The sequence below is a fragment of the Ziziphus jujuba genome, chromosome 8 (genome assembly GCF_031755915.1).
Source record: "Ziziphus jujuba cultivar Dongzao chromosome 8, ASM3175591v1".
In the NCBI taxonomy this organism is placed as follows: domain Eukaryota; kingdom Viridiplantae; phylum Streptophyta; class Magnoliopsida; order Rosales; family Rhamnaceae; genus Ziziphus; species Ziziphus jujuba.
In genome coordinates this window covers 16,515,495-16,659,673 of record NC_083386.1, presented here as the reverse complement: position 1 = coordinate 16,659,673, position 144,179 = coordinate 16,515,495, and the positions used below count along the sequence as shown (strand labels likewise).

At 29.7% G+C, this 144,179-nt stretch overlaps 6 protein-coding genes across 16 annotated transcripts; 5 read left to right on the top strand and 1 right to left on the bottom strand.

Annotated features, from left to right (window-relative positions):
* The first annotated feature begins 17,026 nt into the window (after nucleotides 1–17,026).
* Nucleotides 17,027–22,364, top strand: LOC107413733 (probable protein S-acyltransferase 15). 2 transcript variants are annotated; one of them, XM_016021775.4, is made up of 7 exons: nucleotides 17,029–17,422; nucleotides 18,643–18,735; nucleotides 18,933–19,034; nucleotides 19,127–19,198; nucleotides 21,424–21,522; nucleotides 21,602–21,697; nucleotides 21,829–22,208. In XM_016021775.4, the coding sequence occupies exons 1-7, from the start codon at nucleotides 17,150–17,152 to the stop codon at nucleotides 21,922–21,924; spliced, it is 831 nt and encodes a 276-aa protein (XP_015877261.3). In that variant the 5' UTR covers nucleotides 17,029–17,149; the 3' UTR covers nucleotides 21,925–22,208. The 2 variants fall into 2 exon arrangements, with proteins under 2 accessions (XP_015877260.3, XP_015877261.3); XM_016021774.4 differs by lacking the exon at nucleotides 18,643–18,735 and having other exon boundaries at nucleotides 17,027–17,422; nucleotides 21,829–22,364.
* Nucleotides 22,365–55,072: 32,708 nt separating this feature from the next.
* LOC107413737 (amino acid transporter AVT1C) lies at nucleotides 55,073–62,727 on the top strand. 2 transcript variants are annotated; one of them, XM_016021781.4, is made up of 13 exons: nucleotides 55,073–55,350; nucleotides 56,183–56,422; nucleotides 57,051–57,373; nucleotides 58,354–58,568; nucleotides 58,674–58,697; nucleotides 59,423–59,603; nucleotides 59,862–60,081; nucleotides 60,333–60,468; nucleotides 61,170–61,189; nucleotides 61,685–61,830; nucleotides 62,018–62,061; nucleotides 62,190–62,252; nucleotides 62,374–62,727. In XM_016021781.4, exons 2-13 carry the CDS (start codon nucleotides 56,244–56,246, stop codon nucleotides 62,470–62,472), a joined length of 1,650 nt encoding a protein of 549 aa, XP_015877267.3. In that variant the 5' UTR covers nucleotides 55,073–55,350; nucleotides 56,183–56,243; the 3' UTR covers nucleotides 62,473–62,727. The 2 variants fall into 2 exon arrangements, with proteins under 2 accessions (XP_015877267.3, XP_015877268.3); XM_016021782.4 differs by having other exon boundaries at nucleotides 56,163–56,422.
* Nucleotides 62,728–70,161: 7,434 nt separating this feature from the next.
* On the top strand, nucleotides 70,162–74,090 carry LOC107413734 (mediator of RNA polymerase II transcription subunit 22b). Its single transcript, XM_016021776.4, has 4 exons — nucleotides 70,162–70,354; nucleotides 72,841–73,210; nucleotides 73,333–73,398; nucleotides 73,497–74,090. The coding sequence occupies exons 2-4, from the start codon at nucleotides 73,034–73,036 to the stop codon at nucleotides 73,740–73,742; spliced, it is 489 nt and encodes a 162-aa protein (XP_015877262.2). The 5' UTR covers nucleotides 70,162–70,354; nucleotides 72,841–73,033; the 3' UTR covers nucleotides 73,743–74,090.
* A 6,175-nt stretch (nucleotides 74,091–80,265) lies between these two features.
* On the top strand, nucleotides 80,266–84,740 carry LOC107413735 (thioredoxin-like 3-2, chloroplastic). 4 transcript variants are annotated; one of them, XM_016021779.4, is made up of 6 exons: nucleotides 80,270–81,003; nucleotides 81,398–81,472; nucleotides 82,080–82,146; nucleotides 83,859–83,876; nucleotides 83,989–84,099; nucleotides 84,455–84,740. In XM_016021779.4, exons 1-5 carry the CDS (start codon nucleotides 80,672–80,674, stop codon nucleotides 84,091–84,093), a joined length of 597 nt encoding a protein of 198 aa, XP_015877265.3. In that variant the 5' UTR covers nucleotides 80,270–80,671; the 3' UTR covers nucleotides 84,094–84,099; nucleotides 84,455–84,740. The 4 variants fall into 4 exon arrangements, with proteins under 4 accessions (XP_060676005.1, XP_024928044.3, XP_015877265.3 ...); XM_016021778.4 differs by having other exon boundaries at nucleotides 80,271–81,003; nucleotides 84,373–84,740; XM_060820022.1 differs by lacking the exon at nucleotides 83,859–83,876 and having other exon boundaries at nucleotides 80,266–81,003.
* A 21,659-nt stretch (nucleotides 84,741–106,399) lies between these two features.
* On the top strand, nucleotides 106,400–115,608 carry LOC107405442 (pumilio homolog 4). Of its 2 annotated transcripts, XM_048469771.2 has the most exons (12): nucleotides 106,404–106,740; nucleotides 106,879–106,937; nucleotides 107,355–108,036; nucleotides 109,715–110,564; nucleotides 110,732–111,257; nucleotides 111,339–111,480; nucleotides 111,562–111,669; nucleotides 112,503–112,715; nucleotides 112,806–112,916; nucleotides 113,763–113,957; nucleotides 114,763–114,937; nucleotides 115,046–115,608. In XM_048469771.2, the coding sequence occupies exons 3-12, from the start codon at nucleotides 107,365–107,367 to the stop codon at nucleotides 115,081–115,083; spliced, it is 3,030 nt and encodes a 1,009-aa protein (XP_048325728.2). In that variant the 5' UTR covers nucleotides 106,404–106,740; nucleotides 106,879–106,937; nucleotides 107,355–107,364; the 3' UTR covers nucleotides 115,084–115,608. The 2 variants fall into 2 exon arrangements, with proteins under 2 accessions (XP_048325730.2, XP_048325728.2); XM_048469773.2 differs by lacking the exons at nucleotides 114,763–114,937; nucleotides 115,046–115,608 and having other exon boundaries at nucleotides 106,400–106,740; nucleotides 113,741–113,906.
* Nucleotides 115,609–117,887: 2,279 nt separating this feature from the next.
* On the bottom strand, nucleotides 117,888–119,303 carry LOC125421401 (uncharacterized). Of its 5 annotated transcripts, XR_009640485.1 has the most exons (4): nucleotides 119,150–119,303; nucleotides 119,012–119,044; nucleotides 118,868–118,926; nucleotides 117,888–118,161 (listed from the first exon to the last, which is right to left on the bottom strand). XR_009640485.1 is itself a non-coding variant. In XM_060819951.1 (3 exons), exons 1-3 carry the CDS (start codon nucleotides 119,219–119,221, stop codon nucleotides 118,081–118,083), a joined length of 330 nt encoding a protein of 109 aa, XP_060675934.1. In that variant the 5' UTR covers nucleotides 119,222–119,303; the 3' UTR covers nucleotides 117,888–118,080. The 5 variants fall into 5 exon arrangements, 1 of the variants encoding a protein (XP_060675934.1); XR_009640484.1 differs by lacking the exon at nucleotides 119,012–119,044; XR_009640483.1 differs by having other exon boundaries at nucleotides 119,012–119,150.
* Nucleotides 119,304–144,179: the final 24,876 nt, after the last annotated feature.

Genomic DNA, 144,179 nt, shown 5'->3' with positions numbered 1-144,179 from the left:
CAAGTTTAATTCTTTCTCTTTTACAAGATTTTGAAGATGTCTTTCTAGATGAAATTCCAAAAGGATTGATGTGATTCCGCCCGAGCCAGCTCCATCGATAACCCGCTGGGGTGCTGACTCGACACGGATGAAGACTAGGCCAATCACAAGAGCTCATATTAAGATATTTAAGGACAACCTGGGAGTATTTATACAGGGGGTGATCAATCTCAATAGAGCTTGTCCATACTTGAAGATACAAAGCCTGTTCTAAGCATCCAAGTGGTGGAAGCCGATACGGACCCAGGTGACAATTTGGTACATTTTTGGAATCCGGGAAGCATGAAATGGTTCCAATGCTTTATGGGTTCAATAAGTATGCCTAAGAGATCATGGAATCAAGTTAAAGCAGCCTCAAATGCAATCAAAAACGGCTTGTACGGACAGCTTCAACAATTTGGCCGAATTTGCTGTATTGCTTGCTGGCTTTACTATATTTTACTGTATTAGCCTTTTCTTATTTTTCCAAGCATGGGCAACGTGTGGGCCTTCATATTCAGCTTATTTGGAACCCTACAAAGCATCTAGAAGCTGATTTGGAGCTCAATTTGGTCAAAGATTGGTCAAAGTCAACCTAGTCAATAAGCTAGTATTATAGTTTCCTAATTTGATTCTACTTTTTGTTTTAGGAAACTTCCATTACTTTTTAGTTTTTATTTATATATTTGGTTGAAAAATAAGTTTAGGAAAGTTATTAATTTATTATTTCCATTGTAAATTAATTAATTCCTAATTCAAAATAAAGGAATTAATTAATCAAATTTAGTTTAGGAAACTTAGTTTAGGACATATTAGAATTCAGCCAAGTTTCCTAATTCCTATAGGAGTCCGGTTTTGAATTAATTTTTTAGGGTTTATTTTGTTTCTTTCAAAGCCTATTTAAAGGCTTATTTTTCAATAAGAATACAACTTTGATTTGATTAAGAAAATACTTGTGAGATTAATTATCTCTTTGTTCTTTGAGAACACCTAAAACACCATTAGAGAATTGGTTGTTTTAGCTTGACTTATCAATAGGTTTTCCATCCCCTATTGTGGCGTCTACATTATACCAAGGTTTCTAACCACAGGTTGGTTAGGGGTTGAGGTCCATTCCATTAGAACTTGAACTTAATTAAAGATCCGGGCTAATATAATATGGGTTTAGGAGCAGGTCGTCCTAGGTTCGTATCAAGGATTACCACCAATTAGAGGGATTGAACATCAAATTGACTTTGTTCCAGGGGCTGCCATACCAAATAGACCAGCATATAGAAGCAATCCCGAAGAACCATAGGAGCTACAAAAACAAGTAAGTGAGTTGCTTTATAAAAGCTATATTCGTGAGAGTATGAGTCCATGTGCTGTTCCCATTTTATTAGTGCCTAAAAAATATGGTTCTTGGAGAATGTGTGTTGATTTTAGAGCTATAAATAATATCACCATCAAATATAGACATCCAGTTCCTAGATTAGATGATATGCTTGATGAATTGCATGGTGCTTGGATGTTCACTAAAATTGATCTTAGGAGTGGATACTATCAAATTAGGATGAAAGAAGGTGATGAATGGAAGACCGCATTTAAAACTAAATATGGGCTGTACAAATGGTTAGTCATGCCTTTCGGTTTAACTAATGCACCTAGTACTTTTATAAGCCTTATGAATCATGTTATGCACCCATTTATTGGTAAATTTGTGGTTGTGTACTTTGATGACATTTTAGTGTATAGCCGAAACTTAGATGAGCATGTAGAACATCTTAGGCAAGTTTTAAATGTTCTTAGGAAAGAAAGGTTATTTGATAACATGAAAAAGTGTGATTTTTTTAAAGATGAGCTTCTTTTCCTAGGATTTGTAGTAAGTGCTGCAAGAATCAAAGTTGACTAATCTAAAGTCCAAGCAATCAAGGAATGGCCGACACCTACTTCAATCACTCAAGTTAGGAGCTTTTATGGTTTGGCAAGCTTTTATCGAAGATTTGTCAAGGACTTTAGTACCATCTCAGCACCTTTGAATGAAGTTGTAAAGAATGTTGGCTTTAAATGAGGGGAAGTACAAAAAAACTCTTTTAATTTATTGAAAGAAAAATTATGTAAGGCACCTTTATTAGTTTCGCCAAATTTTTCTAAGACTCTTGAAATTGAATGTGATGCTTCGGGTGTAGGTATTGGGGGCCTATATTAATGCAAGAAGGAAGGCCCATAGCTTACTTTAGTGAGAAATTAAATGGAGCTGCACTAAACTACCCGACATATGACAAGGAGATGTATGCTTTGGTGAGGGCTTTGGAAACGTGGCAGCATTATCTCATGCCAAAAGAATTTTTGATTCATATGGATCATGAATCTTTGAAGCACATTAAAGGCCAAGTGGATTGAATTTATTGAGACCTTTCCATATGTGATCCGCTACAAAAAAGGTAAGGAAAATGTGATTACCGATGCATTATCCCAAAGGTATGCTCTCTTTTCTACCTTAGATACTAGATTGCTTGGTTTTAAACAATTAAAGGAACTTTATGAGCATGATAGTGACTTTGGGGAATTATTTAGGACCTGTTTGAAACATGGATTTAATAAATTTTACATATTTGATGGGTATTTGTTCAAGGAAAACAAACTTTGTGTGCCTAATTGTAGCATTAGGGAGTTACTAGTTCAGGAAGGTCATGGGGGTGGTTTAATGGGTCATTTTGGAGTTTCTAAAACTTTATCCTTGCTGCAAGAACATTTTTATTGGCCTAACATGAGGAGTGATGTAGAGAAAATATGTGAAAGATGCTTGAAGTGCCGAAAAGCCAAATCTAGGTTGATGCCGCATGGTCTTTACAAGCCTTTACCGATTCCTTCCTTTCCTTGGGTGGATTTGTCTATGGATTTTGTTCTTGGTTTGCCTAAGTCAAGGAAAGGTAAGGATTCAATATTTATTGTTGTGGATAGATTTTCTACGATGGCACATTTTGTTGCATGTAATAAAATTGATGATGCATCTAATATTGCTAATTTGTTTTTCAAAGAAATTGTGAGGTTACATGGAATGCCTAGGAATTTTGTTTCAGACAGAGATGCTAAGTTCTTAAGTTATTTTTGGAAAACTTTGTAGGCTAAGTTAGGTACTAAGCTTTTATTTTGAACTACTGTTCATCCACAAATTGATGGACAAACCGAAGTAGTGAATAGAACTTTATCTGCATTGTTAAGAGCATTAATTAGTAGAAATTTGAGAACTGGGGAGGATTGTTTGCCACATGTTAAATTTGCTTATTATAGGTCTTTACATTCAGCAACTAAATATACACCTTTTGAAATTATTTATGGGTTTAATCCTTTGACTCCATTAGATTTAACACATTTACCTTTAAGTAAACCTACTAATCTAAATGGCAAACAAAAAGCTGATTTTGTAAAGCAGATTCACAAAAGGACTAAGATAAATATTGAGAGGAGGACCGAGCAATATGCAAATAATGCTAACCAAGGCTAAAAACAGGTTGTTTTTGAACTTGGGGATTGGGTTTGGTTACACTTGAGGAAGGAGAGGTTTCTCGAACAATGGAAATCAAGATTGATGCCGAGAGGCGATGAACCTTTTCAAGTTTTGGAGCAGATAAATGATAATGCTCACAAACTTGATTTACCAAGTGAGTATAATGTTAGTGGTACATTCAATGTTGCTGATTTGTCTCCTTTTGCTGCAGGTGATGACTTTGATTTTGAGGTCAAATCATTTTCAAGAGAAGGGGAATGATGCAAATCCGCATGAGCCCGAACAACTGACAACCCACTAGGGTACTAACCCGATACAGATGAATACCGAGCCAATCACTAGAGCTCAAGCTAAGAGGTTTAGGGATCACCTTGCTGCAGTTACCCAGGGCATTATTCATTCTCAAGAGGGCTTGTCTATTCCTGAAGAACCAAGACCTATTCTGAGCATACAAGTGGTGGAAGCCGGTATGGACTCGGGTAGTGGTTTTGGTACTTTTTAGGAATCCGGACAGCATGAAATGGTTCCAAATCTTTATGGATTCAATTCATATGTCTAAGAAGTCATGAAATCAAGATTTGCCGGGTTTTGCTGTATTTTGTGCTGGCTTTACTGTAGTACTGAGTTGGCTTTTTCTCTTTCTTCTAAGCAAGGGCAACGTGTGGGACTTCATGTTCAGCTTATTTTGCATCTGATTTGGAGCTTAAATTGGTCAAAGAATTGTCAAAGTTAACTTAGTCAAAAATCTAGTATTTTAGTTTCCTAATTTGATTCTAATTTTTTATTTTAGGAAATTACCATTACTTTTTAGTTTTTATTTATTTATTTACTGGAGAAATAATTTTAGAAAATATTATTTTATTATTTTCATTGTAAATTAATTAATTCCTAATTCAAAATAAAGGAATTAATTAATCCAAATTAGATTAAGAAAGAAGTGAGAATTTTGGCCACCATAGGAAACCGCTTTGTATGGCCGGTTTTCCCTTTTTTTTTAGGGTTTATTTCATGACTTTGTAGCCTATCTAAAGGCTTATTTTTCAATAAGAATGAAGATTGAATTTTATATAGAAAAAAATTTACGAGATTGAATTCTCTTTGTTCTTTTGAACACCTAAAACACCATTGGTGAATGAGTGTTTTAGTTTGATTTATCAACAGGCCTTCCATCACCTATTGTGGCATCTTCATTATATACCAAGGTTTCTAATCACAGGTTGGTTAAGGGTCAAGGTCATCATTAGAACTTGGACATAATTAGATTCAAACTAATGTAATACGGATTTAGGAGCAGGTTGTCCTAGGTTAGTATCATTTGTCACGTAGTATAAAAAGAAATTTAGAGAACTATCATAGTTTTGTCTCTTGATGATTCTCAATGACTAGCGAAGAAAAGTATAATCCTAAATGGCTTAAATGAGAATATAACATTCGGTATCTCAAGAGCTCATCATCCTACCTATCAATTCCTTCGAGAGCCAACTTTACATTTGAAGGGACAGACTTTCATACGTTAGCGTCAACCTTGATCTTTTGAGGGTACATCATCACTCGTAGCCAGGGGCCTTCTAAAAGGGGCAGTTGTAATTTAGGACCATCTGGTGTTACAGTTTTCGAGGAGGTAACCATGGTGCCAATAGTAGTGGAGTTCAAAGAGGTACACATAATCATTTTACTAGCTAGTAGTGGGTAATGGCAGTAGTTCGTATCAATATGGATAGTTATTGGTTGATATGCTAAACGATATAGAGATAGTTTTTGTGTTCCTTGTAACTCTTATGGTAGGTTTCGCTTGGGCTTATAGGAAGAGTGGAGAATGTACCATTATTGACAGAATGGTCACTTCATGAGAGATTTCCCTTACTTGATGCATGGTGATATTGGAGGTTCATGATTTTGTTCCCAACCTTAACAAGCTAATGATGTTGAAAAACAGGGTACTTAATTAAGGTAGACTAATGGTACTACATGTAGCAGTGAAGCACAATTAATACCCATAGCTAAAGGCAGTGGTCAAATAGGACAACCACCAAACCAAGGTAAGTTCTTTGCCATGTATGGTACCTATTCAGGCTACTTCAGATATGATTACAGGTATGGTACCTGTTCCCGGTGTTGACACACGTATTTTTATTAATACTAGAGCTACATATTCAATTGTATCATGTAGTCTAGTAGCATAAATGGGTAGAAATTCTACACTTTTAATGGGAAGTTTAGAGGTTTTCACCCCCACATATGAGTCTTTATAGCCAACACTAATATGGAAAGGATGTATAATTACAATTGATGGTTAAGAGATGAAATCAAATTTAATTCTTTTAGATTTATAAGGATTGGACATTATCTTGGGGATGAATCAACTTGCTGCTAATCAGCTTCAGTGGACTACCATAGAAAGGAAGTTACATTTACACGACTTGGATCACCTGAGGTTGTATTCCATGGAAAGCATAGAGTTCTTCCTTTTGGGTTGATTTCTACTATTTTTTGCTCATCGAATACTTCGTATAGGATGTAAAGGATACCTGACCTACATCTTGGATACTCAAGCCAATGAAGTTAAACTTAAGGACATTCCTATGGTATGTGACTTTACTGATATATTTTCCAACAATCTTCCAATTTGGCTTTCAGAAAGGGAGATAGACATTACTATTGATTTGGCCCCCAATGTAGGTCCTATCTCATTATCACCCCATAAATGGTCCCCAACTGAGTTGAAAATTCAATTACAAGAGTTAGTGGATAAAGATTTTAATAAACCTAGTGTCTCATCTTGGGGCAGACCAATTTTATTTGTGAAGACGAAGGATGGTTCAATGGGATTGTGTATTGATTATTGAACAAATTATTTTTTCCAAATGGCATATACATGGACTCATAAAAGATTGAAGCAATGAAAAATTGGGAACGGCCTACTAATGTGACTAAGGCTCGAAATTTTCTTGGTTTGGCAGGTTATTACCATCAATTTGTTAAAAGTTTCTCCAAGATAATTACACCCCTTCATCATTTGACCAAGAAAAGAGTCAAGTATGATTGGAATAATAAGCAAGAGCAAAGTTTCCACAAGCTTAAAAAGAGGTTGACTTTGGCACCGGTCTTAACATTTCCTGAAAGTAATTAAGGTTTAAAGGTATATAGTAATGCCTTATAACAAGGTTTAGGATGCGTATTGATGCAACATTGTAAGGTGATTACTTATGCCTCTAGATTGCTCAAGAAGGATGACTTGACCTATCCTACACATAATTTGGAGCCTGCTATGATGATGTTCACAATAAAGATATGCAAACACTATCTATATGGATTTATTTGTTAGATTTTCACTGATAATGAAAGCCTTAAGTATATTTTCATTTAAAAAGCGTTGAACTTGAGACAAAGAAGATGGATGGAATTACTTAAGAACTATGGTTGCACTATTGAGTACCATCCGGGCCAGGCTGATATAGTAACCAATGGTCTTAGTAGAAAGGCAACAAATTCTTTGACTCACATGATGGAATTTGGTGTAGGTTTATGTTGTTGTACCCTAGAGCACAATCATTCAAGGTGTTAGTCAAGAATGATTGTTGTTGGTTCTTGGTTCTTGATTTTGTTTTCTTTTTTTGGGTTTGTTAAGGTTTTGTTTCTAGTTTTAATGGAGGTTTAGGGTTCTTGAGAAGGTTGTTAGCTTTTGGGAAGAAGAAGAAACCAAAATGTAGTAGTTGAGAGAAAGAGAGCCAAAAATGTTGTTTTTCAAAATCTGTTTTTGAATATTTTCTTTCTCAACGTTTTTCATTACAATTTTTATACTTTTAAAACATCAAAAAGATAATAAGGCATGATTCCATACTGAGCAATAAATACAAAAGCATTAAAAGTAACCAACCAAGCCAAACTACCTCAACTAACTCTAATCAATGTGCTGGGCATGCAAGAAACCTTCTTTAATGGGCAGTTCAGCTTGTCTAAGGCATTTGAATTTGAAAACCAGCTCCATTTGACTTGAAAATTGTAGAGAAGCCTTTTTGAATATTAAACTATGTTCTAGCCAAAAACCAGATAAAACAAAGTCCATTTACCCATTCAAAAGTAATCAAACCCGAGGCAGTTTTGCCCAGTTTTCTGGGCAACAAAACTGCACAAGGGTCAGATTATTTTGGGCTTAACTCAGCCTTCCCAGATCCAACTTGGGCCATTCTTTTTGCTGCTGCTTCCTCTGCATATCTAGTTTATCATATCCAAAATTCAGGTCCAAATTCCAAACCTACTTCAAACAGCATCCAAGGAAGTGGACTTATATTGCTGGAAATACAATTCCAGCAACTAGACAAAAAAGGCCTTAAGCTAGATAATGAGCTTAGGGCATTACAAAAAGGATATTGTTCTTAAACATTACAAGATAAAATAAAATGCATAAACATAAATAATGTTTGATCTTTGATGTTGCAAAACAAAGAGTGCAAGTGTAACCGAACTACCTTGCACATTGTGGCAAGATCACCACATTTCAACATCACATACAATCAATACAACTTTTTTAATGGTGGAGTTGAGTTGAGTATGGACTCAATAGAAGTTCTCTTACTTAGTTTTAACATTCAACCAATACTTATAGATAAGATTCATGATGCTCAATTGCATGATCCTCGAATACTAAGGTTGAGAGATAAGGTTAAGAAAGGATTAAAGCCAAACTTCATAATTAGAGATGATGGAGCTTTAGTTATGGCAACTAGACTTTGTATTCCCATGAATAAAGAACTCAGAAAATAGATTATTGATGAAGCTCATAATTCAGCCTATGTTATACATCCTGATGGTACTATGATATATCATACTTTCTGCGAGTTTTAGTGGTAGGTCAGGATTAAAAGAGAAATTGTAATATGTGGCTAAGTGTTTGGCTTGCCAACAGGTAAAAGCCAAAAGCAAAAGCCATGGGACTTCTGCAACCTTTACCAATTCCCAAATGAAAATGGGAGCATATAACAATAAACTTTGTATTTAAGCTTCCCCACACTTTAAAAGGTCATGATGGTATTTGAGTGATTGTTGATCGACTCACAAATTTGGTATACCTTTTACCAATTCAAAACATTGATTCTCTACAGACATTAGCTGAGCTCTTCTAAAGGAGATTATGATTTTGCATGGAGTTGTTGTGTCCATTGGATGGAGACACACGATTTACATCCAAGTTTTGGCAGAGCCTACAAAAAGCTTTAGGTACTAAGTTGCATTTCAGTAATGCCTTTCACCCGTAGACTGATGGATAGTTAGAGGGATTATATTGACATTAGAGGATATGTTGAAATCTTTTGTCTTGCAATTTAATGGGAGTTGGGAAACTTGCTTACCTTTGACAGAGTTCAACTACAATAATAGTTACCATTCAAATATTAAAATCTCACTTTTTGAGGCATTGTATGGAAAACAATGTAGGACACCCTTTTTGTTAGAATAAAGTTGGTAAATGGAAAGTCATAGGCCCTGATTATGTCCAGATGATAGTAGACGAGGTCAAAATTATACATGACAAGTCAAAGGTGATTCAAGATAGACAAAAAAGTTACGCAAATACGAGGAGAAATGATCTTGAGTTTGAAGTTGAAGACAAAGTGTTATTCAAGTTGTCGCCAATGAAAGATGTAGTACATTATGGAAAACGAGGGAAGTTAAGTCCTAGGTATTCCTTATGAGATTACTGAGAGGGTTAGACCAATGGATTATAGATCTGCTTTGCCTATGTACCTTTTGCAGATCCATGATGTTTTCCATGTGTCTATGCTTCACAAATACTCATTAGATCTTTCGCATGCACTGAAGACTCAACCCTTTGAGAGAAAAATTGACATATGAGGAGTAACTAGTTGAGATCCCATACTGAAAAGATCAAGTGCTTCATACTAAGACCACCTTGGTAATGAATATGTTATGGAGGAATCATGCAATTGAAAAAGGCCAGTTGAGAGCTAAATAGCAAATGCCAACCCAATATCTGCATTTTTTCCTTTGACTTGAGTATGAAAATTTCAAGGATGACATTTTGTAAAGAGGTAGGTTCTAATGACCCATCCTAAGCAAAAACCTAGGATTTTTGAGTTTTTGAGTAGTTTGATTAACTTTGACCATATGGGACCTATAATAGGGATAAAGAGTTGACTTTTTGTTAGGCTTAGAATTTGCTTTTAACTTTGATACCATTGCATAGAGCTCATCGATACAAGTTTGGAGACATGTGGTACATCAAAAATAGAACTAAATTTGCTATAGCCAAAATGCAGTGGCATTTTCTTAAATATGGAACTCAAAAATCTCAAGAACAACTCTAGACATCTTTATGAAACTCAACCCAACTTGACCCAGCTTGACCTAACTCAATCTATTTCATGATTTTTCAACCAATTTTAATATTTCTGTAAATTCCCTTAGAATATAAATGATTATGGCCTATAATTTAGCTATTTTGCGTGTTTTCTTTACATTTTGTTTCTCGCTCTACCTCCACACTCTCTTTCTTTAGGTTTCCATCTTCAAACCTCCAAATCTTGAGTTTTAGATCTCCATTTATTTCACCATTGGCACCATTGGAAAGCTTGCAAAAGCAAGGAAAATATCAATACTAAAATCTCACTAGATAGAGGCTGGAGTTGGCCAAAATTTGGTTAGAAATTCATGGTGGAACCCATTTTCCAATCACAGGAGTCCTGTACGTTTAGACAATCAAGGAAGATCATTTCCACTAATTTTTTACCTCCTAAATCTGCTTTTTATGTTATGTAAGCCTAAAACCTATTTATTTTACCAAACCTTACGATTTAATTTCAAGGTCAAAATTCTTTTTTATTTTTTTAGTAACCCATTGACATATTTGGTATAAATAGAAGGTAAATCCACATTCTATATCTTTTGGGTTTTCTTTTAATATATTATTTGTGGATTTTGGTTAAGTTTTGAGGAAGACTTAATTATGGCTTAGAGGGTCTCAATTTTAAAGTAATTAGTTGGCTATGGGGTATTTTTTATTGCAATTGTCAGTTAATTCAATACCTAGTAATATATGGAAAAAAAAAACCCATAATGAAATTTCAAAGAATTATAAAGATATGGAAAATGTCAAATTCGAGCTTATTAGAAAAATGAGTTTATGTAAGATTTTGGACGAATTAGTATGTAAATTTAAAATTTGGGTTAGAAATTTAAGGTCTGGAGCTCGCACACAACAAATAATGTCTTTGTCCTTGGTTTTACGAAATATTCTGCTATTATTTTTAGGCACCCGGAGTGGGATTGAGGTGGTCTAGTAGCTTCAAATCAAGTTTAAGCTATCTCTATGTGATGTGATTCTGCCTGAGTCCGCACAACCGACAACCCCTGGAGTGCTTACTCGATATGGATGAAGACCGGGCCGATCACTAGGGCTCAAACTAAGAGGTTTAATGTCAAACTTGCTGCCTTTATCCAGGAGGTAATTCATTCTCAATAGGGCTTGTCCATACTAGAAGATCCAAGATATATTCTGAGCATACAAGTGGTGGAAGCGGATACTGGCTCGGGTAGCTGTTTTAGTACAGTTTTGGAGTCCGGGAAGCATGAAATGGTTCCAATGTTTCATGGATTCAATACATATGTATAAGAGGACATGGAATCAAGTCAAAGTAGCTTCAAAGTCACCCAAAAAGGGGTTGTATGGACAGTTAGTAAATTTGGCCTGTTTTCGCTGTATTTTGTGCTGGCTTTACCATATTGTGCTGAGCTGGCTTTACTATATTGTATTGAGTTGGCTTTTTCTTTTTCTTCCAAGCAAGGGAAATGTGTGGAACTCCATAATAAGCTTATTTGGCATCCTCAAAAGCATATAGAAGTTGATTTGGAGCTCAAAGTGGTTAAAGTCAACTTAGTCAAAAAGCTAGTATTTTAGTTTCCTAATTTGATTCTACTTTTTGTTTTAGGAAATTACCATTACTTTTTGGTTTTTGTTTATTTATTTGCTGGAGAAATAAGTTTAGGAAAGTTATTATTTTTATTATTTTCATTGTAAATTAATCAATTCCTAATTCAAAATAAAGGAATTAATTAATCCAAATTAGATTAGGAAAGGAGTGAGAATTTCAACCACCATAGGAAACCACTTTGTATGGCCGGTTTTTCCTTTGTTTTTAGGGTTTATTTCATGACTTTCTAGCCTATTTAAAGGCTTATTTTTCAATAAGAAAGAAGCTTGAATTTTATATAGAAAATTATATGTGAGATTGAATTCTCTTTGTTCTTTTGAACACCTAAAACACCATTCGGAATGAGTGTTTTAGTTTGACTTATCAATAGGCCTTCCATCACCTATTGTGGCGTTTTCATTATATACCAAGGTTTCTAATCACAGGTTGGTTAAAATGATACGAACCTAGGACGACTTGCTCCTAAACCCATATTATATTAGCCCGGATCTAATTATGTTCAATTTCTAATAATCACCTTGACCCCTAACCAACCTGTGATTAGAAACCTTGGTATACAATGAAGATGCCACAATAGGTGATGGAAAGCCTATTGATAAGTCAAACTAAAACACTCATTCACTAATGGTGTTTTAGGTGTTCAAAAGAACAAAAAGAATTCAATCTCACAAATAATTTTCTGTATAAAATTCAAGCTTCTTTCTTATTGAAAAATAAGCCTTTAAATAGGCCACAAAGTCACAAAATAAACCCTAAAAACAAAGGAAAAATTGGCCATACAAAGTGGTTTCCTATGGTGGCCGAAATTCTCACTTCTTTCCTAATCTAATTTGGATTAATTAATTCTTTTATTTTGAATTAGGAATTAATTAATTTACAATGAAAATAATAAAATAATAACTTTCCTAAACTTATTTATCCAGCAAATAAATACATAAAAACCAAAAAGTAATGGTAATTTCCTAAAACAAAAAGTATAATCAAATTAGGAAACTAAAATACGTGCTTTTTGTCTTGAGAGGCTTTGGAATGCCAAGGATTATTTGACGGTACTAGGTATATAGTATAATACACGGGTTTTATGAGGTGGACTGATTTTATGTTATATGTGAGATGGATGGATCATACGTATATATATGGGATATATGGATTATGTGAATGTACATAAGATTGATGGATTATACATATACATGAGATTGATTATTATATGTTCATGTATGGGATTGATATGATAATGGATTGAATTGTCTATAATTTTCGATGATGTTCTATGTGTTTTAAAATGTCTCCATGAATTTTAAATACTACTGTGACATTTAAAGTATTTTTTAAGGAAATTCAATGGTTTTCAATGAGTTCCAAAACTTTTTAAGTTTTATTTTTGAGGACATACTTGATAGATTTTGTGAAAATATTTTCAAAATAAGGGAACCTTTAAAAGAGTCGAAATAAAGTTTTGAGAGAAATGGATTTTCAAATGTATATATATGTATATATTTTTTCCTCTATACTAATATTCACTCATTAAGCTTGTCCTATGCTTTATATGTTTTCAACTATTCACCTAGGCTACTACTAACAAGTACCACATCTCACATCCAGGTATCATCATCACATCCATCCTTCACTGCTAATGTATATATTCAAATTTCTTTTGCTACTATGATGGACTCGTTTCTAAATACATATATATATATATATATATATATATATATATTCTCTTCTATTGTATTAAATACTCATATTCCTAGAACTACTTTAGTGGACTAACTCTGATATGTATAACCCTATATTACTTAGCTTTTCTTCTTTTATGATGATTGGGTTTAAGACCCATTGCTTATGACATTTGAAAATATATATACGTATATTTGGAATTGACTATTGCTGTCATTGAAAAGTATCAAAAGTGTTCTTATCTACAAGTATAATTGGGTTATATCTATGTTGGATTTTCAATAGAAAATCTAGTAAAATTGCCCTAGTCAAGATCATTTTGGATTTCCAAAAAGAATCCCAGAGGTAATCTGACAAGAACCTAGGATGAGCTGCGCTTAAACCCGTATTATATTAGCCCGGATCTAATTAAGTTCAAATTCTAATGGTCACCTTGAACCCTAACCAACCTGTGATTAGAAACCTTGTTATATAATGAAGACACCACAATAGGTGATGGATATCCTATTGATAAGTCAAAATTAAAACACTCATTTACTAATGGGGTTTTAGGTGTTCAAAGAGAACAAAGAGAATTCAATCTCATAAATAATTTTCTGTATGAAATTCAAGCTTGATTTCTCATTGAAAATAAGCCTTTAAATAGGCTTTGAATGAATAAAATAAAACCCTAAAAGGATTAGGAAATTTCGGCCAAGATAGAATCCAATTAGGAAATTGCCTAATGTCACACCCTTTCCTAATCTAATTTGGATTAATTAATTCCCTTATTTTGAATTATAAATTAATTAATTTACAATGAAAATGATAAAATAATAATTTTTCTAAACTTATTTATCCAGCAAATAAATAAATAAAAACCAAAAGGAAAGATAATTTCCTAAAACAAAAAGTACAAATCAAATTAGGAAACTAGAATACGAGCTTTTTGGCTAAGTTGATTTTGACCAATTTGAGCTACAAATCAGCTTTTATATCTTTTGTAGGATGCCAAATAAGATTATTATAGAGTCCCACGCGTTGCCCTTGCGTGAAGGAAAGAGAAAAATCCAACTCAGTACAATACAATCAAGCCAGCAGAAAATATAGCAAAACCCAGCCAATTTCTCTCTCATGCACAAACCACTCAAATGACCAGCTTAGCGTTGGCCTTGACCAGTTCCCATGACTTGTTAGTGATATCAAGTGAATTCAAGAAGATTTGAACCATTTCCCACTGCTCGAAATTCATAAATGCACCAAAACCGCTACCTGAGTCCATATCGGCTTTCACCAATTGTATGCTCAAAATAGGCATTGTATCTTTGGGTATAGGCAAGCCCTTTTGAGAATGAATTACCCAGATAATAGCAACAAGGTTTTCCTTAAAACTCTTCGCTTGAGCCCTAGTGATCGGCGGGTCAGCAACCCAACGGGTTGTCGGTTGTGCGAGCACAGACGGATTCGCATCGTAATCCTATCATACAAGCCCCAAGACAGACCTCAAATCACATAACCAAAAGTAATTCTCAATATTACATTTCATTCTCTAGCTCTGAGGAAAAGAAAGAAAAAAAAACCACAACTCAGTCTTAAATTAGCTACATTTACATTAATTGACACCCACTAAAGCTTGGAAAAATCACCTTTAGATGCTTAAGACTCTCCCTCTTTTTAATGTCAATGTTGGACTTGAATCAAATATGGTGGTGTATTTTTCTCTTCTTCTTCCAGTGAATTAGATGTAGGCATGGATTAATGAAGTAACATCAGACGTGCAATAAACGATGGCCAATCGATGAAGATGTACAATAGACATTGCTACATGATGGGATTGAGAGGTGGATGTTTGGATTTCAAAAGACACTTTTTTTTTTAATCGAAAAAAATGAATGAAATTTTATTTTGCACAATTATAAATGATCCGGTGTTATTTTACTTATAGTAAAATGGTAAGCCCACCATTAAAAAAAAAAAAAAGCATAGTTCTTTTTACAATTCTAAAATGATTTTGTACAGTTCCATTTTTTATATATTACTACATAAATATATAAAATTACTTAATATAATATTATTTATTTATAAAGTATCCCTAATTCATACCATCGTAAAATTACATATTTCTTATAAATAAATTTTTTTTTTACAATTTTAAAATAACTATATACAGTATCTCACTAAAATACTCTTCTTTTATTCTTTGTCGTTATAAAATAGGGTTGATTTCTTTTTTTTTTTGGTTCTCACTTTTTTAATGACATAAAAGGTTATTATTTGAAAGCAAAAAACCAATGAATAATGGAGGTAATGGTGATTTGGTACTTGGTAGTATACTTCTAAACAACTTTAAAAATGTTTGGTCGTATACTACTGAACGTTTTAAACTAGTTCAGTTCTATACTATTTTCTGAACTTTTATGTTTCTTGTGCAATGTTTGGTCGTAAACTTTTAAACATCTTTAAGATTCTCAGTCTTGTACTTTTGAACTTCTTTAAAATTATGAGCCCTAAATTTTTGTACATATTCAAGATGTTCGATTATGAACTTATGAGTATATTTGAAATATTTGAATTTGTTCAACCCAGCAATTTTGTAATTTTTTTGTAAAGTATATTTTCAAATGATTCGACTATAAACTTTTGTTAAACTTTGATGTTGTTCATTTGTAAGCTTTTCAAGTTGTTCAGTTGTAAACTTTTGTACAACTGAAAAATGTTCAGTTGTAAGCTTCTGAATATATTAAATATCTGTATATAATGTACGATATTTAATATGTATATATACATACAATGCTCGATAGATAAAAGATAAACATCTTAATAATGTTTGGATGGATGTTTATAAACAATTAAAAATTATTTAGTTTTAAACTTTCAAATAAAAGATAAATTTTAATATACATAAGAGTGTTGTTCCGACCTAATTGTTGGTAAGCGATAGAAAAAAAAAAATCCAAACTAAAGTAATCATCACAAAATAAAAAAATAAAGAAAAAGCTAAATACATCTTAATGTTTCATATTTTTGAGCTTTCATAATTTGTGAATAATTTTTGTATTTGCAACTCTAATTTTTAATGTACTATAAGTTATATGGATATATGCATTATATTATTTGGGAGAAAGAATAAGACTGTACAAAAAAATTATTTAAATAAGTTTAGTTAACAAATATCTTTAATAGTAATTTTAAATGGGAATAAAAATATCAATCAATAATGAAATTATATAGAATCTAAATAGTAGTATAACTAGAAATTCCCCAAAAAAAAAAAAACACACAAATTAAAAATGCACTTTTTTTTTCATATATTTATATAAGAAAATGTTTGTTTGGTTCAGTTTTGTCCATTTTTCAACTTTTAAAAGTGAACTAAATCGATTCAAATCAATTTTTAAATTTTTAAAATTTTCAACTAAATCAATTCAATTAAAAATCAAATAACTAATCCAATCCAATAATTAGGAATTGAATTAAATTAGTTAGTTTAATCTGTATAGTCAGCTTTTTACACATCACTACTTGTGGTTGTGTTGTGGGAATCATGGGGAGGACCAATTTGTGACTTGTTGGAATTTTTGCGCATTTTGCAAGCTTATTATTATCTTAGACTTGTATTTTGGATTATTGAAAAAGTAGGGAAACTTTACCAACTTTTGTTTTTTATAAAATTGGCATTTTGGAATCGTATCTATCTTATGTGTTATTGCTGGGCAGATTGTTTTATGTTGCTGATAACCAAATGTCACGTAGAGAGAATCTATTTTAATTTGACTGTGTCACAACATTAATCAAAAAGTGTATAATTAGATTAGATTGCAATAAATTAAAATTTAAAGGTTCAAATGTAAATTAAAAAAAAAAAAGGGTTTTATTTAAAATGCAAAAGAAAGTTTCGGTAATGTAGTAAATTAATTCATCTAATTAAAAAAAAAAAAAGTGTAATTAATCCAAATCGACTCCATCTTCAGCAATTCAAATCGACTTCCTATAAGAATTGAGACCCTAATTTCATTCCTTTCACCGCCAAAAATCCCTAATGAAGTGCAAAAGGTTTCTTTCAATCTCAATCCTTGGGGTGTTTCTGTTGATTGGTTTTGTATATTACACAACGGTTTTCATCTTTATCGAGGATTGGGTTGGGTTGCAGAGCTCTGCTGGCTCTTTGAACGTTATAATCTTCACTTTCCTTGTCTCTCTATGCTTTTTCTCTTTCTTTGTGTGTGTTCTTACCGACCCAGGTCATGTCCCGGATTCTTATGTTCCCGATATTGAAGAAAGTGGGGTTCCTGATGAAGAACGCCGGAAAAATGTGAGTTTTGTACTTGATTGCATGAGTTCTGAACTGTTTTTTTTTTTTTTTTTTTTTGGCTTTATATTGTTTTCTATTTGATGGATGAAAATGAAGTGTTGAAACTAATGGTTTCTTTTTGGTTGTTGAGAAAGGTGAAAGTATTCTACCCGATTATTTGGTTGATTGGTTTGAAGTGATTACTAATTTGAGGGAATAATTCTTTTGAATAATACTATGTTTGCTTCTTTTTTTTTTTTTTTTTTCCTTTATTTAAAGAGATATGTAGTAGATTGCTGATCTTAATTTAAAACTCAATCTTTTTGCGATCGTTTGGATGTATTTTTCTTCTTGTCCCCAGAATCTAAGCCGAACAGATAAATAATTTATGCGAAAGAAGTGATTTAGATCTGTTGTTCTGTGTAGTATTGTGGAGTTGCCAATGTAGATCTTTGTTAATTATAATCCATTACAAGTATATCCATATATATATATATATATATATATATATATAATTTGTGCATTTTCGCGTAGCTGGTACAGCATCAACAATCAAAAGATCTTTGGTTGGTTTTATGAAGTATATATGCACTGGCAAAGAAAAGGAGGAGAGGGGGAAAAGGGTTTTTTTTTTTTTTTGTTTTTTTTTTGTTTTGGTGGGGGGGATAGATCTTGCAAACATGATGGTTAACAGATAATCTATGTCATTGAAGTAAATTGATGACGATTATTCAATTATGGTAGTTGAAGACAATGTGGGTATCCATGGAGATGTTGAACAGGTGATTAACGCAAGAAAGTAAAAACATGTAATCACCTAGGCTACTGGCATGAATGTAGGATATAGGTGACCTAGAATAGCAGGAATAAGAACTCTGGATAGTATATAAGTGTTTTCTTTCTAAAAAATATTGGTGGCAAATGCTGGGAATGTCCATCTGGTTAATAGAGGGCACTAGTTATGCTTTGGAGTTTAGAATGAAACTTTAATTAAAATGTTAATGTTTGAAAAATGTAAAACATGACTCCCAAAAAAAAAAAATAATAATAATGCTAGCTCACTAGAGGATATTTGATACTTGATCAAGCCAGCATCATGGAAATGATTATAGTTTTGCATTCTATCAGTTAACAGTTAACAGTACCCAAGGCTGGATTGGTGCTTATACTTTTAACATGCTGATGATAGTAAAATCTTTCCTCTTTAAGTTTGAAATCCTCAGAATCATGGTTTCTCACAGAGTGTACAATCAAGGCACTGCGACAAGTGTTCTACATTCAAGCCCCCAAGGGCTCACCATTGCCGAGTCTGCAGAAGGTGTGTTCTAAGGATGGTAGGTTGAGTACATTTGTATTGCCATGTCATTTGATGCTTGATTTCTTGTTTAGATCATTAATTAGGCTCCTCCTCCTCTTTTTATCCTAGTTATTTATTATTATTATTTTTGTCCCTATGATCATCCATTATATTTGTGATTTGTTATTATTTGATCATCAATTATATTTGTGATTTATTATTATTTTTCTGCAGGACCATCACTGCATTTGGATAAATAACTGTGTTGGTTATTGGAACTATAAGGCCTTCTTTACACTTGTCTTATATGCAACAATAGGAAGCATCTATTCTACCGTATGTTTGATATTGTTAACAGGTTCCTCCTTTTATTTCTTTTAATGATAAGTTTTTTCCTGAATTATGATAGAAACGTTTTACTTCTTTAGGTAATGATTGTTGCTTGTTCAATTCAAAAGGACTGGGAATTCAGTGAAAGGGTCTCCTTCAAGATATTTTATGTAAGTTGACAGTTTTTTAATCCTTATCTGTACTCTAGACATGTATCATTCATTTTTTGAAATGTCATTATGTCACTCAAAAATAAAAAAATAAAAAGTAAATAAATAAATAAATAAAATAAAATGATTAAATAAATAAACAAAAGAAAGAAAACTAATTCGATAACTAAGGTTAACCCTCTTCTAAAATGATGCACTTTCAAGGGATTCGGACAAACACTGCTCCTCAAAAAGGTTTAAAGTCTGTCTCTGTTTTCCATCAAAAACTTGTTATAAACAGAAAAATAGTATAAGAATTTATTGAAAAGTATATAATTCATTCAAGGAACAACCTTTAATGACTTATAAATATTCTTACTAATTGTTGAACTTCGTATTGTAGATGTAAGAGGACATTGTAAAATGAAGGGGAGAATAGTGTTAGGAGATTACCAGATATAATTCATGGACCATCGCACATTCCATGTAATTGTTAATTTGTTATAATCTTAATTTACTATGTTATAGGGAAATGGCTGTATCTTTCTTGGAATGGTCCAATGCCTATTCATATTTTTATTTTCTTGTTGGAAAATTTTTAGAAGTTGATATATCCGGTTTAACCATTAACTCAGTGTCTCAATGTAAGGAAACTCATATAATAAGTACTAAACATTTTAGCAAAATAATAATAATAATAATAAAGCACTGAACATGAGAAATATTTTTATAAAGAAGATCCAGTTTCTTCTTTAGGAAAAATACAGAGAAATTGCATCTTCTAAAAATTTTCAAAAAAATACAGAGAAATAAAGTACTAAACATAATAAATATTTTTATAAAAATGATATTGAAAATTTTAAGTCCAAATTAGGCACGGATATTTTGTATGATAACTGAGGTTTATTTTGATACAGTTAGTAAAACCTTGCAACCTATATTCATGCATGTTGTTTTCATGGATCAATTAAAAGATCCAGTTTTTCTTTAGGAAAAATATGGAGAAATAAATTGGCATCTTCTGGGATTTAGCCAAAGAGATTGAACTTTAAACAAACATGGAACAAGTACTTGTGAACATCCTATTGGTTATCGAAAAAAGTTTCCCAAGAAAGTTAATAATCAATCATTGGTGGATTTGGTTATCAAGCTGTTACTTTAAATCAATTTATAAGTGGTGTTAACAATTTCCCTTATTGAGTGATTTTGGAGTTTTCTGTAATCGTAGAAAATTCAAAACCTTGAGATGATAATAGTTTCAAAAGATATGGCTCTAGTCATTAAATGTTCTCAAGAAATGGAATGTCTTCTGGTTTTGACAGTTTGTATTTATTTCAGAAATTAAGTGAAAAATTACACAAATGGAATAAAGAAACATGATTTCACGAAGTGATTTTTTGGAAAGGCTATTTTATGAAGCATGGATTGCTTGTTGAATGAGATTCACTTCAAGGTTTTCAAATTTAAAGTTGGTGAAATCTATGCTACGATCAATTGTGTCATGATCAAGATTAAATGCTTTTACATTATCATCTATTGAATGGGTAGTCAGCAAAGCTTGATGTAAAATATCATTGTTAAAACTTGCATCTCAAAAAGCAAGAAGAATACATTTTAAATAAAAAAAAAAAAAAATGTCCAATTATATTAAAAAACTAATGTAATACTGTAGTATGTGAAATTTTTAAAAGAGGCTTTACAGCTTTTACCTTAGTCCCACATATCTACTTAGCTGGTGCGGATTATTGGTTCCACTATATTCTCTGTAGGATGCTTTTGTGGGATTCTTAGTGCACTTTGAAAACAACTTTGAGGCATTATAGAGACAAGATCGTTATGTAGACTATTAATGCAACTACAATTTAGATCTAACATATAGTTAAGATTGTAACTAATGCATCTTGTAGGTTTTATTATTTTGCTTTTTATTTTTTATTTTGTTTTTTGAAAATATGCATCTAGTGGGTTAATCAGCTTATAATTAATCAAAAATGTGTCTTTTTCCTTTCAGGCTTTTTATTTATTTATTTATTTATTTATTAGCCCATCATTGTACCAAATTAAGCTTATTCACTAGAATTTGGGAATCCAGGACTGTGCTCGATAAAGTTGTTAAGCTTTTAAATAGTCCTAATGCATGGTCATTTAATCACCTTTCCTATAGTTTTATTTAATTATGTTTTAAATAATTACAAATTTGTTCATGATATTCAAAGAGAAGTACAAATATTGAGATTTTTATTTAGGTTACTTCTGGAGTTATGATGGTTGCCTTGAGCTTGACGCTTGGAACTCTTTTGGGTTGGCATATCTACCTCATCATCCACAATATGACAACAATAGAGGTACGATGCTAGTTTCAAATATTTAATTTGTTTTCTTCTGGTAGTTATTGACATAGATAGGCAATGGGCAATTTACCAGTATTACGAAGGAGTAAGGGCGGCATGGTTGGCAAGGAAATCTGGGCAGAGCTATCGGCATCCATTTGACCATGGTGTTTACAAAAACATTACCTTGGTATCTCTCTCTCTCTCTGTTTGCATGTGGGGGTCTTAGGTTCTGTGTCTGACCATCTTTCTATGTTGACATATCAGTTACATCTATAACTAGCCGTAGTGATTAATATGATAATTCTTCTGCTTCATCAGGTTTTGGGGCCAAACATGCTAAAATGGTTATGCCCCACAGCATTAAGCCATCTAAAGGATGGACTTAACTTCCCTACTTCACGTGATCGTTTATAGACGTTTAGCATCATATCGGATTTCAGTATACATGGCACTTATGCCTGCCAATCAATACACAAAGGAACGTGTAACCTACTGCTGTAGCTTTTCATTGACCTTGGAAAAGTTTTCAACTTAAGTTGGGCATAACAGAAAGTTCACTAACTTGCACATTGATGCTAGATATGTTTGTGAAACCAGGAGAACCCCTATTCTTCTTTGTCATGCTAGATTCAAACCAAAGATATCTGTTGCAACTCTTGATTCATCATAAGAATTGTTCATTTCATAGTGTTATCAAATGATCACTGTAGATATTTGGTTTAGGTAAATCACCGAGCCCCATGATTATGCCAATCAAATCCAGGTAAAAGAAGGTTTGTAATTTTGATGTCCGAAGAGAATTCCTGTATATATTTTTGGCGAAGTGCTTTGCTTTTGGCCTAATATTTTCCGCAGCTTGAGATTATGGTCAATTTTGTAACCCAGGTCAGGTTCTGCGTCAGTAGAAAGATGATAAAACCACTTTGACTGGGAAAGAAGTAATCTGTAAAAAGCCGCTAACCTTGAGAATTGCCTTTTTTCTTTTTCATGCTACTGCACTCTTGAATAAGTTGAAGTTGAACTTCGTGGGTCCAGAAAAGGGCCTGAAAACATTATCCATTACTTGTTTTCGGCGTTGCTTCTTTTTTGAGACACGAAACCAACATCTAAGATTTAAAACCCACGAGATGCTATAGAACTTTAAAAGCCAGAGCATTAAGGATTTTATTTTTATTTATAATGAGGTGGGCAAGATTCGATTTCTTGATCCCCTTTCCCTTTCATTTAACCCTAATGCTTAATTCTCATTATTTTGATTTTCTTATATGATACAATAAGTAAATAAATTCCATAAGAAAAAGGTAAAATAACCAAGTCATCGATAAAATACTAATCCTAAGAAGTTAACAAAAAGACATTCGTATTGACCCGAGACATATTTCCCTCTGCTAACAATGATGTCAGACTATTGGTTGAAAACCATATGGTTCTCTGGCAACAATTGTAATACTAGATGATTGTGAAAGCTTTCCAAAGTTAATTGGTGTTTTCTAGATTTGGAAACAAAGGGATACAATTTCTTCCTTATTGGCAAGTTCTTCCCATCGCATAAACAATGGTATTGAGGTTTATGGGAAAGTGTCACATGGAGAAGTGACAAGATTACTAAAACCGGAGTGATTACACACACACACACGCACATATATATATATATATATATATATATATATATGGGAGAATAAAATAATTGAAATTGTTACATCTCACTCTTCAATTTTAAGGAATTGGGAAAATTATTAAGGCAAAGAACAGAAACAACTCGAAGACAATGACAGAAATAAAACTAGCGCTGAAAATGTTGTACGACAAACGATCATTAGCTTGAAGATTATAAAATCACAATGATGAAGCTGTTTCTGATGTGATGAACTGATATAGAGGCTTCAATATGGAAACAAAATTCAGAACTTGTGGACGTAATTTCCCAGTCAACCCTTATCCTTGTTCACCGTGATTTATCTTGCATATTTTATTGTTACTATCAATTTTCCAAGGCCAGTTTTCCACTGCGTATTTGGTAAAGCGTTGGTTATTTATTTTTAGTTTTTTTTTTCCCTATTTAATTGGTGTATAGTTTGTTTATTTTAAATATTAGTATTAGTTGGAGTTTGTTAATCAATTAACAACAAATTCCCAGAAAAAATAAAAATAAAAAAACAGTTTGAAATATTTTTCACTTTGGTCCATATTTTAGTTTTTTTTTTTTTTTTTTTTTTCTTCCTCTTCTAGGTTACGGTTGTCTGATATAATTGACAAACTATAATTACCATTAATTAACACTTAGAATCATCATAATAAATAAACAAATTACACAAATAAAATGAAAAAAAATCAAAAACCAAAAATAAAAAACTAACGCACACCAAAGACATCCAAATTAGTGGTTTTGAAACATGGGTTCGATGGATTAATTGAGAAGGGATTCCTTTGGATAATCACATTCATGCTAGAATACTGGTGCTGTGACTGTTTTTGTGTACGTCATTATGCTTATGATTTGAAACCAACTTAATCATAAGTGTATAAACTTTTGAGAACAGCACTTTGACTCTATCTACTTATTTATTCTAAAAGAAATAATTAATCTGTGCCGCTGGGATGCATTATGCTTCGTTATGGCTTTGATTGCTCCATGACTAACCACAACAAGATTCCTCTAATTGATAACGTGGAATCCATGAGATTCTCTTTGTTTGATTGTGCAAATTATAATATATATATATATATATATAGATAGATAGGTATAATAAAATTATGGTTTGGTGTGCGGACGCCGCACCATAGAACCACTTTTTATATATATATGCATATACACACACAATTTTCATGCAAGTGTTATCCTGTATCTAAATGTTTCTTTTGTTTCACAATCCAAACTAAAATAGTTGTGGACAGCTCAACTTAAAACAACAACAACAACAACAATAAAAAAATCAATAATATTATATACATGAATCAGGTGATTAATTAATCTGAAAAGATTAATGGATAATGATGTAGAAAATTTTGGTGTCGTCTTGTTGAAAAGAAAAAAGGATTTAAAGTGTAAAAAGTTTTAGAAGTTTCAATTACACTGTTCATCCACAAAGATAGCGCTGGGAATTACGTAATCGATATTTTGCTGCCTGCTTGAACATTACAAAATTAAATTACCAAGCAGAATGGATAAAAAGCCAGTAGGGTGTAGATCTGTACCACAATAAAATATGCCAATTTGTGCAGGTCATTATCATGGTTTAATTTTTACGATGGTTTAATTTTTAAGATATTTTCGCACACCAGAATAGTGATCTCTTTTATTTTGTAATTTTCCTTTTGAGAGACCTGATTACCAAATATTCAAATATTCTTACAGTCAACTTGTATTTTCAAGTTGCTATTTTATAAGTTTTTATATTGATTGTGAGAAAAACATGTACTAGCTATAGCTACTAATAGCTTATTACTGGCCTAAGCTATACAGAAGAAAAATCAAGAGTCTGTTATATGATCGAAATCGCTTTTTGCTAGACTCTCTGCTAGGCTTGAGTCTTTGAGATCCATACGTCAGCACCTGATCATGTTAAAAATTTTAAAGTTGATTGAAATTTAATACCTCCGGTTTGGATCATATATTTTAGGTAAGTATTCATTTTGAGAATTATCATTACAAAATTTAGTATCTTTTTCGAGTATATCCCAAACAAAAAATATCCTATCTAAAATTTTATCTAGAGCTTTGACTCTATTTATAAATTTTTTGTTTAGGTTTTTTCTTTTTTGTTCATTGCTATAACTCTAGTTATTATATAATTCAGCAGAAAAATATTTATCTGCTATAAACAGAGATATCTTTCTTTGTATCATTTTCAAAAAAGTTGACAAATTGGGCGGGTATGTAAAAGATATTCTTTCTTTTCCTTAACTTTGACATATATTAAAAAAAAGAGCCTGAATGGCAACAAATTCGACCAAATTATATTTTAATATTCTTAAAGTGATATAACCATTATTAGTTAAAGAATCAAATTTTAAAATTTGAGAATTCAAATTGTAATGTCTTTAATTTAAGGGATCAAAGTACAATTCTCATATCTATGCCCCTACCTATGCCCCTCACACATGATTTCAAGTCATGGGAAAATAAGAGTTTGAATAGATTGTATATAGGTACTCTAACCTAAAAAACGAAAACAAAAAAAAATAATAATAATAAAATAAAAAAATAAAAAAAATAAAAACAATTTTCAGAAACTATAAGGTACTCTAAATTGCAACTAACCCTGATTTTTATTAAAAAAAAAAAAGTTTATAGGATTTCAAGTATAATATTGATCGAGACTCAAGAGTTGCACATGATTTTCTTTTAAAAATTATCACTGGGTTTCTGTTAGTATCTCTATCCATTCATGAACTTGGCAATAATTTCAGCATAACAAGGAATTTTACAAGCCAGCTAGATCGGCAGCGTGTCTTGGTAATATTAAGAATAATGGTGACTGCAATGATCATGTTGTATACAATAATTATTGAGATATACTAATCATCCATGAATTTGAACTCTTACCTCCAAGCAAGTGCAAGGAATTAGAGTTTTCTGCATATATATATATATATATATATATATATGGAAATTCTGTGAGGACGGTCCGCATGAGAACCGCAGTATTAGTGACGATTTTTTATAGTATTAATGACGGTTTTTTAGAAAATCGTCACCAATACTATGAAAAACTGTCACCAATACTGTGGTCCGCATGAGGATCGTCCGCACCATAAACGGACTGTATATATATTTATATATATATATATATATATATATATATATTTATCATGATCAATGATCATCAATCAGTACTCAAAGCTCTCTCTCTCTCTCTCTCTCTCTCTCTAAACCAAATTGATCTCTCGTGGATTGTTATATTTTTGTTGTCATATCAAACAAATTAAAAAACAAATATGTTCAATAATTCTGTATATTAACTTTATCAAGCTGACATAACAAAATGTAAAATAAAACTATCAAAAAGCCAATATACTTAGGTCATGTTTGGTTTGATGAATTTAATTGTTAAGGAATAAGAATTTGTAATTCCTAGAAATAAAAAATGGTAGAATAGAATAATTATTTCTATTAATTTAGTAACAATAACAAAAAATAAAAAATAAAAAGGTACGAAAAAGTGGCCAAAAAAACATAACAACATTTGGATGTAAAAGTAAAAAAAAATAAAAATAAAAAAGGGAAAAAAAGATAATGTAAAGTAGTGTGTTTTTGTATTCTTCCATTTTAAAAAATACAAAATCTGAACTTGTTAAAAGAAATAACAATTCTTTATTTTAAAGAATTAAAATTTCATACGAATAAATAAGCTAAATTTAAAAAATCCAAAAAAATTAAGCAATATCAAAATTTTAGAAATACATATTTTATTCCAAAATCTAATCTATAAATCAAATGTATTCTTAGGGTTTGTTAAACATTGTGACTTTCCGAAACAATTCTTATTATATATAAAACATAAGAAAAAAGTAGATAGGTAAATAATTGTTCATTGTTATTTAATTTTTTTAAAATATATTATAATACACACATATATACACAACATTAATTAACTGCTATTTATATAAACCATTGAAAAATAATTTTTTAATTAAATGTCTATTAAATAAATATTTATATTATTTAAACTAAAAGCTTTTTCAGTTTCTGTACCACATATGAAGCAATGCACATACTTATAGGAGATGGTCTTAATATTAACAAACAATGCAAAGAGAATAATCATTTAACAATTAGATAAAAAAGGAAAAACATGAAAATTTTAAATATGGGTATAGCATTAATTTTACAAATTATTCTATCTAAATTATCCATGACCTGATATGTTTTTTGGTGATAATATTTATAATAATTTTCAAGTCAGAGATTCTCTTAACTTTAATAATAAGGAATAATTATTTGACAAGTGATAAACAATGTCATATTTATCTATTGTTTTAGATTTAAATTCAAATATTGATTATCATTTTATTTCATGGTTACGTTTTTGTCATATAAGCATCTATAATTTAACTATGTAAATTAGATATTCTTTTGTAAAAAACTCACTCAAATATATATATATAGATATATATATATAGTCAGAATTACATCAGAATGATTTAATAATTTTAATATCAAATGTTAGTATTTAAAATTTTAAAATAGTAAAATATAAATTTACTGACATACTAAAATTCTATTTATAAAAAATGAAACTGTAAGAACCTAATAATTAATAAATGTAATTTTAAAACAACTTAAGAATTAAAAAAGAAAATTCTGATACTAAAAATTTGATTTCAACATAATCCTATATATGTGTATATATATATATAATTTTGTAGAAGTGAGCAATTACCCACTAATGAGGGCAATATAATATATATATATATATATATATATATATATATATATATAAAATGCAGGTTTAATATAATGATGGATTTATAGAAATGTATTAAGAAAAACAATCTCCATAACTATCAGATCAAACAAATAATATAGATCCAACAATTGTGAATGCTGTCTTTTATGATCCATCACAATATTAAAACTGTGTATATATTATATGGTTTAAAAAAATATCTTTAATATTAAAACTTTTAGATAAGCATTTAGATTTTAATCAAACCGTGCAGATTATATATATCAATATGTTTTTTTAAGAATAAATTGAAAGATAATTTTGACGAAAACATTATATACATATATATATATATATATATATATAATAAGCAATAAAAATTTAATATTTGAACTTACTTGGTCAAAATCATTCACTATGACGTGGTGACAAGCACATGTGGTTTTGTTATTTAAAGAAATAATAATGAGCATCCGACATTTCTACAATTTAATATAATAAGATATATATTATTATGTAATGCTAGCTACAAGGCTCATTTTCGCATTTTGTGGAAGCTGGATAGACAGCCATGTGTGTTTTTTTTTTTTTTTTTTTTGGGCTCAGGACAGCCATGGTTGAAAGCTACCTAGAGAGAGATGGCTGGACAGATGGTGGCTATGGATAGCATGTCTTATGGTTTTTGATTATTACCTGAAATTTTTTTCTTTCCTTTTATATATTATATCATTTTCGTATAAACAGCCTCATAAATCAACGAATAAAATACCAACAGAAGGATATCTAGCTACTCGAAGTAGCTAGTGGTAAAAAATCGAAATAATATTATTATCATAACTATTTTTTTGGTGGAGAAGAATATGACAGCAAGAGGCGGCGTATTAGTTTGAAACATTAAATTCAGTTTATTCTCTGAATCTAAATACTTCATCATAGTACGAAATTACCCAAAGGAATACTAGGTTCAAATTGATCATTAATCTCTCTTAATTTATATAGTGGTTCTAAGTTAATCATGTAACTATCTGTTAATTGATTATGACACTGGAATAATTATGACTTAATTAACTTGAAGAGTACTTCCTTTTAAGTATCCTAATCAATTTAAAGGATATATGGATCCCTGCCACATCATCTCTCTCTCTCTCTCTCTCTCTCTCTCTCTCTCTCTCTCTCTCTCTCTGTATATATATATGAATTAACTCTTATGAAAATGTATCTTTAATATTGGTTTTCAACCACCTATAGTATAGTTTTTTTGAGACATTTTAGTGACAAAGTTTATTATTTTTTCATGATAGAAATTATGAATTAATTTTAACTTTTCAATAATATTTCCAAATTTGAATTTCCGCATATCTGAAATGTGTGTGTGTATATATATATATATATATATTTATATGTATAAAGAACAAAATAGTGAAAATAATACGCAAACATTTTGCTGGTCCATCCTTTTTTATACTTATTGTATATTAAATAAAAACCATGTGACCAACATATGCAAGTATTTTAGATACCAGTTATCAATTAAACTAAAATGAAAGAGAAAGAATAGTTTACTTAAGAATGCAGTGCAAAAATTTAAAAATTAGAGTGCAAAATGATAAAAACATGATAGAATTTGGAAATGCAAAGTTTAATTAATCCTAAAGTAAAATTATTTCTTGCGAAAGAGGGTCAACATTATTCTACATCATGCCATAGTAATGTGAAGTTTTATTATATAAGATGGAATAGAAATGTATGGTATTGAAAGCACATGAAGCGAAAGCAGTCCATCTGGATCAAGGTTCAATGAATTATTGGACACATCAATACTGTTCGATGACCCATTTTATCTATATATACATATTCACCATAAAAATACATACGTACATATATATATAGCATCACAGATGTATGTATCCTGATCAATTAATTCACAAAGTCGTCGATTAGTCAATTGTCATATGATAATATAATAATAATTATTTTTGAATTGTTCAGAATATAATGGAAATATCCATCAACCCCTAACCCCCAAGTGATGGATCAAGATCGATTTTAGACAAACAAATCTTATCTGTAAGGCTGAGGTCTACGCCACAGATCGTAGATGCAACACATGTCGCATGAAATTTAGCAAAAATCCAAAAATTACTTGTGGGCATGATATAGCGACCTGTTCATAAGTGTATCCAAACTGAATCTCAATTACATAAAGTTATAATTCTGATTTGAATTGGAATATCTTAATTTTAATAAAATGCAAATATTTTGAAGTAATAATTCGGTAATGAACGTTGCACTAATTTTGTATGCGACTTATGTTGGCATTTTATTAAAATCAAATCATCCTGATTTTTTTTAAATAAACTGATGAGGAAGAATTTAACACCAAATTCTAAGTTCAAGATTTGAAAACTATCACTAATAATCAGTGCCATTTCAAACTGTCCCAGCAAAGTCATCCTAACCTATATGGATACATAAGCATGTGAATTTATTTTCCAGATTATATGTATCGGTTTAATTAGATAACTCTTTTCGAGGAATTAAAATAAAATAATAATAATAATTTCTTGGAGAGGCCGAATTAAAACAGTTCTTGCATCACATGACATGATAAGCTTGGAACAATTATTTAATAAGAGAAGTGGAGAAACGTAAACGATTTCAAATCTCCAGCACATACTGATAATCAACATCAATAATGCAGATGGCAGATCTCTGATCCCCATTTTTTTTTTTTTTTTTCTTCGTTGGGTACGTGTTGCAGTCTAGGAGGGATATCACCTATTATGGTAGAATGAGATGTTCGTGCCATAATTTGGAAAAGTCATTAGCATTTACAGATAGTAAGAATTAATTCCATAAAAAAATGATTGATATGAAAAATCATCATCTAAATTTTATTAAATAACATTTTTGCTCCCTTTCGTTATGAAATATGAAAAATTGTCAACTTATTCCTCTACTGTTAATTAATAAATATATGGAACTGTATAGTATCATAATCTTATCACAGTAACAGAATTATTAATAGACATATATATATATATATATATATATATATAAATGTGTGTGTGTATCAGCTGCGACTTCTATAATTTATATGAAGTAAGTGATAGAGGAATACGAATATTCATACAATGAAAATTTCAAAGCCTATATAGAAACTAGCATATGTAATATATATATATATATATATATATATATATATATATAGGGTTGGTTCCTTTTATTAGTATTTTTATATGTAATTTTGATAAATAATCTCAATCATTAAATAATTTCATCCAACAGTGTATAAACTATTATAACTTAAAAGTTTTATATAAATTATTATCTATATCCTTCAAATTTTTTATATACTATTAGTGGCAATATCATTTAACAGTCAAGATTAATTTATCAAAATTACTGTCACAAATTTTGATCTATCGATTCCATATATATATATATATATATATATAATATACACAGTTATAATTTAATAGACTACACAGCTCATTTTATGATGGTCTATGGAATGGTAAAATCAGTAAATTGTATATAACAATATTATTTTGCAATTTTTATTTTTAGAAAAAAGACAATATTAATTTGCAATGTTTATTTATTTTTATTTATATATACTTTAAAAATTTAATGTGAAAAAAGAAAAATGAATGTGAGCACTTAATATTTTATGGCACATTAATATCATGTACCATAAAATCAACTATAGTCTAATAGATTAAAATCACACACACACACACACACACACACACACACACACACACACACACACACATATATATATATATATATATATATATATATAGAGAGAGAGAGAGAGAGAGGGAGTTTATTAATAATGGCCTACATCACATGCTCACTATAATGTGGACAACCTACTTCACATACAAATTATAATTATAATATATAAATATAAAGAAATTTTACGGTGTAGATGGTCAACACCATGTTATGGTGCAGACTTCAGTATTGACAATCATTTTTTAAAAAATCGTCATCAATATTCGTCTCTGTGTGATAGTATTGATGATGATTTCTTAAAAAACTATCATCAATATTAAGTCTACATAATAAAAACGTGCAAAACATTCACATCATAAACGGACTCTATATATATATATATATATATCATTTTCTACAATATAATATGTCAAAGAAAATTTTCAACCAATGAGTTACGTCAAAGTCAATGCAATATTAGTTTATAAGAATTGGCAGCATAGAGAATGAGGTGGGAGATGGATTGGTAAAACGTAGTTGTCACGAGCGTAACTATGCTAACTTGAACCGGATAAAGACAAGTAGTTCTTTTTCTTTTGATAAATAAATAAAGCCAAGTAGTTATAATCTATTTTAGATTCTGACATGGATTTCTGTCTATTTAGAATTAAAAAAATAATAATAATAATAAAAAGAGAGTATGATATTTTCTGCTGTCCATATTTAAATTCAACTTGTAAATGACCACAGCATTTGATTGTTGAGCATGTGTTTATCATTTTAATTTGTCTATTATTTATAAGGAAAATACAATTTAAAAAAGATCTCCTACTCCACCCTGCTGTATGTTTGGATTGAGAAAAGGAAAATGATAACTTTAATGAGAAGAGGAAAAGAAAAGAAAACAAATGATGGTTTTTGTAATAATTGTTATTTGAATGATTATAGATGGAAAAAAAAAAGAATTAAAACAAAAGTAAAAGAAATTAATGTAGTTTATGTGGTTTACAAAAATACCTTTCATGGAAAATGATAAATTTAATGAGAAAAGGAAAAGAAAAGAAAACAAATGATGGTTTTTGTAATAATTGTTATTTGAATGATTATTGATGGAAAAAAAAAAGAATTAAAACAAAAATAAAAAAAATTAATGTAGTTTATATGGTTTACAAAAATACCTTTCATGGAAAATGATAAATTTAATGAGAAAAGGAAAAGAAAAGAAAACAAATGATGGTTTTTGTAATAATTGTTATTTGAATGATTATTGATGGAAAAAAAAAAGAATTAAAACAAAAATAAAAATAAAAAATTAATGTAGTTTATGTGGTTTACGAAAATACCTTTCATGAGAAATCATTCAATAGGATAAGTCTACCATGTCAGTTGTAAACATGTCCAATTATAATATGTCAATTCATTAAATAACACATCATTTTTGTTATTTTCAATGTTAATTTCATCCACCTCCTCTAAAGTTTGAGATAAATACAGTTTAGTTTTTTTAGTTTCAAAAATATCATTAACTCCCCCTTACATTTCAACAAGTTATCATCTTCTATGACAACATGTTCCAAAGCATAAATTAAAATTTAAGTATTAAAATGGTTTGACTAGGATTGATTAGTTAGACTCTAAGTGGGCCTTAGATTTAACTTTTTCTTTGGTCAAGAACTTTGAATTGATCAGTACACCATAGCATGTAGAGTTTGTCGATATGATTTTGTCGATATGAGTTTGTAAGCTCGTGACATGTCTAATTCTGAGTTATGGTTTTAGAAAATTTTAAGTATAAATATTTTATCAGTATCCAAAACAGTCTTGAGATTTCATCTTTTAATAGATCTAAGACCTATATATATATATATATATATATATATATATATATATGTGGGAAGCATGTCCATCATTAAACAAATTGAAAAAGTCCAAAAAACCCTCCTAGACCTCACAGAACCAAACCTCACTAACCCATTTTAACATTAAAGCGGGTCAATCAAAATTGATCAACCTCTGGCCATGAGAATAGTACATGCGCTAGCCACCTGCAAGCCCACTTTCCAGCAACAAACCCCCCCCCCCCCAAAATCTCAGTCGAAACTATCGCTAAATATACTAAGATCGGGAGCAAAATTGGCAGCAATGCTTCAATTAGGTCACTAGAGTTTGGCTTTTTTCAAGCCGTTTTAGGACACCACATAATCTTTAACCCCTAATTTGGACACCTTGATTCCATTTCTAGCCTCTTTTTGCTAAGATTATTTACTGTTTACGAAATACATTAATATCAAATTTGGCCAAACTTTTGAGAAGTTTTTCGATTACCAATGACATTTTTGGATCTAATGTTATCAAATCACTACGTTACCCATATTATAAGCTTTCCATTGATATTACATTTATAAATTTTGAATATTGTTTAATAATTTTTTTCAATTTTAAGTCAATTAGTCTAATATCAAATAAAATTGAACTGTGTTTGGATAATTTTTGATCAAATTGAACTTGGATTTGTATGATCGAGTGTAATAGGACCCAATAAAATTTTCAATTACATAAAATTGGCTTTCGAATGGAAACCCCAACTTTAGATACCAATAATTAGGATTCCAGTATAATCGGACCCTTTGGCATTCAATTTTATTAATTTTAGAATTGTATAAATTATTTTGGGACATACATAAAGCACAAATGTCTTTGGTTTAAATTTTATAGCTTGAGAAATATTTTATTATTATTGTAAGTACCAGGAAGAATACTAAAGGTGGTCTTGTGGAGGATCTGGCTTAAGCTATGATCTGTGAGTAAACTTTTATTTTTAAAATGGTTTTGGAAATTATATGCTTGATTATATATTATATTATTATTATTTATGAGATTACTTAAGTCATATGATTAATAATATACTATAAAATGATTATCTAATTTATATTTATGATATATTAAAAGGTATAGTTTGGCATAATACATTTTGTTATATGATTGTATAAAAATATTTGATGGTACTTGTGAAAGTATTTTGACAAAATGATTATGGATAATTTTTGATAAATTATATATATATATATATATATATATATATTGGATTATGAGTTCGATACTAGTTTATAGATTTCTGTGTACCATACTGTACCACAATTGAGCATCCTCTACTTCATCATGTGATTCTTGAGATTAGATGGGAGGTCCCAATCTATGACACTCTTGGGATGTCAAGGGTCATATTAACACTTTCCCCTCCCCTAGTAGTCGATGACCACTAAGATGTTAGATGTAGTTGTATAACAAGTTATAGTAATAGTTATGATACACAGAGATATTATTAGTACACAAAGGATATACCTTATATATATAGTTATTGATATTACAATGTTATGGATATTTTTTTATATTAATTTCTTTATTTTATGAATTATGAGAACTGTTATGCTTTAGAGATGATATTGGATGTTTTAAAAATTGTTTGTTAAAATAGGAGAACTTTTAAAGTGCGAAAGTGAGGTCTTAAAAAAAGAACTTTTAAAAATAATGTTTATTTTCATAATATTTTATTTGTTCACCTACTAAGCCCATTTTATAATTTTATATGTTTTAAACTATTTTCCCTATGTTTTAGCTAACACTTGGTGCATATTACATCTAAACACTCCTCATCATTGTCTTTGTATATTATGTCATTCTCACATCTTCATTTTCGTTATATTTGCGCTGCTAATGTATTTTTCCTTTTCTACACTCTTATTAGATTTATTGTTTATGTTGTTTTATTTATCTTTGGATTCATATACTTCCATTAGAATACTCCTGTAGAATAACCTAATATGTATTCTTTTATTTTTATTTTTCTTTTTCTTCAATCTTGGATTTTGGAACTATTGATGTTATGATAATGAAATTATGAAACATATAATAAAAGCATTTATGTTATTATATTTATATTATTAGGTAGTATCCAATTTACGAGGAGGTTTCACTAGACTTCCTCATTGGTTTAATGGAGTTTCTTTAGGCAAGACCACTTCATATGTATGAAAAAGAGCTTCGGAGTGATTCTATCAACTTGGTATCAAAGCATTAGGTTTCTTGATTCCTACAGACCTGTATTGTTTCATGCATTATTGCCTTTTGACATTGTTTTAACCATTTAGACATTATCTCATTCCTTTATTTGATTGGGTTGTATATCATATTTAGTTGAATTTATCTTTTACATGTAGATTCAAAGATGCATTTAGACATGATAGACTTAGATGTAGACAAGAACCAATGGAGAGTGTGGGTGATACCATCCTGGGGGTTGAGAATATATAGCAATAAGATAAGGGTGTGGCAAGGAGTATGCCTATTAACCTTTCAGGCCTCATAGTGAAATAGGTTAGGGAGTTGGGTGCAATGATATTTAAGGGCATCACTGATCCATTAACAGTATTGGCTTGGTTAGCTATGGTTTAAAAGATTCTAGAGGAGGGCATGTAGTGTATTGATGAGAATAATGTTAGGATTGCTAGTTTTCTTTGGGACAATAATGCTTGCAATTGGTGGTTAGGTAAGCATAAAGGATTACACATATGAGCAATTTAAGGAGGCTTTTGAAGTAAAATTTTTTCCTTCAACCTACAGGCAGTCTAAGAGATTGAAGTTTAAGAGATTGACTCTTAAAGTTATGTCTGTTGTTGAGTTTGAGAAGAAATTTAGGGTGTTGTCACATCTTGTCCTTTTAACGAGTCTAGATGATGTTACGAAGAAGTAAAGGTTCTTAAATGGATTGAGTGAGCACATTACTATAGGCACCTCAAGAGCTTACCATCCTACCTATCTGGATTTGCAAGAGATAGTATTGTAGTTTAAAGCATAGATGGAGATGTATAGGCCTCGACGATGACTTTTGGAAGGTACATTTTTTCATGCTCTAAATCATTGATCATCTAAGAAAGGGAGTTTCAGTTCTAGGACATCAAGTAGAGATAAATTTAAAAGAGGCAAACACAATGCCATTGATATCAAATTTGATGGGGGTGCTCATAGCTATAGTATCAGTTAGTAGTTTATTGGCAGTGGGAATGGTTTTCACCATTCGAGGCAGTACAGTGATCATCAGATAGGCCAATCTAGTAGGACAATTCATGCTCTTTCTTACACTTGTGGCAGATTCCATTAAGGGCATTCTAGAATGGTGAGGGATGTCTCCACTATGGACAGCGTGGTCATTTTAAGAGAAATGTCCTCTTCAATTTGGAGGTGGTATGAGAGTTTCTAGGTCCAACTATCATTATCAGCAAACTAAATCTTACTAGCAATTGGTTCTAGCTACTCACAGCAACAGGCGAGTGGTGCTGGCAAATAAGGTGCTCAGTCAGAATAAGTTAGCATTACTTCTTCTTAGCAGAGCACTAGCACTATCTAGAGGTACAAGTAGTGGTCAATGGGGACAACCATTGGCCTGAGGCTTAGTATTTTCAATGATGCAGCAACATGCTCTACCCATACATAATGTGATTATAGATATTATATTGATTTTTGGTGTTGACATTTGTATTTTTATTGATTTTGGAGTTACACATATTTTATATTATGTAGTCTAATAGCATGGGTGAATAAAGATCTTATTCTTTTATATTTAACCATAAAGGTCTCCACACCAGAGAAGAGTCTTTATGGCCGATTAGGTATGGAAGGGTAGTGTGATCACCATTGCCGATCATGAAATGGATACAGATTAGATTTTGTTCGAGCTTTAGGAATGAGATATAATTTTGGGGATGGATTGGCTTGTAGCCAATCAAACTTTTGTGGATTGTTTCAATAAGCAAGTCACCTTCAGGGTATCAAGGTTATCTGAGGTTATATTTTATATGGAGCGTAGGATTCCTCCTTTAGGCTCAATTTTTGCTATTGCTATGAGCCTTTTGATTTGAAAAGGGCATAAGGTGTTTTTGGCACACATCATCAATATTTGGAGCTTAGAATTCCTCTTTTAGGCTTGATTTATGCTATTGCTACAAGCCTTTTGCTTTGAAAATGGCATAAGGTGTTTTTGGCATACATCATCAATATTTGAGCTAATGAGGTGAGACATAAGGATATTTATGTAGTGTGGGACTTTTTAAATCTGTTTCTTGAGGATTTTCTAGGTTGAATTTGGAGGGAAAGATAAATTGCTATTGAACCAATTCCCGATGCTAATCCTATCTCATAACCGCCATACCAAATGCCTTTTACTAAGTTGAAAAAGTTAAAGACTAAATTATAAAAATTTATAGATAAGGAGTTTGTGAGACCGAGTATTTCTCTTTGTGGCACACCGATTTTGTTTGTGAAGAAAAAGTATGGTGCAATACGGTTGTGCATTGGTTATATGTAGCTAAATAAGGTTACATGCAGAACCAGTATCCTTTGCTATATATTGATGATTTGTTTGATTAATTACAAGTGCCAAGGTATTTTTCAAGATTAACTTGAGGTAGGAGTATTAGCAATTGAGAATTAAGAAATCCAATATTCCTAATATTACTTTCAGTATCTGATATAGACATTATGAGTTCTTGGTGAAATCGTTTGATTTAATTAATACTCCTAAGCTTTCACAGACCTGATGACTAAGATTTTTTTTTCCTATTCTTAGATTAATTCTTTATAGTCTTTATTGATGATGTCTTGGTATATTCTCTGAGTGATAAAGAGCATTTGAGGTTGTTATTGCACACCTTAAAGAAGCATAAGCTATATGCTAAGTTCAATAAGTGCAAGTTCTTGTTGGATAGAGTGGGTTTTCTTAGGCATGTAGTTTTTTATAACTGCAATTATGTGGATCCTTAGAAGATGAAACTGTTTTGAATTGAGAGCGGTCCACTATAATGATTGAGATGCATTCCTAGTCTTAGTGGGATATTATCGTAAATTCATTGAAGTTTCTCTAAGATAGTAAGACCACTTCACACTCTAACCAAGAAGGGAGTTAAGTTTGTATAGGCGGATAGGTGTGAGTAGAATTTTCAATAGTTGAATTTTGGCACCTGTTCTGACTTTACCAGAAGGCAACGAAGGATTTGAGATTTATAGTGACGCCTATTATCAAGTTTTAAGATATGTATTAATACAGCATAAAAGGTTAAAAGTTTATGCTTTTAAGTAATTGAAGAAGTATAACTCAAACTAACCCATTTAAGACTTTGAGCTTGTAGTAGTGATTTTTACTTTGGAGACTTAGGGACATTACTTATATGGAGCTACTTATTAAATCTATACCCACTATAAGAGCCTTAAGTATTTATTTACATAGAAGGAATTAAACTTGAGGCAAAAGAGATGGATGAAGTTGCTTAAAGATTATGATTTCACTATTGACTACCATCTTGATAGGCCAAATGTGGTAGCTGATGGTTTTAGTAAAAAGGCTACAAGTGTTTGGTATACATTCAGACGTTGGAGTTTCCTTTGATGGTAAAGTTATGGAAGTTAGGAGTTGTGTTAAGGATGGATTCACAAAAGGTTCTTTCAGCTAGTTTTCAATCCAATACTTATTGATCGCATTCGTACTACCTAATTTCATGATCCCTTTTTTATGAACTTGAAAGGCAAGGTTGGAAAGGCATTGTGTATAGCTTTCACATTTAGAGATGATGGAGATTTAGTTATATGTACCAAGCTTTGTGTTATTGCAAATGAGGAACTTAAAAAGGAGATTCTTGATGAAGCTCACAACTCAGCTTATATTATGCACCCTGGTGGCACCTAAATGTATCGCACCTTATGAAAGTATTATTAATGGCAAAAGATGCAAAAAGAGGTTGTAGATTATGTTTGCAAGTATTTTGTATGTTAGGAGGTGAATGCGGAGAGCAAAAACCTTCAAGACTTTTGTAACCTTTGCTTATTTCAGTGTGGAAGTGGGAGCATATCACCATGGACTTCTTGTTCTAGCTTTCTCGTACTCAGGTAAGTCATAATGGTATTTGAGTGATTGTTGACCAACTCACAAAATTCACCCACTTTTATCAATCCATAAGACTTATACTTTCCAAGATTTAGCCAAGCTTTTTATGAAAGAGATTATGAGTTTGCATGAAATTTGTTTGTCTATTATTTTAGTAGGGACACACAGTTCACATCCAAGTTTTTGGAGAGTTTATAGACAGCTTTATGTACCAAGATACACTTTAACACTGCTTTTCATCCACAATAAGATGGATAGTCTAAAAGGACTATATAGACTTTGGAGAATATGTTAAGTTCTTTTGTAATGTCCTTCAAAGGAAACTGAGAATCTCATTTACCTTTGGTGGAATTTACCGACAACACTAGCTATCACCCAAGCATTGATATGGCATTGATATAGACCTTACGAGACTTTGTATGGGAGGCAGTGTAGAACTCCTATATGTTGAGATAAGATTGGTGATCGTCCATAGATCCTAACTATGTGCAATGGATATTCCATAAGGGTTAATTACACTGGACACCTTCGAGGTTTCCCTTAATTTCAACCCGATACCTTCAATGTTTCCATAATTACATTGCATACCCTCGAGATTTTTCTTAATTACAATCGGATACCTTTATATTTCCATAATTACATTGCACACCCTCGAGGTTTTTCCTTTAATTACAACCAGGTACCTTCACGTTTCCATAATTACATCCACTTCCATTCTGACAAAATTTCATATATAAAAATGTACTCTCTCTTGTGTGGCAATTAAAATTTTATTAATTGTCCCTTATATATATTAAAATGTGGATTTTGATTGATTTGAAAAATAAAGCTTTTTTAATTTGAAAAAGTTTAAGCCCAACAAATAGTAAGTACAAGAATAACTAGATCACCCTTGCGATATTATATATTTTTATATAAATTATGCATTTCCTAGTAATTCTAGTTTGTAGGTGTTTTCTTTTCCTTAATTTTTTTTTCTTAATTTCTTTTTTTTCTTAGTAAAACTGGTTATATATCATATTAAATATCGTAAAGTGCAAGAAACATCTTTAAAATTCTATAGTCATGGATAGCCTGCATAACTTTTAACGATTACATACAGAAAAGAAACTTTATATATATGTATAATTAAGGATCTTAGTCCTAAAATCCCACATCCATTTATTGCAAAATACATGCCAGTCTTATCTTTTCATATTTGGCTAACTTTCTAATATTTTTTCATGAACAACTCTAAAGGACGACCCAAATTTGGCCATTCATTTTCAAAAACAAGTTTTCAAAACAAATTTAAAAAAAAAAATTAGAAAACATAAAAATTATGTTTTAAACATTCCAACTGGTGCCTTTAAAAATTGGTAGTTATTCTTATACTTACTATCCGTTGGGCTTCAACCTTTTCAAATTAAAAAAACTTTATTTTTCAAATCAATCAAAATCTACGTTTAATTAATATATAAAAAGGACAATTAATAAAATTTTAACTGCCACATAAGAAAGAGAGTACATTTTTATGGATGAAGTTTTGTCAGAAGGAAGACGGATATAATTATAGAAACATGAAGGTCTCCGGTTGTAATTAAGGGAAAAACTTCGAGGATGTGCAATGTAATTATGGAAACATAAAGATATCCGATTGTAATTAACAAAAATCTCGAGGGTGTGCAATGTAATTATGAAAACATTGAAAGTACCCGGCTGTAATTAAGAAAAACTTTGAGGGTGCCCAACGTAATTAACCCAAAAAATTACAATTATATTAATTTATTGCTTCTTATCATTAATTTATTTTATAGAAAACAAAAACATTATATATGCAATTTCTCTATTTTTATAAGCATTTTGGGAATATATATATATATTATTTATAAAATAGCAACAACACAAGGAAAAGTACTATAAAAAAAATATTTCTTTCTTTTCAAAAAAAATAAAAATAAGAAGATTCCCCCATGAATTTACATATCTAGTTCAAAAGTGTGCGTGTGAGTGTGTGTGTGTGTGTGTGTGTGTGTGTGTGTGTGTGTAGTGTAGAATATGATATACATAATAACGTTTTTTAAGATATTTTTGAATGGAATATATTTTTTTTAGCTTTCTTATTTTTATAATAAAATAAATTAAGCAAATGATATATTTATTCTTTGGAAGGAAACTAAATATATTATAAATGGATTAAATAAGGAAATTGATTTGAAAATAAATAATTTACCAATTTGAAGCTTTATTAATTTTAAAAAATAGTATTAATAATGTGTTATGTTTGTATGAAATAATATAATATAATTCGACGGATCTATAGTTGACATGGTAAGTCTGTCCTACCGAATAATTTATCTACCTTCCATAAGATATAGCTGACATGGTAAGTCTATCCTACTGAATAATTTATCTACCTTCCATAAAATATATCTTAATCAAATATTAATTGGGTTAGTTTTGAAATATCATTAAGTTTCATCAAACTCTTTTTTTCCCCCTCCCTTTCAACTTAATATGGGATGAAAAACTAAATTGGTTAAATAATTGGGAAAAAAAAAAAACATTTTCTTCCTTGCTTATTCTTTCCATTCCATTCATATTAACAATCCAAATAAGGGAACTAATTCATTTCCTTTCTTTTCTCTCTTATCTCAACAATCCAAATATAGCGTTAAACTTTTTTTCTTTTTTTTTAATCATTTACTAGTGTTAAACTCCCTTACATGTTTCTATTTACCCACTAAATTCCATGACCAAGTCTTCTAACAAATTATTACAGTAAAATGTTGATAATGAAAATTTGATAAACAAATAATCTCGTTAAAGAAATAAAATTGTTCGATCGCAACTTGGACGGATGTACTCAATGAATAAATTCACTAAATATATAATATAATAATTTTTTAAAAATCCTTTAAGACACATTGAATAACTAAATTATTAATTAATTAAAATTTTAAAAAATATATAATATATATAAATATTTGCCATACATAATAAGAAAATTTTACTTAATAATATTTTTTCTTCCAAAATATGCATCTAAAATTTTTGTTTTTTTCACGATGAACAAAAACATAAATAAGATTTGAAATAAAAATTTATCTATAATTTTCCATAAGTAGAAAGTCAACTAATTAGCCAACTGAATAACGGCTTTTTTCATATTTATCAATGGGATTCTTTTCATTTGTAAATTTCATTGTATGCTAAATTTCTCTATGTTAATTATCTTTTATTTGTTAATTGAGTAATGATCAATTCTATTATAGTAGATTTGATCGAACTTGATTGATCTTTTTCTTTATTAATATATATTATATAGTTAGTAAAATTATTTCACAAAAATAGTATAAAATTCTTTTTAAATTAATAAATATTTATTTATCAATAAATTAATAAATCATTTATTTATTAATTAATCAATAATCCCTTTAGATGAATAATTTTTTATAGTATAATAGATATTCATTTATAAAGGCTTTGTAAAATTGTCTCCTTTCCAAAACCTTTCATTTGAAATACTCAATGAACATGATGGATTAGCATTTAATGAATAGTGTGGGTTTCCGTTGAAAGAGGCAGCCAACCATTATGTTTCAACCAAAAAAAAGAAGGGAACGCTTCCAGTATATAAAACCAACGATATCATGAAATTCAAAAGCCTTCCGTAACTCTATGTCCTCAAATCTTCTTCTTTCCAATATTCAATTCCACCCACAACACCACCACCTTAATTCTTGTTCTCCGAAACCCCACCACTCTGACTCCTCTAAAATCACCAGCTCGTCCCTCACAGCTCAATCGAAACTCTCCAAGCAGGAACTTCTCAACCTTATATTCGATCAAGAACGGGGCCTCAAGACCCAAAAGAACCCAACCAAATGAAACTTGACTATCAAGGCCATAGACGCTCTTTCTGTTTTGGGCAGGGATACAGTCACCACTGAAACTTTGCTTTCGGCCACATGGAGACTACTCTAGACCACCGAGAAAGAGCAGCTCTTCATCTAAAGGAAAATGCCCACTTGTTTGGTACCCAAGCCAGTGACATTTTGCAGGTCACGATGATCACTTAAAAAAAAACAAAACAAAACAGAAAATAAAGGCTCACAAATACTAATCTTTAACCCAAGCCTTAAATAGATTTGGGATTGTCGAAGAGAATGCATGGGCAGCGGAAGCAATAGAAGAATATCTGGGGCTGAAATGGTGGTACAAATGGAAGATGATAGATTTTATTGGAGAATTTTGAAATGATGAGGTTTGTGTAAAACAGTGATGTGAGCAGGAAAAGAAAAGATATTTTAAAACCAGAAGGTTTAAAGAAATTTGTTTTGTCCAACAATTTTTTCTCACGTGTGATGAATTAAAATTCAATGGCTACAATTTTTGGCATGTTTTTGGGCCATACCATTACCTGATCATAGAAGGACTATATATATATATATATATCAAATAAGGTTAATTGTAATTTAGTATCATCTAATTTGAAAAATTGCACTTTAAATTTTCAAATTAATTAAAATGTAATTCAAGTTTTTAAGACTAGTTAGTAAATTTAGAAAAGGAAAAAAAAAAAATATATATATATATATATGGAATGCGTAAATCAAAATTAAAAACAAAGAACAAAAAATCCAACCACAATATAGAATTCAATTCAATTGTACGAAAAAACAAAAAAGAAAAAAATGCATTAAAAAATTAAAAGTATTAGGTCAAACCATACCAGTCTATTTTATTTTATTTATTCTAAAAAAGAATTCAACAATCACTTAGCCAAATTGAAGGATTTTCTATATCTATTTTGGGCTGAAGCTGTCTATTCTAATTGCCCTTTTTTTTCTTTTTTTTCTTTTTTTTCTTTTTTTTCTTTTTTATAATTACCGAACATGAGATACCAGCCCTTTCTTTCAAGCATGTCATTTTTCGAAACGCAGTCTAAAATAACCGTGAAACGTGTATAATACCATATATCATGTAAAACATGTAGAGAAGAGGTGTAAATAAATTTTTTAGAAAATATGTAAAAATATTAAAAAATAATCGGTGAACTACATTTATTGTTATATCATTAAGCTAGTATATAAAATAATTGTTGGTTTCTAATCTCGTTTTCTAATAATAGATTAAATAATTATTATTTTTTTAATAATTATAGTTTTATTATGTATGCAAAATAATTTATTTTAATACATATTTGATACCATATTTCTAGTCCCATATTTTTCATCATACGTATTATACATGTTCATATGAAATTTGTAAAAACTGTGATTTTTGTATTATTTAGTTGAATTTTGACCATACCATATATGTAGTTTTATCGTTTTGTATTTAACTAATGCTTTTAAATTTCATTTTGGTCCAATATAATTTTTCTTAAAAAACAGTATGATTAGTAATTCTGTCCCACTTTATCAATAATAAATTAAATTTAATCTCATTTGTTGTAATTGAAGTCATCTAATTTTAATTTGTTGAATTTAAAACCCTTTAGTTTTAAAAATTTACAATTTAAGTACCCATTTAGTTTAGGTCCCGCATTAATCATTTCCCTTTTACTTTATAGCCCTCCTTATTTTTTTAAAATGATTTTTTAGAATCTTTTTACACATTTATATATGCAAAAATTTTATTATTTTATTTTATATTTTTTCAACATTTGCTTTCAAATAACGGTTGATGATGTGTTTTTGAAGAGCATAATTTTCATAGCAAGTATCTTAAAGGATTTTGAAAAATAAAAAGTTTGTTTTTAGCATAATTTGATGGCATTCTTTATGGTTACTTTTTATTTTACATTTCCCAATACATAATTACGATTTATCTTTTCTCTTTTTTTTTTTTTTCTCCCCCTCATCATATATAAAAAAGTACTATTTTAAAAAAAATAAAATATGAAATTATAATTATAATTGTGCATAGAAAATTGTATACCAATTAACAAGTTTATTATAAGTTTAGCTCTATACATTTGCCAATCCAAAACCCACTTTTTATTTTAGCTTTTCAAATTGTAAAATCCTTTAGAGTGTTGAACAAAAAATATAACTCCTTAAAATATAAAAAGAAAAAATTTTAAATAGTTTGTTGGAAATGTTCTTAATATAATAACTAGCAGAGTATTTGAAAAGGTAAAACGAGCAATATTGCATTTTAGTTCTCAAGCTTTGTATTTGGGCATTTTATCTCCAAAATTTGTCTGATTAGGTCTTTAGTTTATATTTTGTCCAAAGTCTATTAAATTACTGAGAATGTGGTGCGGATGGAAAAGACTAGATGACCTTCATATAGTTTAGCAACCTGGCGGACCCAAAAAAATTTTTCAGGGGGCAGTCTTATAAAAAAAAACATATAGTTATTTTCTTTTTCTTTTTTTAAGATACAAAACTATATATAAAATGCAATATTTTCAATATATATAGAAAAAAAAAGCGAATATTCTTTAAACGAAAAAAGGTTTTTTTTTTTTTCTCATTTGTTTTAAGGGAAAAAAATGCTTTCAAGGCTTTAATTAGTAAAATATTTTTTGGAGATCATAACGACTGATTAAAAATTTATATATGTATATATAACAAAAACTTACACATATATCATACTCCTTAAAAAAATAAACAAAGTAAATTGAAAATTAGAAAAACAAAACTAATAAAAGATTGTAAGTAAAACAAAAAAAGTGACAATCCAACATCTTTTTAATTAAAACAAAATAAAGTAGATAAATATTAAGCATATTTTTTTATTTAAATTGTTATTAACTAAATGCATGATTAACTAATTATAATTGCAATGAAATATTATTATATTAAAAATAATAATCAAATAATTATTGTTTCAATCAAATTATAGATACATATTGAATTAATAAACAATTTTGATTAAAGATAAGTAAGAGATAAAAATAAAAATGGATAAGAGGGAAAAATATTTAAAAAATTACAAACTGAAATTCAAATTATGCCCTTGGAATAGAGGAGAAGGGCATAATTATCCATTCAGGGGTAAAATTGTAAGAATATAAATAAACATAAAAAAAAAATTAAAATTAAAAGGCAAAAACAATTAAGGTGGGGCACATGCCCCCTTGTCAATATGTAGGTCTGCCATTGGCAACCAACCAACCAACCACGTGTATTAATAACCACGAAAAGAATCCAAAAAAAGTACTTTTAAACTTAGAATTTTCTAAAAATAATAAAAATTTTAAAATCTTTACAAATAGTAAAGAAATATAACGATACAGTAGTGTTGATGATTAGATATTTAGAGCTAGCTAATAAACGTAGCTTACAATTAGCTATCACATTTATCAATGGCCATATAAAAAGTATAAAAAAATATTTTTTAAGACTTAGAAATTTTCATTCAATATGATAAAAAATTAAAATATTTAAAAAAATATAGAAATATAAAAATCTTTTTGTTTATTTATTTATTTTGAAAGAAACCTTCCATTATATAATTATTGTTTTTTGTTTGTTTCAAAATATATTTATTGTTGATGATGTTTACTTGTTTAGAGCTAATAAATATTCCATCATATCTACAGCCTATTACAGTGATATTTTGATGATAAAGAGATTTAGACTTAGTTTGAGGTTGTTATAGATTATGAAAGAATCAGTAAAAGGTTTGATAAAGCAACAATAAGTTTTTTTTCATAATTTGATTAGTATTTGATAAATTATTATTTTAAAATTGTTAAAAGTTGTAAAATTAGATTTTGAGCAATTGGTAAAAATTTACTTAACTATTTTAATTATATATAATTATCAAAATAAATATGGTTGATTATTTCCTCATGTATATCAATTATTACTATACATAAATGGTTAAAAAATTATTATTAGTTAGAGGATATAATAATAATTTTAATTCAAAATCCTATTTATGTTAGAAGGAAAAATTTAAGAAGGTATCTCAATCTACTTTTTAAATTCTAGCTTTTGATGGGGATAAATTATTAAATAATCTAAAATTTATAGGTTTACTAACTACCATATTTAATGTAAAATTATCTTATAAGCCAAAAATAGGGATTTAAAAGCAATCCCAAAATCAAACTTACTCCCATATGTCCTTATTGTCAGTCTGGTAACAAAAACCTTGTTATTTTGAATTTGTCCCTAATTAGAATCCTTCACTTGTAATATAAAAATAAAATTTAATCACATGTGTTTAATTATTATTATTATTATTATTATTTTTTGAATAGATCAATTACACTTTCTAAGCATTGGGATAAACACCCTTCAAGTTTTTAATAAATCATCCACAACTCTTGGTGCCAACTAAATTACTATTATACATTTAATAAAATTAAATTAACTTTAAATGCCTCGTTATTCTATTTCTTTTTTATGATATTGCAAATTTTAATTTGAAGATTTTAAATTTTTGTTAATTGCTATTTTTAATTAATTTTAATTGAACTATATGATGGTTTTTTTAGTTTAAACCATATAAGCTTTTTTTAACTAAATGATAATTTGTAAATATATTTAATTAAATGTATTATAATTTATCATATATAATTAACTAAATATATTATAAGGTATCAAACATACTTAATTAAATATATATATAAATCTTTTTTCAGCAAAAAATTATATACTATAATGTTTTCTAATATATTTAACAAAATGTATTTGTTACATGTATATTGCTTGAGAAAGCTTATATAATTAAAATTATTATATTATTTTAAATAAATTTAATTAAAAATAAAGAAAAACAAAGGATGAAATCATTAAATTAATTATTGCAAAAAAAAAAAGGAAATAAAAGGAATTTAATAATAATTTTAAGTTTAATAAGGGCATAAGAGTAAATTTATACTAATTTAAGTGGTGGAGATAATTTACGAATAACATTGGGAATATTTTTTTGTTTCTTCCAACCATTAAGGGGATGTAAATGAAATATTATTATTATTATTAATGATTTATTTGGACCTAAAATCTCATATAATAGAATATTAAACATTGCCCTTAAACTGTCTTAGCAACGATATGTGTTTAATTGCTTGTTTTGAAAGTGAAGGAGTTATTATTATTATTTCGTGTAGGTGATTAGAATTTTTTTTACACTTCGATATCCCTTATTTTTAAAATTATTACAAATATGGCCAAATATGTTCAAATTAGTAAATACAAATATTTTTTTAAAATTACACTTTACTACCATGAAATTGTTTTTTTGAAAGATAATTATTATTCTTTTAATAAATTAGTAAATTATTAGTAAATACAAATATATTTTTTCAAACAATAAAAATAATAATACGTACATGTTATAAAGATTCAAAATAAAATTAAAAAAATTAAAAAAAAGTGATCAAGTAATTTTTACAATATAATATAAAGATTCAAAATAAAATTAAAAAAATTAAAAAACCTATAAAAAAAAAGTGATCAAGTAATTTTTAAAATATAATGTAAATTTTTTTGGCCAAGTAAAAATTTAATTAAGAAAAAAAAAAAAAACATCTACGCTGTGTGGTAGGATTAACCAGTGAGTTTTTAGATTTTACTTTGGTTTTAAGTTGTTTTAGTTTATTAATCTATTTTACTAAGTTTTAATTGGAAAAGTGTAAAAAAAGAAAAAATGGTTTAAAGGTGCAATTTTTCATGGTTTTTGTTAATTGCAATAGATTTGGACCAATTTGAGAAAAAAAATTGAAAATAGGAAGTATCAGAGTGTCAAAAGAAATTATACAGCCCCATAAATGAAATAATGTGATCCTACATGATACTAAATTTATCAAAAATACATGTATCAATATTTAATTGGTTGACATATTAATAATAACTTAAAAATAAAAAAGTGAATCCTTAAATAGATAAGTATTATTAAATGCAAATCAATCAAATAATAACATATGTAATCTTAGTAAATATGTTGGTAGATAAGATAATATCTATAGAATTATTCCTAAAATTGAATCTTGTTTTTTGTATTGGTGATGGTGATCACCAACCTATATGGCAAATTTTAAATGGACTATTTAATTCTATTATTATTATCTCTTTTTTTTTTACTAAAATCCTAAAAATGAACCCTATAATTATAGCTATTTTAATTATCATTTGACATATAGATTTTATTCATGATAGTTTAACAATGGTGACAAATAAAATTTTTCTTTAAAATTAATATTTAAGCGTTTTATAAATAACAAATTTTTAATTTCGTAACCATATATAATAATTAGAAAGAACAGTGAGTATTATTATTAAAATAGGATTATTAAAATAATTTATATTACTACATATGATATTCTTAAGTATTTATTTAACATAATATTTTTATTCATAAAATTGTATTAAAGGGAAAGAATGGGAAAGAATATTTAATATATCAAAGTCCATTTATTATAAACGTAGAAATTGAAAAACAAAAATATATAAATATAACAGTCCATCCTCATAAAAAAAAATATAGAATTTGAAATTGTTAGCGATTTGACCTAGATTGACTAAATTTGATCAAACTGGACTTTTAAATGACATCAAGTTTGTTTTTTTTTTGAGAGATACAATTCAATTTGACACATATACCATAGTGTAGAGCTCGTCAACATAAGTTCGTAAACTGGCAACATATCTAATTTGGTTACGATTAAAAAAATTTAGTTCTGGAAAATTTTTAAACATCAGTATTATATTAATGTCTAGATGAGTCCTCGATTTTTATCCGTTAATGACCTAATGGTCTATAAATATATGAGGAACCATGCCTTCATTAAAGAATTCAGAAAATATCCAAAAAGTCCAATCATTTCCTTAAACCCATGAAGCCATTTGACTTTACCCACAACCTACTTAAACACTAAACAGGGTCAAGCTGTGATTCATTTTCCAACCACCACTGTCGACATGTGCTTGACCACCAACAAACCCATCTTTTGATGACCAAGCTGCCAAATTTTCAAGCTAAACCACCAACTATCACATTGGGATCGATTGTTTGAAGTCAACAGCAGCCATTTATAATTTTCTAACTATTTGACTATTTTCCAACCATTTTAGCTTGACTCATACATCCTTCTCACCTTTATTTTTATTTTTTATTTTTTATTGGTGAGGTTCGAACCCAGCTCATAGGCTGGGATGTTGGTGCCACTAACCATCAAGGCTACCACACGACCTCACATCCTTCCCACATAATTTGGAACTTCTGAGCTAAAATATGGTCTTCGTTTGTTGTAATTCTTCATAATTTGAGAGATCCATCAACATCAAATTTGGTTGAATTTTTTTTATATATTTTATGGTCATTAGTGACAATTTTGGTTTGAGATGAGCACACTATTGTGTTATCTAACTTTTGGACTTTCCATTTATATAAAGTTTGTAAATTATAGACATTGTTTGATAATTCTTTTATTTTTGGATCAATTAGTTTAATACCATATCAAATTGGACAAATTGAAATGGGATTAGTATAATTAGGTGTAAATGAGACAAAATATATGGTTTAGTTTCATTAAATTTGGTCTTCGGAGAAAAACGCTAATTTTGGGTGTTGGATTCTTAAGATTTACTGTATAATTGGATCATTTGGTATCTAATTTATGTAATTTTTGAGTTGCATAAAGTATTTTTAAGATATTTGGTAAACACCAATATCTTGAATTTGATTTTTGGGGCCTAAGGAATATTTTTTTATTGTATTATAGGCACTTATACTGAAACTGGAGGCCACCTTACGAAGGAATAGGAATGAACCTCAATGGTATTTGTTAGTGGATTATATTTTTAAATAATTTTGGGTATATTGGTACAATACATGTCTGGTTTGAATATTTTATATATATGATTCGATTTAAATGCTTATGACATACATGTAAGATTTTACATATATGTATCATCATTTCATGTGACTTTTTGGTCAATTTTTAAATGATTTTAAATTCTAGTGAGTTTATGGTAAACGTGGAAATCTTGATATTCAAATATCACAGTATTTGAATTGATGTTTTAATATTTTTTGAAAAATGTTTATTTCTAAGTAAGAAATTGAAATTTGCTATTTTAAAGCATATATAAGCATTTCAAGGAGTTTAAAGAGGTTTATAATGATATATATTTTACTGTTGATATTTATGTTATAATATGAAATGATAATTTGGAATATTCAAATAAATGGCCGAGTTTGAATATTAAATTTTGAATTATAATACTATATTTGTTTGGAAAAAAAATGAAATGTATGATTTTGAAAAGGTTGTTATGAATACTTTATTGTTATTTTTAAATGGTGTACCATATAATATCAATGGTTCTGTTATATATTATTAGCCATATGCAGGCTTAGTCATTTTATGTGTAGTTAATTACGATATAAGAGAATGATTATAAGTTATGTGTCATTCTCTTGAAGTGATAATAAGTTGTGTGGCACTCCCTTCTAACATTGGTTTATTTGTATCTCTTTACTGTCTAATGGTATTTTGGGACATCTTACACCTATTGACATTGCTAGGTATATCGTATAGTATAGTGTATAATTTTCTGGCATATATACATATATTGGTAATTTTACTTTGTTTTCTTTATCGCTTTTATTATTATGATTATATTGTTTATTGTTGAGCATTAAATTTATATTTCTGTTAGTTATTAATTAAATTTTTTAATTATGAAATACTTATTTTATGTATTGATTTGAGATACAAAATAGGTCTTGTGAAAAAAAATTTAAAAACAAAAACTTTTCAAAATAGTACAAGTAAGGTCTTGAATGAAAAATTTTGAAATTCAATGACTATTTTCATATTATAATTTTGTTCCACCTACTAAACTTGTCTTGTAATTTTATTTTTAAACTGTTTGCCTAGGTCTTATCTGATTAGTTATGTCCATCACATTCAGACAATTTCATTGTCTGTATAGTTTTTCTGCTATTAATGTATCATTCTTTTTTTTTTAACTCTAATAATAGTGAATATTATTTCTTTCATTGAATTCTGATGTACATTTTATATTGAGCACTTCAACATTTTACATTTATTCATTTGTGCCGTTTAAATTGCTTTGGTGGATTAACCGTGATATGTATGTATTATCTTGATCAATGATTGTGTGAGAATTCTATAAAAAATTTCTATGTTATTTTATCTGTACTATTGTATTGTATCCAAACTACAGAAATGTTTTACTAATTTTTGATCGGAAATCTGGTACAACTTTTTTAGACAAGATTACTTCGGGTCTTCAAGAAAGAGTTGGGAGCGTTCCTCTCAATAGATTATCTTTATTAACGAGGGTCAATGTTGGTATTTTTATGGTAATCAATGAGAGAGCTAAAATCTTTGTCACTCTCTACATTACTTACGTGGCATATTTATATTTTTATATTCACATTCTCATCGACAATGCTTTAAAAAACTAGCCTTCTACTATTAAATCAACTTCTAAAGTATCTAGATTTTTGAGAATTAAACCTTTTTAAATTTTTTTAAAATATATTTGTTTAATTAATAAGAATCAAAGTTGGTATGTAATGGCAGCCAATGATCGAAGCTAAAATTTTTAAGAATGCAACATATTTATTTTTATAATTTACATTATTATTGGAGATACTTTAAAAAAACTCTTTCTGCAACTTCTCAAAATCAGCTACTAGAGCAAGCATATTCTCAGAGAATTAAACTTTTTAAATTTTACCAAGTACTTAAAATTAGTTTTTGATTATTTTATGATAAATTTTAAAGCTCCTAAAGCAGTCTCAAACAGGGCAAAGTCTCCTTTAAACCATGGCAGTGTCGACGACAACAGTTTTACCAACCGTTGTGGTTATTACCTACATACAATGGCTGACGAGTCTTTAAGACTGTTTTACATGACGGCCAACGATACAGTAAACCCATTTTTCCAAGGTCATTTTTAACCATCATAAGATCAATCCACGACGATTAGGAACGGTTATGGTTTCCTTTCCAAGATAGTATGTTATTTTGGCATCGTTTGCACCTTTATCCTTTTATTTTCAAAATTTTTAGGCAAAAACTTTCATTACAGTTTGAATTTTTTTTTTATTTTTTTTTTGGTTGTATATACTTAACTTTTACATTTCATTTTTAGCAAAGACTTTCCTTTGAAGTTCTCATTTTTTAAGTATAAAAATATAAAATTGAACAGAAATTGATGGGTGAAATGAGAAAAAAATTAAAGTAGTATAACATATATTTTTAATTTAATAAAAAGTAATAATCAGAGGTCAAACAATTTAATTTCTAAAAATGTTATGAGTTAAATATTATCATTATAAAATCTAATTATTTTATTTTAGTCTATCAATAAAATGGTGAAGTTTTTTTTTTTTTTAAATTTAACATAGAATTTCTAATACAATTTTCTATTTTATTCTAAAAAGAAAAAAGAAGAATTGTAAAGAAAGTGAAATATACATGCAAAAAAAAAAAAAAAATTCAAACCACAAGGGAAATTTCTTCAACAAAATGAAAATAGAATGGCAAGTATGCAAAAGTTTTAAACTACAAGGAAAGTTTTGTGAAATTATCCCTTTTTTTTTTACTCTCTTTTTTTGGATGATTGATTCCACGTAATTTGCTGATAAATAAACTTAACTAAATAGCTTGAAGGCTGTCATATGGTTGAGACTATTAATATAGACGAGCATAGATTGTGTAGTAGATGCAGTGTGTTCACTATTCGAGATTGTGGGGGTATACCAATATCTAATTTTCCAATACTTTTTTTATTTTAAGAAAAACTTAATTAAATGATTACATTCAGAATTGTATACATTCCTTTCACAAATAAATAAATAATTTGCATTAATAAGAATCATCAATTAATCCACATAATAGTGCGCCCTGAAAAACAAGATAGAATTGCCAAGTGTAAAAATTAATATTTATGTTAATATATACATATATATATATATATAATGTATAGTAATATATATGGTAAAAATCTGTCATACCTATTTCATGTTAATATTTCTCTTTTTGGTTAAAAGTCCAAAATTAAAAAATGCAGTAATATATATATATATATATATATATTTATGGATTTATGAAGTAAAATATTGATAAGGAGACTGTGATCCCCAGATTTATATTATGAAGTTCTTTTTTTTTTTTTTTTTTTTGGTTATTATTTATATCATGAACTTAGAATGATATTATGACATGCTTCTTAATTATTAACATAATTATTAGGGTTTTTCCTTTCTTTTTTATTTATTTTTTTAAAGCAGAAAATCATGAGGCTATTCAATCCAGCGGCTGACAAACAATGTGAGGTGAAATCATACCAACCAGATAAGTTCCAGCAGCAATCAGCATCACAGCACATACCCTTTTGCTGTTTTCTTGTCTTGTAGCTAGCCGTCTAATAGATGGGTTGCAAAAGAAAAATAAATAAGTAAATAAATCAATTTATTTATTAAAAAAAAAAGATCAATTTAAAAATATATTATATTAAAATAATTGTTAAAAAAAAAAAAAAAAACAGGCCCACACATGACATTGAGTTGTTATAATGCCCTGCTTCTGAGACTCTGATACACAGAGCACAGGTTTTCAAGTGATAAAAAGTTTGAATCATCTTGAACGTTCACGTTGGAAGAACCAGAGTGAAAGAGAAAGAGATAGCTCTATATATATTATATATATATACACACACACATAATTGTATAAATATATACGTCGCAGAGAGAAAGGCAGAGCAGTCAACAGTTTGACGTTTGAGAAACTTTTTGCCTTTTCTGTTTTTCCGTTTCTTGCTCTTTTCTGAGTCTGCTTCGAAAAACAGAGCCTTTTTCTCTATTCACGGGGTATTTTACAGCTGGTCCATCAGCTTTCTGAATTTTATTTATTTATTTTCTTTTTAACAAAGATTTCTCATACTTTTAGATTTCTTTCAGAATAAAACACTACTGGAATTGCCTGAAGTTTCTGATTTTTTTTTTCTTTGGTTTTCTTTTGATGGCCTTTATTTGATTTACCAATATTGTTGATTGATTATGGCAGCAGTGTCGTTGGAGGTTGTCTTTTTCTCTGTTTGGTTTCCGAGAAAACCGAGTAACAGTAAAGGATTTGGAATTATCTACTTTGCTTTCGAATCTGCTTATTTAGTTGATTTGGGTCCGTTTGTTAAGCTTTGGACAATGTGAAAAAAAAAAAAAATCGGAGGTGATGAAGCGTTTAGTTTGTTTTTCTAGTCCTATATTTTCTCGGGAACCAAACAGACTAGTTGCATGCATGGTCCTTTTTCAAAACTTCATACTTAACGCTAGAATATCTGATCGATCCGTCTATGTTTTTGTCTATACCAGTATAATCTTTTTACTTACAGTTGTTCGATATTTTTCGGATCCTTTTTTTTTTTTTTTTTTTTTTTTTTGGTTTTTCCTTAACTAGTATTCTTCCTATTATTATGAACAATCATATTAACCAAATTTTTCTTAGTTTTAATTCATTTTGAATAATTTTGACGTTCTTTTTCCAAAACAAAGCCAATCAAGTAGGAAAAAGAAAAGCAATAAGAATCTGTATTGTACGCCTAATTTTTAAATTTTACACTCATTGAATCGAAGTTTGTCTTATTTTCGTAACTGGGCTAGTTGAAGGCCCATAATCTGAGAAGGTTTTCCAATGATTTTATAGGGGTTTCGGAGCTTTTTGCAAGAAGGCAATTGGGAGAGGAAAATAATTAAAAAAAAAAAAAATGAATAACTCTGTCTCGGATCACAGTCTTTACATTGAGAGTGATGAAGAAGACGATGAAAAGGAATTTCACAAAGGGGAAGAAGATGGAAACGATTCAGATTCTTCCAATTCTTCAACTGAAATCCAGCAGCAGAACAAACCCAGTTCTTACAACACCTCGTGGCCACAAAGTTACAGGTATACAAAATCTCTTTTCAATTCATATTAGTCATATTGTTTCGGATTCATGGTTTTCACTGACTACCTTGAAGTTTTATCCAAGAGATGGTAAAAAGTAATTTTGTCCTTGTTTGTCTATGTAATTTCCAATTCATTCCATTTATTATTATTATTATTATTATTATTATTATTATTATTTTTGGTTTTGCTGGAAAATCATAGTGTCTGATTTGATTTGGTTCGGTGTGAAAGGTAATAGATCCATTTATGAAAGGGCTTAATCAGTTAACTGTAGAGGGAAAGTGAGTCTTCCTTTGATTTAGATTGTGGTCAAATTTGCAAGGAAGAAAGCAAAATAGAATTGAATTTATTGGTTGGTTGTTCCTGTTTGGATCCTGGGTTGGGTTATGTCCATCACAATTGTTGGCTTTTATTTGATTATTAAGGCATGTCTCCTATTAATTAATCTGTCAACTCATACCACACCAACTTTAATATTTGGGAAAAAAGCTCTTTTTTTTTTTCTTTTTTTTCAGAAAAAAGACTAATATTAAATCAAGATTGTGACAAAAGCTTGCGATTTATTTTGGAAAAAAAGAAAAAGAAAAAGAAAAGCTTGTCGCTAAAAATCCTTGCTGATTTTCAGGCAATCCATCGATCTATACAGTAGTGTGCCATCTCCAAGTATTGGGTTTCTTGGAACTCCTTCATTGACGAGATTAGGCAGTTCGTTTCTTTCCTCGTCGCTAACAAGAAGGCACACTCCCGAATCTTTAGGCGCGGTAACAAAACCTTTGTTGCCAACGGCTGATGATGAGAAATTGTCACAACAAAGACGGAGTTCGCATTCTTTGCTACCTCCTCTTCCATCAAGGAGGTCTTCGATAAAGAAGGATGATAAAGCCTCCAAGGTTTCACATGAACTCCCTATTTCCCGTCAAAGCTCTTACGCTCAGGCTGTTCTTAATGGTAAGCATATTTTGTTACTATTAAAGGTTTCAATGACACATCAAAAATTGTGGTAGAAAATGCAATGTGTTTCTCATTTGTTGGACTTGGAATTGAAATCTTGGAACTTGTAAGGATATATAATATATGATAAATTACCTAGAACAAATTTTGATAAGAAGAACAGTAAACGGCAAAAGGACATGGATCCCACTTAAGCATCTATATTATCCATACGATAAATCCAAAGTGTTTGGCATGCCACGTGCCTCGTTAGGATTACTTGCACTTCTTAGCTTCAGTCCATGTCATCCAATCAATTTAAGGGACCACGTTGTCAAATCATCTAGTATAAATTATGCTGGCCAGTCCCTTAGCCTCTCATAGATAAAATTCACATTATTGGTCTCAATTTTGTCTCCATCAAAAACCTCACATGGCTCATAAAATTTCTTATTATTAACCTCACATGGGTCATAAAATTTCTTATTATTCTGCTTCTACTTGCCATAATTCAATGAGGCAAGTGAGTTTCTAGGGATTTCTTACTTTAGCTAATGTCACTTCATGTCCCACACAAATATTAAGTATATTGTTTTCTTTTTCGTTTTTGTGGAATGAATGTGACTGGTTTACAATAATTTGTCTGTGTACAATATATATATATATATATATATTATAATTATATACATGCATCATTGTTCATTGTCTATATCTTAATATTATCATCACCTTTAGACATGCCTATATTGACCTCATCCATGATATGGCATCCTAAGCTCTTAGCCTCCATTAGGATGCACATGTAAAGATCAACTACCCAACAAGAAGACATGTATTGTTGCTCATAAGCTCTTTTGGCTTCTCTATAGATGTTCAATTCTGCTCCACTTAAATGTTTTTTATTTTTTATTTTTTATTTTTGAAATTGCCAATATATAAGGATGGCTAAGAGTATATAGCTTGGTATATATAATCCTTTTGTGTAATGTATAATACAGGCATCAATGTGTTATGTGGAGTTGGAATCCTTTCCACCCCTTATGCAGCCCAACAAGGAGGATGGCTTGGCCTTTCTATTTTGTTTTTATTTGCTTTGCTCTCATTCTACACTGGAATGCTTCTGCGTTACTGTTTGGATAGCGAACCAGGGCTCGAAACATACCCGGACATTGGCCAAGCTGCTTTTGGTTCTGCGGGCCGAGTCGCCATTTCAGTTAGTATACTCCTCTTTTGAACTTTAATGTAATTTGTCCTTGTAAGTTATGTCATTATGTTCTGGTTTATTTATTTATTATTATTTTTTTCCCTATGGTTGCAGATAGTACTTTACGTGGAATTATATGTAAGTATAGCTTCCTTGACTAAGTGTTTCTGTTTCATATAATTTTTATATATAGGATGGCCAATGAGGATGAGGAAGAAAAATCAATTGTCTACCCACGATGACCAACTTTATATTCCCGGGACCCATGTATAGATCTCATTTATTGAGCCCCTGATCTAAGTTGGGTCCATATTTTTGGATCTTTCTGGTCTAGTGTTTCTGATTAGTCCATTAATGATGTGACTCGAATAAAATCAATGCAAGTGGCTTCTTTGTCATGGTTCTCATTCATCATAATATTCCTTTCATCCTCACCGCGCCTAGTTCTCATTAGTTTTCATATGCACGGTAAACAAATTTTGTACTGCATTATACCAAGTAAAATAGTACTATTTTGTACTAGTTGTTACGTTCTTATACCAAGTAAAGAAAAAGCAATATTTTTTTCATCTTTTGTACTGTTTTTCATATTAATGTTAGGCCATTTACAGCAATTTTGTATTTCAGCTTTTGTCACAGTCCATATGACTTGCACCTTTCCACACCCTAAAATCGTTATAATAATAATAATAATAATAATAATAATAGTAATGATAATAATAATAATAAAGAAGAGAGACTTTCTTTGATCTCGGCTAAGGGCAAAGTAAGGACTGTGGAAGAAAAATTGAATGGAAATTCCGTAGTTAGTTGAGTTTTTACGATGTTGTTTCTATTCCTTAAGCAATGTTCTTCCCATGCAGGCTTGTTGCATTGAATATATAATTTTGGAGAGTGACAACTTGTCTTCTCTATTTCCAAATGCGCAATTAAGTTTTGGTGGGTTTGAGTTAAACTCACACCTTCTGTTTGCTTTCATGACCACCATTGCTGTTCTTCCTACAGTTTGGCTCCGGGACCTTACCGTTCTTAGTTATATCTCCGGTATGTACTTTTTTCAAGTCATTGTAACGATTGAAACATTCTTTTTTTGCATACAACATATCTTGCACTTGGTCTTTTTAAACAATAAAAATTATTGTTCATGACAATTCTTAAAATTGTTGGTCGAATTCTTTCAAGTTTTACAATTCTTCTTTCCCTTTGGCTGTGGATGGTTTACATTAAACAGCAGAGTGTGCAATAACAAAATACTTTGCGGTTTTTTAAGAAATTCCAACGTTCTATTCTTCTTTTTCCCAGCTGGTGGAGTAATTGCATCAATCTTGGTGGTATTTTGCCTATTTTGGATTGGTGCCGTTGATGGAGTTGGCTTTGAGAATAGAGGGACAACATTAAACCTTGCAACTCTTCCTGTTGCTATCGGTCTTTATGGTTATTGCTACTCAGGACATGCTGTTTTTCCTAACATATATACCTCAATGGCAAAACCAAACCAGTTCCCTGCAGTGCTCTTGACATGGTAAATAAAAGATGCTCAAGCTTTGTATGAACGAAAATATTAGTTTTTCACTGCATCGATAGATTTATTTTATGCACAGTTCGGTTTCTTTCAATATTTTCTTTTATGAAGTTATAAATTTTCATCAACTGTTACATGATATTCGGTGTTTACAATAAAGAAGCACTCAGTCCTTCCAAGTTTTGTCCATTCAGTAGGTAGGCATTTTGCTCAAAATATAAAATTTACATTTGATTTTATTCTTGATCTAGTTTTGGTATTTGCACCGTGATGTATGCTGGAGCTGCTGTTATGGGATATAAGATGTTTGGAGAATCAATAGAATCACAATTTACTCTTAACTTGCCTCAAGATAAGGTTGCCACTAAGATTGCTGTGTGGACTACGGTATGCTCATGCCTACGATGGATCTTTTTGATGCTTTCTGTTTTTATCATGCATATGACTCTTTTTCTCACTAAGTTTGTTTATTTATTTTTCCCTAATTTTTCTTACCAAGCTTGTTTATTTATTTTTCCCTAATTCTTTTTGTCCGCTCCTTTGCGGGGCTAAAAGAGAGGAGAATGGGGGGAATGGGCACTAGAGTAGGATAATGATTGTCCTTTCGTAGTATCCTTTTATATGGGTATTAAGCACTTTTCTTCTTAAAAATCCTGGTTTCATTTTGTCAGCCAGAAAAGAGTCATCTGGATCAGAAAATTTATTGATAGTTAATATTTTCCTTTAGGATACAGAAGGTAGGTAATTTTGGTCCCTTGGTAGGATTTGATCTTTAGGTTTTTGGTAGGCTGATTGCTCTCTTTACTCATAGAATTTAAAAGATATTGTGTTGGAGTAATGGCTGAACCAGTCTTCTTTGGTTTACCTACATTTTAGCTCAATGTGACAGTCAAAGTCAATTTAAGTGACAAAAATTCCTGGTTACCATCATACCTTATTAGGCAGGTCATTTTGAGCTTTATTATTTCTCTTGCCCACTTCAAACTTATATTTTACATTGTTTATGCATGACGCAAAATCTTGCCTTCCAACTCTTTATTGTTAAAGCTAGTGGATAACACCTGTATTTCATGTTTGTTCTTTTGCAGGTTGTTAACCCGTTTACCAAATATCCTTTCTTTAAGTTATGCATATAAATTAAAGTGTTCTATCTGATGCTAAAGAAAGGGGGAAAAAGAGGGTGGTTAAAGAGTTTCTTTAGGCAATAGATGGTGGTTCTTTTTATCTTACTAACACTTATCGAACTAAATTGTTAGTAGAAGAATTTGTTTAGTCATCTTGTTGACACTAAATTGAAAATCTTAACATAGCATCGGAAGTCTTATTTTTGATGATATAAATGAGTTGGGCCATCCAGGAAGTCTATAAAGCAATAGCTAATACGAAGTTGATCAAGATTGTAATAAAAATATACAATGGAACATAGAAGAACAGGTTTGTCAATTTTGCGGGGGAAGTACAAACTAGTTGTTCATCTCTTTATCTTTCTTTGTTACTTCCTCTACTCATAACAATTTACAATAAAGTAATAGCATAACCAAAATTATTCTGATATGTTTAACATGCATGGATAAAAATATTGTGTTTCCTTAATTTGAACCACGTATGCATTAACCATATCTCCGGTGGCAATGAGTCTGGAAGAGTTGATACCATCAACTCACATCAAGTCTCATATATACGCTATTCTTATTCGAACGGCACTGGTGATCTCGACCCTCGTTGTTGGACTCGCCATCCCCTTCTTTGGTAAGTCTCTCCTCCAATTCATCATTGATTTGTTCTGTTTAATTGTCAAGGAATCTATCTTTCTGTTCCTTTGTTCTCTTGTCTAACAAATCGACCACATGAACAAAGAAAACACCTACTTTGGCTTTTCCGTTTCACTACATAGTACTGAATTGCCTTATTTATTTATTTTTTTGGCTTCTTACAGCTCTTGTTATGTCGCTTATTGGATCTTTACTCACAATGCTTGTAGTAAGTTCTCCCTTCTTCTCTTCCAGTTGTAGTAGTAGCTCTTCCTATATAGCATTCCAGGCCATATAATCAATGAGTTTTAAGTCATATAAACATGCATATGTTATTGACATCTATTTTTCTGGCAGACCTTGATTCTTCCTTGTGCTTGTTACCTGAGCATTTTAAGGGGGAGAGTAACTTGGTTTCAGGTATGATTATCATTTTGGTTCCTCATTTGAAGGTCCTTTGCATTATCTGTTCTCATATCAAAGATTTTCATAATTATTATTTTTTTAATTTTCTTTTAATTTTTTTTTTTAATTTTTTCAGGGAATCTCATGTGTTACAATCATTACAGTAGGTGTTATATGTGCACTTTTTGGATCATACTCGGCTGTCTGCAGAATTATAGAGAGTTTGAACAGTTGAAGTTTTCTGGATAATTTTCTCAAACATTGAGACAAACATTATGTAGTCTAGCTTCTTGAAATTATATTGCATTTAATGGTGTCCATCATTTCCAAATGTTGAGTCAATTTTGGTCTCTGCTCCCACTTCTCCGTGTTGTTTCCATAATTTGAGGAACTTGTGTGTTTTGCTATGATATACTTCAATTGCCCAAATTTGTGTTTTATGGTTGTAATTTCCTCTATTTATTAAGATCAATAGTTTCTTTTTCCTCTACTTCTGTCACACGGTTGCAAGCAATATCATATTGTTATGCTCAATGGAAGAAAAAATGATATCTGTATCGAGTTGACATGCTTACAGAATTGGCAGTTGGAGTAGAGTTCTATATTTTGGGAATCTGATCACAAGGAAATCCCAAATTCTAATGGTTTTTGTTGCAAAGCGTTGTAAGAACTAACGGGTACGTAAACTGATTCAAGTGTTTCAATCCGATCTCACTTTTTATAGCTTTTCTAACAATAAAGTTTAATTCACCCACCAAAAAAAAAAAAAAAATGAAAAGTTTGGATGCAGAGTTGTTCTAGATTAAACTGTATCATCTCAATGATTTTTAAAAAATAATTAAATAAATATACAAGTTGATGAGAATATCGTTTGCAATTTTGCATTACTATTCACCTAGTTTTCCTTGCTTTGATGTCACTTTGCCTGAAGAATCTCAAATTCTGAACACAAAAAGTAAATCAAATTTTGAAGACAAAAAAGTTTTCCTTCCTACAAAAGATCATGGTTAGTTAAGTACGGGATGATAAAAATATGTAAGTGATACGAATATGTATGAATTGTTTTATTTGGAAATTCTATGGTGAGGACGGTCCGCATGAGCACCGCAGTATTAATGACGGTTTTTTATAGTATTAACGACGGTTTCTTAGAAAATCGTCACCAATACTATGAAAAATCATCACCAATACTATGGTCCGCATGAGGACCATCCGCACCATAAACAGACTGTTGTTTTATTTATTTAAAAATATGAAAAAAATTCTGTCAAAAAATATATAAACAGAAAGTTTATAAATTTAGTATGTACATGTGTAATATATTATAATAAAAAAATATGTGACGAAATATACTGAAATTAATTTATATTAAAATTAGTTTATACACACACACACACACGGATCAAAATATAACTATTAGTAAAATAATAATAATTTAATATAACCAAAATTGTAAATAATTAAAAGAATAAAAAAAAATAATTTAAAAATCTTTTCTATACTCATTTTTTTATGTTTTTGTAAAAGAGAAAAAAAAAATTGTTTATTTTTTCAAAACTATATTTTTTTTTTCATTTGTATAATACGTAAATACATTTAATTCTTGCTTTAAACTTTTCATTTTAAAAAAAAACATATATTTTTTTGGATACTTAAAATAAATACAGAATATGAAATTTTTTATTTCGTTAAATACATATATTATATGCATGGTATTTGTGAATTTACTATTTATGAATTTACTAACAAGGCTAAAGATGTATATGATTATTCCTGAGGAAAATTTAATTTACAATAAATAAGGAGACATTTTCTCACAAATGTGGACAGTGGACTAGTAATTTAGTAAGTATGAAATTAATAAATAATAAATAAATAACATGTCCACTCTCAAAAATATCAAAGGACTAAATAAGCTAGATAGCTTGATTCAATCAATCAAAAAGAAAATGATGGTTCCGTTATTGCCTCGGATGGTCCCATGCTGCATAGCGAGAGCTCTGGCCTTATGCCTATAATACTACTAGGAGACATCTTTTTTTTATCCAAAAAAAAAAAAAAATGATGGTATTCAAATTTGCAATAAGATCCTATATATGTTTAGTATTTTTAGTATCGTAATATCTCAAAGTTGTTGGCTAATGTAAATATTCCCAAACTTTTCTTTTTTTTTTTTTTTTTTTTTTTGGAGAAAAAGAGTAGCAATTAAATTAACTAAGAAGTGTAGTTACAAAGATCAGCTTGAATTACATTGTTTAGCCACATAGGCCCATCTTCAAGCCAAGATTCATACACAGATAAAGTAGTTGCATATTTAGCAACACAGTGTGCTGCATTATTCATTTCTCTAATATTAAAACAGCACTCCAGGCTTGCATGATTCAATAACAAGCTTGTAATTTCTTCAACTAGAAAACAAGAAGGATCCAAAAGATTCCCTCCATTCTTAGAATTAACCAGTCTAACTACCAAAAGGCAGTCGCTAACTATGGTACCAGTACTAAGGTCAGCCTCGATACAAAAGGTGAGTGCCTCTCTAATTGCAGTAAGCTCTACATGAAGAATTGACCAAAATGCTTCAATCGGTTTAGCCAGTACTCCCATAAGTTCTCCATAATCATTTCTCACAACAACCCCCACCCCAATCTTAAGATTGCCTGGTTTAATTGAAGCATCAACATTTATTTTAAGATTCCTTCTTATGTTGGTGACCAATATTGAATGTCACATGGTGGATTGCTTGGGATTGGTGCCTAAATAGCTTCCTTATATTCACCATGCTTACAAGCGATAGAGTCCAACAAAATAGCATTAGATTTAATAATGTTGCCATGCAAAAACGCATTCCTTCGATTCCATAAACTCCAACATGTCCAGGCAAATTTTTCACACTGAAAGTCTTTTAGAGTTGTCAAAACCTCACAACACAGAGAGCCAAAAGAGTTGTATATACCATCTTTCAAATTGAAATAGAACTCAATTTGTTTCCAGAGCTTCACCACACTTCTACACCCCCATAAAGTATGTAAAACAGTTTCATCAGCAGAGAAGCAAATGGGGCACTTACTATTGTCAGTTATATGCTTTGTTTTGAGAGAGTACATACAAGGAATTGCATGGTTGCAAGCACGCCAAAGGAACATCTTTACTTTATTGGGGACATCCAATTTCCAGAGAGCTCCCTACCATCTCATCTGCTTATGGTTGCTGGGACCATAACAAAGGTTACCCATGCCGATCTTTCGAGCCTCTCAATAACCCATTTTGACAGAGTAAACACCATTAGTGTCATATTTCCACGCAAAGCGATCAAAGCATCCAGCGCCACCAATCGGGATCTACTAAATTAACGCAGCTTCTTCTTCTTAAAAAAAAAAAACAGAACATAGGAGATTTATGTCCCAGCCACCAGACACGGTCAACAAACTAGAGACAGTAGAGTTTTCATTCAGGACTCGTGGAGATAAGACATAAGAAGCTCCTAATCTCGGCAACCAGGGATCCTTATAAATGCGAATAGATTGCCCATCACCAATTCGCCAGATGCCTCCATTCTGTAAAACTTAGTCTACCCCATAGAAGGCTACCCCATAAATGTGATGACTTGCTACGCAATTTAACCTCCCAGAAGGAGCACCTTAGAAAATACTTGGCCTTCAAAACCTGAGCAACTAGAGAGTTTGGGAATCAAATTGTCCTCCTGCACTATTTAGCTAATAGTACCCGATTAAACTCCTCTAGTGGTCTGAAACCCAAACCACCCATTGCCTTAGGTTGAGTCAACTGTGCCCAGCTAGTCCAAAACACTCCTTTACGACCACCTATTGAACCCCACCAGAAATGGCTCATTACACTAGACAATTCAATTACCAACTTCTTTAGCAGCTTGAAACAACTCATTGTATATGTCAGAATGGCCTGTGCGACTACTTTGATTAGAACCTCCTTTCCTCCTCGAGACAATAATTTACTCCTCCATCCTTCCAATTTATGCTAGACTCTTATCTTTATGGATTGAATAAGTCCTTCTTCTTTCTCCCAATATAAAAGGCTAAGCCCAGATATTTTACGTGGCCCCCACTTTCTTGAACATGGAATGACTGAGTTACAAAACTTCGAGCTGAATTAGAAGTATTTGGACTAAAAGTAATTGCTGACTTGTTCAAATTTATCTTCTAACCTGAAGCTTTCTCATAGCGATGCAGAATTTGTAGAAGAGTTAAGCAATCAGTCTAAGTTGCCCGAGAGAAGAAAAGCATATCATCAGCGAAAAACAAACGGGAGACAGTTGGAGCAGTAGGCGCTACAGATAAACTAGTAAAAGTAGACAACGAAACTGATTGTCATAGTAAACTAGACAACCCCTCTGTAACAATGAGAAACAAGTATGGAGACAATGGATCGCCCTGCCTTAAGCCTCTTGTTGGTCTGAAAATACTTGTCTATCAGCCATTTAGTAAGATAGAATAGGACACCCCAGAAATGCACCTTATCACCAGATCAATTCATGATTGTGCAAAACCTAGTTCCTGCATCATCCATCTTAGAAAATTCCATTCCACGCGGTCATAGGCTTTGGTCATATCTAATTTGATAGCCATTGAACTAGTTGAGCCCTATTTTCTCTGAGTAATTATTTGCATGTGTTCAAAAGCCACCAAAATATTGTCCGTAATCTGGTGCCCAAGGATAAAAGCACTTTGCTCGGTGAAATAATTTCAGGTAGAAAGTTTTTAAGTCTATTAACAATCATTTTTGAAATGATTTTGTATAAGACCATGTAAAGGCTTATAGGGCGAAAGTCAGAAACAGATAAAGGATCTTTAACCTTTGGCACCATGATCAAGAGAGTATCATTAATGTCACCCATATCACCACTAGAATATAAAATACGGAAACATGCTGTCGTCAATTTTTCTCCAAGACAAGACCAATATTTCTGGAAAAAGATCGCAGGAAGACCGTCATGACCAGGTGCTTTTGAAGGGTGCATTTATAATAAACTTGTTTTGACTTTTTTTGCCGTAAAAGATTTGCAAAGAAAGGAGTTCATATCAGGTGTCACCCATCCCCTTACACCACAACTTAAATCCTCATGAAACTCAAAACCAGAAGAAGTATAAATTTCCTGGAAATAACATACAAAAATCCCATCAATAGAGTGTTGGTCAGTTGTCCATTGACCATGGGAGTCCATTATTCATAAGATTTTATTTCTACATCTCCGAGTACTTGCATGCTAATGAAAATACTGGGTGTTGCGATCCCCTGCATGCAGCCAATTCAGTCAAGATCTTTGTCGCCATCAAGTCTCCTCTTTCTCCAACAGACAATCAATCTCATGCTCAGTGTTATGTAGAAGCCGAATGTTATGTGCCGTAGGAAGCTTGGAAATAAGATCAGAAAAAATCTGGTTCCAATGGGTCAAACGTATTTTAATATGATTGAACGAGAACTTATTCCACCGCATTAATTTATTAGCACATCTAGACATTCCTGCAAAAATTTCTTGCATAGAGACATTGCAACGATCAAAGGAGTTCCATTCCTGCTCCACAATCTTATCACACAAAGCTTCCCCAATCCAAGCCTTTTCAAAATGAAATCGTTTCCCAAAACAGATTATCTTATTAGAAACACCATCCAAATAATGACAAAGAGCTTGATGGTCTGAGACAGAGTTAGGAAGATGTTCTACAATTGCATGTGAAAATTGAAGCTGCCCATTAACTGAAGCAAAGCACCTGTCAATGTGTTCTTTCACATTATCATCTTCAATCATTCTGTTTGAAAAAGTAAATTTATACCCAGAGAAAGTAATTTTCCTTAGGTAGCAATTATCAACTGTTCTTTGAAAATTGTCAATTAGGTAAGCTGGCCTTGATTACCCACCTAATTTATCATAGGGTGTCAAAATTTCATTAAAATATCCAATGACGAACCACCTCAAATATGAGACGAGAACAATCGATCTCAGAGTTGCCAAGAAAAATGTCTTAAAGTCGAATCTGGATTATCGTAAAAGCCTGTTAGTCGAAACATTCCTTTGCTAATGTGATTCACAACCGAGTCATATGACCAGTAGAAAAAGACTTTACTATTAGTTGTATTTCTGCTTTCCAAAGAAATACCAAACCCCCTCTAATACCATCCCGTTCAACGCCAAAGCATCCTTCCATATTACACTTTGATCGAAAAATGTTCCAATTGACGTGAAAAAAGTTTAGTTTCCATGAAGAAAAACATATCATGGTCTTTTTATTTGAGCATTTAAGCAAATGCTCTGAATGTCTGAAGATTCCTTAAGCCTCAGACATTCCAACTGAGGATTTTCATGGCTCGTGGTAGGGCTGGAAATTAGTCCCCACTACTTTAGAAGATGTAAGTTCTTCTTTGATTTGACATGAAGCCTTTTGTCTCTTAGTAACAGGAGTACGTTTGGAATGTAATGGGCGTCTCTTTTTAACACCAGTACCCTTTTTTCTGACTGTAATGCAGAAGAAGGAGAAGCAATAAGCGAAAGAGTATTACTCACTGGTTGCTGAGCAGAAAGCAAAAAACATATGCTGTGCTCCTTTATAGCCATTTCCATAAATTTTCCTTTATCATCTCCAGGTGTTACCGCCACATCAATTAAAATATCCACATCAGCATTTGGAATCTCTGCAGGTGGTTGCCAACCGTCAGGATGCGATGCAACTTCTTGGAAAACTATTTTCACAACTACTATTGGGTGCAACTGCCTCACCGGTGAAATTTGGCCATGATGCTCCGGAGATACATCTTCAATCAGCCGGAGATCCCTTGCCAGATTGAAAGGAACCAGATTAGGTGATAAAACTTTCTCGGAAGAGGTTTTTTTCCATGTTTGACGTAGCCGCTCCAGTTTTCCACCAGAGATAAAGTTAAGAGAGTGATTTGCTCGTAGCCAGGTACCATACTGCTCCCTTTAACCATCATCTTCAGTAGAGCAATCCTTTTGGGTATGTCCCAACAAGCCACATCGGAAACAAAAATCTGGTAGTTTTTCATATTGGAACTCCACCCAAAAGGGTTGTTGATGTTCCAAATCTATCTTAATCCCCCATCGTAATGGATGATGCATATCAAGTTTAACGTGAACTCGCATAAATTTCCCAAAACACAAACCATCCTCATCAGAGTCCACCAGAAGACATTCCTAAGTGTAATCCAACCATCTGACCAAAAGATTTTGTCATGCACTGCAAAGGGACGTTATGAATTTGAATCCAAAACAAAGCCATGTGAATAGCTATGGAATGAGGGATGACTGTAGTAGAAACATCTCCTATCAAGCCTAGTGAATGTTCAAAATGCCATGGTGCTCCATGAATGACCCGTTCCTTATCTTTCATAGAGATGAAGTGACAAAGAAACGTTACATCATTCAATTCTTTAAATTGTATGGAACATGAATTTTCCCGTAAAGAATGCATCATGTTTATAAAAATACAATTGTTAAAACGAGATTTAATATGAATTTGCACCAGAAGGCATTGCTAAAAAGAGTTAACATCAAGTTGGTTTTCACGTTTTAAAATTAATGTATCACATTCCTCTAATGTTAAACGAAGTCGCCTTTGGAAACTATATGTAACTTCTTCCATCAACACATTCGGAAAAACACAACACTCCTCACTAGTGAAGAAGGAGACAAGCAAACTCACAGAAAAAATGTCATGACAGAAAACCTCTCATGTAGAGAGCATTTTTATCTAGGTCTCCACGTATTCCCAAACTAGGCATGTAATTTTAATCACCAGAGACACGTGGCCTTAATTAAAAATAAGAAGGGAAATCCTTATTCCTCTAATATAATAAACTGTTCACAATGATCCCCACAAAAAACGACAGCGTTTTTTCTGTACTTTGCTTTTGTCTTTTAAACCCACTCGAGCCGAGAGCCGCCAACACCAACCAGTAGAAGGAAAGAAGTCCACCATACTCGGGAAAAGTGAAGGGAAGTCCTTTCTCTCCCTTTCGGACCCGCTTTCCCTTCCCCGTTAGAGAAAGGAAGTGTCTTCTTCTCTCTCATCAAACAGTCTTTGGAGCAGAGGACCGGTTTCGAGCTTCAATTGTAGTTTCTTAACATCACTGTGAGTTTTTCTTTCTCTCTCTCTCTCTCTCTTTCTCTCTCTCTAAAAACCCCTAATTTTATTTCTTTTTGTGAAGCATTTGTATTGCAAAATCAAATCCGTGTTAGGGCTTTGGTCTTTAACGGCTGGACAGTTCTGTCACAGTTTGTAACGTTGGAATTACGGTGTTTTTGTTTTTCGATCTTTGTGTGTTTTGTGATAAAAGTGCGAGATTCTGGAAATGGAAATGTGCGGTTGTGAGTTTTTGGTTGCTTCGAATCTCGGATGAGGAAAAGAAATACTTTTTTTTTTATTAGGATTTTTCTGTTTTTTACCACTTAGGATTATTTCTGCTGATGCCTATGGTTTATACCTGCATTAGTTTAGTCTCTCTATTTCTTACCACCAACCTCTTTCCACCTCAAGTTCGTTTGTTGTTTTTCTTCCTTACTTGGGTTCTAAATAACAAAATGGCTGTCATTTAAATTTTGATTTTCGCTCTTGGATTACATTCCTTGGTAATTAACTAATTGGATATGAGGAAAGAGGTTTATAAATATATATATATATATATATATATGTGTGTGTGTGTGTGTGTGTGTGTGTGTGTGTGTGTATGAAGTGTGAGAACTTTCACCTTTAATTTCATATGATGTCATTTTGGAAGAAAGTGTTTACTATTGTAGTCTGTTTGCTCAAACTGTTTGAAAGAGAGATCCCTATACAATATAATAATACACAATGAACTATATCATTATAACAATATATTATACTATAGTATAATATAGTATATAAATAAATTTGAAGAAATAATAGTTATTGATGAAGAAAGAAGAAAAGAAAAACAAAATTCGGAATAGAAAACACCTACTATTAGAAGAGAAAGACAAAGAGCATATGTATTAGAGATGATGACAATTTAGTATTAGTTAATAAGGAGGAGGATTGAGATAAAGAAGAGAGGGATATGCTAATAAAACAAAAGAAAAAATAGAACAGATTAATGAACAAGTTGAGGAAATCAAACAATTAATTGAGAAGAAAAATGCACTTTGTAATGCATCAAATGCATTATTAAATGGGAACAAATGAAAGATGAATTATACTTTTAGGACCTTTTCATCTAATCAGATTGGCATTAATGATGCTAAAAAATTATCTATTGGAATTGTAATTGAGACTGATGCAGTTGATATACATTCGGAAAATCAAGTTGTTAACATACAAGATAAGTAACTAATTTATGATAAAGAAACAAGTCATTGTAAAATACATATATATATATATATATATAATATTTTGGGAGGAATGGTTAATATTGTGCATTTTATATTGAATCTTATATTTGTAAACGTTCCAATGCTAAGGTATTATAATATGAGCCTAAAGAATCTGTGCAAATTTCTCTTCTTTTGCTATTTAATTTTGTGTGCCTATTCAATTATTAGTTTCTTTATGTATAAAGTATTGAGCTTCTGCATTTGTTTTCTGATAATGGCATATACTTATTTGGTTCTTGGTTCATGGGTTGCTTAGATTTGGTTAGTAATACTTGCAATTTGTTCATCATCATTTTGAATAAGAGTACATGAACCATAAGTATGATTGTGGATTTCATTACCCAACTAATTCCTGTCAAATTGGAATCTTTTGACCTATGCTATTTCTTACACTTCACGTTGTTTGAATCACTGCTAATGTCTGCTTTGATCTGAATTTTGAAGATCAACGCACTTCTCTATCTTACTATGCAAGGGCTAGGTCTTTTTTGATGCTAGGGGAACTGTGAAACTGGTTTGAACAGTTAATAGATGTGTAACACCGAGCTTTAATAATATGTTTATGTGAGCTTTTATCGCCAAACTTTTTCTGGCCAACTGTGCAAACAGGCTCAAACAGGCTCAAGTCATTGATAATTGCTTTTTGTTCTTACTGTGTTTTAATCCTTTTGGCTTTTCCCTCTTTTTCAAGGCCTCTGCTTGTTGCATTTCTATCATTAATTTTTTATGCATGGAGCATTGTCTCACTGACCAATGTCAAATTCTTTGGCCAGACTTATGATGATTTTTCCTATATCAGTAGTTTCTTTTAGAAAGGTCACATATTTCTATTGTATTATACATTCTACAATTGAATTTACATGTTACTATTGTGCTCATAAGATCTTGGTACCCAGAATGTCTCTAATAGCAAGTCGCAAATGCACATTGTTTGTAATCATGACAAATTATTGTTCAACATCTAAATCTGGTTTCAGGATAAAGATTAAACAACTAAGACTTAATACACATTAATTAATATATGTGTCGGTTCAACTTATATGACTATTTAATGAAGTATATATGTATTTCCCTTTCAGTGCGTAGAAAATTGTTTTTATGTCATTTGATATTCTGTTAAACTATTTTTTATGTTCCATTGTCCCTGATACTATGATTTTCCTGTTGTGCGCTTGGAGAATTGTTTATGATTTTCCTGTTGTGTGAATAATGTGATTAAAAATGCAGGTTCCGCTTAGCATTTGGTCATTATAGCAATAGTCTCAAGGCCCAGTGGGAGAAGAAGGGAGCCATTAGATGGGCTTTGAACAAATTAAATGGGATTGAATGGCCCTGGAATTTGAAGCCTTTTTCCCTTGCACATTCCATTTTGCAGTTGCTGGTGAGGAATTAGGAGAAAGTAGGAATTATTAACTCAGATATGAATAAAGGTGGTGGTGGAGGTGCAGGATCGGGTGCAGTAGCAGGTGGAGGAAGTGGGCCAACAGCAGCAGCAGCAGCAGCGGCTGCTCAGAAGCAGAAGGGTTTACTGCAGAGAGTGGAGACTGACATTGCCAACATCGTGGACAATTTTACCCAGCTTGTCAATGTCTCCAGGGTAAGGCTAACCCAAACCCAACCTTTTCTCTTTTCTTTCGATACTGGCTGAATACGGATTTTATTCATCATCCATGGTGCTTTTGGTTATTAAATTTTCTATACATACTAATATGTAATAAGGTGAATGAGCCGGCTGTCAGAAATTCACAAGAAGTTTTCATGATGGAAATGCGCGCTGCCAGAATGGTCAGTCTCATTCTCATTCTGAGTGAAAGTTGAAGTCCTTTTTATCTTTTTCTTTTGGAATTTTTTTTAATAATAAAAATATGTGTATAATGGAACAGGTTCAGGCTGCTGATTCCTTGCTCAAATTGGTATCAGAACTCAAGCAGACTGCAATCTTCTCTGGGTTTGCATCTCTCAATGACCATGTTGACCAAAAGAACGCCGAGTTTAACCACCAAACAGAGAGTACAGACCAAATGTTAGCCCGCATTGGAGATGAGGCAGCTGCTAGCCTCAAATTACTTGAATCCCATTATTATTCTTCCCCACAAAAAAACAATGCGCATTTAGACACTTTCTTCTAATGGGCATTTCTTACCATTTTTAATGACTTTCAATATTTTTCCTATCCTAGCCTAGTTCTGTACAACGACAATCATAACTGTAACCCAACTAGTGCTTGCCAATGCTTTATGTACATCGATCCTGGTTTGATTCCGGCAGTATTTCCAAGTTTCGTTGTTGGACTAATGGTAAAAAGGCAAAGAGATTAAAGCCTAAGCTATGGTTGTAGAGATCGCCCAAGTCATTGATTAGTTTATGTGTATTTCCTTATAGCATTTTCTTTTCTGTCTTGTTGTTTGATTTTATATTTGCTTCCATTTGATCGGAATAAGGGCTTTAACTAATGTATTATTATTTCAAGTGTGCAATGACGTTGTAGCCCAAAATATCTTTATTTCCAAATTTTAACAATCTAAAATAGCTTAGCAGGTAGAATTTTGATGTCAAAGTACTTCCAAAATGGTTCTTTATTGGAAGCTAAATTTGGTAGAGTATCATCCCATGTATGGATAGGGGTATAAATGAAGAGTATTAACATTCTCAAGCTTAGTTCACATAATTTTAAAAGTGTTTTAAGTTCGGTTCAAACTCATAAAATTTGAAAATTACTTATTCAAATTGGTTTGACTTGTTAATAAAAATTCGAGTTTAGTTTCGTTTGATACGTTACATTATAAAAATTTAAAATTTTAATATTTGTTTTTTAAAATAAAATTTTTAATGCAAATGAATAATAAATTTTATTTAATTTGATTTTAAAAAGTTTATAAGTTTAAAATATAGAAAATATTGTTTATGCATTATAACTGATCAATGTGCTTAAATTTATAATATAATTTTTATATAAAATACATGTAATAATAAATTCCGATTCATGAGCTTCATTCATTTTCAAGCTCAGTTCTTTTTTATTTACGAGTTAAGTTCCAAGTGAACTAAAATCCAACCGAATATAAACCGATCATGAGCTGTTCTAGTTTATTTATAGTCCTATTTATGAAGAAGTATAAGGTGGGGGAGAGATGTTAAAAGTTGGTGGTATTTGGCTCACTGGGGATGATAAATCTGTTAGAATATATGAAGGCTAGTGGATACCAGATTTAAATTCTAGAAGGATTCTATCTCCGAGGCTTGTGTAGCCGGGTTGTTGACTTCGGGTTCGTGGAAATGGAATGTTGATTTGGTAGCCCTTTTTTTTTTTTTTTTTTACTCCTCCTGTTAAAGATTGTAGTGCAATTCTAAATATGAGATTGGTGGAGTTGGTAAGATGGATCAATTTGACTGGAATTATACCAATTTTGGAGTGTATGATGCTAAATCTAGTTATCAGCAAGCTTGGAGAGTGAGGACCGGTTCTAGTTTTCGGGGGCCAAGTGGGACCGGTGATCAGACTTCGTGGAAGCTTATTTGGACACTTAAAGTTCTTGCTAAGGTTAAATGCTTTGTTGTGGAAGGCTTGTGTAAGGGCATTAACTCGTACCTATTAATACGTCTTGTTTTATCCTATTTATGCTGTGTTGTGTTGTGTAAATGTTAAAATTCTTTCATCTAAATATAATATGGTATGTTAAGCATTTTTATGAAAATATTCAAATTCAAATTTGTTTTTTTAAATTATTATGTAATTTATTATTTAACTCGTTAACACGTTAAACTTAATTATAAAATTATTTGTTAAAGAAAATAACAAATTATTACAAAAATATTTAAATGAATACAGTAAAAAAAAATTATACTTGATTAATAATTGATGCTAAAAAAATTATAATTACAAAAATAAATATTCAACAGATAATGCAATATTAAATAAATGATAATAATAAAAACATAAAAAAAATTACACACATACTTAATAATGATTAAAAAAAAATACTTAGTCCCTGTTCAAAAAATAATTTAAAAGAAAAAAAAAACAAAACACAAACACATAATACGTGTACAGTGTGTATATATATATATATATATATATAAGATTTATGTCAGTGTAGTTAGTTATGATGTATTAGCATTTACCACCAAAGCAGAATGTTCATAATATAAAATATATAAAAACACGTATAAGCAATCATATATAAATATAAATGAAAAGCTATGGTCATGATTTTCATTTTAGCTAAAATGTAGGATTTTCAAAAAATAAAAAAATAATAATAATAATAACAACAATTTTTTAATGGGCAGGTCAACCCGTTAATATAATGGTCTTTAACTTGTTGAGCCATTATCAACCTGATCTGTTACATACCAACTCATACTCTCATTAAATTGAGTGGGTTCATATTGTGTTAACAGATCATGTTGAAAATTGTTAGGTCTAGATTGCCTTGTGCAAAAGCTTTATGGTCTAAAAATATTAAAGAAAGTGTTGTATGTGATCTTTGTATAACTGGATTTGAGACTGAATTGCATGCTTGCTGGTCGTGCCGTAATGCTAAGCACATCTGAAAGCAAATGATTTCTATAGGAAAAAAAGGTTAATTGAGATATTACTTTGGAAAAAAGGGTGGGAAAAAGCTAATAGAGTCTTTTTAAAATAAATATTACCATAATTGCAAATTTTTCAGAACATCATTTAAAAAAAAATAAAAATAAAAAGGATATCAAGGAAAAAATCAACAGAAAAAAAAGACCAAAAAAGAAAATTAATTTCGTGAAGTGAGAAGGATTAACTTTGTGAAGTGAGAAGGAGTATTCAAAAAATCAATTAAACTAACTAAACCGATCAAACCGATCAAATCCAATATAATTAGAGTGGTTAATTAATTTTTAATTGTGTTAGTCCAAATTATTTTTGAAAAATTAATTTGATTCCATTTGGATCGGTTTTTGAATTTAAAAATTCGATCCCAACTAATCTAGTTATAATATATTCAAAAAAGAATATATTTTTTACCTATGGCTTTTTTCTATCGGTGCACTCACTATTTTTAATGTAAAAAAATTCAGGTAATTTAAAATGAAAAAAAACTTTAAAAAAATAAAAAAAAAAGTCCAAAAAATTGAAAAAGCCAAAAAAAAAAAAATAAAGCAATTCAATTTAATGTCCAATCCGATCCAACTAAAAGCAAAAAATAATTATACAAAGATCCAAACTGATTTACTGTAGATTGGATGAATAATTGGGTTTGGATGGCAAAATTTAGAAAACTAACCAATGTTGAATCGGTTTGGTTATTGGATAAAATGATCACTTATATATTGATAAACACCTTTATAAATGAAATTGACTCAATTGATAAACTATTTATATGTAATAACTAGGAGGATATTGAAGATACTGAATTAAAAAAAAAAAAATTAACATATATGATAAAAATAAAAATAAAAAGAAATCAATTTTATTTTGAGAGACCAAAGAGGATAAGTTGATACAATTTAATTTTTTTTTTTTTTTTTTTTTTTTGAAACTAACTAAACTATTAAAAGCAATTGCAAGAGGTGGAGGGGTCATGGCCACCTCATGTCAGTCTGTGGCTCCAGCAGGTATCCTAGCTAGTAGTTATAAAAGTTTTAGATTTAGTTTGGTATAGTTGTAACTTTTTAAGAAAATAAATTTGAAATATATTGTAGAAGTAATTAGCTTCAAAAAGAATTAATTAAATATTTAGTAAACTATTATTTTATAATTGTGGTACGATTCAAAATCAATATTTGAATATTTAATAAATAATAGCTTTTAATTACTATTACTGTATTTAACGACTAAAAATATACTTTTTATTATCATTTCTCTATTTGAAGTATTATTTTTTTTATTATATGTAAAATATATAACTAAATAATTAAAACATTTTGTCTTTTCATCACAACTATAGTAAATGTCCCCCAAAAAAAAAAAAAAAAGGAACTATAAGTAAAAAAAGAATTAAAAAAGTTGATCATACCTATTACATCTGATTCGTCAATGGCTAGCCCAAAAAATTTTTTAAAAAAAAAAAAATTAAGATTATTTTTTAACGTCAACTCATCAGCATCAACAAATTCAATTGAAAAAATTGATAACGCCGTTTAATAGAACACCAATATATCTAAGATAATAATGACATTAATAATTTAGTAATGGTTAAAATTGATATTTTAATTATAGACAATTATAAACGCTAAAATTAGGATCCCAAAAACTAGCATTTGGTCGGTAGAGAATATAAATTCTTGCAAATAAAATTTTAAAACTTTATCAACTACTAAAAAGGTAATTTTAGATTATTTGATAATCAGTTTTGAATGTGCATATTAGTCGGACCAAGGAAGAAAAATCATCCAGATTGTCAAAATTTTAATACCCTCAACATCAATAGAAGGGTATAAGATATATCTGTCCAAGTTGTTAATATCGATGAGATTGGAATTGTCAACGGAAACTGAGGATTTAGTACAAATTTTGATGAAAATGTGTATGAAAATATTGGTTATAAGTAGAAAATATCAATATTATCATAAATTATTAGTAAAAGATATAGCTTTTCAATCATGAATTAAAATTTTTTATTATTTGAATATGTTTTATGATGAAAAATTTTGAAAAGAAATTGATGGAAAGAGTAAAAATATTAAATTTTAATCTAGAACCAAGCAAATAACCATTAACTTCATTTACATGTGAAAATCAATATACATATGCTACATAGGATTTTAATCATTGGGCTCAAAATAGCATGCCATGTGTTTTAATCCTAACACATAGGATTTTATTTCTTTTTCTTTGGATTTGAATTCGGAATTATTAATTTGATGTTGTTAATTTATGAAAAATCTTCTAAAAGTTATTATTGATACTCTATTTGTACTGAAGATTCTTTTGATAAAATGAACTTAAGTATACAAGTTATTTCCATCATGAATATTCTGGAATTCCAAATATGTATTCAATTGGTTATATGGGATCATATAATTCTTAAAATGATTATAAATTTGTGTTTTTTGGTTATCATATGTCTTCAACTGAATATTATACTTTTATTTGGATAAGTCCATATTTCTCTTTATTTATCCAAATAGTTAAAATTTATTGACAAAAATATTTTTGGTATATTCACAATTATATGAAAAATTTCTCTAACATAATGAGTTGGAGCATATTGTTATGCACATCATATATTTGAATATTGTCATCAATTTAGACCATAAAAAAATTCTTTATGTATTGATGATATATTATAAATTATATTAACTTCATATATTTTTAATATTATTTATCAAAATTATTTAATATTATTTATCAAAATTATTATATAACGATGCCAACAAGCATTGTATTAATTTTGTATACAATAATTTTTGATATTTTAAGACTATTTTATTAACAATTATATTTTAAATATTGTATTTATTCTGTTTTACTATATTAAATATTTCATATGTAAAAGTCTATGTTGCAAGTTAAATATTTATAGTTTCTATATTCTTTTTATATTTTTGTCAATACTAATATTTTCATAAAATTATAGAGACATTTTAGTTGCACTACCAAACAGATTTTATATAATTCTATTATTAATTTATATTTTTATTCCCATTAAAATTACTATTAAAGATATTTAATAATTAAACTTATTTGAATAATCTTTTTATACAGTTTCATTCTTCTCTCAAATAATAATCATTAATATATATTTTTCTCCATCTAGCTCATACTCCAACTATGAATTAGAGTTACAGAAACAAAAATTATATACAAATTATGAAATCTCAAAAATATAAAATAATAAAATATATTTAGTTTTTTTATTTTTATTTTGCTATGGTTCATGTTGTTTCGTAATTTTTAGTTTGGCTTTTCTTTTTTATCCCTTACCAATGGCTAGCATAGAACAACAGTTTTCATGCTTAGTCAGGTTGGAACAACATTCCTACATTTGATCTTGTTGTGTTGAAATTTCAATAGTTTCCATAGTTAGTTAGGTTGAAACAACATTCCTATATTTGGTCTTGGTGTGTTGAAATTTGTTTTCAATTTGAAATTTAAAACTGAAAATTTTTTAATTATTCAGAAAAATCCATTTGTACATTCTTATAATATTTGATTCTTATTTATAATATATTGTATAAATGTATAAATATTAAGCATCTTACATTATAAAATATGTCAATTTAGTTTTTTATACCCAAATGTATTCTAATCGGAACTGTGGAATGAGATTTAGTTTTCAATTGAAATTTTAACTATCAGTTACTTTTTATCAAAAAAGCTTTTTTAATTGGAATTTTAGAATGAGATTTAGGTTTCAACCATAATGGTAACTAATAGTCTTTTCCTAAAACCTTTTATTCGATCGTAAAGGAAGGTTTGTGTTTGATTTGTAAATTATTTATAAAAAATATATAATTTTAAAAATTTTAAAAATTGAAGATTTTTTAAACGTTAAAAATATTATATTAAATAATTTTATATTTTTTTATATATTGAAAAGATATTGTATGAAAAATGAGATTGTATAGAATTTTTGGTACTGTAAAAACAATTTTTCAAAATCATATCCTACACGTTTCGGTTGATACATACATTAGTCTAACCTGATAAATGATAAAAATAGCACTTTTTGTTAAGAAACTGATTTCCAACGTGGCAAGACATGTGGCCTTCGACCGCGGCAAAGTGCTAACTTCAATCACCGCCGTCAAATTCCTAGTCGATCCAACGGACACTGCAAGTTTTTTCGGTTGGTTTTCCGACGCGGTTAGGCTTAGTCCTGTTTCAGAATTCACCAGTTGGACATGATCATCAACTGGACCCCACCAACACAGCCGCCTTCATTTGACGCGCGCCATGTGCGCGTGCGATCAAGCACCCGGCCGAGCTCTCTTTCACGGTTTCAATTTCACCCCCTTCTTGCTTTCGACACAACGGCCTCCGTCAAACGGGTCCCAAACTTTTCCTTTCGCATAAAAGAAACAGAAAAATAGAGGAAGAGAATTTCGATTACTTCTCAGTTCTCTCTCTCTCTACGACATGTCCGTACGACTGAACCCAACTGTCCGACTCCTGAGAAGCATAGTACCACGTGATCCGTCACGTGACTCGTCCAAAGCCTCTTCTGATCTATTGGTTCTACGCGTCAGAGCGTCTTCCTCTTCGTCTTCGCGTTCTCTGCTTTGTTCCTGTAAATTTGATGGAACCGAGGCTCGGATCGGTGTGCTAAATGCTTTGGGACGAGAAGGGTCTGTGCACGGGCTTGATGACTCGCCGGTGTCCGTGGAGCTCACCGCCATTTCCAGCGAGAGCCAGTTTGACCGGGTCATTGCTGAAGCACAACAGCTCGAAGAATCGGTCATCGTTGTTTGGTCAGTTTTCCAGTTGGAATGTATGGTTTCTATGAAAACTGTGGGAAATTATCAAAGTCTTTATTTTTCTCTTGTGGGTATTTCTTTTTCTTCTGGGTATATGGTACATTGGAAATTTTGTGGGTCAAACCAAGATATTTGTGGGAATGATTTGAGTTTCTCTTCGTGGCTTTATTGGGAAATGTCTATGCCTATTGTTTTCTGACCTGGAAAGTTTTATCCGATAAGAGTTTTTTTTTCTTATTGATACTTTCGAATTGGTGAAATTGGAATTTGTCCTCTTGGAGAGGAAACCTTGAGCTTTGTTAGGACTTGATTAAAAGTAACTGTTTTTATTTGATTTTTGCAAAGCTTGAAAATGGGATACTGAACTGAGTTTAATATGTGTCTTTAGGATGGCAGGCTGGTGCAGGAAATGCATATATTTGAAACCAAAGCTGGAAAAGTTGGCAGCCGATTATTATCCGAGGTAAACTTTTGGTTTTTTCTTTTACTCTATTTGTAGTATTCCTTCATGTACTGCCTAGTCCGTGTAAGTTTTTTTTTTTTTTTAATCTTTAAGGACCAAGTTCCAAACAAATCAGTGAGCCTTCTCTATGAATCGTCAGCAACTAATAATAAGAAACCGGAAGAAAATGTGATTTGAGTCTTTGTTTACTGTCTTGTATGGTGGAAAACCAGCAAGTCCTGTTTCATTTTTTGTCGGCTATAGTACTGTTGCAATAAGGGGAGGCACAGCACCCATTGCACAGTTGGATACTGTTTGGAGGTTCAGATATTTTATACATTTTCCTTTTGCTTTATTTCTGTGACTTAGTTTTTATTGGGATTCACCAATTTCCTCTGCAGATCTTGCTTCTGTATTCTCTATGGATTGTATTTCATGCTCAAGATTTTCCTTTCCTACTTTCTATTTCATATTTGTATATTACCCAAAAAATAGTTTTTCAAATATTTTTTAGATGAAGCTGGCAATTTTCTTGCATTTTTACATATCTTCAGATCTCTCTTTGTCAGATAACACATTTGATATTAGTCCAGCTGGCTTGTAAATCTAACAAAGATTTACTTGATAGGTTGCGGTTCTATTGTGTTGATGTCAATGCAGTTCCACACAAGCTTGTAGCTCGTGCTGGTGTTACTGTAAGTCTTTGATAACCTTACTATTTTCCATTATTACTTCTTTTGGCATCTTCTGGCGTCTTCTGTCTTTATTCTTGTTGTACTAGGAATTGCATCTAGTTGTAAGCATAGTAGGTATATGTTTGAACTAATAATATCAGCCATCAATTTTCTAAAATATGAAATATAGTTTAGAATATCTAAAGCAGTTAAGTTAGTGGTCGGTTGAACTCAGAGCCTATGCTCTGCCTAACAGCCTACTAAAGTCTGCTGATTCAAGCAGTTCAAAAGAGGGGGGAAAAAAGAAAAAAAAGAAAAAAAAGAAAAGAAAATCTGCTTATCGAAAAAAGGAAATATTAGGGGGAGAGTGTTCCCTGTACCTGTGTTTGTGACAAATAGTTTTGACAAATAATCACAACCATTGAAATGGTCTAATTCAATGATACATGAAAGATTGGAAGTTAAAAACAGTTATGGATATGAGACGTCACAAATCATCACAACCTTCAATCTTTTGTACACTGTTGGATGAAGCCATCTCAATGGCTGAGATGATTTTTCGAAATCATTTGTATGTATATATCAATGTATAGGAATAAACTTATTAATTTAACTGCGGCTAGCGTTTATAAGAATAAAAGAACAACCTTGGTCAACGGTACAAATTAATTCAGACTGTTGACCTTCTCTTGTAATTTTTTAAAGATTTTTAGCTTGATTATGCCTCTTATACTCTTCTCTGAAAGTTTTGAGTCCCATATAAATTTAAGTTTACTGGTTCATATTTATTTATTATTATTATTTTTTTTCCCTTTTTTCCTTTTCTCCTCGAAGTTACCAATTCAGTTACTGCCATGGATCTTTATATTCTATGTATACAAAATTCTGAACTGATCAGTCTAAGAACAAACTCTAAATCCACTGGTAGTATATGAAAACTCGAAGTCAACTGGAAATGTTATCATCCAGTGTTCCTTTTCACTAGAAGTTCTTTCTTTCATTTTAAAGATACTGAAAATGAGAGTCAATTTATCATCGATGAGGAGTAGGAGAGCATGACTTCTTTGATCAATTGTCATCCAAAATGGTGGTGTAAGTTGGTTGTTGAAGTCATTTTATTTATTACGGAAAAAATTAAATCAATTAATTGTTAAACATTCTATTTAGGCTGAAAATGTATTTATTAAAATAATGAATAGGATGAGCACAATGAAAAAAACCATGTAAGCTTCAAAGAATTGGCTAACATGGAATTCAACTTCAGGTAAATCTGTCTTAGATTAATGAAGCAACAATATTCAGGGTAACTAGTTCTATAGCTATGGGCATCTAATGAATGTTTCAAGAAATATAGAGTAGGAATATAGGTTGGTGGAATGATGTTGGAAGCAAGATGAATACCGAGTAAGTATACTTGCTTAGCACTTATGGTTATATCATCGATATCAACTTCATAAAATCAACTATTTTAGCATAATGTGTCCGCTCAGAATTTTATGCCAACGTTTCAAGCAGTAGTGGGCCAAAAATCTTTTTAATACCTATCTTAAAAAATTTACCACATAAATTGATTATGTTTATGAACTTGCTTTGCTTTCATTGCGCATAATAATACTTGATGGTAGTAGTGTCTGTTAACCTTGCAGCATTTGAGTTTTATATTTGCAAATGTTACTGAAAATTATGTCTTTTACATGCATATATTTATCTGGTGGGCTCCAAAATCTCTGCAGAAAATGCCAACCATACAGGTAATTTCCTTATCAGTATGATGTCTTTGGGATACTTGTTATATCACATTTTGTATATTTTTGTTTGGGGAACTTTTTTTGGTATCATTGAACCGAGTTGATCTTTTTGCAGCTGTGGAAGGATGGAAAGAAACAAGCTGAGGTGATCGGCGGGCACAAAGCATACTTAGTACTTAATGAAGTTCGTGATATGATAGAAAATGGGAGTACCTTGTGAGTTATGGTATGACAGGCAACTTTCATATTTTATTTTCTGTGTTTCAGTTTCATTAACTTGAAATCACATCTGTAAATTTTTAAAAAATATATACTTCAATTCACAGAAGAATATAGATGGAAATTGCCTTATGTTTCAACTCTTTGCTCTAATCAAGGATGTAGAATTTTACAGGATGTGTTCTTGATCATTTATTTATTAGACATCTATAATACATCACCCTTTTCCGTTTTTCCTCATTTTTCAACAATTTTTTTATTTTGATATGGTATGGGGAAGAAACTCTTCAAGTAGATAGCTGCAGCTTATTTCTCTTGAGAATGGTAGAGTTTATATGAAAACCATAAAATGTTGGGAACAGACATGCTACTCAGAGAAGACCGCTATTTGGATGCCAAAAAATGAAAAGAAAAGGAAGAAAACGAGCAAAGGAGAAGCAAATTGATATTCAAATAGAGATCACATGCAAGATGAATGTAGATCTTCCATATTGGTAATGCGGTTCTCACTAGTGGTTTTTTTTTTTTTTATTATTATTTTTTTTCATCTTTGTAATTTTTGTGACCATGGAAAGTTCAAATTGGAGTAAATATTCCAAGGATAATCCTACATTTATCAAATTTATAAACCAAAATTTTGGTCTCCAATGAGTTGTCATTACTTCATTGGTTTTTAACTCCTATGATAATAGGACATTATTAATTTACATCAAATAATAAATGACTATATCAAATGTCATATGTCATTTAGTTAAGAATTTTGATGAAGCTTTTGGTTTTTATAGCATTACTGTTATCTCAAACACTCGATCTATGGTAAATCTGTGTTGGAATAAAATAAGGTCTCTATGAATCAATTTTTTCAATGTTTCCTAAAAATCAATTCTATTATTTAATGTTTGTTACAAGGTGAAATATGACTAACAATTGATGGTTGAAAGATATAAGAAAAAAGTTATTTTGTTTTGGGTTTATGACACCTTGCCAACTAACACATTTTTTGCACTTTTGCCTCCCAAATTAGATAAAATTAAATGGCGATATTGCCTCTTGAATTATCATTTCTTGACATATTGGTATAATCATGTGATTTTGTCTAATAAAATTGGTAAAATTAGGCCTTCACACCGGTTAAAGATGAAGTAAAATATAATAAAGCAGTTTCTTACATGAGTTTGCATAGTTAATTTTGTTAAATTTATAAGTAAAAAAAAAAAAAAAAAGAACAGGAAAAAAAAAAAACAAAAACAAAAACAAAAACCAAAAAACAAATAAAAAAAAAGGAACAAAACGATAGTTCAAGTAATATAAGACTGGTAAAATTCAAAATATGCAAAATGTATAATGATTTATGGGATTTAAGTTGTTAAAATTTTCTGTTTTTCTAGTATAACAAATATTATCTGACTTTTACCACCAAAAAAAAAAAAAACAAAAAACAAAAAAACAAATATTATCTGACACAAGTAGTTATTTTTTACTGTTCAAGTTGACAAGTGAAAGTCTCGCATAATAAGAGTTTTCCAGCTAGATCATTACCTTTTGGATATTGATTTTTAGGTATAATTTCTCTTTTAGAAAGTAGTTTTTAAAAACCACCAAATTGGTGCTTTTTTAGTTCTTTCACAATCACCAAATAGATAATTTTTTGAGCACAAAATTATGGAAAATTGATTTTACATTTTTTTGGTATGTATTGTAAAAGTGTTTTTATCACTCTAAAATGGAAACAGAAACGATATTATTTATTACATTTATTAAATGGCATGACTCTTATAAAATGGCTCGTTTAAAACCAATGTTTTAAAAATTGGTATTAACAAAAGAGATCAAATATCCAGTATCTATGGAAATATTGAATGTGATTTTTAAAAAATGATAGAAATTTATAAAAAAAAAAATAGAAATATTTATTGAGCTTTAAAATTAATTTATTTAATCAAATAATTATTAATTTGACTATAAAAATTGAAAAAATATTTAATATATATCATATTTTCTCAATTAATAAAATTATGGTAGAGGTTAATAGTATAATATTATTGGTAAAAAAAATTTTAAAAAAAGAATCCATATTTGGTAAAATTATTTATTAGTTAACATATATGATATTACTATTATAATTATATTATGATTTATGACAGGTATCTCAATATCATATATAGTTCTTTGGTGATTGAAAACTACTTTTCTACTACGTTCTCATTTTTACATATAAAGTATAAAAAGTAATAATTAAAATACTATATCTTTAATAATTAATTTAGGTTCAAATATAATATTTTGTTTTATAAACTTAATTGAATATTAATAATATTTTTGCAATTTTTTGGCCCAAAAAAAAAGATTTATTGGATATTTTCAAAAATTTAAGTAGAAATTTTCAAAAATATTGATGAATATTATGAAAATTTTGACCAAAATGTAAAAAAATTGATATGGATATATATAAATGGACTGTTTCAATTAAATATTGAAAATTTCAATGAAAATCACATAAATTTTACCTCTTCATTTTGGAATCTAAATGTTTTATAGATTTTTTGAAAAAATAAAAATTTCAAAAAATATCAAAAAAATTGTGAATATTTTATGTTTAAAATACATAAACAAATTTTTAAACAAAGTCAGGGGTTTTTTTTTTTTTTTTTTTTGGCTGAGAAGTGCTCTCTTTATGTCTAGAGCAAGAAAGTTTTTTAGAGGGGGAAGAAAAATAATATATTTAAATATTTTTTTTGCATCTATAATGTGTGATATGAGATTATATTCTTGTAAAAATAATTAAGAAATATATATATATATATATATATATATATATATATACACACCACTTTGTCATATATATTAAAATAATTTGCTGATACGTGGGAAAAGATTTCTAAATGACCCCCGGGGGGGGGGGGGGGGGGGACAACGTTGGTTTTTTTTTTATTTTTTTATTTTTTTATTTTTTATTTTTTATTTTTTTTTTTAACAAAATGTTTATGTAATTATAGGAAAATAAAATATTCATAGGTAACTTTTAATTTTTCAACGAACGTATTTTATTTTTTTAGTGCAAAATACACTGGTCGCCCCTCCTTTTTATAAAAATTACAATGACCTCTGGGCAGAAAATAATTTTATACTCACACCTTCCTTTTAACTAAACAAACACCATCGTTATCTATTTTGAATTACCATTTTTATCTTTATTCAAAAACAAATTTATATATAGATCCCCTAGATTTTGCTAAAATTACAAGGACATTTCCTCTCATTAAAAAAACAAAACAAAAAAAAAAAAGAAGAAAAACCTTCAAAAAAAAATTATGGATATTAAATTCTCTTTAAAAAATTAAAATATTAGCTTAAAATGATGGAAAAATATGAAATTATAGAATAAAAATAGCTTATTTTGAAATAAAATAATGGTTTTAAAAGAAAAATAATAGTTGAAAATAATAAATATAAAATATATATTATCAAATACAATTTTTTTTTAAAAATTTTATATAATAATATTTAGGGTTAGTTGCTAATGTTACTTTAATAAGTTTAACATAAATAAAGGTTAGTGGTAAAACCCATTATATTAAATTATTAAAAAATTATTTGTATTTTGATAAGATATAAATGTCTAATAGGATGATTAGCTCAGTGGGTAACATGACTTCCTAAGCATACAACAAGATTATTGGTTATTTCAACAAGAAAAAAAAAAAAGAAAAAAAAAAAGAAGAAAAAAATAAAAGATGACCAGGTAATTATCCTAGCAAGGTGACTAACTAGTCAATATGAAGTGGAGTGGCATTGAAGATCAAGTTAAACATTGAGGAATTGGATAAACACTAAGAAATAGCAGAATATTGGGCTATGAATACATTGTGAAACTGTTTTTCCTAAATACCAGGAACTTGAGGGAGGTTGAATACAACAAAGAAGTTACTTTTCCTCACTTGACATAACAGAAAAGCTCTCTATCCACGGAGTGAGGAGGTCATAATCTTCATCCCCATAGAATAAGGAAAGCACTTCTCTCATTTCCATGTTTGGACCAACATGAAGACAGCTCAAGACTCTATAGCTAGATATTATCTTATCACTGAAACAGTTATAAAAAAAAATGTTTATTGCATAGTTTGTAAGGGCACGAGTCGTAAAGAAACCATCCTATTGCCTGATGAGCATAAATCAAAAGCCCAATGAAACAATGAAAGAGTGTCTTACTTGATTAAGTAGTGAAATGGTGTAAGTGGAATGCCTTGTGAGAACGAATGGCTTTAGCTGCTTTCCTTGAAGGAATAAGCTATGAACCATTGATATGTTATTTGGGCCAAAAAACTAGCCCATGCACTAGCTAAAGTGCTTCAAAGGACGCAAAAATATATTGCTAAGAAAATAAGTGAAGAGGAAGGTAATAAAAGATCACACGAGATTAAAAGAATCCAAGGAGATAACTCAAAGCTAAGCAATTGCAAGAAAGATTCCATAAACTTTTATCAATTTATTTAGCTATTTTTGTAGAAAATTTGTTCCGGACACATCTTTATAATATTTATTTACATTTTAATATTTATAGTATAATATTTATAATTCATTTTACATGCATATTTGTAATTTTGTAATTAGTGGGTAGGTAGATAATTAAACATCAATAATATTTATTAATTTTTTGATAAATTAAAAAAAAAATTAATAGAAATTTCCGTAAAAATTTTAAAAGCTTCAAGAAAATTTTAAATTTTTTTTTATCAAAATTATGGATTTTTTGAGAAAATTGTAAAGAAATTAATATAGATATTAAATGAAAATTTCAAAAGAACTTTTATTAAGAATATCATAAATTTTGATGGAAATTTTGAAAATTTTATCTGTTTATATTTAAGATCAAAATATTTCTTCCATTCTTTGAAAATAAAAAAATTTCAGTAAAATTTTCCCCTTTTTTTTTTTCTTAAAAAAAATCCTTGGTTAACAATTAATTATTTATTTTATTAAATTTACATGTTTTAACTTTTAAGTTGACATATTGCCCCCAAAAAAAAAAAAAAAATTTGATAATTGGTCGTGGCATAAAGTTAAAAAGCTGTTTGAATATATTTTCTCACTAGCCTTGGATTTCAACATTTTTCTTGGAATTTTTTTCCTTAATCCTAGGCAGAATGTAGATTGATTTTTACATTCCCTGAGGTAAACCTGCTAAAAAGGAAAAAAAAAAAAAAAAAAAAAAAAAAAGGGGGTCAATTGCAATCTCTAACCCTCTAATTTGATTAAAAAAAAAAAAATTGCACTTTGGATTATCAAATTTGAAACATTACAATTTAATCTTTCAAATTTAATTTGTTACATCTTGACCTGATTTTATTTATTTATGTTTTTGTTTCTAATAGTTAACAATGATTGTTTTTTAATTAGCAATGTTATAGATTCTATCCTATTTGATCGACATTAAAAATTTAAAATGTAATTTGATTCAATTTGTTGCAATTTAAATATTTTAATTTTAATTTTTATTGCAATTTACACATCTTAATGTTATAAATTTGCATTTTGTACCTTATAATTAGATTTAGGATTAACAATAACCATTAGCCAAAATTTTTTATTAGATCTAAATGAAATAAGTTAAAATTTGAGGATTTAAATTAGAATAATGTGAAAGCTCAAAATACGATTTTTTCAAACTAAAAAAGTATTAATTTGCAACTAATCTACAGAATAAACGAATATGTTGCGCTCTTGATTTGCATATGCCTGGTGCCATACAACCCTTGAAAAGCCTGGACAGCTTGTAAACAGGTCCCAAACCAATAAAGATGGTTGTACCACAGTGATGCTACCTCTGAATATGCTAAATAGTTGTTGATCCCTAACATGTGCACTGCAATTTAGTACGTTTTAGAAAATTTAAAACTTGAAATTTAAATTATTCAAATATTAATTTTTTGACTAATGGTAATTCTACTTTACTAACATTAAAATGAAATTTAGTTGAATTCGTTGTAATACATATTTTTAGTTTCATAAAATTAAATTTTAGTATTCTCATTAGAGAAATTATTTAGTACATGCCTCGTTTATTGGCTCGTCCAATCAAAAACGGTTAATTTATTAAAATTTTATAATACATCCACATAATTAAAATTCAAAATTGATAATTTTTACTAATAAATCAATTTGCTTAATATTATCTTATTAACATATTCCACTTCCTTATAAAGAATTTTTATTTAAAAAATATTTTCTAGTAAGGACTCAAAAATATTTTCTAATAAGGACTCCTTTATTTCAACCAAAACATTTTGCTATCCAAAAATAAATAAATAAATAAAATTTTAAAAATAAACAATCACATTAATAAAAGAAAAAAGAAGTTAAAAGCAAATAGAAAATATATATGTATTAAAACTAAACATTTTAAAAAGAAAAAATGGCATTAAAAAAATTGAAATTAAATAAGTATAATTATATGTTTGCATAGGTAAATTATATGTTTTTTTTTTTTTAAATAATTGAACTTTGTGTACGATATAAATGCCCACGTAGCATATATATATATATATATATAATTTTTCTACTATGTGTATGTATGCAAGAATTTAATTTACGGATATAAATTAGGCAATATGTTGTTTGAAATAAACATTTACTAGTTAAAACTTGCAAAGGTATGCACCATAAAAAATTAACATATATATAGAGACACACACAAACGCTTAAGTTAATTTTATTTTAGATATGTAAGCATTATTATATACAGAATACACATGTATAATTGTTTTTGTTACATAAAATAAAATTTTTTATAGATATTTTCCAAATGTTTTTTAATTTTTGTTTTTAACATATTTCTTTCCTTTGACATATTTTTGCTTTTATTGTATTGTTTCTTTTAAAAGTATTTAAATTTAAACAAAGAGTATTCGTTATAAAGAAATTGAATATGTTAAACATGTCAATATTAAGCATATTGATTTATTAGTAAAAAATTATCAATTTTAGATTGATTATATGAATGTGTAAAGATGATGTGTTATGTAATCAATGTGTAAAGATGATGTGTTATGTCTTAATGAATTAGCAATTTTTAATTGGATAGTCCTATAATTGAGGTGGTAAGTCCATCCTACAAAATAATTTCTTCTAATTCAAGCTTTACATTTAGTGTGCATTTGGGGTTGCTTTTAAACCCACACTTTTGGATTATGGAAGAATTTTTTATTAAATATAGTGTTTGTAAAATATATATATTTTTTAGATTCTTTAATAATTTACTCCCTCCAAATGCTAGAATTTGAGAAGTAGTCAAAAATAGCTTAGTAGAGTCTCCTTATGGTATAATCAAGATTTTAAAATTAAAATTACTATTATATCTTTTAACTAATAATAAAATTCATATAGTAATTATTTATGTATATATATGTCCAACGAAGAAATATATGCAATTAAGGCTTAGTTTATTTAGTAGAATTAAGGCTATCCCATATAGCACAAAAGTTATATATATTAAGGTCTATAAGACAAAACAATCCAATGACAAAATATTATATGAATGTATGAAGAAATAATTGAATAGTAGGAAGGCTTAAAAACAATCCAATGACTTTGTGGATTGTTATCTATATAGTGCAAAAGTTAGGATTTTTAATCTATTTGGTACAAATGTTACTAATAAGCATTAAACCTAAAATTTGATCACCAATAATTTTATCTAAATTTTCATTTATTAAATGTTGTTCTGTCTAAAAGACTTTTCACAAGTAGACACTCACCTTGATAGCTTTTATTCATTTTTTTTTTAGCTTTTATTCATTTTTTTTTCCACATTAGTTTGACAGAGCTTTTAAATAGACAATTGAAAATGTTTTTCTAAATGACTATTATTTTTATAATGTGATATACAAAAAATAGACAATTGAAAATGTTTTTCTAAATGACTATTATTTTTATAATGTGATATACAAAATTTCACAATGGACAAAACAATTGGAGAAGCTTTAATAATATCATATATCCTTATCTAAATGGGAAAACTTTGTTGGCCAAGCTTTTCCATTAGGAACACCATTACATGATAAGAGCTTAAGTATATGTCAAACAAATTCTTAAAGTATATTTGGATTGCAAGATATGTGCAAGCAAAATAATTGTTGTAATATCCTACCTCCACTGTCGGATTTGTCACTCTCTGCCAGGAGGTCACCTTTTTTCTTGTCTGAGCACGCTTAATTTCAAAATTCTTGCCAACCCTGAAGCTATCCACTTTGAAAAAGTCTTGATGTTAAGAAAGTGACTATCATTATATTTGAATCATTCTCCATATCTCATCTAGACGATGTGGAATTAAACACTAAATAGTCTCCCAGTATCTCTTGCACCCATTCATACTAGTCGTCACATTTGTTGAACATAACTAGATTTGAATGGATTGAACCATTCTAAGTTGACAACAACCTATCTCTAAAAGCATTGCCCCATGACATTAGTTTCACTAACACAACTAAGCAACGACAACATACAAACTATTGAAAACAAATCACATTACCACTAACAAAGCCATAAATGCATCCCAAACTTAAGTAAACATCACTAATAAAAATACAATTTCAGCTTCGAAATAAGTTTACTAAGTTCTCCAAGATTCAAGTACAAGTCTCCAACTACAAATTCTAATCACTACAATGAGAAAGAAATCCAAATATAAAAAAACAGAGAAACTAATATACAGAATCTTTGCTTTTAGGCTATCACCACAAAAGAACTACTTACTGAACGCTCGGTAATACATGGGGTGAGAGGAAAGGTAAGTGGTGTGGATATAAGATTCAATGTGCGGGATTAAATACTCACCTAAATCGAAGGTAAGATTCTTATTAGAAGAACATGTCAAATGAATTTCTGAGAGTCTAAAATTTAACCATTTAACCACCTTTCTCTTAACTTTCCAAAATCTTGAGAATTAGTTTTGTTAATAAAAAAGTACTTAAATTAAAAATATGGAAACAGTAATTCCCCCCCCCCCCCCCCCCAAAAAAAAAAAAAAAAACTTTGATGTTATGTATGAACTAAAACGGAGGCTTAAAAGTTAAAATGTAGTTAATAAATTTGCAGCCTAAGAATTGATAAAAAAATTGTTATTGTCTCCCATATGCCATGTGCCAATATAATTATTTACTGGCAAAAGGATTAACTTTTATATATTAGGTTTTGCTTTTAAAAGGTAAATTCTTAGAAAAAGGAAAAAAAATGGAAAAGAAAATTAAAGAGAGTTTAAAAAGTTAAAACATGATTAAATGCATCTATCTATTAATTGCCATGAGAGCAATAATTAAGTAGTTATATCCTATTTGATGAAAAATAACAAAACTTAATTGTTAAACTTTGGAAAAGATATAAAAAAAAATTATAAATATTTAAAATCTGAAATGTTTACTAAAATTATTACTTGTCTAGTAACAAATACTCCATGATGAATCCTGTAACTATTGTATTTTTAGTTAAATTAATTTTGATATACTAATAGTTTCTTTTTATCCTTCCCTCTCTCTCTCTCTCTCTCTCTCTCTCTCTCTCTTTCTCTCTCTCTCTCTCTCTATATATATATATATATATGTGTGTGTGTGTGTGTGTGTGTGTATAAGATAAAGGTTTAATCAACTATTTGCCTTACTTTATGATTGATTGTATAAGGGTAGATAAAGGTCTAATCGACTATTTACCTTACTTTATGATTGACTATATAAGGGTAGGATTGATAAACCATATATAGCAATATTAATTTACAATATTTATCTTTATTTTTATTTTTTAAGGTTAAAACCTAGCAAGAGAAAATAAACTAACAATAGTTGTATGGCTTTTAAAGGGCCCTCTCCTCTTTTCTATTACTAGTTTGAGTTTCCTTGTCAGAATTTAGTTTTTTTCAAGATTTTATTGCAATGTTGTTAGCTACCCTAATGTAGTTAAGCGGTCCAACCAGTTTTGTATTCTTTTTTTATGAAGGACTATTCATCAAATTATGCATTTACCTCAATATTTGAATGGTTCGTTACAACTCCAATAACAATAATACTTTAACAACTTCAAAGGGCCATGTAATTATTAATATAAAATTCTTAACCTTACATACCAAGATATTAATTCATCATACATAGAACTATAGGTTACAAGTCCAAGACCAACAATACTACTTAACCTCAAAATAGTACATAAATAAATCCAATTAAATTTTTGGTATAAGTCATAATCAACCTCCATACAGAAATGAGTTAATCGCTAAATAAAAATAGTAAAACATCAAATACAACAACATCACATTCAACTTCTACCACAACACTGCTCTGAAAATCCAGATGGGCTCACTTCATTCCCCTAAAAGTGGTATCACCCTACTATTTATGGAGTTTGGAAATTGAAAGGCGAGTAGTAGTACAAATACTAAGTGAGGGGTTTTTGATACTCACACCAAAATATATAGTCTTGAAACATCAAATAATATACAAGTGTATATAACCATTATGTGAGATGCAATGCTCATGCTACAGAGTTAAGGTTTTGGTAAAATAAGAAAATCCTAACTACTTGGCATATAACACATATAGAGAACAAATCAATATATGTTTCTCCTAAGCAAATCATTTACCTAATACACATGTCAATAACAAGTCATGACATGATAAGGGGAAAACTATTGTCACATACAAAGAATAAGTGATAGTATGTAAGGCACGTATAACCAAATCTCATTTCAACTACATGATAGAGATGCTTGACATCAAATAGGAGGAAAATGCCTATATTGTAAACAATATTATCAGAAATCATCATACGTTAACCTTCAACTCTGACATTTGTGAACTGGTCATACTTTAAGCTTCAACTCCAACATTTGTGGACTAAACTATACCCAAATATCATATTTGTTTGTCTTCAGATGATGATTAGTCCTATAGCCATAGAACAGCTTTGCTTGTCTCCTTAGGTGATCAATTTGAGGCCATAGAACAGCTTTATTTCTAGTCCTCAGGTTGGTCAGATTAAGTTTAGAGATCAAAAACAAATTCCATATGATATAATTGAATCATAATCAATCATTTTCATAACCAATCATATTTATATCCATATGCCCTCAATCCTATTCTAGGGTTCAAATTCTTGTTTAAAAAATAGTTTTTTAAAATTAGGCCATGCACTTTGCGAATCCATTTAGAAATCTTTTTGATAAAAATTGACTCATGTTGTAACAACCCATACAAAAATACCCCTGTTGTACAATTTAACAAGGTTTGACCAAGTTTGACCTAGTAAACAATATGTTAGGCCAAAGTTGACTTTTTCTATGGAGAAGATTTTTGGTTTGACTAATGTACCATTGTGTAAAGCTTTTCGATACAAGTTCATAGATTGGCGGCATGCCAAATTCTGAGTTACGGATAAAAAGTTATGGTTATGTAAAGTTTTAATATCAGTGTCCAAACTAGTTCCAAATTTTCATCTGTTAGTGACCCAAGGCTTTCAAAATACCCATTTCATCACCCAAACCCAAGAAATTTCTCTCCAAACCCACGGACCCGAACTGGGATTGTTTCGAACCCATTTTATGCCTAACCAAGTCATTGTTGTTTTGCCCGATTCCGACTATCCTCCTTATGCATGCACTAGAAACCCTCCTTACCCACCTTGAGATCACCACGAGGACAAATTTCAGGCCAAACCATCGACGGACAAGCCGGGATCGGCCGTTTGAAGTCGGCGGCAGCCGTTTGGCATTTTCTGGCAGTTTGGCTGTTTTTCGGTCATTTCAGGAAAATGCATAGACCTTTCCCACCATTTTTAGACTTTTTAAGCTCATTTCCATGATTATTTTGCCCAGATTCCTCACCGTTTGAGAGATACAACAATGGGAGTTCGGCTAAAGCTTCAACCGAGTTTTCCGGCCACCAGAGGAACCTTTGGACCAAGGTGAGGATACTGATAGGTTCTTTGTCTCTTGGGCTTTCCATTAATATAAAGTTGGTAAATTTTGGATGTCTTTAGATAATATTTCCATTTTTGGGTTAATTAGTTAAATTTTGGATAAATTTGGACTGTGTTTGGACAAAATTGGTCAAATTGGTTAAAATTGGAGTTGGATTAGTGAAATTAGATATTATTAGATATTATTAGGACTTATTAGAAGGTTCAATTTTGAAAGATTAGCCTTTGAATGAAAAGCCCCAATTTTGGGTACCGGGTTCTAAGGGTATGCAGTATAATTGGACCGTTCGGTGTCCAATTTATGAAACTTTTTTAGTGGTATAAATTATTTTAAGACATTTGGTTCATACAAGTGTCTTTAGTTTAGTTATTGGAGCCTGAGAAATATTTTATTTATATTACAGATACTTGTATTGAGTCTAGAGACGGTCCTACAGTGGAGCAGGAGTGAGCATCTGTAGTATTGTGAGTAGTTATATCATTTTTTAAATATTTTGGGTATATAGTATAGTATATATGTGCTTCGAATATTTTACGTATATACCATTTGATTGATATGTTTGGTTTATGCATATATAATATTTGATTTTACTTATATGTGTCACCATTTTATGTGACGTTTGACAATATTTTAAACGGTTTTCCATTTTAATGAGTTCATAAATAGATGTGGTATTTAAATATCTTGATAATTGAATTGAGGTTTTAAATCATTTCGGAAAATAATTGATTTGAGAAAGCAGATTGAAAATTATATGATATTAAGCATGTTCAAATACGTTATAATTTTATGTGCTTAAAATTGGCTTATGGTAAATATATTTCGCTATCATATTTCTGGTTTTAGCATAAAATAATGATTTGAAATTTTGAAATATTTAAACAAACGGTTGAGTTTGAATATTAAATTATGATTTATGATACAGTATCGATTGGAAAAGTATGAACTCATAAGATTGTTTTATGGATACTGTATTATTTATTTTTAATTGATGTACCATATAGTACCAGTATTTCATATCAGTATTATATTACAGCGTGCTGGGTTTGCCAAGGTACCATGAGGTTGGGTTCAGTCCACAGGTTATTTATTGCCATGGATTATGAGGTTGGGTTTATCCCACAGGTTTATTATTGCCACGATATCATGAAGTTTGGTTTATCCCACAGCTTTATTATTGCCACGGTATCATGAGGTGGGGTTCATCTCATAAGTTATTTATTGTCACAGACCATGAGATTGGGTATGTCCCAACGGTTTACTATTTCTACAATGCCTTTCGTATATTAAGAATCGTGGGGTGGGTAAATTCCACAGTTTACAGTTTGTTACATCGAATAGTACATTGTATACGCTTGAGTATATTGTTGGTTTTCAAATATTGTGGTTATTATTGTGCTTTCATATTTATTTTGTGGAACTGCAGTTATAATATTTTATGCTCAATATTTATATCTTGATTAAGACATTTTATAATATTATAATGATTGTTCACTTTATACTTTTGAACATCGATTTTATGATATTAAACTGGGGTACAAATTTGAATTTTGTGAAATGATTTTTAAACAAAGAACTTTTCAAATGAGTGGAACGAGTGGTCTTGAGAGAAATATTTTTTTATGGAAATAAATTATTATTTTTCTATTATATTATGCTAGTCACTGAAATTACTTTATCTCACATTTTATTTGTTTTAAATTTATTCCCCTAGGCCCAGACAATTAGTAGCAGTCTACCTCAGGCATCGGTTGCCAATTCGTTCTTTTCACAGCAGCAGCTGTACCTATCTTTCTTTGTCCATCTTTATCTTTCTAGACTTATTTATTATTTATTTGTACTTCTAAATTTTGCAAATATTCTTAGAATGCTCTGATATAAATATTGGACTTCGTAGAGACCATATTACTTATTTATGTAGTTATGGCCCGTGGTACAATAGGTCGATTGTAGACTTTGTGCTGTTGTGGATTTAATTATATTTATATATTGAGGTATTATTAATAATGTATGTGTTCGTTGTATACGTTTTAAGTGAGGTTCTATTTGATATCATCTAGGGATTGTCCAGTAGGATTTTATTAGGCAGGACCACCCGAAAGATTCTGGGAGGGTTTTCGTGGCGGATCCTATCACATGTGCTATTCTCAATGCATGCTATGCAGGTACTGTACATATAAAACAATTCGAATTAATTTAGAACACATTATATTCAAAGTAACCTTACTTAAGTATATAAATAGTAAATGTTATTCACAAACTGAACATCAAAAAGTATATTTAAAAATTAATACAAATCATATATCAATTCTAAATCTCATGCTCATGAACACATAAATGGAGTACATGCCTCCATATACATATATTTTGAAAAATAGTTAAGGTCTAAATAATGCTCACTCATAGTACAATCTGGATCTCCAATCAAATTTACTCTTTCCCAGTCACGTGGTGGTGCTCCTTCATCTGTATAACACTGATACTTTATTTAAAACCCAATCATTAATTCTTAGTCCAAAACCACTTAACAGTAGTGAAGTGAACCATATATACTCCTTTATTTCTTTACAAGTTATTAACTTAACCATATGTTATCTCATTTAATCTACAGTTTCTCTTCCTATTAAATTTCCAAAATTTGGAAATTTTGGTACTTACAAATTTATTGTCACTTTTATCACCAACAATAACAACTACCAATCATAAAATTAATCCCGTAACACTTCAATTCAAATTACAATATTTAGTAAAATTTAAAACTTGCAGTCCAAAAACCGTAGCTTGACTTCTAAGAAATATATTTAAAGGTGCACAAAGAATCATAAACACCTCCTCTGAAAGCTTGTCTTAAAAATTAATCATTTTAAACCCCAAATACCTTATAAAATAAGTCAAAAAGTTCTCAATCAAACAAAAAATCAATTTCTTAACCTTTTTAAAATAAATTACTTACAATTTTCTTCCAAAAATAAAAAGATCAAAGCTTAACCTTAAAGGCATTTTTGAATTTTTCCAAAAGTCTTTCAAAAGCTTAGAAGAAATCAAATCTTAACCTTTAGGAAATAGAATTTTAAAGTCCAGTAAGTCTTCAATTACCTTAAGAGAATTTATTTACGTAGCCTTAACTCCCAAAATAGAGTTTAAAAGTCCTTTTTACTTTAATAGATCCAAAACCAAAATCAAATAATTTCTTTTGAACTCTCATTAAAGATATTAGTTCCTTCCCTTAACTATCAATTAACACATTGCCTCTCACTACAAGTTCTAGGCATCTTTAAATTAATCTTTTAACCAAACATATCTAAATTGATAACCAAAATAATCATGCTCAAATTCATTTTACTCATCTCACACCATAGTCCTTTTTCAACCAATTGCCCTTAATATGCTCAAATACCCAATTTAATCAATTCCAACCCAAGTTTTAGAGTTGAGTAGAATTCATGGTGCTTAGCTAGTTAAACAAGTTCTCCTTTTTTTTTCTTTTTCTTTTTTTCAAACTTCCCAAACCTATATAGAAATTTGAAAACTCAACTTTCATTTCCACATAAACAGTCTAAAAGATAAACAAGGTATAATGAGTATATAATTGGTACAAATCAAAGGAGGAAAGCTTAGTAGAGCAAAGATATATCTTTCAAATACGAACCAATGCACATATTTAAAACTAAAAATCAATACACAGACACTATCTTGATAAGGTACTAAAATTTCAAATCAGGATTCTCTTTCAAGATTGCAAAGTTAGGGTAAAACCAACTCAAATCTTGGGAAGAAAAAATATAAAGAAAATTCGAACATTGCTTTTGCCTTAAGTAAGATTTAACATGCTTAACTTTCATTCAGGGATTAAAAATCTAAAACCAATTTACAACACAATTATCAATTAAACAAGCCATATATTGAAAACAAAAGCAAAACTTAGGAGATTTAAAAGAAGTTTTCTTGAAGGTCCATGGCCAAGCTCTCAAATTAAACAAAGTTTATCCAACCAAAATTTAATACTCTTATCAAATGCTTAAAAGAAGTAATAAACAAAAGTCCAAAATTTGCATTTAAACTCTAGTAACGCCTGAATTGTCTGACAATCTCGATGGACCATCTTCTCATCCAAAATTTTTAAAAAAAAAAAAACTATAAAAAGTTTACTTTAAATGCAAGAATGCACATATCCAACGAATTAAGTGAGACTTCAAACCAAGGGTAAAGAAGATTTAGTGGAAATATGCAAAGCAAATAAAAAAAACATTATCAAAGACACTAAAAGTAAAGGTTTAAATTCGATTAGTAAAAATATTCAAATCAAACTTTAAAATCATTAAAGAAAACTTTAAGAGGAAATAGCACTTCTCAAAAAATTAAACATGCAAACAATTTTAAACTTGAACTTTGCTCACTCGAACTTCAAGAACATAAATCAATTCACAACCTTAAGTAGTGCCAAGCTAAAAGTTAAAAATCTATTATAACATGCTCGGTTGCACATGCTAAAAAATGAAGTGATCACTTCTTCAAACAAAAGTCATAAATAAGAATATTTAAGCAAAAAAAAAAAAAAAAGAAAGTCATATAAGAATATATTAGTTAAAAATCAAGATATTACACAAGTTCCATAAATAAAATATAAAAATTTTGGTATTTACATATACAAGATCAAAGAGAACTAGGAAAGGAACTTCAAGTGGGCTCTCGTTGTTTTTGGTGGTAACATGCCTCACCATCCCAAGTTCCATTTTAAACCTTTAGCCAAAGCACAAGAACTCAACATTCAATTTTCAAGATCAAGGTTGTAAAGACATGATTATAAAATTTTAAATACAAAAGCAAGGAAAAACATATATAGAAAAGAAGGAAAAGAATTTGAAATAAGGCAACCAAAAAAAAAAAAAAAAAAACACCCTAATCCTAGGCCTTTCTTAAACTAGGTTACTACAAGTTCTTATAACCTCAAGAACAAAAACTATTAGATCTTTACATGCAAAGTAACATTGAGAATTTAATAGCAATTAACCCCACCATACTTGATAATTAAACCTTGCATCTTAAAAAAACAAAAGACTAAAGACCTGCATGCACATTCTAAAACTCAAAGCATTCACAACTAATCCAAAAAGTGTTTCAAAACTGGATACAAACCAATATGCATCAAGAGCAAAGGTAAGAATCACTATATTTGAAATTTAAAAACAAGCTAGGCAAACATTTACAAAGATTCAGAGTAAAATATCAAAGAAAAATCGCGTTGAAGCTTCCCTCATTGTTGGGTTTATCAAGCTTCTGACATTAAGTGTTTTATTTTAACGAAAGCCATTAGATCATCTAAGAGACCAACTAACAAGCAAATCAAAAGATGAAAAATCATCAGATTGAAAGCTTAAAACAAAAATCCATAGAAATTCCCGAGAAAATGGGAGCAAAATTTATCCCCAAACCATATATGGTTTCGGCTACATCAAAAACCAACTCAAGCTCAAACTTAAAAGAAATCAACTCACACTTCTCTTGGTAAGTCACGGGGTTCATGTGCAGGATTGAGGATAAAAATGGTTATTTGTAGAAGTGTGATGTCGGGTAAGGGACGTAGAAGAGAAAAGATAAATGAGATGGAAAAGCCTTATAGAGAAGGAAGAGCGAACTAGAACCAGAAAGAGAGAGAGAGAGAGAGAGAGAGAGAATGGCTTCGATGGGAAAAACAAAAATGAGATAAAAATAATGATTTTTGGAGTTATAAACAAAGAAAGTTTGGTTTGTTAAATATGCAAGAAGTTGTCGATATAAAGACCAAAGTACCCTCTCAAGTTAATGAAATTTTTAGTCCACCCCTAGACTTTCCAAAACCAAGCTCAACTTAATTTTCCAGAAGCCAAAATTCAATTTAAACAAAACATCAAATTTTCTCATTTGTAGAACTAAATAAAACAATTTGAAAAGAAGTTTCTTGGCTCTTAAGATATTAAGCACAAATATGAACATATTAAGAAAATTCTAGAAATGAGAAAATTTCAGAAATGTAAACTAAAAAATTTCTTAAGCTTCAAAAGCGATTAGAACTAACTACACACTCTCAATGGATCATGTAATATACAAAAATTAATTAAACAAGTAAATAGAAGTCCAACACCTTGCAGGCAATTCATTAAAAAGACAAAAAAAGAAAAAAAAAAAAAAAGAAGAAGAAGAAAATTACTGCTTTTACCAGCGTTGCATAGATAATTTTTAAGTTTACCATGTAAATATCATAAAATTTTATAGTTATTTGAAAAATTAAAAGTTTAAAGTTTTAGGGGTGTTACATTCCCGATCTGTCATCCTCTTTTCAAGTCCCACTCTCTCTGTTAACAATAGTGGATCCTCTTTGTCATGTGCAAGTTTTATGTAAGGAACAGAACAATTTATGATTAAAAAGTAATATGGCAACCTTTCATTGAATCTCTTTTTTTTTTTTTTTTTTTTTTTTTACATCTTTTAAAATACTTTAACAACAACCAATTAAATTATCATATAATATGTAAAAAAATTTCTTTATAAAATTAAAATTTTTTGTATTTCTTTTTTTGCTCCTATTTAATGTTGTACTATATTATTACCATACACCTTAAAATGTGGTAGATAACTTGCTATATATATATATATATATAATATTCATAAAAAAAAAATCTCTGTTTTATATAATTTGTCAGTTGTAATCCAGATATAAAATCTTGAATATTTCGATCTATAATTTAACAAAAGTATGAACTTCTTTTTTTGAACAAAGAAAAATTATAAACTTGAATATTTATCTTACAAAGGATAATTTAGACCCTACAAAAAAAAGTAACATTTATCAATCAATTATTACAATTAATCAGAATGATACAAAATCGTCCTTTATATTAGAGGTCGAAGAATTGGAATTAAAGAGTTATTATCGGAAAAAACAGAAAAAACAACGACTTTTAAAGGCTATTCTTAAGAGCTAGACATGTCTTTTATAAGATTGTTGATTTGATATGAAAAAAAAAAAAAAAAAAGAAGAAGAAGATCATTGATTTGGTACACGATTTTACTTTTTTTTTTTTTTTGTCCTTATTAATCTAATATACCATCAATGGATTTAAAATTTACTGAACATAAAAATCATTAAAAAAATGATTTTTTTCCCCAGATTAGAAATCTATTCTTCTTCTAATGAGTAGGGGTGAATATGGATTGGATTGGTTCGGTTTTGGACCGCAATACAATCCAATTCATACATATCGATTTTTTTAATTTACAATCCAAATCAAACCATTAAAGCATTAAATCCAAATCAAACCAAATCATTTATGATCAGTTTGGTTTGAATTGGTTGATCGGTTTGAAATTTACTAATTTATAAATATATGATACAAATAAAAAAATTTCCAAATATAAAATATAAATAATAAATTATAATTATCCAAACTTAAAATATAATTAGAATAATATAGCATAGTCTACAATGAAAAATAAAGAAAAAAATGTAGCAAATGATACACATCATGCACTTATTAAATAGCAAATATTAATGTTATCATCTCACTCCTATAAAATCAAATTAAAATTGTTAGAACAAATAATGTAAAATAATACATTCAAAATTCATTCACTCAAGAATTAATGCATAATTCCTTTTTTTTTTTTTAACCTTAGAATTTTGTTAAATCATAAGTCAATCAACATTGACAGATTCACTAATTTTAGTCGATTCTGTAAGCTCTACAAAGATCAAAACAATAAAATTAGCAATAAATTATATTTAAACATTTATATATATATATATATATATAAGTAACAATTGGATACAATATATGTATATATATATATATATGATGGGGATGTAAAAAATATATATATATTATGGTGATGGTGATGGACTGGTGGTGGATGGCAACAAAGGTAAATGTTTAGTTTAGGGTTACAACTTACAATTTCATTTGGAATTTGTGATATGGCGGTGTAAAAGAAAAAAAAAAATATATATATATATATATATTAAAAATCAATATATAAAAATGGAAAAAAAAAATTAAAAATTAATATATAAAAATGAAATATATATATATATATATATATATATATATATATATATATATATATATATATATATATATAATTTTTTAGTTATATAATATATTATTTGGATTGAATTGGATTGGATTTATATTTCCAATCCATAACCAATCAAATCCATACAATTTATAATATTTTGAACCCAATCCAATCCAATTGATGTAAAAATCCAATCCAAACTGTTAAAAATAGATTGGATTAGACGGGTTGGATTGGATTTTGTCCATCCCTACTAATGAGGGACTTTAGCAGTTTTTTTATTTTATTTTGTTACATTGTGATTACAAGTTACCAAATATTGTAATTTAAAAAATTTAAAGAAAAAAATAATAATAATTAGAAAATGGGGAAAAAAAATAGAGATACATCTAGAACATTATATTTTTAATTATTATATAAAAAATTGTAGAATTTTTAACCTAATTTTAGAATTTTAGAATTTTACACTTTTATACCATTTACTTTTTGAAAAATTACATGTTGATACTTGTGCCTAGGAATGGCAATTTGCCTCGTACGACCTGATCCCCGCGGTGCACCCGTCTCTAACGGGACAGTTTTTTCCTGAAAAATCGGGATTACGGCGTAGACTCGGGGTACAGGTTTAAAATCCGAACCGGGGACGGGCTGGGGACTGGGAATAAACATCCCACCCCTGAACCCAGCCCTGTATATATATTTATGAATTTTTTTTCTAGTTTCATTTATGTAAAGCATCATTTTCTTCTTTTCTTACAAGTTCCAATATTAAACCCTCAACTTTGGCCGCTGACATTGATGCATTTTATTGTATTTTTGTTGCATTTTAGTCACTTTTTTTACATTTTATTCATAAAAAAAAATTATATAAATTTTTCAAAAAAAATTATATGAATGATTAAAAAAAAAAAAAAGCGGAGAAAACCGCCCTGCCCCGTCCCCGATTGGGGAATCCTTGTCCCCGCCTTGCCTATAAAGAAACGGGAAAAACCGTAGGAATGATATAGAAAATTCCCCGCGAAGACGGGGACAAGATTTTAAAAACTAGCCCCGCTCCATTCCTACTTATGCCATGTGCAATTCATATTTTAATGGTTAACATTAGGCTAGTTAAAAGTTAACTATGATTCAATTTACAACAAATCAAAAAATTGAAGATTCAATATGGTAAGCTTTAAAACTCATAGCCAAAATTGCGAATTTAGACTAGAGGATGCTAAAGTGCAATTTAACCTTATAACTTAACTTCTATCTATAAATTATATATATATATATATATATATTTTTTTTTAATGAATTAGGTCCAGTTTGATTTAAGCTTTTTCAATTTTATTCTAATTATACTAAGAGCATCTTCAATGATAAATGTGAATTGTTATTTATCTAACACAGAATTAATATTGTTTAAATTTTTATGATATAAATATACAGTTAATTTTAAAATTGTTCTTCAATGATATAATGTGTAGAAAGTTATTTATGATTACTAATTAATTACATATGTTTTTATTTTAAAGGCAACTTACAAAATTGCCAAAAGTAGAGAGATAATTTGATGGTGTTTATTTTTTATTTTCTTGCCAATTTAGCTGAACATAGTGTTTAGATAAACCTTTAAAAATATTTTTTTTTGAATCACTGTTTATTTTTTGGATGTGGCAATAAAAAAATTTAGCAATATAGAAACCATTGAAAATGCTCTAAACTTTAAGCATTTGAAAAATCATTATTAACTTTTTTTTTTTTAGTTTTCTATAACAATCAAATAAATACATTCATGATTTTGACCTAGCTAAAAATCAAATTATATTTTTACATGATTATTTGATTATAAAATATTGATTTTTCTAAAAAGAAAAGAAAAAAAAAAACCTTTCTATCAATAAAAGTTTAGATCTATTTTAATAAATTTAAAAATAAAAAATATTAATGATAATTTTTTAAAACTATAAAACTAAGTATAATTAAAAAAATTTAAAATGTTTGAATAAAATTTAAACGATTGAATTAACTCCATTTCTTTTTTACAGGCTCACTAAAAGAAAAAAAAAAAAAATAATAATAAAACACTTTAGCATTTCCAGAAGCCAAAACCAAAACAGCCCATGAAAGAAAGTTAAGCCGAACAAGTGAAAACAAGGCAAGACATAGAAAATTATTATTTAGTTGCCATAACGTCCATGCACGTACCCTCCACACACACCATCACCGTCCATTTTCCAAATCAAACGGCTTTCATTGGCTTTTTTTCCTAACTTTCTCTTCAAAAAAATTAAAACAGCGTCCGTTTCCAAGATTCTCAGGCCCACGGGATCTCTACCCCCTCTTTCTTTCTCGTATTTTCTCTCTCAATCACCCTCTGTGCCTTCGAATTGTTCCAAAATTTTAACCTAGATTTTTTTATCAGAAAACCCAACAAATAAATAAATAAATAAATAGTAGCATAATGAAATAAAATATAGAAGCTTTGAGCCTCCATTATCGTTATCTTCCTTTACAATTTTTATTTATTTATTTATTTTTTTGGGCATATACATCAGAAAATCTCAAGGGTTCGATTCTACGCCGTAAAGTTCATTTATACGACGTCGCTTCCTGCTTTCCCGATTTCAATTCCAAGGGTGCTTATATAGATATGTATGTGTGTATGTGATTATATAGCAATGGAATATTGTGTTGGTTTTACATGTATATGCGTGTGTGGAATATTACCTGTTTTTGTTAATTATTTTTTATTTTTTTCCTTAATTTTGGTTTCGGGGTTTTTTGGTGCAGTTTTAAGGATGATCGCTTCCGGAATTTGTTCGCATTGATGTGAGAATTTTTGCGTAAAGGTGTGGAATTGTTGGTTGGTGATTGAAATTGTTTTCACGATTAATTTGTTCTCTGTTTCATTGCTTCCAGAAAATTTTATAGAAAAAAGGATAGAAAATAATGGGAAGTGTTTAGTTTCAATTTTCCTTATTACATATTTTTTGAAAAAAAAAAAATTAACAATTTTATGACCATTTTGAAGAAATTAAGAGTTTTCTGAAGTGTGCTGAATGTTCTGTTAGCTTAAAGTAGTTTATATTTTGATTTGTAAAAACTAGAACTAGATTAAATTTGAGAATATACCCTTTTTCTTGTTTCTCGTTCTGAAAATTCTCGGCTACCAAACAGAGGGTTAAGGTTTGATCGTGAAATTCTGTTCTGCTAGTTCATGATATTGTGTAAATTTTGACTTTGTGCTTTTTTGGGTGAACAATTAGAGTTCTGGAAATGGCTACTGGGAGCAAGATAGGGACGTTGCCAACCATTGATGATGGTATGCAAGGACCCAATGGGAGTTTAGAAGACAGCTTGCAGTCTGAGCTTGAATTGATTCTGACAGAGCAGCGAAAGCAGAACATTATTAATAGAGAGAGGGATCTGAATATTTACAGGAGTGGCAGTGCTCCACCAACAGTAGAAGGATCTCTAAGTGCTGTGGATAGTCTTTTTGGGAACACCACCTTTAGAGAGATCAATGGTAGGATTAACAATAATGGTGGAGTTTTGTCCGAAGATGAGATACGCTCGCACCCTGCTTATCTTTCGTATTATTATTCACATGATAACATTAACCCAAGATTGCCTCCACCATTGTTGTCAAGAGAGGATTGGCGTGTTGCACAAAGATTTCAGCTTGATGGGTCTTCATATGGAGGCATTGGGGACTGGAGGAAGAAGAAGTTGGTTGATGATGGTGAGAGTTCATCACTTTTTTCAATGCAGCCGGGATTTTCTGTGCAAAAGGCGGAGAGTGATTTGATGGAATTGAGGAATTCTGCTGGAAGGAACCTTTCTAGGCAGACTTCATCTGAGTGGCTTGATGGAGGCTCAGATAGTTTGACTGGATTGTCTACCGGTGGGCTTGGGGGGAGGAGGAAGAGTTTTGCTGACATACTACAGGTAATTGTCGTTGTCATGGCCTTTTGATGTCAGTTTTTTAGTAGCTCTATATGGTATTTTGCAAATGTATCTTTCTGATTTTATTTTGTTAGAATTTTCTTCTACGTTTTGTTGAGATATGGTCCTTTGTATCCTTGTATAACTGGGCATCTCGTATATCAATAATTATTTCCCTCATTTTTATTTTTTTATTTTTTATTTTTATTTTTTGTTTTATGTTTCAAGATTGATGAGACGATGCTTCTCATAAATGTAAGATAATTTTTGGACCATATGTGGAATGTAATACATTGAATACATGAAATTATGATGCAGCTTGTTTTACTTACTTTTTTGTTAGCAAGATTTTCTGTACTTTGGCACTTTATTAAGTATGGAATGTCTACACATTCTTGATTCTACATGCTTGGAAGAAGAATGGTTAGTAGGATATTCTGCTTTCTTTGCTGAAGTAATATTCTTCATGAAAATCATGTTTCATGTATGTTCTGGCAGTCCTGCACCCTTTATCTAGGGATTAAACTGTTGTGAGGTTCTGAAATATGCATATAATCATATATAGGTACATTAGAATGACAGTTTATTTTGAATGTACTTGTGAGAATACTTGGACTTTTTATTTTGAATCCATTACTCATAGGGTACATCAGAATGACAGTTAGTTCATCCAGATATGTTTTCTACATGTTTAAGCTTGTATTCAATATATACTAACTAATTAATTTGAAGTTTGTGACAGGCATGGAAGTTCATTTGTTTCTCCATCATGCTAAGTTAAAATCTGCTTTGTTGTTCAACTTCATCATTTGCATAATGCTTATCTTATGTATGATTATATGGAAAAATTCCCACTTGGTTCCTTTTTTTTATTCCCTAAAGCTCCTTGATAAAGTTTAACTAAGTGTTTATCTTCTAATTGCTTGTTGTAATTTTTCCCTTTTTCTTTTTTACACCTCACTTTTTTGGTCTCATTTACATAAATTTATCGTTATATCTTTTTGTTAACATGTTAAACATCATATAACCTATCAAGCAAATCAAACTGAAATTTCTTGAAGCACACTTATGCTTTCTAGAAAAGCTCATAACTCTCTTGTAGCCTTCTAACATCTTTTGTAAACTCGTAGGATGGTCAAAATGTCAAATTTCATGTCTATTTCTTGTTTAACAGTTACTAACTGAAGAGTGTTTTTTTTGGGATAAATTTTTGCTTGTATTTATTTAATAACTTAAGGTTATGTAGTTTGTGGAATTCTGCTGTCCTTGTGGCCAGTGGATTAAGTTTGGAAACTTGCATAAACTTTATGCTTCATTTTACTGTTTAGTCTGTTTCACACTAGTTGCATAAAATACAAGCCCAACTACCTGCACATAGGCAGCTGTTGCGATAGTGAAGAAGCTTGTTGGCAAGCATAACAGTCAACTGTGTGATTTTGCAGTTGTTCCAATTATACAGCATTTGTTTCTCCAGTAATTCAAATTGGCAGCAATCTCTTATTAAATGGGACATTATGCATGAAATGAACAATCTATCATGCTCTACTTGTTAGTTCTTACTATCACATTCAAATTATATTCCCACTAAGTCCTGAAGTTATTATTTAGTTTCCCTTTGCTATAGTCTTCCAGTGTTTCTAGATTGATATCCTGTTATTTGATAACTGAAATGTAATTGCAGAAAGGACTTGATCGACCTGCTGCCTTGTCAGGCTTTCTGTCACGCCCATCAAGTCGTAATGCTTTTGGTGACCTTGCCGATACAATGGGTGTAGCTGAAACCCATCCATCAGCGCTATATAATGGATTGGAGCCTATAGAGGGCTTGCATGATGGAGTTGCTACCCGCAATGTGGCTGGAGTTCAGAGTCATGGTACCACAGTTCCTTATTCTTTTGCTTCTGCTGTGGGTTCCACTCTGTCAAGGAGCACAACTCCTGAACCCAAGCTGGTTGGAAGATCTCCTAGTTCTAGTCTTCCTCCAGTGGGAAGCAGAGTTTTCCCTAGTGAGAAAAATAATGTTCTTGGTTCAACTATGCAAAATGGTCATTATTCTGGCATGAGTGAGCTTGGTGATATTGCAGCTAATATGTCTGGCTTAAACATATCAAGAATTACGCATGGAGATGTTGATAGTCATGTCCAGTCTCAGCTTCATTTGGGTCTTGATAATAAGCCTGATTTTCTATTTAACAATGATCAGAACCAAAATCGTCATCAGGAACTCATGGACAAGGCCAATGCTGATAATCTTTCCCTTGCGGCCAATTATGCTGATTTAGCGAGGAAAAATGGGATTGTGGCAAACCTTAATGCTTCTAAGTTTAATGCCAATGGGCAAGTGAATTTTCCTAAAAGGACTTCTTCTTCTGCCAATCTTTACTCAAAAGTGAGTTCTTCAGGATTAGGAAGTCTTGAAGGAGCTAATGTACCTGATCATCATGCAAATACTTCAGGCATGGGATTTAGGCCTGGTGCTTATCCTCTTAATCAGAAGCCAAATCAAGCTATTAACAATCATCTTGATACTGGTAATTGTTTTACTTATTTGTATTTGTTTGTGTTTTCTTTTCTTTTTTCTTTTCTTTTTTTTTTTTTTTGGGTGAATTTTTCTCCTACAACTTTAACCATTATAAAATTGAGTGGTTTACTTAAGCTTAAAGTGTTTTCTTTTTTTCTTTTTTTTGTGGAACTAAAGTGGGAACCGATTTCCATTCTCCACTTGTTGATCCACGTTATGTTCAATTTCTCCAAAGAACTCCTGATTATGCAGCACTAGCTAGTCCAAGTGATCCAGCTCTAGTTAAAAGTCATTTTGGCACCTCACAGGGTGACTTGGATGGGCTTCAGAAAGCATGCCTTGAGGCATTGCTTGCTCAGCAGAAGGAACAGTTTGAGCTGTCACTTTTAGGTAAATCTGTTGGTTTTAATCATGAGTATTACGGTAACCTATCGCATAGGCTGGGCACAGCATATCCAGGGAACCTTATGGCAAATTCAGTCCATTCTGTTGGATCTGGAAACCCAATGCTCCACAATGAGAGAATTTCGCATTTTAATTCTATGATGAGAAGTTCTATTAAAGGATCCATTGGCTCTTGGCACTCAGATATTGGTAATAACTTAGAAGGAAGATTTCTGTCATCGTTGTTAGATGATTTCAAGATCAATAAGACAAAGTCTTTTGAACTGTCTGATATTGTTGGTCACGTAGTTGAGTTCAGGTATGTTCTCCCTTGTCTGATGTTTACACTATGTCTTTTATCTCAAATTCTGAGTTTACCATCATCTGTGCTAAATTGCAGTACGGATCAGTATGGAAGTCGCTTTATTCAGCAGAAATTAGAAACTGCCACAGTTGAAGAAAAGAGCAAGATATTCCCTGAGATCATTCCACATGCTCGTACCTTGATGACTGATGTCTTTGGGAATTATGTCATACAGAAAGTATAATGTCATCTAAAGTACTCCAAACTTCTCTACCTATTAATTCAAAAATATTAATTGAGTTCTATGATTTAATTGCAGTTTTTTGAGCATGGTACAGAAACCCAAAGAAAGGAATTAGCCAGCCAGCTTACTGGACATGTTTTGCCGTTGAGCCTTCAAATGTATGGTTGCAGAGTGATTCAGAAGGTGGTATCCTAATTCTTAAATCCTTATCTTCGTCAGTATTAAAATGTCTGTTGCATGCCTTTTTAAGGGTGTCAGTGTTGGTAAGAAAGTTGTATTCTTCCCCTCCCAAAGTTGACTATTATGGAGAAGGAGGTGCTTGTTATCCTAGTAGTTGTTATTAGTGGTTTGTACACTGGACTTAGTATTGAATATTGCTTTAATTTGAGCCTGGGATTTTATGGGGCTAAGGCAACTGCATTATTTTAACTAATCTTGTGAACATAAGAAATGAATTTACAATTATGAAGTGTTAGTCAAAGAAGATAAAGTTAAGGAACTAAAGCAGTCTTACTTGTACCTGGCTAAGCAGGATAGAAATGCGTTATATAATGCTCTGAACTTATCAAGAATAATGATATCTTATTTATTTCATCCATTAATTGTTTGAGGGTTGTATATAAAGTTCAGTGACATGAAAGTAAAAGAACTGTTGTGAACATACAACGTCAAGCTCATATACCACAATAGGATGGTGTTTTTAAGTGACATAGGAATCTATACTGAGCCTTTCCATTATTCTCATGACTCATTAGACTACTACAGTCCCAGTGACTGGTCAGTATGAAGAGCCCTGTTACTTTTATGGCTATTTGATAGCCCACTACTTCATCCCTTATGGACGAATCCACTTTGTTATGGCTCTAATAGATTATGTATGTACTTGTTCCATGTCCCTAAACGTTTAAATTTTTTGGGAACAGGAAACTTTATGCTCATATGCTGAGTAGTGTGGAATTCTACGGAAAATGTTCGAATATACAAAAATATTTTATAAGTCATAAATTTTGTTACAGGCCTTGGAGGTGATTGATGTGGATCAGCAGACCCAAATGGTGGCAGAGCTTGATGGTTCTGTCATGAAATGTGTCCGTGATCAAAATGGTAATCATGTTATTCAAAAGTGTATTGAGTGTGTCCCTGAAGATAGAATTCAATTTATTATCTCAGCCTTTTATGGTCAAGTTGTTGCCCTTTCCACTCATCCATATGGCTGCCGTGTCATTCAGGTTTGTTTTTAATTTTAATTGTTCTTTTTTCTTTTTCTGTTTTGTGGGGATTTACTTTATGTAATGAGTTGATTCCTTTTTTGGCAATAGAGGGTCCTGGAACATTGTGAGGATTCAAATACACAACAACTTATCATGGATGAGATCATGAAATCTGTTTGTACTCTGGCACAAGATCAATATGGAAATTATGTTATTCAGGTATTCAAAATTCTTTTAGAAATTATCTTTGTATATATTATTCATCAGCAAGGTCTATATTATAATTTTTCTTTTTCAGAATAATCTGATAGGATTTCGTTACTTTTGCCTAGAATCTATTGAGTTGGTCGTGTTCTAATAAGATTCTGCACCTTTATCCATGTATCTTTTAAGAAACAAAAATTGTTTTAAGGAATAAACAGTGCAAGGCAATGAAAGGCAGACCAGTGATCCAAATTTCCATGCATGAAGATGAAAATTAAACATAAAATAAAACTCCTCACTTCTTAGTAATTCAAATTCAAGAACTTTTTGAAGAGTGGTGAAACCAATGCCCGAAATGAAGCTTGATACTCTCCCCATTCCAAAGATTCTTTTATTGCTTTCATTCAACACCATGCAGAACACTTCATGTCCTTATGTCCCAGCTCTTAAGATTAAGAGCTAGACGTGTTAGACATATAGATACTAGAAGTAAACATAAATGGGCATACTACAAGTTGTACTCAACCTTTGTAATGCCAATGGGAATGTACAATGCATTTACTCTAATATTCAACGACCTTCTTGTTCTTTGAACTGCACCATTAACAAAATGATTTCTAGCCTTTTAACACTCCTCTATTAAGTCTGTTTCCGTACCTTTCTGTTTTTGCATTTAATAGTCTGTGGTGTCATCTTCAGATTATTATGATATTGATAGAAAATGGATCCTATATGTTACCAATTTACTTTCGGAAGATTACTCTTAGTTTACTTTTGCTATGCCTATATAACGTTAATGCTCCAATCTTGTATGATCTGTGGTTACTTATTTGCCCCAGATATTTATACTTTTGTTTGTAGCATGTCCTTGAACACGGTAAACCACATGAACGATCTACGATCATAAGCAAGCTTGCAGGACAAATTATAAAGATGAGTCAGCAGAAGTTTGCTTCTAATGTTGTGGAGAAGTGCTTAACTTTTGGCAGTCATGAGGAGCGTCAACTTTTGGTAAATGAGATGCTTGGGACCACTGATGAAAATGAGCCTTTACAGGTATACATCCCTGTAAATTTTGTAGTTATTAGCATTTCTTTTTTAATGTGAAAGTTTAATATCATGTTTGAACATCATATGTACTTAATTACTATTTGCCTCTGTAAATTTTGTAGTTATTAGCGTTTCTTTTGAATGTGAAAGTTTAATATCATGTTTGAACATCATATCTACTTAAATTACTATTTGCCTTTTCTAACAATGCTATCATTAGATGTATAGGTAATTGTCCATATATGTTTTATTTCCCGTATTTTTCCAAATGCTCACAATAATTGGTTGCAAGCTAGGGTGCATTTAGTGGATCCAGTAATCCTGTAATTTTTATTTTATTATATTATTTTTTTAAATCTATGTTATGTGGACTAGGGATATATTCATTGGAGATGGTACATGTATAAGTATGTTGGCAAAAATTTTTTCACGTGTTTGGAGTGTCTAATAATATTACCATTGCCAGTTTCATGTCCTTATAGCTATGAGAATATTATGTGAGGGGCAAATGTAACCTAGTTTGTGATTAAGCTGACTGATTAAAGCATGTGTTCTTTCCTCAGCACTTAATTAAGAAAGTTTTACATAGATGAACAAGATGAGGGTTGATCTTACGTAGATTCAGTCCTTGTGTTTTATTCATATTCAAAATACTCTAAATTTGTGTTTGTTGTTTCTGTACTTTCACATAGTTAAAGGCAAAAGATAATGATTTGTTACCACTTGTGTTTGGATCGTGTAAATGGATGGTCTACATAAAAGGCTTCTTTTTTTGTTCAATGACTAAATTTGATATAATAAAAATATGCAGGCAATGATGAAGGATCCATTTGGCAACTACGTTGTCCAGAAAGTTTTGGAAACCTGCAATGATCAGAGTCTTGAGTTGATTCTTTCTCGCATCAAGGTTCATTTGACTGCCCTAAAGAGGTACACTTACGGTAAACATATTGTTTCTCGTGTTGAGAAGCTAATCGCAACTGGAGGTGAGGAACCTATGTGATTGTTTTCCATTGCAGAATTTTGTTGTTGACTTCATTTGTCAGTTATACCAAGTTTGACATTACTCATGAGTTATAAATCTGTAATTGCAGAAAGACGCATAAGTTTGTCATCTAATCTTTCTTCCTGAGGCATCCCAATTTGGAAAAAGCAAGGCTTTTTAAATCTTGCCACCACCAAATAGTATGCAGCTTTTGTACAGCTAACACAGATGGATCACTTTAGCAAGTTTGTTGGAGTATGTTATGCAGAGAGATATGGTAGTTGTAAATAAACACGAATTTATGGATCCCGCTTAAATAAGATAATTTTTTTCTCTATTATCTTATTGTATATTTTGGTTCGGTTGTAATCTGACTGCAAAGACTCCATAGAGAAGCTTTTTAGGCTATTAAAGAGTATATACATATATATATATATAGAAGGTGAATTATCATTGTCTGGCCTTTATGTGAGTACGTGTACAAAGTTCTTCCTCTGTAGAGGAAAGCAAGTGTAAATGGTCTATTGCATTGTTAAAAAGAGGGTAGAGTCGCATTTAATGGAGTCTTCTACTTTGAAAAGTATATGTATATGTAAATATACCGCAATTTTCTCCATGAGAAACATAATTTTCTTTTCCGGACTTAATGATTGATTCTACGGTTCATGTGTTCTTAACTTTTTCATTTGTTTTCGGGCATCCAACATGTATCTGTTCTCAACCTTATTTGTTTATCCCCAAAAGTATTTTGTTTAGTCGGAAAAGTTCTGAGACATGGGATGAGTTATCAATCCATTTGCATTTATGTTCATATAAACTATAAAAAATTATATGAAAACTGACATTTGTTTCATTATTTTTGCTCCCCCCCAACAAAAAACAAAAAAAAAAAGAAAAAAAAAAAAAAAAAGAGGAAAAGAAACTGGTTCAGATTTATTTAATTACCACCAATCAGGGGACAGCCGTATCGCCAAAAGTTTCTCGGTTCTTTTTTATGGGATAAAGTTTAATTAGAGGTCCCAACATATTCTTTAATACTACTAATCTCGTCGACTAGATAACATCATATAGGTATGTTTTGCATACAAAATGACTCGTTATACTGAATTTGGAGTAAATTTTGATGAAAATAAAATAAAAGTCATAAAAGAAAAGAAATAAATTGTTCATATTTTTATGTTTGATAACGATATTGAACTAAATTCAAGTTTTAGCCATTATGTTTGGTAATGTCTTTGTGAAATGAATGCAATGTGAAAAATATGCATCTTAGCAATGAAATTCAATATATGCACAAAAGTTTAGTTTTATAATAAAATTCAAGATACATTCCTTATAAATTAAAAAAGTCACCTGTAAATTTGGAATCCAGTGATGAGCGACCAATCCAAATGCATCAATATTCTAGTAAAGTTTAAAAATGAATCAAAAGCTGATTTTTTTTTTTTTTGGATATTTAAATAATCCTCATTCTGGAACAAAGGCTGCCATTTTTTTGTTTTTATAAAAAAAAAAAAAGAAAAAAAAGTTTGGAAAAAAAAAACTAACGAAAAAGCAATCTGAAAACAATCAAATCAGAAAGCGGTCTTTTTAATAAATAAAAACAATCAAATCAGAAAGCGATCTTCTTAATAAATAAAAACAAATAAATAAAAGGAGGAGAAGAAGAAGAAGAAGGGTTAAATAGTACTAGGCTCACAAGGGAATGAAGAAATAAATTTCATCCCTCAGAATTTGCACATCTTGAAACTTGTCTTTTGAAAAAGGCTTTCAGGTTTTTTTTTTTTTTTTTTTTAAATGAAATAATATATTTTAAAAAAAGGCCTACATTTATTTTCTCATTCCATTGCACACTTATTACCAAAAACAATAAAGTCCTTTGCGCATTGTCCAAAGAATATCTCCTCATTAAAATTGAGGTAACACCCATAAAATCCCAGCTTATTCTACCAACAAGATCCAAACTCAGCAAGCGCATTTAAAATAGAAAAAGAAAAAACAATGCTCACCATCTTCCTATACATCACCTATTAACCTGGATACCAAAAAACACAAGGTGGTCTTCTTTATTTCACTTCCCAAGCACTAGATGTTGTATTTTCATTTAACAAAAATTATTATTTTAATATTATGGCAAATTATTATATTTAGCGGTCATCAGCATCGATCCAGGGTAACTACTGTTGAGATGACACGACTAGATGTTTGCTGAACACAAGTGAGCTGCTCGTCTACTTGTGTTCAAGAAACTACAGAATAACATAACTTTACTCTTGACTGCTAAGTCTCTTGTGTAATTAGAGACTTTAAAATTTTATTTTCTCATTTCACCTTAACATTCTAAATGCTTTTTATATTTTCATTTCTGTGGTAATACCTTCAAGTAACCAGTTTTCAAACTAGAGTTGAATTTAGAAAGTTATTGAAGCGTGAATGTAATTTTATATGCTAACATGCTGAATCAGAACATTTTTCCACATCAATAGGTAAGGTACAAATGTGCTTCACAAAAATTCTAATTGGAATTATGAGGGGCAGGTAGAAAAATTTATAAATCCATTTATTATGCAAGAAGGAAGTGTAGTTCACATCCATGTTGACGATAATCAATTTTTGTAGAAGAAACATGAAAAGTAAGACTCACCTCAACAATTTTGGCACCAACATCACGTGTAGAAAATATCTGGAAGCCGCACATAGATTCTTATGTTATCTTTGAAGGAAAAATGATTAAGAATTATAATCTCAAAAGAATGTTAAGAAAAATACAACTGACAGAGATTTAACATCTTAGATTTTCCGCTGTAGTTTTAAAGTAAAGAATTAGAATACAAATACTACAACAAATCAAGTTCAAGGAAAAATGAAAAGAAACCTCAATAGACAAACATTTTCTATATGTTCATAACTCTATTGGGTCATTAGCCCAGGCATATATAAAACTTCACCCCTCTGGGAATCATCCAGAATGTCTGATTATTGATAAGGAAATGGAAAAACATAAAATAAGATAAATAGATTGATATATATACATATATAGCGAGAGAGAGAGAGAGAGAGAGTAATACTATTTCACAATTTTTTATGTATCATATCAAAAATCAGACAAAGATATGGGATTTCACAAGTCTAAAACTCTTACCTTCACCATTGCTTACTCATGAGAAATTTGGCCGCTGCAATTGTTGCCTTTTTGGCATCTTCAATATTTAATACTGTTCCAAGCTTCAGAAATAGACACGCAAAACAGTGTAAAGGAAAATATAATTGAAACAAATTCATTTCACCTTCTATAGTTAAAAAAAAAAAAAAAAAAAAAGCAGAGAGAAACCCTTGGATTTTGAGCTTCTCATAGGATGCATATTCCTATGTATTGGTAACCAAATTGGATACCTGAATGTATTCACCATGACCACTCCTAATGAACTACATATATCAAAGGTCCTGTCAGAAATAGATGTACTTTGTCCTGAACATTAAGCTCTTCCTCACGAACATGTTATCTTTTATGACTTCAATAACTGAACAAGATGGCTCTTTCTCATGATCACACGTTATTTTGCGTTCATATGGCAGTTTTACGTGGATAAAGTTTGGTTCTTTCTTGGGCTAAACACCTTGCCTCAGAGGCCGCAAAAATAAAAATAAACCCCAATCGATGCAAAATTGTAGGAATAGTTTCTCCTCACAAGGCCCAAAAAATAAAAATTTTTCCAACTTCCTCAAGTGCAAGAAGAATGGTGAGAATTCAAAGTCTGATACAATTTGTATTAAACAATCCAAAACTCACTTCATTGTCAAAAATCATTTCAACAAAGTTCTGCCTCTAGTCTATAATTTAAGACTGAAAGAAGTTTCTCAATTCATTTCAGGAAAAAAAAAAAAAAAAAAAAAGCTCCTAATAAATAAATTAATATATTAAACAACTCACAAGCAAGATGCTACCACTAACTAATTGCGGCTTGAGCAGCTTCCATGGCCATCTCTGCGCTGCACAAAAACGAAATAGAGAGTAAGCCACAATGTAAAACCCCTTAGATTCCCGAGTTAACTTGGAGAAGAAATTCAACCCCACCAAATGATACTGAAATTGCTCAACTGGGTCTGTCTGAAAATAAGAATACAATCCAGGATAAATGCAAGCTTCTATGGAGGTTTTTTCGAAGTTTTGAAATTGATCCCAAGGGAGAAGAGATCAAAGAGTAGTACATACCAATTGGTTCAGGCTTCCGGTTTTAAGCAAAAAGGCCCGCCAAACTACAATATATTTTACGCGCCACTCCATTTGGGAAGTGGGAACGGCTTAATTGTGCTCTTTATAGAACGGCTTAATCCGTGCAAGAATTATCGTCTCCATGTATCCAAACAATTTTACTCGCTTCAAACTTCTTTATTTTTGAAATGCTATTAAAGTTGCATTTTAATGGAGGGCTTTTTTTTTTTTAAATAAATTTTTTAATTTTAAATATTGGAACGAAGGATTTGAACTTAGATGATTATTTTAAAAAACAATTACTTTTATGACTGAATCATTCCTGCATAAGCATATTGAATTAAGAGTTCAAATACTTAGAAAAAAGAAAATTCCCAATGTTTATAACTATATTAAGATAGAGAAAGAAAATCATATGATTATACTGAGGTAAATGAAATACATCAATCTATGTTAATGCAAAAGTTACATACAAAAGCTTTTAAGGTATAGCTTGCAACAAATGGAGAAAATTTGCATATCAATAAACTAGAAGTAAAAATAATAATAATAAATAAACTACAAGTAAAACTTTTGTAAAAATTAAATATTTCATAACAGTTATTCATATTTACTTACTTTCATACCATCTCATATGAGTCGTCGAGCGGAAAAGACTAAAAATCATATGTAGAATATTTTCAGAATAATAACCCCCACATAACTCAAAAATAGTAAATAATTTCTTAGCTTGTGTACCACCTGGTAGGGTCGATAGTAGTAAACAATGTGGGAAGGAGTAAGGGCTCTTCTCACCTCCTATGAGTCGTCGAGCGGAAAAGACTTTCTGAATGGAGTAAAAGACCTTGGGATTGTCAACCTCCAAGTATAGATATTCTATTGTTATGTCCCAAAAGTTTCGCAAGGTCTAAGCCAAAATAACAAATAAAATAAAAGAAAAGTGGTTGTAATAATTTTTTTTTGAAATAAATAAAACATATAAAAGCTTTTTTTTTTTTTTCCAATTAAAACCACAACCAATTTTATTAAGGGAGGAGACTATAAAAAAAAATGGAGTAGAGTCTCCCCTGTTATATTGGTCTTGGGAAATTAAGGAAAAAAAAAAAAGTAATCAGATTTCTTTTCTTATTTTAAAATTTTCATTTTGAGAATCGCCATTCTTGTCACTACCCACCTTATTTCATCAAATTAATATTATAACAAAATTTTAGTAGACAATTTTTTTCCCTTTTTAGAAATAATGAAATTTTACTATAATTTAAATGCAGATCTAAAACTAATCTTATAAAATAGATAATTAAAAAAAATAAAAATGATAATGTGATTCTATATATTGTATATTTTTAATAACCATATATTTTTTTTTGAAAGCCATAACCTCATATTATATATTGTAATTTTAGAAAAGGAAAATTTAAAGAAATATTATTTTTAAATTCTTTTAATTTAAAGAATATATTATTTTATTAATATTTTTAATCATATATATTATAAATATGCTTTAAAAAAATTATTATTAATAAGGGTAAAAATATGAGGTTTATTGCCCCCCCAAAAAAAAGAAAAAAGAAAGGAGGTTTATTAGTTATTTCAAAAAAAAAAAAAGGAGGTTTATTAGTTAAAAAAAAAATAAATATTTTGTCCGTTGCGAATTTTCATTTAATTTGAAGGGTAATTATGTCAGAAAAAATGGTGTCTTTTTCCCCGTGTAAAAGCAAACGCCGTTAGTCGTCTCGGGTTGCTTATATATATATCATTATTCATTGTAACGGTCGGTTCCATTCAAATATTTCCTGTCTCTTCGTCTTCTTCGTTGCTACTTCTTCTTCATCTTCTCTTCAGTTATTGTTCCATTTTTGTGTTAACTAGATTTTCTGAAAGCTTGAATTTTGGGTTGGATTTTCTGAAAAGTGAAAGCTTGATTGTTGTGCGTTGGATTTAATAGTGAGAATGAATGGCGATTAAGCCGTCCGCTATCTTCGTGATAGAGCTTCCTTTCAATGGAGGACTCCTCAACGTCTCTCTGAACCACACTCTCAGACGAGACCTTTGAACTGATGAAGGTCTTGTTGTTCCAATTTCTTCATACCCTTTTGCTCCCCAACTACACACGTCTCTCTTCTTGCCCAACCATCACCTTCAACACCCTCTCTTCTGCTACATCTACATTCACAACTTTCTCTCTCAAGCTTCTGGGTTTCCCCTCCTACACTCCATCATTGATCGTCTCGCTTCCCATGTCTTAGCCACCTCTTTGGTGCTGACGGGGCCATTTTACTTGAATGCTGAAGTGGATCTAGTTCTTGGATCATCAGAACTAGTCGTTGATCGTCATTTGACTTTCAACGGCAACATACCACATGGTAATGATCATCAGAACTTTCACTTCATTGATGATCAGTTGACAATTGATCGAACGACTAGGATATCACCATCGTCATCTAGTTCAACGGGTTCAAGAGCTTGCACTCGAGCAGTTGATAGATTAAGGAGGACTACCCATGAAAGAGTGGTTGCAGAGAATGAAGAGCTGGGTGGTTGCAGCATCTGCTTGGAGGAATTCAGTGCTGGAACTAAGTTGCTCCGTTTTGGTTGTAAACATTTTTACCACCAAAACTGCATTGCTAAGTGGCTGGAAAATCAAAATTCCTGCCCTCTGTGTAGGCGTCCATTGTAAAGGATCCGTTTAATTCTGTTTTGTAATTTGGTTTTAGTTTGTTACTATATAGTTGAAGATGTTGATAGATTATTACATCAAACAGGCCAGAATAATCCAAGAATTTTGATAGATTACTGTATAGTTTGTTATTGTAATTTGGTTTTATTTTGGTTCAACAATTGTAAATTGCTTACAAGATTATTACGGTCTTACTTTGAATCGAATCCAAGAATATGATTTTGTCAAATTTCTATTCTCAAGTAAAACAATTTACATGTACTTATAATCTGTTTTACATGGTTAAAACATTGGTACGCATCAAACTCCTATGGTCAATCTGCAGCAGGGAGGAAATTTTCTAATACTGAGTTTTCCAGTATAATTATATTTCATCTTTTTCAATGAAATTCTACAATCTTCTAAGTCAGTTCATGAACTTGCAAAGAGAAGAACAAAATAATAAACTTTGAATATTTGAATGGGAGGAGAAGATGCAAAAGTTCATGAAAAATATAAATATTGATAGTTGAAATTGCAACTAAACCAACCCCAATATATTGAGAAAAATTTATTACTTAAACATAGTATCAGAAGTGTATAATCACTATATTTTTTTTGGGAATATCTACTTTATTTGCTATATTAATCCCTAACTTTTCAATTTTATATTTATTTATTAATTTTTCCTTTCGAAACTATTTTTCAATAAATTTGATATTTTTAATGAACAGTTTTCTTTACAAAAATAATAATAACAATAATAGTAAAAATAAATAAACAAACAAGAGAATAACATATAATTAATATTGTATTTTCTTATGGATAGTTTATACATCTTTTTAGTTAAGCTTTCCAGTTTCTTTAGTTGATGTTTTTGTAAATTATAAAAAAGTTAATATTTACCTAGAAGAAAAGTTTCTTTTAACCAACAGCTTAAATGTATGCATATTAAAGCATTTCTAATGGTTTTATCTATTGAAGTTTATTTGGGAAAGGATGTGGAAGATATTGATACTTGAGTGATATAGTGCCTCAATAAACAATGTCTATTTTAAAATTATTCTTCATTAGGTCCTATTTAGAATTTTAAATAAAATGAGTTAATATGTTATGAGAGAGAAAGGAAATAGAAGAGACTACGAATTGATAAGGATAGAGAAGAGAGAAAGAGACTGAATTATGACCCATACTGTTTAACAGACCTTTTATAAGAGCATCTCTAATGAAATGTCCATTGATTCTATCTATCTAAAAATTTTTTTATTACATCAGATTGATAGACAACCTTTTAGGAAAAAAAAAAAAAATTTCCAACGATGCTTACAAAATGTCTGTTAAAGTGAGGTGACATAAAGAAAATAAAAAAATAGAAGCTATCTAACAGATTTTCCATAAGTAGAGGGTTTGTTAGATAGTGTATGTCATAAATTAGCCTTTTCTCTCTTTTCTCTCCTCATCAATTCACAACCTCTTCTCTTTTCTCTCTGCTCTCCCAACGTGCCGGTTTATTTCATTTAAAATTCTAAATATGATCGATTGGAGAAATAATTTAAATAAACATTGTCTATTGATACATGTTATACCATTTGAGTTTCAACACCTTCCAAATCTTTTGCCACATAAATTTCAATAAATAGAAACACTGGGGATGCTCTAAGTAGGATATCTATTAGATATCTTCTATTATTTCTAATGCTATCTTAGCTTGATAGAAGTCTTGTATAGTATCATTAAAAAATGTTTTTTGTAAATGACTATTTGTTAGTTTGATGTAACAAAGCTTTCTTTTAGATAGATACACCTAATGAATGGATCATTGAAGATACACTTACATTTTTGTCTTTAACCTATACACAATATATACTGTATCTAATTAAAAAAGTTCAAAATTTTAATTATTATTTTTAGATAAGAACACATTGTTATTTTTATTTATTTTTAAGTTTATGTGATATTTCTCATAAATATAGTATGGTATATGGTACATTTTATTCTAATTAAGTACACTTTCCTAAAAAAATAACCAATAATAGGCATGAATATAAGCTGTAATATTGAAATACTCAACACTTATCGATCAACTTGCATGTGAGTTATGGACATGGATTTTGCATACTCTTTGTAATTGAAGATGGAATACATAGGTTAGTTTGAGATTTACAAAATCCGATAATAGGATTGCCCTCGGTTCCCTCCCAAACATTCAAAGTGGTTATATCTAAAGAAGTCCTATCGAATTTCCCATAAAAAATCCAGCAAAACCTCCCTATAAATTATATATAACCCAACGGTACATGCAAAAGATATCATAAAAACTTCAATAGACTTCTACAAATCAACAACATCGAATCAAGGTTTCCAAACCAAAGTTTCAAGAAATTCGATGACGGGATCACCTTCGGTTCCCTCCCAAACATCCAAAGTGGTTCTGTTTAAAGAAGTCCCATCGAATTTCCTATCAAAAATCCAGCAGAACCTCTCTATAAATTGGATATAACCCAATAATACATGCAAAAATATCATAAAAACTTTAATAAACTTCTACAAATTAACAGCATCAAATCAAGGTTTCCAAACCAAAGTTTCAAGAAACAATTATAAAATAAAGAATCATACATCTTACTAATTCACTAGAGGAATCTAAAAGAAGTTTAGGAGTTTAAAGCTAAAGAGAAACAACATAAATAATAAATCTAAAGAAAGTATGCAAAAAGAAAAATACATTAGCAACGGAAGTATGATAGTGATGAAGATACAAAGATGATGATGATGAAAAATGCCCAAATGTTGTGTGTAAGACCTATCAATTTAGGCTTAGGGAAATAATTTAAAAATAAAATTATAAGATAAACTCAATAAGAAAAATAAAATAATAATATGAAAATAGTCATCTGACTTAAAAACCTTTCACTCTAGACTTCACTTTCACTCTTTGGATAGTTTTTCCGTTTTTGGAAAACAGCTTTTACAAAACCCAGGTGTTTCCTTATTATAGGAAAACTACTATCTTATAAGCAAAAATAAATAGTTATAGTAAATTTCATAGTCTCAAATACATGAATAAGGAAATTATATTTCCAACTAGTAAACCATAAACAAAATTAGTTGTTTCATATTCATAATCCATTTAATACCATAACCTAATGTCATGCCCAATAAAATAAGTCATACAATCTTTGTCATCCTAAGGTGTCATGTATGAATTGGAGAGGGGGAAACTATCTATCCGCCTTTAGCTTTCCAAGACACCAAGTGGAGAATCTCTTTACTAGCCTTTACACCAACTGACTATAAAAAGTGGTTGAATAATGTGTATGCATAATCATTAACTGTATCCATAGCCATATCCATATCCATATCCATATCTATATCCATATTCGTAACCATAGTATTACTTGATATACAGTATCATAAATTCACATGTCACATGTATCTCATAATAAAAAATTATTATTTATTCCTTTACATCCATATCTACAAACTTAAAGTAAATATTTGGCATATCATATGCAAATTATATATAAATAAGATAATATGAATCATAAAAAATTGAATAATAAGTATCTATTTGGCGCAAAAAATATTATCATGTAAATTTATAAAATATTAATAAAATCACATTTCACCAAAAATCAATTAAAAAAATTCACTCACAAATCACAACTTAATTCTGATACGTGGTAGGATCGCCTCCAATCTTTATCACGGTGTCTAAAATATAAATAAAAATATCTTTTAGGCTTAAAAAACTAAACCAGAAACATTATTATGCACTAAATGTTCCAAATTAACTTTTAGGATACATTTGATATGTAGGACTGTATTAACCTATATTTTACTAGCTTGTATTGTATTACTCTGCAGTATAATGTGCTACATTGTTTTAATGTTGTACAACGTTTGGTGTGGGAATGTAGTTACTATAACTTTGTGGGAAAAAATTAGTTTACCAAGAAAAATATAGACATAATTGCTTTTTATTATCATTTATAGACTTTTTGTACAAATAACTACATTATTTAAAATAGATTAAATTGATTTTTTTATTATAATTTATATGATTATATTAAATAATTACATCATCCATAAATATATTAAATAGAAATTTGATTTTTTTTTTATGATAATAGTTACATTATGTAAAGTTATATAATATTAAAAAAGTTATAAATTTTTTTACCTTATCTAAAGTACTATATTATCCATAATATATTAAATTGAGTGTTGATTATTATTTTGATAATTTGACATTATTAAAGTTATGTAATATTAAGAAAATTAGGAAAAAAAAATTACATTATAAAATAAAAAGTAGTCTCTGCTTTCCAACTTAACATAGCAAAGAAAGAAAGAAGGATGAAAACCCAAAAAAAAAAAAATAAATAAATAAAAAAAGAATAAAATCAATCATAAACTTTTAAAATATACTTGGGAAAGGAAAAATAACAAATAAATAAAAACTACTTTTTAGGGTCCATTTGGGAAGTGTCAAAGTTGAGAGGAAAATTGATTCCCGAGATTTAGTTTTTCAGGATTTAGTTTCTTGAGAATTAATTTTTTTCTTAGTATGTTTGGTGAGTAATAGGAAAGTTGAAACTTGTAAGTAATTAAATTTAATAATATATAAGAAACTAAAGATAAATATGTATTTAAAAAAAAAAACTATTTTATCTGGTATTATCAAAATGACACCCTTATAGGTGGGAACAACTTTCCCACATATTTTTCTACATTAGTGAAAATCTAATTCCCTGGGCCCATACTTTTCCACCTCACAATAAATATCCAAACAAAATAAAGTCGTTACTTTTCTAGGGGAATTAGATTTCCACTGACTTTATCATTACCCAAACATACCATCAGGGAAAGTAAAAAAGTCCATCCGTTTAAATTTTCCAACTTACCATGGCAGGGAAAATAAAGCAAAAAGAATGACGTGTTACAGAGAAAAAAAAAAAAAAGAAAAAAAAACATCAACTAAAACTTTTCAAGCAAAAATGGAGAAAGAAAGAAAAAAAAAAAGATTTTTTCCATAAAACAGAAAAAAAGTGAAAGATAATCCAGCATAAACCCACTACCCCCATGAGTTTATTTTATCCCATGTACATCGTATAATAGGTTGGCCCTAACAATTTTCATGTGCCTTGGAATTTGAACTGCTTTTTGTCAAACATACTATATGAATTAGTTAATACTATCCACTGTTTTAATACACCCTACCAAATGTACTTTTACAACTTTAAATTATCAAAAATCAAATACCAAGGGGTTCAGTTATATGAAATTGAACTTATTATTGGGTCCTAATAATGTCTAGGAACGTAGTTTCAAACCAATTTGATCTTAGATTTTGCAAATAGAGTCTAATTTTACTCAATATTAAACTAATTGACCAAAAAAAGAAAATTAATAAAAAAATTCAAAATTCAAAAATTATTTATTAATGGAAAGCCCATGATTTGGGTATCATATTGATATATTCACCTTGATTCAAAAATGTTGCCAAGACCAGAAAAATCCATTTAAATTTTTGGCTAAATTTGATATTAATAGATCTTTTAAATCGCAAAAATTTTGACAAATAGAGGCTGGGAATGGATTTGGAGGATTGGGGAACAGGTGGCTTGCGTTGGCTTAGAAATAACCAGACTGTCAGAAGCTCACGAACCACCGTTGCTGATGTCGGTGGCCCGATCTAAATGCATCCAACGATGATTGCTTACTACTTGTTTTGAAATTTCAAGCTTTTAAGTTGGTTTTTAAATCTTTAATTTAAGTTTATTTGCTTTAGTAGTTTAATATCTGTATTTAAATAAATGGTATTTTGATTGAGAACAAGCAAATATTAAGTTTGAAAGTGTGATTAATGAGGCTTATAGTCACTAATCTAGCCTATCTTAGCTTAAAGCATTTAATTATGAAAGCAAATAAACTTAAACTAAAGATTAAAAAACCAAGTTAAAAGCTTGAAATTTCAAGACAAGTGGTAAGCATTATGATTATGGCTGTTGTGGAGAATTCAGTCATTAGTGTTAAGCAATAATTTCAAAGTATGAATGCAACCTAGTTTTTCATTTTTCATCATACCAACTATTGTTTTCAATGTGCATGTGAAATTAAGTGAAGCATTCAATGTCATGCACCTAGATGGATTTACAATAATTAAAGCCTTAAAGTTAAGCATTAAGCTTCATATGTTTGACAAAATCTTAGACTTTCCACTAATAGAGAATGGATGCAAAACTCAGGATCAATATGTCTTTATTGGCTTGTAATGAAAAGGCTAAAGAGGGAAGGCTCAAAGAAAGAAAGGGAAAGGTAAATGAATATTAGAAGAGAACTTTGTATTAAAGATCAATGACAATGTGCTCAAGTAACAAGTACTCCCACACAATTGAAAAATCTCTCGAAGTTAAAACACTCTTCTCACACTTATTTATCTCCTTTTCTTCCCAACAACATATCCTATACAATCTTTAGGTCTCCATCACTTATACTACTCAACACTCACTAAAGCAAAAGGGTGGTAATTCTTGTTACCATGTCATGTTCGTGTCAACCCGCTTATTAATCGTGTTGAAATTGCTCAACCAGAACATGATCTATTTATTAATTGTATTAAAAATCTTCAACCTGAACACGACCCGTTTAATAAATAAGTAACCTGATATGACTCATGCAACCCATTTATTAAATGGGTCACTTTGGGTTTACATGATCTATTTATATGAAATTGACTATGAAATTAATCCATTTACACAAATTGATTCGTTCATACAAAATTGAACAAGTTACACGAAAATAATCTGTTTACACGAAATTTACTCAATTAAATAAATTTATTTATTTAAATTAATTATTTCATATAAAATAAAAATAATTTAGTCATTAGTTAATCATAAATTAAAATATACATCTAAAACCATATAAATAAATAGTTACAAATTTACACTAATATAACATATGATATGATAATATAACAATCTCGTATAATAGCTAAATATATGTAAATATATGTAAATATATATATACACACATAAAAAACCTAATACTACTTCTCTAAAAATAATATAAAAAAACTTTATTAATAATTATGTTTTTAATTTTCTACGTCTTCAATACCCTTAAGCATATTAATTTTATTCTTTTTCATGTCTATAGATCCATACATGTATTAAACATATTATATTTAAGTAAATAAATATTATTTTAATAATTTTTATTCTTTATATTTTAATTATTAAAAGAAAATTAACAATACAACTTTAAATAAGTTTGTAATTTAGTAATATAATGGTAAATTTAATATATTAGATTTATAATTTCAACGGGGTTATAATCGTATTGGGTTGGATTAATACATTAATTGACACGTTTAATTAAACAGGTTAGTTTAGGTCTATTTTTGGTTAAGCGGATCAACCTGAAATTGACATGTTTAGTTAAACGGGTTAATTTGGATTAATTTCCAATTAAGTGGGTAAATATGAATTGACACGTCTAATAATCGTTTTAAACGGATTGACTCGAACTCATTTAAAATAAACCAAAATTCGTTAATTTCTATTGTTTTCGAGTCGTGTTATCAGATCATGATCTAAATTGCCATCCTTAGTACAATATAAATGTTTGTCCCCTAGCAAAACACTTCCATCATACTCATATGTGGTTTTCTAACATTTTAGCATGCCTAGAAACTAATTAGAGAATCTAATTCTCTTAAACTATATATATTTTTTCTTTTTTCTTTTTTCAAAATGAGAACCCCCAAACTCATTCCTTTTGATATTTTCTTTGCTTTTCACATTATTCTTTCTTTTCAAGGGTGATAAATCACTTTTCTATATATATATATATATATATATATAACATACAAAGCGAATTCTCACTTTTGCTTTTCTTATTTTTATCATGTGCCTTAGGACAAAATTTGGAAAATGTTAGCAACACACTAATACCTTTATCACTCAATCCAAATTTGAGCACTTCGTTCATTCAAATCCAAAATCTCACACAAATTGCACAATAAGCCTCACTAGACCACCATAACTTCCCTAAACTTAACTCACATTTTATCCTTCCTCTGACATGTCATAAGCACATTTTCTTATGAATTTGATAACAAGCTTTCTCAAAACATTTCAAGGTAGGATAACAATACACATGAAACACTCATAAAGGTATAAAGAAATGAGGTTAATAAAATAAGTGCACTAACTATGCACTTTGTGCATCCTAAAAAGCTCAAAATTAGGTGGTAGATGTAAATAATGTCATAGGTTAGCTAATAAAAGCTCAAACATAAATAATAACAGCCTAAATCATTTCTGAAGCTAAGCATTCACCTATATTTTAACCTCAAATAAAGATCATCTAAATTTTAGAGCTAGACAACATAATAAACTACAAACTTCATGCAAATCTTCCCTATAAAGTAATATGAATTATGCTTAACTTGATTGTGTGCTTAAAATATGATTAGAAATAATAACAAGAGAATGTGCTTAAGGTAAAGAAGTCAACATACAACCAATCCATATAATCTAAACTAGCAACATCCTCCAATCTCATCATTCACTAATCATACAACCTCCAATAAACTATATACAGACTTTCTTTTTTGGATTTTTAAAAATTTTTACAAATAAAAAGCAACATATTTTTATGATTTTTGAAATAATTTCATTCTTCTTTTTTAGCCATATATTGAAAAAAAAAAAAGACAAACTTTTGTGGTTTTCTAAATATTTTCTTAAAAACAAAAATCTTTTTTATATTTTTAAACTATAAATTAAACAAAAAAAGCAAAAAAATTTAAAAAAAATAAAAATTAAAGTACCTAATTCGAAAAAAAATTAAACTAAAATACTAACTAACACAACTTCAATCCATTGAAAACTTGTACTTGAGATGGATGGAACATGAGAACAAAAAACAAGCTTCATCATAATCATAATGCAAAGATGAATCAAGATGCTTTGGAGACAAACAATCACATCATGGTACAACAAGAAGCAAATCCTTCTCCAAACTTAATTTAGACATTGTCCCCAATGTTCATAGCATAATAAAGGGTCTTAGGGAGCAAGATAGCTTACTTAGGATGAGATGTTCCTCAACCTAGTTGGCCATCCTAATTGTCTTCATTTTGATGCAAGTCTTGGCTTGCATCTTGGTCATTTTCCATTCGATCAAAGCTTTGATTTCTTCTTAGATTTCCATAATGAGCACCTTGAAATTGATGAAGCAAATGATTCGGACAAGGTGAAAAAGATGTTAGGCTTAATAAAACCTTGAGATTGATTGACAAGTTCAAGGCATGATGATAATTGGCTTCATTTTGTGAATGTACGACTTGCCTTTGTAGGATGTCATTAATCCTTGCATCTAACGTTAGAACGTCGTTTCCTAATTGATTCATTTGCATATGCGTCGCTTCCATCATTCTTTGCATTTGTGAGAAAGAGTGTTGGGATTTAGTTTTTCTTGAAAGAATGAAAGATCAATTTCTTTATTATAGGAGTGGAAAGAGTCACTGTCTTGGGCATAGATTTCATTTAGGGCTTCTTGAGGAGATAAGAATGGCATTTATTCATCTTTGGGAATCTTGAAGCCTAACTTGGATGCTGTCGGTCTACCACCCAATCAAGTAAAAAATTTCTTGATAGACTCATTGGAGATAAGTAGATCGGACTTTGTATATGTCATTTTGTTGGTAAATTAATTTACCCCGACTTCTCTACACAATCCAGTGATAATGAATGGATGTATAAGGTTTCTTGAAAACTTATCCTTAAAGCTTAAATAATTGATCTCCTAATAAAAAATCCAACATCAATTGTCTTCCCGAACATATGGCATAAAGCAATCCTCCATATTTCTTTTATGGAGTATGTGGATGAGTAGTAAGTATGATACTTGCACAAATAAACTTGTTTCAAGCCTTGGCATACTTATTTAAAGAGCTTTCTTGAAAAGATAGAACTTCACCCTCTTTATTTGTCTTCTATGTGGTTCCTAGAACACACATTCAATTTCTTAGGACCTTCTTGGAATTTTTTATTGAAATCTTAGGATAGCCTCAACTAGGAGAAACCTTATCGAAATTTCTATCATGACAGCTTTTTTCCTATAAAATTAACTTCCCTAAATATCCCTTACACAAAAAACTCACTCCAAAACTATACATTTCCTTTTTTCCTCCCTACCTTACTATAAATTTTCACAAATTTACAAGATTTTGATAACAGTAGTGTAGGAATATGTATATATATATATATATATATATATAAGTAATGAATAATGAATTATAAGTATCTTTTTATATGTCAAGACCCCTTTGGAAGTTTCTTACCTGAACTTTGGGATGGCCCAAACTCTTCTTAAGTTTTTACTCAATATAGAAAATACATGGCCACCTACACCTCCCACTTATTATGATCTCACAATTTTACAGCACTTCATGAATATACCAAACATATAAATATAGATACAAAGATGACAATAATAATAATAACAAGAGCTAACAATATCCCAGATCCCAGACATTAAATCATACAATCTGCCTTTTAATATCTAGGAAATATAAAGATATAAATTATACTACTAAGAACTGATAAATTGTAAGATATCCTTTAATAAAATAAATTACATTTAAAATGCACAAATAGAAACAATACTTTAAATTGAACAGTTGAGATCTTAATGATAACTTCAATAACATCACCATTATCCAAAACTATTATAAATATATATATATATATGATATAAATATAAATATGTATATAGTCTCTCGAAAAATTTGGATAATCTGTCTGTAGGTTAATACACTTGCATGGAGGTTAATACACCTGCTGAAAGCTAACACACCTGCCCGATGGCTAACACACTTACCCAAAGGCTAGAATACCTATTTGAAGACTAATACACCGGATGTACCATATGATATACTAAGGAATGGTCCCATGGTGTTGGCTAATCGTAGATATACTACTACCATTACAACTAGGGGTGGTTACTAATAATGACCATCAAATCCACTGATTTTGTATGTAGCAGAAATATGATACTAATTCATTCATGAGTCTAACTGGATCTCTACTTTGATATGGTATGGTACACCTAACACATAACATAATATATATATATATATATATATATTTTGAAAGGACACCTAATACACCATATGATATACTACTGTTGACAAGTAATGTTTTGATAAGAATCCGCCTGTACCCTTTCAACTGACAACCCGTTAAGGTACAAATCCTATACAGTTGAAGACCGGGCCAATAATTAGGTATCAAGCCAAGAGATTTAAGGACAAATTGGCTAGCTTTATACAAGGAGTTATCAATTCTCAAAAGGGCTTATCAATACCCAAAAATTCAAAGCCTGTTTTAAGCATTCAAGTGATGGAGGCTGATATGGACATGGGTAGCTATTTTAGTGTATTTTTGGACTCCGCACAGCAAGGAATGGATTTATAATTTCATGATTTCAATTGATATCACCAAGAGACCATGGAATCATGTCAAGGCAAAAGAAAAAGATTCTAAATTCAGCTTGTGTGCGTAACACCTCAATTTGGCTGAAAATGCATCAAATTGGCACTGACTTTGCTGTATTTTGTTGACTTGACATTTTCTCTTTGTTTCAATCAAGGGCAACATATGGGAATTATAAATAATCCTATTTGGCATCCTACATGGCACATTAGATCTTATTTGGGGCCTTTACAAGCTGAAAATTGATCAAAGATAGCTTAGTTGTCAAACTAATCCATTAGTTTCCTAATTTGAATTTGACCTGTTGTTTAAGAACTTAGTTGTCAAACTAGTCAATTAGTTTCCTAATTTAAATTTGACTTTTTGTTTAAGAAACTATCTTTTATTTTGGTTTTTATTTGTTTATTTGCTGGAAAAATTAACTTAGGAAAGTTATTATTTTATTATTTCAATTATAAATTAATTAATTCCTAATTCAAAATAAGAAAATTAATTAATCCAAATAGGTTTAGGAAAGTATGTGAAATTCTGCCATACTTGTTTCCTAATCTCAATGGCCTAATTTTACCTAGTTAATTAAGGTTTATTGTTTTGTAACTTTAGCCTATTTAAAGGCTTATTTTTCAATGAGAATACAACTTACATATTATTCAAAAATTTATTTCTGAGAAAGAATTCTCTTTTTTTTCTTTGAACACGTAAAATACCATTAGAGACTGAGTATTTTAGTGTTGATTTATCAATAGGACATTCATCACCTATTATGGGATCTTCAATATATCAAGGTTTCTAGTCACAGGTTGATTAGGGATTGAGGTGACCATAAGAAATTGAACTTAATTTTTCGATCCAGGCTAATATAATACGGATTTAGGGGCAAATCAACCTAGATTTGTATCATCTGGTATCAGAGCTGAATTTTTGTTCAGGTTTGATCTATCTTATTTGCTTTATTTTGTTTTGTGTTAATCTACAATTTTAGCATTAGGTTAATGTTGCATTTAGTCTATATGTTCTGCATATTAAAAAAAAAAAAATCTCATTCCTAGTTAAATTAGGTTTTCCTTATTTTGCTGAATTTTTGCTTCCTAGTTTGTTGGTTGTTTCTCATCATTGTTCTTGTTAATTTGTTTTTTTTTTTTTTTGAATTTTCTTTGCTTTTTTAATCTTAATTAGTTGCATTCTTATATTTTAAAAAAAAATAATAATAAGAGATTTGAAAGCGTATTGCATAAAAATCTAAAAATTGTGCAATTTGTTTTTGTTTAGAGTTTAAATCGAGATTGTTGAATTTTTGGCATTGGAATTGCAATTTTTGGTGTTGATTCTTGCTACTGGAGTGAGTTTATATTCAGTGAGTAAAAAAAAAAAACAAAAGAAATGAAGATAAAGAAATGAAACTAGTGTGCAAACATGAGTGTTGAGACCTTATTTGAGTGAAACACATGAGGGAGTGATTTTGGTAAGGATTTTTGCATTATTTATACTAACATGGTAGATTGTAGGATGAGATGAGAAGATGGATCATTTAGAATTAATGAAGGGGAATCTGTAGGGTTCAAGGGTGACTCTCAAGCAACGGGAAGTGGAGGTGAACCTACCTACATGATGGCAGTCTTGGAACAACTTCAACAGGTGAATGCTCGCTTTGATCACCTAGATCAAAGGATGGACAAGTTAGAAATATCTCAAGGTGGACCAGATCTAAGGCAAGAATTTCATGGAGGCCTAGGACTAGGATGAGGAGTTCGAGGAAGGCCTAGGGAAAATTTGATACAAACCTAGGTTGACTTGCTCCTAAACCCATATTATATTAGTCCGGATCAAAAAATTAAGTTCAAGTTCTTATGGTCACCTCAAATCCTAATCAACCTGTGATTAGAAACTTTGGTATATGATGAAGATTCCACAATAGGTGATGAATGTCCTATTGATAAGTCAAACTAAAATACTTACTTTCTAATGGTGTTTTAGGTATTCAAAGAGAATAAAGAGAATTATTTCTCACAAATAATTTTCTGAATAATATTTAAGTTGATTTCTCATTGAAAATAACCCTTTAAATAGGCTTTGAAAGAATAAAATAAAATCCTAAAAGGATTAGGAAATTTCAGCCAACATAGAATCAAATTAGGAAATTGCTTAATTTCACACCCTTTTCTGATCTAATTTGTATGAATTAATTCCCTTATTTTGAATTAGGAATTAATTAATTTACAATTGAAATAATAAAACAATAACTTTCCTAAGTTAGTTTGTCCAACAAAATAATTAAATAAAACCAAAATAAAAGCTAGTTTCCTAAAACAAAAAGTTAAAATCAAATTAAAAAACTTATGGGTGGGACCCTTTATCGGAGCGGCCATTGCGGCGTTCTACCATCAGTTTATCTTGAGAGCAGGAGCTGTTAAGGCTCTTGGATCATTCAGGAGCAACCCTCATGTTTGAGAACTTTTCTTTGAAGAAATACTCCTTTTCTGGCTGCTGCCTTCTTCATATGCGGTAGTGATTTCAATTTGCTTGTCATTTATTTATTATATGAGAAGGAGAAATATTTAAGAAGAGGGTTTTGTGGGCCATGAAAGTGTAGATACATTCACTTGAAGAAAAAGGGAAGCATTTAACCCTGATTGTATTCTCAAAGCACTTCCCTTTGAAGTTACTTATTAGTTTTTAATTTATCTATGTATCTTCTTCTGGTACCCAAATATATTATGGTTCTAAGAAAAGTTAGTTTGTCTTTGCTATAATGTTTCTATGGGCTCTTTTATAATTGTTATTCTTATTGTTATTGTTTTGTTTCTTGCTAGAGTTCTATAGGCCTAAAAGATCTATATCCTTCTTCTATTTATAAAAAAGGACAAATGTAAAAGAAAGAAAAGTTATCTAATCGTAAAGCTATTTAGAAAATTTCCAAAATTTATGCAAAAACCAATAAAAAAGTAGTGGGTTAAAGATCATACCATCCACGTATGTTTTGGTATGGACATGGAAGTGTCCATCATCCTTGATAATTCATCTGATAAACGTAAAACCAAAAAATAAAAAAATAAAAATAAAAATCTATTCAACCTCTATATAGGCTCAATAATTCCCAAATTAATCAAATCTAATTTGGATTAATTAATTTTTTGGTCAAAACAAAAAAATATTTTATAACACAAAAGCCAAATTACAAAAGAATATTTCTTAACAAAATACAAGATTACATTAGAATATTTTTCAAGATATTAAAAATAGCACCAAACATCAATCTTAGTCAACACCGGCAGGGCCTAGAGTACCTTCCAATGGTCTAATTTTCGCAAATACTCTCGAACAATAATGTTAAATTTTTTTAATTGTCGAAAACAAATCAGTTTAAGAGATTTTAACTTTAAAACAATTAGTTCACCTTGTAATCCAAGGGTCATGTGAGATTGCTGGTTGTATACCTTTTACATCACCATGAGAACATATGTTAAAATAATGTGTTACATGTTAATAACTTGTTTTTATTTAAAAAAATTTACTTAAAAAATAATTAAATAATTTAATTTCATAATAAAATATTTAAATACATACATTAAACAACTTCAAAAGTTTATAATTGTACAAAATTAGTTCCAAAAAAGAAAAAAAGAAAATACCAAACACAAATTTACTACACATATCTATTCTTGTAATAAATGAAATATATAAAATAGAAAAAATTAAAAACATAATGGTTGAAAATTTTATAATAACAATAGAAAAATATATGATAAATAATAGTTTTCTAATTCCAAAATACCTTCTGAAAAATAATTTATTTTAATGGGTTGGCTCATTGTAGGGTTAACGTGTTAAATTTTGTACAAAATTAGACCCAAAAAGGAAAAAAAAAAAAACCAGAAACACAAAATTTGCAATACATAATTATTTCTTATAATAAATCAAATATATAAAATATAACTGTTGGCAATAGAAAATTATTTAATAAATAAATTTTTTTCATTCCTAAATATGAGAGGAAACAAGCAAGCAGGGTTGGAGTTGGACTCTCTATCCACGGCCCTTAAATTTTAAAGTTTAGATGGGCCTGTTAATTCTGGGTCAGCGGAGCCCTTAGTTACTGCATGTCCTCCAACACAACAAACAACTTGGTAACAAGCCCATGTAGCAAGGCCAGTGGGTTTTCTAAACAAAAGTTCTAATAAATAATATGGAAAATTTCATTTAAATATTTTTAATTTTATTTTTATTATAGTTAGATTCGTAATATTTTTAAAATTATATATAAAATTTATTTGTTAATTTTTTAATTAATTTTTATAATTAAAAACTATAAATATAACTATAACAAATCTGAAGATATCTATATGAAATCAACCTTAAATAATATGCTAATTAGTAATTTGGTTTGCATTTAATATGATAATATTATATTTAAAATTTCCAAGAGATTTGAACTTTATATATGCTCTGGTTTGTGAAACTAAGATAATTATTTTATTTTTATTTTTTTGCATAGAATGAAACTAGTTAGAAGGTTAGCTGTTTAATTAATGACTAAATGCAAACTACTACTAAAAACAAAGATTTATATTTTAATGATCCAAGAAATTAAAAAAAGCTTCTTCTTTTTTTTTTAAATGTCACAGAAAGCTAATCAAATTTAAAATTCTGAACTGATTGACATCTATTCAAAAGTAAGAATCACAAAATTCAACAGATAGAATTTTATTTCTCCAAGAATGCAATTTTTCGTGACAAACATGTTTGCAATGGATACAACTTAATAAACCCAACCCCAACAAAAAACCATCTCCAAGCTAATATTGCAACCATCCAATTCCTCATTATCTTGTTTTTTTTCCCCACTGACGTGCCATTTCATTGTTTTATTTTGTTGATAAAGCGAAGCCAAAAGAAATCAAATAAATTAACGTCCAATTCACCCAAAACGAAAATAATAATAAAATAAAAAATAACGTGTCATTTATAGGGTTTTTTTTATTTTTTTTATTTTTATTTTTTATCCTAAGTTACTTACCTTAAATATTTCTCACTATTAATTAATAGTTAGATTTCAAAATAAATAAATAAATAAATAATATCAGTAGTTAGAATTTGTTAAAGTATCAAACAACTATTTTTTCTATAATACCATTAATTTTATAAAAAAATACCATTTTTCACTCAAGATATCTAACTTCAATGGACTCTACCTGCTGATAATGCAATTTAATAGGCTAACATTTAGAGTTCACTTTTTTAGTGTTTGTTTTTTTTTTTTTTAATTCACTTTTTAAGATTTGGGTTTTACTTTTAAAAATTAAAGTAAATATCAAATATAAACAACTAATATTTGCTAAATTAGCATAAATTCCATTGATGATAACCCTTACCGGTGACAAAGAGCACAATTATTAATTTCAATACATTTTTGTCTCAAACATGAAAAAAAAATTTTTAAAGACAAATCTCGAATAAATTAGTTGGTCTTTACAAAACGTTTTGTTTTGTGGAAACGAAAACAAAACAAAACTTGATCAAATTTGATTCCTTTATTCAAAATTTTCTTGTCAGCATCTTATCACTATTAGAATAGGGTGAGAATCAAATTTTCGTAACCATATCTAGCTACCAACTTTTTGTGTTTGTATTTTGTATTTATTTATTTTGGTGCGGAATCTAGCTACCAACTTCATCAAACTAATATTACAATAAAGTTAGAATATCTCTTTAATAATAATAATAATAATAATAATAATAATAATTAAAAAAAAATAGTACACATTTAATTTAAATGTAGAAATAGAATAACTATTCCATAAAATTGACTATGAATTACTATATTTGATATATTTTAATTTTAAAATATTTATTCGCTAAGAATACTTATTTCATTTTAAAAAATAATTATTCATTTTAAAAAGGTAGAATTATTATTCAATAATTTGAATAATAGATATTTTTATCACATTTAAAATATATTTAATTATCCTAAATTAAAAATACATATTTAATTAAGTTTTACAAAATTTAAAATTTTTAGAAAAAAAAATCTTGATAAATACTATTACCATATTTGGTATAGTTTAAACTTCAAAGAATTCTATTCCATAAAAATATTTATTCCCTTATTTTAAGAAATAATTATTTTTGTCAAAAAGCCCATGATTGTTATTCTTTCGATAAATATTCTTACAATATTTATAATATATTCAAATTGAAGTTGATTATCCTAATAAGACCAAGTGACTATGATTTCTTTTTTTGCTTTTGTGTTAAGCGTATTTATTTTTCTTAATAAATGATTCACTACAAAAGGATTTTTTTTTTAGTGAACGTGTCACAATTAATTACTTCTATTTTTTTTTTTTTTTTTGTAAAGACGAAGAAACAAATTCTATTTACTAGGGCGACGAAGAATCAAATTATCACTATATTTATTCATTTTTCTACTTCTTCTTCCAAGTGCAGGATAACCCCAAGGGGTTGCGGGTTTTTTTCTATCAATTGGGGCCCTCCCTGCACCGTCCCCATGGGGATGGTCTACAGGGTTCATAACTACTCCTTTTACTACAGGACGCTTACCTAGCCAACATTTCAATCCTGCTCTACCCAAACTTTTCTGGTTCACCCCAACATTCCCCACTTGTCTGATTGTTGTTGAGCAGTTTTTGAGTATCAAATGTTAGAGTTCATCAAATTTATTTACCACATAATGTGGTAATATTTAATTGGTTTATTTTTTTGATTAACTAATTCACTTAAGGTTCACTTTCCTATATTTAGGTAATATGAATATGCTAACCAATAATATTTTAACACGTATCATTTAATAAATAAATTTGGTGAACATTTTGATACCTTATATTTTTGGAAAAAAAAATCTTATAAATACTAAATATTGAACCTAATCCAAAATAATAACTAAACATATTAATAGAAATATCTAATCCCTTTTTTATTTTTTAATTCCTAGGAATAGGTATTTCTATTTTATCAAGAATAATCATTTTAAATACAAAACTTGATCTTAGATTGTGATGCAACGGAAGCTTATGAGAAAGACAAAATTTAATCAAATATGGACAATAATGTTTAAATACTTGTTGATTCGAGTATGAAAGCCAAGAATTAAAATGAAAAAAGAATAATCTTAGAAATTTTTATTAATTCACAGCTCCCTTAAGATACCCTAAAATAAAACTTAAATAAAAAAAGCTAAAAGAAACCTTAATGTCTCATTAATTATTGAAATTACAATAAATATGAAAGATGCTAAAAAAAGTTTTGCTAATTTGAAAATATTATTGAAGTTCACAATCGCATGATTCACAAACAATTGCCAAAATTGAATTTTAACGTTCCTAGACCACAATTTTAATGAGTCAAAATATTATCAGAAATAGTATTTTGATTTTTTAAAGCCCTAAATGATAGAATTTTACTTGGAAGCCCTATTGACTACTGCCAAAGGCAGTGCTTATGATTAGGGGTATCGTTTCTTATCAAATTAGGCTAAAGGATCACCAAAATCTTATGCTTTTTGAAATGCTTATAAAAGCACTAGCAGCTATCTATACTTAGGATATTCAATGAACTTTATACTTAGGATATTCACTGAACTTTATGTAATCTAATGCTAAACATACTACATAGATTATCTCTAATAAGTTTTTTAACAGTTTATGTTTCTCTATTTTAAAGAGCTACACCTATTTTTAATAATTCTAATAAGCTCTTTACAATCAATCTCTTATCAGAACGACCTGATGGATTTTTAATTAAAATTTTACTTATCAGCTTTTAAATCTCCTTAGGGGTTAAAATTTAAAGATATATTTAAATTTTATATAAGTCCATTGAAAAACTAAAATTCTAGAAGTGTAAAGTGAACTCTGTTAGGATTTATATAAACCTTAAATGCATATTTAAATCTCAATCTTTAAAGAGATTTAATGGTTGGTAATGAGGTCCTAATGAAAAATTCATTAAAATATCCTAATGAGAAACTAGCTAAAGCTCTATAATTTAAAATTTTAAATTACAAAATGAGACTTGGCTCTACAATCAAATGACAATTTAGGTCATGATATGGTAACATGACTTGGAAATGATACGAAGTTAGCGGGTTTGTGTTCATTATAAATGTATACGGATCAAATTTGGATCTAACTATTTAACACGATTATTAAACGACCTGCTTAACCCAAAATTGACCAAAATTAACCCGTTTAACTAAACATTTCAATTTTATATTGACCCAGTAAAATTTTAACTAATACTTTTTTATTATTAAATTATAAATTTATGTAAAGATGAATTAGTAATTTTCTTTGATTAATTAAAAATAAAGCATAAAAATTATCAAAATAATATTTATTTGCTTAAATATAATATGTTTAATACATATATGGATTTATGGACATCAAAAAAATAAAATTAATATGTCTAAGAGTATTAGAAATGTAGAAAATTAAAAATATGATTATTAATGAAGTTTTTTTTTTTTTATATTGTTTTTAGAGATGGTATTAGGTTTATTGTAGATATATGCATATATGGAAATTCTATGGTGAGGATGGTCCGTATGAGGACCGCAGTATTAGTAACAGTTTTTCATAGTATTAGCGACGGTTTCTTAGAAAATCGTCACCAATACTATGAAAAACCGTCACCAATACTGTGGTCCGCATGAGGACCGTCCGCACCATAGACGGACTGTATGCATATATATCTATATTTGACTATTATATAAGATTGTTATATTATCATATCATATGTTATATTAGTGTAAATTTGTAACTATAATTATATGTTTTTACATATATATTTTAATTTAGGATTAGTTATTGACTAAGTTATTTTCATTTTATATGAAATTATTAATTTAAATAAGTTAATTTATTTAATTGGATGATTTTTGTGTAAACAAGTCAATTTCGTATGAATGGGTCAATTTTGTATAAATGGATCAATTTGTGTAAACGGGTTAATTTCATACAAATAAGTTAATTTCATATAAATGGGTCGATTTTGTATAAATGGATCATGTTACTCAAATTAATGGATTTAATAAACAAGTTATATAGGTCGTGCGTGTTACTTGTTTATTAAATGGGTCATATTCAAGTTAAAGATTTCCAACACGATTAATAAATTGGTCGTATTCGAATTCAACAATTTTGACATGATTAATAAATGGGTTGATACGAATAAGACACGGTGACACGAATTGTCATCCTAACTTTACAAGTATAAAGAGCCAAACCCATTCCTTTTATAAAGCTTTTAATATATTTATTTATTGCACCTACAATTTTCAATGTACAATTAATAATTTTATTTAATTTCAATTTTTTTTTTATATATGTAAAAAACACTTTGTTGGAATGATAAAGATTAATTATTGTGAAATGAAAAATAAAAAGTAATAATAAAGAATGTGGTTTGAGTTGGATAGAAGAAAAGATAAAAAAAAAAAATCTTACTTTATTTTTTATTAAATTCTCTAAAATACTCTTTATTTTAAAGATTATACTTTTCAAATAAAGAACATTTTCAGAGCAAGGGACACTTTATCCATTTATGCTCTTTATTTTAAAACCCACACTCTTAAAAGTATGCTTCAATCCACTCTTTATTTTGATTTTTTAAAATAAAAAGTAAGTTTAACTTTGTAAATGTAAAGAACCACATACGCTCTATACATATTAAATATATAAAATTTAATTTAATATTGAATAAATTCCCAAGCCACCATCATATTTTGATTATTAATTTATGTTGTTTTCGTCTATTGACACTTCTAATTATTAATAATTGTGAGAAATTTAAGTAAAAAAGAAGCAAATAAAACATAGCAATAATTGTTTATGGACAAAATAAAAATAAATAGCATAAAATAGAGAGCATTATTGGTAGATGTTAAAGTTCTACTTTTACGTTTAAAAATGATCTTTATCATAAAGTATATGCTCTTTATTTTAAAAATTTCTTTCAAAATGCACTTACGATTGATTTTATTCCTTAATATAATCTAGTTTAATAAATAACTTTGTATTATGAAGAGCTTCAATAGTCCAATGATAAGCAACAAGCCTAATTCCTTCCCCCCCCCCCCCCCCAAAAAAAAAAAAAAGTTACTTTTTTAATTTGATAAAAAATGAAAGGATTAATTACTGATTAGTATCATGAAGTTTCAGGATTATGCGAATCAACCTTAAAATTTGAAATTGCTTAAAATAAATATTGAAGTTTCAAACTTGTTAGAAATTAATCCAATTGACTAATGGTTTTAATTGACCATTAAATGACTTCAGCTTGTTGACATCATAATTCATTTATTAGCAAAAAAATGAACAAAATTTTTAAAACATGAATTTTTTTTTTCATTTTATATTTATGGTTTTTTATTTAAAAAATTCTATCCATTCCATTTTTATTCAAATTCAGGTTTCAAAAAAATGAGTATTCTTAGACCTAAAATTAGAAAAAAAAATAAAAATAAAAAAATTGAAATTTTTGGTCTAATAAAAATTTTTATTAGATCAAAAATTAAATAAAATAATTTGACTAGACCAAAAATTAATAATATTTTTTTACACCTAAACTATAAAAAAATTAGACCAAAATTATAAAAATAAAAATTAGACTTACAATTAAAGAAAAATAAAAATAAAACTAAAATTGAAGATTTCTTCTACGAAAAAAAATTTTATTGGACCCAAAATTAAATAAAATAATTTCAGGCCAAAGTTTACAATATATTTTTCACGACCAAGCCACAAAAAAAAATAATAATAATGAAAATAAAATAAAATTGGAGAACAAATAAAAATAAATATAACTTTATTGTTTTTCTTGTTTTGGTCTAATATAAAAATAAAAA

What these genes read in the sequence shown, in the direction of transcription:
- LOC107413733 (XM_016021775.4), top strand. Translation starts at nt 17,150, where the DNA reads ATGAAGTGCAAAAGGTTTCTTTCAATCTCAATCCTTGGGGTGTTTCTG. An exon ending in TAGGAAGCATCTATTCTACC is followed by an intron (nt 19,035 to 19,126) that starts GTATGTTTGATA and finishes TTACTTCTTTAG; the next exon opens with GTAATGATTGTTGCTTGTTC. An exon ending in TCTCCTTCAAGATATTTTAT is followed by an intron (nt 19,199 to 21,423) that starts GTAAGTTGACAG and finishes ATTTTTATTTAG; the next exon opens with GTTACTTCTGGAGTTATGAT.
- LOC107413737 (XM_016021781.4), top strand. Translation starts at nt 56,244, where the DNA reads ATGAATAACTCTGTCTCGGATCACAGTCTTTACATTGAGAGTGATGAA. An exon ending in TCGTGGCCACAAAGTTACAG is followed by an intron (nt 56,423 to 57,050) that starts GTATACAAAATC and finishes GCTGATTTTCAG; the next exon opens with GCAATCCATCGATCTATACA. An exon ending in AGATTGCTGTGTGGACTACG is followed by an intron (nt 60,469 to 61,169) that starts GTATGCTCATGC and finishes GTTCTTTTGCAG; the next exon opens with GTTGTTAACCCGTTTACCAA.
- LOC107413734 (XM_016021776.4), top strand. Translation starts at nt 73,034, where the DNA reads ATGAATAAAGGTGGTGGTGGAGGTGCAGGATCGGGTGCAGTAGCAGGT. An exon ending in AGCTTGTCAATGTCTCCAGG is followed by an intron (nt 73,211 to 73,332) that starts GTAAGGCTAACC and finishes ATATGTAATAAG; the next exon opens with GTGAATGAGCCGGCTGTCAG. An exon ending in AAATGCGCGCTGCCAGAATG is followed by an intron (nt 73,399 to 73,496) that starts GTCAGTCTCATT and finishes ATAATGGAACAG; the next exon opens with GTTCAGGCTGCTGATTCCTT.
- LOC107413735 (XM_016021779.4), top strand. Translation starts at nt 80,672, where the DNA reads ATGTCCGTACGACTGAACCCAACTGTCCGACTCCTGAGAAGCATAGTA. An exon ending in GAATCGGTCATCGTTGTTTG is followed by an intron (nt 81,004 to 81,397) that starts GTCAGTTTTCCA and finishes ATGTGTCTTTAG; the next exon opens with GATGGCAGGCTGGTGCAGGA. An exon ending in GCAGCCGATTATTATCCGAG is followed by an intron (nt 81,473 to 82,079) that starts GTAAACTTTTGG and finishes TTTACTTGATAG; the next exon opens with GTTGCGGTTCTATTGTGTTG.
- LOC107405442 (XM_048469771.2), top strand. Translation starts at nt 107,365, where the DNA reads ATGGCTACTGGGAGCAAGATAGGGACGTTGCCAACCATTGATGATGGT. An exon ending in GTTGCAGAGTGATTCAGAAG is followed by an intron (nt 111,670 to 112,502) that starts GTGGTATCCTAA and finishes ATTTTGTTACAG; the next exon opens with GCCTTGGAGGTGATTGATGT. An exon ending in ATGAAAATGAGCCTTTACAG is followed by an intron (nt 113,958 to 114,762) that starts GTATACATCCCT and finishes AAAAATATGCAG; the next exon opens with GCAATGATGAAGGATCCATT.
- LOC125421401 (XM_060819951.1), bottom strand. Translation starts at nt 119,221, where the DNA reads ATGGAGTGGCGCGTAAAATATATTGTAGTTTGGCGGGCCTTTTTGCTT. An exon ending in CCGGAAGCCTGAACCAATTG is followed by an intron (nt 119,045 to 119,149) that starts GTATGTACTACT and finishes TCTTATTTTCAG; the next exon opens with ACAGACCCAGTTGAGCAATT. An exon ending in TTAGTGGTAGCATCTTGCTT is followed by an intron (nt 118,162 to 118,867) that starts GTGAGTTGTTTA and finishes CTATTTCTGAAG; the next exon opens with CTTGGAACAGTATTAAATAT.